This window comes from Ascaphus truei, chromosome 5, assembly GCF_040206685.1.
Source record: "Ascaphus truei isolate aAscTru1 chromosome 5, aAscTru1.hap1, whole genome shotgun sequence".
Classification (NCBI taxonomy): domain Eukaryota; kingdom Metazoa; phylum Chordata; class Amphibia; order Anura; family Ascaphidae; genus Ascaphus; species Ascaphus truei.
This window is the reverse complement of record NC_134487.1, coordinates 138,739,741-138,883,919: the sequence shown is the minus strand read 5'-3', so window position 1 is coordinate 138,883,919 and position 144,179 is coordinate 138,739,741. Positions and strand designations below refer to the sequence as shown.

General features: G+C 45.0%; 2 protein-coding genes across 3 annotated transcripts in view; both read left to right on the top strand.

Moving 5' to 3' along the window:
- ABLIM3 (actin binding LIM protein family member 3) overlaps positions 1 to 1,946 on the top strand; it is a 186,473-nt gene extending 184,527 nt beyond the window's left edge. The window contains exon 22 of the mRNA XM_075600970.1: positions 1 to 1,946. This exon is cut by the window's left edge and continues 886 nt beyond it. The gene's annotated coding sequence lies outside the window, so the exon portion shown is untranslated.
- Positions 1,947 to 45,928: 43,982 nt separating this feature from the next.
- On the top strand, positions 45,929 to 114,477 carry AFAP1L1 (actin filament associated protein 1 like 1). Of its 2 annotated transcripts, none has more exons than XM_075600962.1 (18): positions 45,929 to 46,544; positions 81,467 to 81,595; positions 82,427 to 82,510; positions 84,627 to 84,842; positions 84,992 to 85,090; positions 89,485 to 89,696; positions 91,424 to 91,603; positions 92,685 to 92,765; positions 95,845 to 95,935; positions 98,222 to 98,374; positions 98,993 to 99,204; positions 99,972 to 100,117; positions 100,602 to 100,668; positions 104,278 to 104,392; positions 107,268 to 107,432; positions 110,190 to 110,368; positions 111,645 to 111,773; positions 112,792 to 114,477. In XM_075600962.1, the coding sequence occupies exons 1-18, from the start codon at positions 46,529 to 46,531 to the stop codon at positions 112,813 to 112,815; spliced, it is 2,298 nt and encodes a 765-aa protein (XP_075457077.1). In that variant the 5' UTR covers positions 45,929 to 46,528; the 3' UTR covers positions 112,816 to 114,477. The 2 variants fall into 2 exon arrangements, with proteins under 2 accessions (XP_075457077.1, XP_075457078.1); XM_075600963.1 differs by lacking the exon at positions 45,929 to 46,544 and adding an exon at positions 81,838 to 81,899 and having other exon boundaries at positions 81,474 to 81,595.
- The last annotated feature ends 29,702 nt before the right edge of the window (positions 114,478 to 144,179 follow it).

Here is a 144,179-nt window from a genome sequence, read left to right as displayed (position 1 = left end):
CCGGTTAGGTCGGGGGTCCTGTGTCTCCACCAGTCAGGGCCGGTCTGGCCTTGTTGCTGCCGCAGCTTAGAGCCTCTCCCCGCCCCCCTCCAGTAAGCTGTTCAAAGACAGTGCACTGATAAATATTGCCCCTCTCCCCTACTGTGCTAATCATTAGTTCTGAGGGTAAAGAGAGGTGCGGGCAGTATTTATTGGGGCGCCGGCATGAAGCAGCTGACCAGAAGAGGGTGGGAAGAAGTTCTTACTTGCAGCTGCATCAACCCTGCTCCATGTGCACTGTGAAGTGGGAGAGGGGTGCAACCCCCTCCCATATTACTTACTCACCCCATGTCACTTTCCACCATGCTATCTTACATTCCCCTCTCCCTATGTCCCTCTCACCACCCAGCGTCACTTTCTCCAACCCTTTAACGCTCTCTCCCCCCATTTCCCCACTTTTGTTTCCCTCCATGTGCCCTTCATGCTCCACCAATTTCAGCTTTGATCATTTCTGCGAGCTCTCAGAGTCAGGTTGCAGCAGCGCTCAGAGGTATGGAGGCTGCGCAGGGGGACGGCACGCAAGGGAGCATTGTGCCGCTCGCAAAGATGAGTGCTGGGGGACCCAAAACACATCTACTTAAGCCCCTCAAAAATTCTACAGCAACCCTGCTCCAGATCACTGCAGCTTTGGAATTGCTGCAGTGTAAACCCCTACCAAGAATAACATATGTTTACATTTAATTATGTAATTAAGAGTTAGGATTACGGAATTGTCTGAAAAAGTTATGAAAAAATACAGGAGGTGTTGATACCACTTTACCTGATCGTGAAATTTCATAGGAAGAGACAGTGGCAAATACCACGATGCTTCGAGGCAGTAATAAAACGAGATGAGATATTTCAGAGTCTGGTTGTACCCTGCACTAGACCTGTACAAAAACGATCTGCTTTTTGGATTCTTTCCCCTGAGGCACCAAATCCATGTGCTTACCAGGAAGGGGAGATACAGGCTAAATACTGGACCACTATTCTGACCTATGGTCACTTAGCATAAATCAGGAAAACTTCCAAATTCACACCTAGCAGAGGGGATTGCAGTGTATTGCCTTTCCTGTGGGCTCTGAAGGGGTTATTAATTTTGTTATTTGTGCGGCTTCAGATTTATCTAGTGGCCAGTCCAGCAACAGATAGCCCCTTTTCCCTCTCTTCCCTTTGCAGAAGAAATAGCTGTGATCTCTTAGCCTCTAGAGAACTAAAGACTTCAAACTGATGTTTAACCAATTGGTGGTCAGTCATGGGCATCTCAACAAGCCACGCATCAGAGACGCTCATTCAAATGTCTTCTTTCTGCATCAGTCACTCAATTCAGCTTTGCGCTGTCTATACATCATTATAGTATGTGTTTATTTATAAAGTAATGCAACAAACCTACATATTAGAAAGTTAATATATAGACATCCCTTTTCGCAAGGGCTTACAATCTGCAGAGGTTCGAGTACATTATGGAATTTGGGAGGGGAGATAAGCAAGGCATTTTTATGGAAACCCATTCCAGGGGCGATTAACCCCATTTGTTGCCAGAGGAACACGTAATGCAACAAAGAGCTTAAATATAACCGCCAGCTCTAATCAATTATTGTAGCCACATTCTGCTTTTTGTGGTTCACCTATATTCAAACAGTCTCCATCCCACGTCCCTCTAGTCAGCACGGCAGCGAAATCATTCCTTTCAAGCAGATACAAAATAAGCCACATGGAGGCTGGAGAAGAGCTGCATGTGGCTACTGCATCAAGTGGTGGGTTTCATTGGTATTTGTCCCATTCACTGTTGTAAACACTTATAGAAGTGAAAAGACTCAACAGAAATATCATTTTTGGAATATGTATTCTCTAAAGATTTCATATCTTTGTTTGCCTTGGGTTTTGACTCCAGAAATGTCAAATATTAAAACAGTTGCCTCTCCGAAGTTTAATCCTGTGTTTTTCTTGTATTTGTGTGTGTATATATATATTGTGATGCCCATATCACGTTGCAGTCTCTTTTAGTCCCAATTCAAGGCAGGAACACTGTAATTCTCTATATGGGGTTTATTTACAGGGATTAAATCATACACCAACAGGTCCACCATCCCTTTAAGTGAAAACAAATCATAAAATAAAATACCTATTCCCATTAGGGAAAATAACTCACTTTTCTTCAGCCCTTTCTAACGAGAGCTGGCTAACTATACTAACTATACTGATTCCCAGCTTAAAACATGCCCTGGCATATCCAACAGTGCATACAGGCTCTGCACACAATAATAAAGTATTTTCCTTATCTTAGTCCTTTGGAGCAGATGTCCCTGCTTTAGCACAGCTTTGTCATCCTTCCTTCCTAGGAAACTCAGCCCCACGTGAGTTCAGAGAAACTCCCCTCTGTAGATCCACTGTCAAGGATAGGACACCCCTGCTTCAGCACAGTTTGTCATCCTTCTTCTCTCTGGGATTCAAACCCAGCAAGTCTCAGCAGACTCCACGACCACCATCTAGCGGGCCTGAGGGTCTATACAGCTGGGGTGCACTTTCTATCTCCCCCCCTTCTCTGGTGAAAAACAGTCTCTCAGTCTCTCTCAGCAGTGTCTCTCTGGCCTTGCAGCCCTGTGTAGTCACTTCCTGACTATTATAACTCCATTAGCAATCAGGAGTTCAGTCTTCTCAATTAGGCATCAGCTGAATTAGCTACTTCTAAGGAGGATTAACCCTGTGAGCTGGAAAGCACACTTACTGCACTGTTCCAGCACCTAGAGATACCTGATGGTATCACTATATATATATATAGCTGGACCCTGTTATGACGTGGTCCTCGGCGTCCACCTGATACGACCGCGTTATAACCAAGATCGCGATAAAGAAAAATGGCCGCTGCAATCGGGTTCCACGTCCGCCGGAGGGGGAGAGCTGAGATAACTCTCCCAGCTCTTCCTGAACCCGGCATTGCAGCGGAACCCTCACGCAGCACTTACCCGGCATCTGCAGTAGCTGATCTGTGTGCTGTGCAGAGAAGCTGTGAGTCTGCAAGAGGGGGGGGGGGGAGCAGGAGGATGATTTTACGGAGTCTGGGCCGGGATGTCAGCTGTCTGTGTGTGTGTCCTGGCCAGGAACCAGCTCCCTTCTCTCCTCCCCCCTGTGGAGGTACAGGGAGGGAGGGGAGAAAGGTGTGTGTGTATAGGGGGATGAGATGTGCAGGGGGGGTGACGTGCAGGCAGGGGGATGTGATGTGCAGGAAGGGGGGTTGTAATGGGCAGGGGGGATGGGATTGGATGTGCATGGGGGTGATGTGCATGCAGGGGGATGTAATGTGCAGGAAGGGTATGTGATGTGCAGGGGGGGTGATGTTCAGGCAGGGGGATGTGATTTGCAGGCAGGGGTGATGTGCAGGCAGGGGGATGTGATGGGCAGGAATGGGGGATGTGATGTGCAGGGGAGTACTGTGTGTGTGTCTGTCAGCAATAAAGCTTTAAAATTAGCTTTTAAAAAACGGGCACCACGCTCATATCGTGTTATAAGCGGATCCGCTTTGTAGTGGATCACGCTATAACGGGGTTGAGCTTTGTGTGTGTGTGTGTGTGTGTGTATATATATAAATAAAAAACAACCGGTACAATAACAGAAGTGGGTAATAAATGCCAGAAAATCTGACTATAAAGGGATACAGTATATGCAATTGAAAGATTTGTTAAGAAAATAATGGTTCAAAGATTTAAGGAACCTATAAATGAAAAAGAGATTTCAGTATGGTGAAGTACGTTTGTATTAGCGTGTACAGTGCAAAGTAGGCAGCTACTTACAATGTAGCAGATATTTCAGGCATTTCAGGATAATAATCCTATAACAGCTGAGGCAGTGTGTCTGGAACAGCATAGCCTCCACGGGGATCGCTACCGGAACGCCAAATCAGGCCAATGCTCCAGCTCTCGTAGGTCACACCCCCCACATCCCGTAGATATGACGTCAAGAGAGGCTGAGTAAATTAATCAGCTGAGAGGAAGGCTGCAACCAATCTCACAGTCTCTGCTATATATGCATTAATTTGCACAGCAAGGATGGACAGTCTGTTTTATCAGATATTAGAGCATAAGGTTATCACAAAAAGCCTCTACCCTACGCGTTTCATCTCATGAAGAGACTTCCTCAGGGGTATAAACTATGATTGAGGTTTGACTCCTAATATAGGCATACATAATGTGTGATAGGTTAATTAACCCACAGAGTTCCATCAATCATGTGAATAGTGGTTTATTAAATCGTAGAAATCAGTATGAAGCAAATAAACCCAGTTTAGAATATATGAATGTACTTCAGAACCCATGTATAACATAAAATAATATTACACAATTTTAATACAGCATTGTCATGGGAGAGGGGGTTTGGCCCGATATTAAAGGGGTTACACCCCATTTGGCCACCCCCTGCTCTCACTGGGGAAGCAAAGGGTTAACTGGACTGGGGTCCAGTAATGTGTTTTTACCTTGCTTCAGAATCCAACTGTTTATTCCCCTGTAAAAATGTATTGTCTCATCCCAGTGTTTGCACCAACACATACACTGGGGTTGATGCGAGAGGCTTAAGGGGTTAATGAGCTACAGTTTTAGGAAAATACAAATATGTGTGGTGTCTTTTCAGAAATATCTGGGCTTCAAAAGGCTTGATTGAAGTTGGGTGTGAAAAGTACAGAGGGGGTTTAGTGTACAGTATGTTAATACCTAATTTGCAGGCCAAGGGTATATTGCTGGTAGAGACAGCTAGGACCCAGGTCTGGAGCATTGGGTGTGAAATATAGCACCTGTGACAAACGTTCTCTAACCAGGAGGCCCAGCTTCAAAGGATTTCTTGACAAGGGGTTTATGGGGGCCAGGGGTGCGGCTACAGAAGGAGATATCAGAATGAGTGACCTTATTAAATATAAGAATATTATGAGATGTCGTAGGCTGAACATGCTAAAAATTACATATGTGTATCCGTGGGACCGAGCCGCGAATAATGATTACAGACACATGATGTCTAGCAGGTACTAAGAGACAGATATTAATATCTCTCTTAATTTTAGTATTACACGGTAATATTTAGTCTCATTGGGAGCGTCATGCATGCCGGAATGTATTAATATGTCTCGCGTGCCAGTAAGTATTACTGTTATGAAGTTATTTAGATAGGAAAAGCAGTTTTTAAACGTCCTGGGGTGGGAGGAGTTTTACTCTGGGGTAAGACTGTAAACCTCACCACTGATTTATGACTGGAATTGCATATAAACCAGTGACCAGCCTATACTCAGTTGTCTTTGTGCTTTTCGTGATGACTACATCTGAACCTGTGTTATGGAAGAAATTGCCAATCCTGTATCCTGATGGCTTTCTTGTCCAAACCCTTTAAGTAAGTGTCTATATTTTGTCTGTTATTTGTATATCTTGTGTGTTCACCTTTTTCAAGGAATAAATTATATTTTATCATATCTCAGCCGTGTTCAGTGCAACCCAGGTATTTTTGGTGTATAATATAGGCCTCTCACAAGTTCCCGTGACAAGCATACGTATAGAAAATATAAAAATGGTGATAAAGAATTGGAAACAGATAGATTAAACTGATATCAAATCAATTGTTAAAACATCATAAACACAAGGCATCAACAAGTGCAATAAGGGTAATTAATGTATGTTGAGACAGAAACACATAAATGGAGCTAGAGAAAGGCTCCGAGTGTAGACACAGATCTTCCAAGGTCTACAACCAGATATTGTGTCATTTTGTTAAAAATGCACCCAGATCAATGTTTACATGTAAGCCATAAGTAACGAGAGTTTTGAGGGTATGGATCCATCTAGTCTCAAGTTTAGATATAGTATTGATGGTATCTCCTCTTCTCCAATTATATGGCAATTTTTCTATTCCCATACAAACAATACCGGCAGGATTTTGATTATGATGTTCAGAGAAATGTTTGGACAGGTTGTGCTGAAGGAATCCCTTCTGTATGTTGGTGATATGCTCTGCAAAGCGTAATTTAAGCTTTCGAGTGGTGCGCCCTATTACGCTTATGGCTCGCAACCAAGGGAGACCTAACACTATAGGTGCTGAAGGTGCATTGATTACCATGAAAGGATGTAGCTCTTTATGTAGAACTACGATGTTCACTACCTGGGTAAGGAACTTCTGGGTGATGGTGCCGGGTTCTAAGGGTCTAAGAATCTCCAAAGAGCGAAGGGGAATTGCATGCTGTTTGGCGAATGAAAGATCGAGGAAGTTACCCGCTGCTCCGGAATCCATGAAGGTCTGAGTGGAGACTGAGGCAGAACCCCATGATAGCGAAACCGGAAGGCACTGACGGAGGAAGGATGGTAGCGATGTCCAGCGAATCCTCTTCCAACTTCGCTGGACATGGGTGTTTTCCCGGCCTGCAATGATCAGGCAGTCATGGATCTGGTGGTCCTGGGACCCACAATACAGGCACAAGTCCAAGGTACGCCTCCTACGTCTCTCCTGTTCTGACAGTTTGGTAGTACCCAGCTGCATGGGCTCGTCATCTGGAGCAGGCGAAGAAACGAAGTTTGGGACCAACCGAGTAGTTAGGCTCCTAACAGCACGGCACTTCTCGGACAGGTGTTCCTTCATTCTGATATTGATCCATACGCCAAGAGAAATTAACTCATCAAGGTCCTTAGGGAGGTCGCAGTTGGATGATCAGCATCCTTTAAGTGCTCCGATAGTCCCTGCCAAAAGGCTGCTACTTGAGCTTTATTATTGCAGCTGGTCTCAGCCACGAGGGTGTGAAACTCAATGGCGTATTGGCCTACCGTGCGAGTACCCTGGCGAATTCGCAGGATTGAAGCTGATGCTGAAGATACTCATCCTGGAGCATCAAACACCAACTTGAGGGCACGGATGATAGCAGGGGAATCACTGATCAGGTGTGAATCCTTCTCCCAGAGCGGAGAGGCCAGGCTAGTGCCTCGTCAGTGAGAAGAGAAACAATGTAGGCCTGGTTCGGTGCATGGTGAACATGGACGATTGTAATTCAAATTGGATAGAGCATTGATTAAGGAATCCCCTGCATGCCATAGGGTCCCCACCATACCGTAGAGGAGCCGGGATCCGAGGTTCTTTGATCGCTGGAGATAACGGAAGCGGTATTGGAACCGCATCTGCAGCCTTCAAGTCCAGCTGATGGGTGCCAATGTGGGTAACTAAGTCCTGCACCGCTTCACACATCCGTGCCAGTTGTTGATCGTGTAGGGCGAGGCGCTGCTCAAGATCCCCCAAGTACTGCCCTTGCAAGGTAGCGGCTCGTCCTACCTCAGTGAGGTCCATGTTTGGGCCGAGAAAAATGTAACGATGCTTGTCTCACGCAGGAAACGGACCCGCTGGGCTGATGTATTCATCTCCACTGGTGTCTTTCCTTCCCTCTTTAAACATGCTATTTTAGACAAATCCTCAAGAACAACACCCTTGACCCCACTAACCCATCTAAAGTTCACACTATCACTCCCCTGCCTTTTGCCTCTAAACTTCTGCAACAGTTTTTATTTTCCCATATACTTTCATTCCTCAACTCCTATGCTCTCCTAGACCCACTCCAATCAGATTTTCACATTACTCACTCTACTGATATAGCAATAAAGTAGCAAATGTCCTCCAGTTCGCTAAATGCCAAGGACATTACCTCGTTCTTATTGACCTGTCAGCAGCTTTCGATACTGTTGACCACCTACTTCTCATTCACACTCTCTTTGGTGTTATAGACAAAACCCTTTGAAAAATACGACTTGTTCTCTGTTTCTATCACTAAAATGTTTATTCATACTCTAGTTCTCTCCTGTCCGGACTACAGAAAAAATGCTGCAGCGAGGATCACCTCACTCTCCCCTCCAGTAGTCTCTGCTTCTCTCCTGAAAACTATCTGCTGGCTCCCTATTAAACTTTGCATTCAATACAAAATTCTTCTTCTCATTTTCAAGGCTCTCCACTCCTTTTCCCTTCTTAGCTTTAATCTATCGCTACACTCCTATCGCTCTGTAAGCTCTGCTATGGTCTGTCATCTCTATACCCCTTGTGTTACTACAGCTCTGTCACACCTACAACCTTTCACACATTCTGCACCTTACCTCTGGAACTCCTGTCTTCCCACATGTAGTTTTGTCCTTCACATGTTTGTTATAGCAGCCGTTGTTCCATCTGTTGGCAGAGTTAGACACCTCAGCAGCGATTCTATAGGCTTTGCGTAGCTGCTCCTTGAGCTTTTGTACATACTACATATATGCTGTGGGCATGTCCCATCAGCAGATACGCCGAAGCACAGATTTACGAGCAATCTGGCTTCACGTACGAACATAAGGAAGTATGGGGAATACCCTGTAACTTCATCACAGGTACAATTATAAGCATGTAATCGTGGTGTGCATGTTGACTTCATTTTCCCCAGTATCTAGGGTACACATCATATTTAGTAGTGTTGGAGCAGGGAAATCCTTAAGACCTGACCTGTTGGGGTTCCCTGAGGACTGGAGTTGGGAAACACTGATTTAGGCTAAGATTATATGTGGCCGATGCAAGTAACCAATGGTGTCCAGTGGCATCCAGTTTAACAGAGGAAATAATATAGGTAAGTGGGTTATTGCCGATGTGGACCACAGATATGCCCCATAGAGGTAATCATACAGCTTGTCAACTACAGCCCATTTTAATACCAGGAACTCAAGCTTGTGAACTGGGTAGTTCTTTTCAAATGGGGCAAGACCCCAATTTACTCCATGCTGGTGACTTCATGCATTATATAGGGTTTCTGTGGGTCAGCAAAAGCCAGCACTGGAGCTTTGGTGAGGTGGGTTATGATTTTTTGGAATGCTTCCTCACTCTCGTAGTCCACCTGGATCCAAACGACTCTATAATTTTTAACCAGATGGGAGATAACCCTTTGTTGGCTGTGTCAAAGGCTGTACTATGGCAGAAATGTTATCCTCAATTCTTCTAAAGTACCCATAAAATACCAAGAAAAACCTCAACTCAGGTAATTGCCTTGGCCAGGAGGCAATTGCTTCTAGTTTTGAAGGGTTGGTGGCAACCCCTTTTTCGGAGACGATATGTCCCACATAGGTAACCAAATTCCTGCAAAACTGATATTTGACAAGAGATAGTTTCAATCCGTACTCGCTCAACAGGTCCAGCACTTTCATCAACCACGCCTCATTTTCCTCTAAGGTCCTCTTGAATACTTAAAGGTCATCCTGGTACACTAGTACTTCCGGTAGGTTTATATCTCCCACAACTCGCTCCATTAGCCTCTGAAAAGAGGCCGGCACCCCGGACACTCCATAGAGCATACGTTCAAATTGGTGGAGCCCCAGGGGGCATATGAAGCCTGTCTTCTCTTAGTATTTTGTATGCATGGGGATCTGGTAGTAGCCACTGTCACGGGAGACCAAGACTCTTTCACGGGACCAAGCACCAGACCGGATACAGAGATCAAATAAACACGTGTTTACTTTGGCCGGAGCCAACAGACACATCACAAAGTCACAAGAGAGCTTATACTCACAAACCTCAGAACAATACAGAAGGAATACTAGTTGCCTAGGTGTCTGGCATCACCAAAATGAGTTCCCCGAAGCAGCTTCCACTTCTGCAATATGTCCAGAGTCTCCATGCAGCACTCAATGCAAGAATGCAGCAGGGAAACTTTAAATCTCCCGCTCAGCGTGCAAGCAGCCTCGACTTCGGGTGTCTCTGGCACATCATCAGAGCCCATTGCTTAGTCTATTTGCCTGCCAGTGCAGGAGAGATCTGTGGTGCTCAGATAGGCCGCTGCTTTTCTAGCGTCCCCTCTCCATAGTGACCAATCATAGCCCGGATGCTGTGTGGTGAGCCAATCGCAGCGCGAGGTCTCGTCTGTGTTGCCCAATCCTAGCTGGGGGTGTGACGGGGAGGCTGAGGCAAGGAGGGTGAGATTTATGAACCAACCAATGAGAGCAGCACCTACCTCCCCCCTGTTCCTAGTGCCGGGTCACTATCTCTTGATAGATAGGTGCCTCCTGCCTGGGCAGACAATGGCTTCGCTCTTCGGACCAACATCTCCTATATAGGAAGCCTGCCCATCCCCATCCCCAATTGTCTCCAATATCCCCATGGAACCAGCACATCCCAAATTCTTGGTCGTGCAGGCTGGGTAAGTGGATTACCAGCCTTGCATGCCCAGGGAACAAAGAAATATAGTTACAGTTAACTTGACACAACATACACTGAATAAAGTCATAGCTATACACTCTTAGGGATATCACAGGGATTTCTAGCCGCATGAGCCACAGGTAGATGGGTGTGCAGGGCACCCCTATACATCCATCAGATTGACAGGGAACAGAGACCATATCATACCATATCCAACCATAGCTTTACAATAATGGACACTTGGGACCCACTATCTAGAAGGACATACTGTGGTATCTTTTTCTTTCGATACCCTAGCAGAAAGACCCAGAAGGCCATCGGGCAGGTTTGTTCAATCTGGTCTCTTGGCAGGGATAACCTTTGTAGAGCCTCTCTCCACATGGGGCCCAGTTTGCTACTTCGCTGAGTCCCTTTGTTGTTTCCCTGATTAGACTTGGATCGTACATCTTAACCATGTGTTGCAGATTATCTCACCTTCTACAGTGCTTGACATAATGCCCTTCTCTGCACGTATAGCAGAAATCTGGGCTAGTTTCCATTAAAGCAGGGGATCCTCTTGTTTCCTTCTTGGGGGCATCTCTCATCTGTGGGCACACCAAGGCCTTTCCCTTCAGTCAGTCGAAGCATCTTTTCCCAGCACTTCCTCCATCCACATGGAGGCCATGAGTTCATGCATGCCTTTGAGTGGCTCTCCCACTTTTTCGGACCCAATACGCATTTCACAACCTCTTTTGAGCATCCCTGCTTGGGGTGTGTCTTCTTCAATCGGATAGGCCTTGGCGGCACTGTCTCCCAACCCCTATTCAACTGCTAGCCGATACGCTCTTATTCGACCTTACACTCGGTGACGATAGGGCTATCTGCTTTTCTTCATCCCTTATTTCTCACCACAGTTCCAAAAATGTATGGGGCGTCCCTTTTCCTTCCCTCAGTTGAAGATATAAAATAATAACATCCCCAGTAGGGACCCCTCATAAAAACTGTTTTAGTCGGGTGCGCTCAACTTTGTCTACCGGGGCCCCATTTTTTCTTATGACCCTCTGGAGAACCACTTCTAGCCTCATCAGAATTCTGACAATTTGTCTCCATCTTGCTGATACATTCACCTAAACTGGAAGTAGAAGTAGAGGTCTTCTCCACTCTCTCTGGCTCCAAACATACTTTCTAGTGCCTGCAGGAACTCAAAGGGAGTTACAGCTTCTCCCCCTTCCCTAACTGCTCGTACGATAGCCAAAATGGACCCTTTAACGCTCTTGACGATCCAAACTTTCTTATCATGCTCTGAGCCTCTTTCCCCCCCCCCCCCCATTCTTGCACCATCTGGGTGGTGTGCTCTCTCCAGCTCTTAAAATCATCCTCGCCAACTGTTGTCGCCCTTACTCCATACTCCATAGCCACCAATAGTAATTGTTCCCTTTTCAAAATTTGATGGACTTCTCCTCTAGCCTCCACATGATTATCATGAGTGCCTTGGGAGAAGTTGGGGGATTCTGTAGAGGAGATGGGGACAGCAGGACATATTTCACTTTGAAAATCTTCCATTGTTTTTCCCTCTTTGGCTAGAAACTCTTTGGCCCTATCTACTATACTGACATTAGCGAGGTTGTTAGGGCCTACAGGGGAACTATGCCATGTAATAATATTCCACACAGCTTTCTTTCCAGTCCCTGCTATACTGTCGGGTACATGGTTAGGATCAATATTTTCACTACACACAGTATAAATGCATCTTTGGTATCATAGCATAATACTTTCCCTTTATTTGTGCCTTTCCCTACACTTGAACTGTTTTGAGTACCTTGTTGGTGCTCGTGTGGAAGGCAGGTATGTTAATAGGTGCAGACCTGTTACTTCACAAAGAATGGAGGTAACTGTCTACTATGAAAAGGATAATGAAGTGTTGCTGGAGCGATCGCCTAGATGTGTTTCCGCTTGGTCTCACAGCTTCAGAACCCCCATCTTAAACGGGCCTCCTTTACTCAGGCGATGTATATATATGTAACGGAAATAGCCGTGTTTGTCCAGTTGCGATAGTGCAGAATAAATGAGTTCTTCAGTATTAGGTGATACCATTTTTTTATTTGGACTAACAATTTATGTCATAGGACAAGCTTTCGAGAGTTTTCCTCTCTTCTTCAGGTCAAGCAATACTGATATACAAAGGTTTCTATGACTTAGACAGGGATTGCGGGAAAAAAAGTAAGAATAAAGGATGGTGAGATGTATATGAGTGGGGTGGGGGAGGCACTGGAAGGGTGTTAAAACAGAGATAAGGAAGGTGAGAATTGGGGATGGGGGGGCTGTACATCCACAGCAGCACAGAGGGGGAAGAGGATGCTGGGGGGAAGTTATAGGATGGCACAATAGCAGGGAGGACCATTACAACAAATTATGATAGTGTGTGAAAAACCCCATATCTGCATTAAGTCCACATGTTTTGGTGTCAAAGAGTCTTACCATTCTGAGCACAAATGTTTTCCGTTCTTTGGTGCGTTTGAACATTCCATTCAGGATTTTGATTTTTAAATCATTTATGGAATTATCTGGTTGTGAGAAATGATGTCCCACAGGTGAGCAGTATCTTCCTTCTTCATGGTGTAGTATTGAGTGTCTGTGCATATTCATTCTGCCTTGAAGTTTTTGGCTGGTTTCCCCAATGTAGCATCCTTGGTCACATTTGTTGCATTGAATCATATAAACCACGTTCCTGGATGTGCAGCAGTATGATCCTTTAACATTGAGCGTTCTATTGTTGTGAATGGCTGTACTGTATATATATGTGTGTGTGTAGCACCTGTTCCCACCTGCCACGGAAGATCTGGCCACTACATTGGTGTTTCCCCGGTGCTGTCGCTCACCTGCTTGGTTCAGGAAGTCTGAGTCGCTCCACAGTTGGTGTTTGGGAGCAGCAGCAAAGCAGACATTCTCCATCTCTCACAGTGTAGCGCCTCCATCCCATGAGGATCCTGCTGGATGCAGGATAGTCCCCACAGGCAATACTCCTTCCCAATAACCACACAGAATATTTTGTCCAACGGCAGGTTTATTGTATAGCAGCCGTCCTTGGAGCAGACCCCAGGGGCTCGAGGCCCCAAGAGCCCCTCCCAATCTCCTTTGCACTCTAGTAGGGAAAAGGGTATCACCCCATACCATATACAACCAACCATAATTTAGTGGAGTGTCAGCTTTTATACCCGGGATGAAGGGCTTGTAACCCCGCCCCATAACAGGGCAGGTCCAGGTATCGACAGGCATCACACCATATACAGTTCGGTCCGGAAAAAATTAGACACTGATTCAAGTTTTGTTATTTCGGCTGTGTACAAAAATAAATTCAAGTTACAGTTAAATAATATGGGCTTAAAGTGCAGTCTATCAGCTTTAATTTGAGGGTATTCACATCCAAATTGGAGTAAGGGTTTAGGAATTACATCTCTTTAAAATATGTAGCCCCCTCTTTTTCAAGGGACCAAAAGTAATTGGACAATTGACTCAAAAGCTGTTTCATGGACAGGTGTAGGCTATTCCTTCGTTATTTCGTCATCCATTAAGCAGATAAAAGGTCTGGAGTTTATTCCAGATTTGGCATTCGCATTTGGATGCTGTTGCTGTGAACCCACAACATGCGGTCAAAGGAGTTTTCAATGCAAGTGAAACAGGGCATCCTTAGGCAGCAAAAAAAAAAAGAAAATCCATCAGAGAGATAGCAGGAACATTAGGAGTGGTCAAATCAACAGTTTGGTACATTCTGAGAAAAAAATAACGCACTGGTGAGCTCTGCAACACAAAAAGGCCTGGACGTCCACGGAAGACAACAGTGGTGGATGATCGTAGGATCCTTTCCATGGTAAAGAAAAACCCCTTCACAACATCCAGCCAAGTGAAGAACACTCTCCAGGAGGTAGGCATATCATTATCCAAGTCTACCATAAAGAAAAGACTTCACGAGAACAAATACAGAGGGTTCACTACAAGGTGCAAACCATTCATAACCTTCAAGAATAGAAAGGCCAGATTAGACTTTGCCAAACAATATCTAAAAAAGCCAGCCTAGTTCTGGAACAGCATTCTTTGGACAGATGAAAATAAGATCAACCTGTACCAGAATGATGGGAAGAAAAAAGTATGGAGAAGGCTTAGAACGGCTCATGATCCGAAGCATACCACATCATCTGTAAAACACGGTGGAGGTAGTGTGATGGCATGGGCATGCATGGCTTACAATGGCACTGGGTTACTAGTGTTTATTGATGATGTGACAGAAGACAGAAGCAGCCGGGTGAATTCTGAAGTGTATAGGGATATATTGTCTGCTCAGATTCAGCCAAATTCAGCTAAATTGATTGGACGGTGCTTCACTTTACAGATGGACAATGACCTAAAACATACTGCGAAAGCAACCCAGTAGTTTTTTAAGGCAAAGAAGTGGAATATTCTGCAATGGCCGAGTCAATCGCCTGATCTCAACCTGATCGAGCATGCATTTCACTTGCTGAAGACAAAACTTAAGACAGAAAGACCCACGAACAAACAACAACTGAAGACAGCTGCAGTAAAGGCCTGGCAAAGCATCACAAAGGAGGAAACCCAGCGTTTGGTGATGTCCATGCATTCCAGACTTCAAGCAGTCATTGCCTGCAAAGGATTCTCGACAAAGTATTAAAAATGAAAATTGTATTTATGATTGTATTAACTTGTCCAATTACATTTGAGCCCCTGAAATAAGGGGACTGTGTATGCAAATTGTTGCAATTCGTAAACGTTTCATACGATATTTTTGTTCAACCCCTTGAATTTAAGCTGAAAGTCTGCACTTCTATTGCATCTCAGTTGTTTCATTTCAAATCCATTGTGGTGGCGTACAGAGCCAAAAGGATGAAAATTGTGTCAGTGTCCAATTATTTCCGGACCAAACTGTACATGTGACCCAGTCAATACCCTCCCCAGTTATGACACTCCAACTGCCGGTTTAGGCCTGTCCCTGGATAATGCAACATAGTACCCAGCCAAAAACCACCAGGAGAGAATATACCGCTCTCTGATATAACAAATAATCAACAGTGTTAGATATATAATATATGTATTAGCCTAAATACCAATTTGGTATTTGGTGCTATCTGAGTGCTAAACTGAAACCTATTTTCAAAGTTTAGAGGGAAGGCTGGTGTTAGCAGCCAGTCTCTAAAAAAGAGGCACTCTAATGATGCACAACGTGGCTTTATTTAAAACTTAACTGTAGCCCTCTTTCCTACGCCCTAGAGTGACTACGAGTACTGCACACACCTGTTGGCTCAAGGAGATCTATGCCTCCGCTAGCTGGGAGCCTGGGGTACTAGTTATCTTATTGGCAGCGCCTCCACTTACCCAGGATCCCCATTGCGTAAGATTCCCCTGGGTAAGAACAATAGCAACACATTGTATTGTAACTGTTTACTGTAATACTGCTAGAACCTTATCTTATAGGTATAGTAATAACACACATATAACACATCAACCAACGTCTTATAATATAACCTTAGTGGCTCGGCCACTCTCATAAGGAGAAATGTCACTATCCCGTCACCTCATGCCCCCACTCCGTGTCCATGTAATTGTAATTATGTATATAGGCTCAGTCCTTTGGCCACTCCACTTAGTGTCCCCAAAGAGTGTTCCCTACGGCGGGATCAGCGCCTGTTGACCGGTATTGGTGCACTTAGTAAATACCTTCCGGTCACTGGGGTGACCGACAACAACTTCACAAAGGATCCGCCGATCCAGCGCAGTCTCTCACGAGTAGTGGATGATGCACAGCAGCCTGGGCCCAAACGACTGTCACCAACTGCAGCTCCGCGACACAGTGTCCCTATCTGTCTATGCAGTAAGGGGTATGAGTCGCTACCAATATAGGACGTCCCTGCAGCACCACAAGCTATGGTGACTCAGGGAATATACTGGGGCCTGAGGGGGAATCTGCCTACGCAGGTGGGTCAGTGACCCCCTGCACACACACTACCTCTCCCCTTGCTCCTCCGGTGCCCTCTGGCTAGCGTGGTCTCTCCCCCACGCTTCCCTTTCCTGCCTCTCGCAAATCCTGCACTCCTATTTGCTCCCTGGCATCAGGTGACTTTGCTGAGGCTACTGGGACAGGTAGTTTACTTGCTGAGCCTCTTCTCATTGGCCGCCTGTTTGCGCGCTTTGTACTGCACATGCGCGAACTCTCTCCGCTCTGACAGTCACTCCTGACTATTGCGCAACAACATGGCGGTGCCCTGTGCTACCGGGCCGCTGCGGAACCCTCCAAACACTTCCTCCCAGATACACGCTGCAGCGAAGGTAAAAGCATAACTGAGACATCCCTACATTCTCCCCCTCTCAGAATCCAACGTAGGCGCTTGGGAACGTAACCATAACATATTTACACAATAAACTGGTATACCTGTGAATTACACCTTATTCTGTATACTCTACATGAGGTTATACATTTCACTGAACATGCCAATCACAGATCTCACTTTATGGCGAGCCCACTGCTGAGCCTCATAATGGGGTGCCCCAAAATGATTATACGCCATCCTCATGGGAGGTTTACCAGTTCTTTGGCTTCTGCGCAGATGCTCTTCAGTTACTTCCTCTGGAAAATAGCAATTCTCGTTTGGCAATTCGAGTTCTGCCCTTGAGGGTCTCAATGTTTCTACACAGTCTCTTTGGGGCACAAAGCATGGGCTCTGTGGGTCGAGTGGCTGGCTCATTGGAGTCAGTGTATCTGTCGTTGGACCAAGGGGCCCTTTACCCGTAGCTCCTTTGGGAGATGCCCCCGCGGTCGGAAGGCCCCTTTGAGAGGTTCCTTCCATAGGATTCTCAGAGGTGGCATTTATTACAGTCTCTGGGCCACCCTCTGTACTATCAGCTTCTCCATCGAGTGAAACAGTGGGCACTTCCAATTCGTTATCCCCTACTTGAGGTATAGGGAGGAGATGGTTTCTATGCCATACCTTTACCCGACCTTCCGAGTCTTTGATGCGGTATACCGGGAGGCCAGGCATCTGTGATTCCACTTCATACACACCCTCTCTCCAACGGTCGGCCAGTTTGTGCTTTCCAGGAATACCCAAATTACGAAGGAGAACTGCGTCCCCTGGGCGGATTTCTTTATGTCGCACCTTGTGATCATAGCGCCTTTTGTTACTCGCATTTAATTGCACCGCTGCCTTCTCGGCCAGTTTGTATGCCTGCTGCAAGCTGTCTTGTAATCTCTGCACATAACGAAAATGCGTCCTATTGGATACCCCATCGGTAGATATCCGTAGTCGCACATCCACTGGCAACCTAGCTTCTCGTCCAAACATTAAGAAGTACGGGGTATAACCTGTAAACTCATGTCGAGTACAGTTATAAGCATGCACCAACGTCTCTACGTGCTTACTCCATTCAATCTTCTGAGGGCCTTTCAGGGTGCCCAACATGTCAAGTAGCATACGGTTGAAACGTTCGGGCATAGCGTCCCCTTCCGGATGGTACGGGGTAGTCCGTGACTTGGTAATGTTCAGCAACTTCAGCAGTTCTCGAATGAGGGTACTCTCGAAGTCTCTGCCTTGATCCGAATGCAATCGGGTCGGTAGTCCATAATGGATGAAGTATTTTTCCCACAGCACTTTAGCCACTGTCACCGCCCGTTGGTCTTTGGTAGGGATAAGCTTAAGCGTATCTTGTGTAGTGGTCTGTAATCACCAGTACATTCCAGATGCCCCGTGTGTCGGGCTCAATGCACAAGAAATCCATACACACCAAATCCATGGGGCCAGAGCTTCTCAAATGGGCCATGGGGGCCGCCTGGGTGGGAAGTGTCTTCCTCTGTATACAATGAGTGCATTGCCGGCAATGCATCTCAACAGATTCCCTCATTTTTGGCCAATAGAATCGATCACGAAGCAACCCGAATGTTTTGTCAATGCCAAGATGGCCATGATCGTCATGTAGGGCCCGGAGTACCATGTTTATTAGAATCTGGGGCAGGAATAACTGTCGCCGGTCGGGATGATTGTGGTACGGTATGACCCGGTATAAGAGGCAGTTGTCCAGTTCGAATTTTCTGAGCTCCTTCGTTAATAGGTTCACTAGTTCTCTGGGAGCTTGTTTAAGTATGGAGGGGTTTTCTTGTTCCACCACTGGATTTTGAATCTGATATTGCACCAATTCCTTCCATGAAATAATCTTATCTTCCGTGATATTCATTCCAGCTGGATGTCGATACACCCTAGGAACGGCTCTGGACTGACACCCTACTGAATCTGCTATTCTTAGCTCCGAGAACGCTACTCGATCGTCAACCATGGCAGCTAGAGAACACAACGCTCGTATACCAGGCCCCGGGATTTCTTCCCACACTTCCTCGTCGGTAGTAGGGTGGAGCCCCGGTCTTCTAGATAGGGCGTCTGCCCCTATGTTGGTAGGCCCGGCTTTGTACTTGAGATTGAATCGATAGTTTGCCAGTGCTGCTAGCCAACGGTGGCCTGTCGCATCCAGTTTAGCCGATGTATTGACGTATGTCATCGGGTTATTATCCGTCCTAACCTCAAACTGCACACCATACAGGTAGTCATGTAACTTATCCACAATAGCCCACTTGAGGGCTAGGAACTCCAATTTGTGAACTGGGTAGTTCTGTTCACTTGGGGTCAGACTTTGACTAGCATACGCCACCGAGCGGAGTCCAGTGTCATGCTTCTGATGCAACACTGCCCCCAAGCCGTTAAAGCTTGCATCCACATGCAGGACGTATTCTCGGTCAGGGTCTGCATACACCAACACCGAGGCTTGGGTTAAATTGGTCTTCAAGGCTAGGAATGCCTGTTCGCATGCAAGGGTCCACTTGTCCCCAAATGGTGCTTGAGCTGAGGTGGCTTTCCTCCCGGTGTCTTCAGGGTATATTTTTAGAAGATTGTTAAGGACTTTGGCCTTACTCGAGTAGCCCTCCACGAATCTTCGGTAGTACCCGCAGAATCCCAGAAATTACCTCAATTCCTGGACGTTATCGGGTCTCGGCCAATTCACCACAGCCTCTATCTTCCCTGGATCCGTAGATATCCCTTCTGCCGATACAATATGGCCCACATAAGTCACGGATGTGCGGCAAAACCGGCATTTGTCCATGGACAGCTTAAGTCCCTCGTTGCTGAGTCGATCCAGCACCTTCAACAGCCGTTCCTCATGCTCCTCCAGCGTCTTCCCGAACACTATGATGTCGTCTAGGTACACCAGGCATTCCCGAGGGTTCATATCCCCAATGGTCTTTTCCATTAGACGCTGGAAAGTGGCGGGCGCCCCGCATATCCCTTGAGGCATACGTGTGAACTGGTAGAACTCTAAAGGGCAGATGAAAGCTATTTTTTCTTGATCGTCTGAACCCATCGGCACCTGGTAGTACCCAGACCTCAGGTCCAACACGCTGAACCACTAATTCCCGGATAGGGCATTCAGGAGGTCTTCAATTCGCGGAAGGGTATACTGATCGGGTACAGTACGATTGTTGAAGGTCCTATAGTCCACGCATAACTGTACGGTCCCATTCTTCTTGCGCACTACTACAATAGGTGATGCAGATGACGATACCGGCCTCCTCCATTTCGGTTAACAGCCTCCTCACATCTTCCACATCTCGGGGTGCGATGCGTCGAGACCGCTCGCGAAACGGCGTCGTGTCATTCAGTCGGATGGTATGGCGGCACTGCGACTGCACCCCACATCCATGTCGCTGGTGGAAAACACCTCCCGTCGGGTTTCCAACTTGGCATGCAGTCTCCTCTTCCAATCTTCCGACATGGGCGAATCTCCAAAGTCGAACGCTAACTTAGGGGCGGCCGCCTGGACGGTAGCTGCCGGTCGCACCTCTTCGGTCCTCCCTTTCGGGGTCACTGGATATATTCGACCCAGCTGCTGTCCGTGGTCAATGGGCATAGGGTAGGGGGAAAGGTTTCGTACGTAAACCCGAGCTATAGGCGGAATTTTACGTGGCCACTTCTTTACGGAGGCCACCACCTTGTATCCGAACTGCTGATCGTCGAGTACCGTACTTTCTAGAGGCAACAGTCGGTCCTCCGGACGTCTCGCAGGATAGTGACACACTGCGGTCATCATTCTTCCTTCTCCTGGCGGAATCTCTGTCAGTCCACGCTCCATGTTATACAGCCGCCCATGCTCTTCTTCGGTCGCGATCTTACCACAAGCCTCTTGTAATGCTGGGCACGCAGCTAGAGCCAGCAACGGTAGCTCGCCCGCTTCCTGCAAATACATACGGATCACTGCTTGTACAATGTCCGTATTGGTCCCCATGATTATAGGGGCACTGGGGTGGTCCTGGGGCTCCAGGCACACCAGCGCTTCCACCTCCATGGGATGATGCATTCCTGTATTCAACTGCGGAATGTCCAGGTGTACTTTCACCACTCCATCGATAGGGTAGTCTTCGTGGCTTAGCCCTCTCAACCTCAGGGAATCTGCGGGTAGTAGTGGCAGCCGATGCAGATGCTGATCATAGAAGGGTCGATACACTATGGTTACTTGGGACCCAGTGTCCATTAGGGCTGAGGCATAGATACCTTCAATAACCACCTTGATGATGGCTGCCGGCCCAATGCAGCTACTCATCGGAGAGAAGCCCGCCGTTTCACTGGCTTGAGGAGTACACAGTATGGACTTGGCCGGTCGGGACGCCGTTCGTCGCTGTGTGGGACAGTGCGCTCGGATGTGCCCCTTTTTTCCGCAGGCGTTACACTGGATGTCGTTGCGGAAGTGACTATCTCGGATGGTCAGAGATGTTCCGTACGAAGTGGTGCGTCCCCGAGCAACCGTAGATTCCTCCAACTCCTCCTTCTCCGGATTCACATCCTCCGCCGGCTCAATTTTAGCCTCTGACTTCTTGGCTTCTTTGGCGGCCACTCACGTCTTCTTCCCCGGAGTCAAGTCACGCCCCAATAGCACAGTCTCATGTGCCTGTACTCGGTCCATCAGGTCATCAAACACCAGGGCTTGTCCTGGCACCAGACACCCGCTGACTCTTATGGACACCGGATGTAGCGGAAGAAGGCCCCTCAGCAGTTGCGTGGTGCGCAGTCCATCGGCATCCGCCTTTTGTACTACCTTCCTCCTCACCAGGGTCCAAAGATCCAAATGTAGACGCCTAAGAAAGTCGGACACCATGTCTCCCTCTTTCTGAAACTTGGCCATCAGTGCAAACACATCCACTGGAATCCCATAGGCTTTGGTGAGGGCGTAAATGATGCTGTGCGTATCTGCATCAGGGTGGTCATCCCGATAACAGTGCACCATGTGGGAAGCCGGTGGTTGCAGGCATTCGATTATGCGCTGCCTCCGTACGGCATCAGTGCAGGACCATTCAGGGAGTACCTGTTCAGCGTGATCCAACCATTCTTCAAAGCCGACTTCTCCCAGAGGGGTTGGCTTGTCTCCCGAAAACGCCTTTAGCTTCCGGTACTGGTGAGACTGAGTGGATTGATGTATGGCCTCGGCCAACACAGGAAGGGACACATTATCAGGTGTGCTACTCCCGGCAAGGGCATATGCGTCAAGTCGGGACATACTGCTTCTGCTTAGCGACGGCCGAATGGTGGAGGGGTTGAAAGATGCACCTAGGCCCATTGCGGCGGGCCACCGGGGGCTCAGACTGCTCTCAGGGGTACGGAAGGGATTGGCCGTTGCCGTGCTTGACGGCCAGGGTACTCTTTCTGTGGCGTGGACGCAGCCAGGGGTTCGGCTACACCCACCTGTACTAGCGAGCAATGGATGCCTGGAGCTTCAGGTAGGATTAATATTGAGGGAATGGCTTCAGGGCATATGTCCCGGTCTGTAGCGAAGAGTATTTTACGCCAGTTCTGCTCCCTGTCATAATAATGGTCTACCACTCGGGCAGTGGCTAGGAACGGGAGTTTCCTTACTTGATCAGTCACAGTGCCCAGGGAGGTGGCGGCAGGGACATGTCCAATGGCAATGGCGCAGGCCAGTGGAATTTTTGTGCCGCTGGGCCCACTTACGCACCTCGGGCTGTGAGGGCACAAACATGGCGAAAACGTAGAAGCACAATTGGGAAAAAAAATTACAGGGCACCCCAGGTCTGAGATCTCAGCAGCGCCTCCAAATGTAGCCCTCTTTCCTACGCCCTAGAGTGACTACGGGTACTGCACACACCTGTTGGCTCAAGGAGATCTGGGCCTCCTCCGGTGCCCTCTGGCTAGCGTGGTCTCTCCCCCACGCTTCCCTTTCCTGCCTCTTGCAAATCCTGCACTCCTATTTGCTCCCTGGCATCAGGTGACTTTGCTGAGGCTACTGGGGGTTGTAGTTTACTTGCTGAGCCTCTTCTCATTGGCCGCCTGTTCGCGCGCTTTGTACTGCACATGCGCAAACTCTCTCCGCTCTGACAGTCACTCCTGACTATTGCGCAACAACATGGCGGCGCCCTATGCTACCGGACCGCTGCGGAAGCCTCCAAACACTTCCTCCCAGATACACGCTGCAGCGAAGGTAAAAGCAAAACTGAGACATCCCTACATAACATTTATTGTGTCTGCTATTAATACCTTAGAGCAGCGGTGCGCAAAGTGGGGGGCGCGACCCCCAGGGGGGGCGGGAGATTGTGCTGGGGGGGCGCGGGCAGTTGCAGAGGCCCCGCGCTCTTCCCCCAGGCATTTAAATTAAATGCCAGGGGATCGCGTGAGGCCCCTGCAACTATTTACTTACCGGGATTCAGCCGTCTGTGTTGCGTCGCCATGGCAACGCGGCGTCAATAGACGCCGCGGCACCATGTGACCTGACGTCACACGCCCATGCAGCGTCATCTGACGCGGCTGAAAGAAGGCATGGGGGCGCGAGAGCCGGGGGCAGAGAGACAGGGGGGCGCAGCACAAAAAGTTTGCACTCCCCTGCCTTAGAGCACATGTGAACAATACATTTTTTAATTATAGTGACTAGAGAAGAAGTAAAATTATACAGTGATGTTAGAGCTGTGCTGTGTTAGTCACAGCGGTGATAGTTAGATAGTTAGATAGTTGGATCTCTGTCTCTCATCATAGCGGTATTGTGGGAGTTACATCTCATTCATTTGCTGGTGGTCTACTAGTTAAACATTGCCACAGACCTAGCTCTGGACAAGTGTATCATATAGGTGGCACCTTACGAGTACTCCATGGTGATCTTATTTAGACATCACCACGCTTGGTGCTGTGTGTAATTTTCTGATATCAGACACACTCAAGGCACACTACATTTCCTCACCCATCTCCTGACAAATGTTTTAAGAAAATTTAATAAAATTAAATATAAAAAAATGTATTTGTTCACATGTGCTCTAAGGTATTAATAGCAGACACAATAAATGTTAAGTTTTAATTAAACCACGGTGTGCATCATTAGAGTGCCTCTTTTTTAGAGACTAGCTGCTAACACCAGCCTTCCCTCTAAACTTTGAAAATAGTACCCATCCAGGCTGAAACTGCAGGCTAGGCCCTCTGCAGGAGTTTAACCCCAACACTGCATGTTCCTCTCAGGACTTATAGTGTTGAGGCCAGTAGAAGACTATAGCCAGGAGCACTTGGCTACATCTGCATGCATACACTCCGCCAAAGTCTGAAGAGCGGGCAGAAGACATATCACGCTAAGTCAAAATAGAAAAGGTTTTTAGTGCCTACATACAGAAATCTTACATTTACCTTGATTTGCTTTCTTAGGCTGCGTCCCCGCTAGCGCTGAGCTCGCTGAGCGGGCGGTGCTTGGCGAGGTGACTTGCATATATATATATATGCAAGTCACTGATCACATGATGCGAGCCCACGTATGCGCGGGCACACACGCTCACTGGCGCTCAGCGCTTAGGTAAACAAATTTGTTCAACTTTCTTGCGCTCTCAGCTTCCCCTGCAGCGTCCCCCCCGCTCTCCCCCTCCCCCCCCCCCCCCCCGCGAGCGCTTGTGAAAATTTAAAGGACACCTGGCGCTCAGCGCCAGCGGGGACAAAGCCTTAAGGTGTGCTACCTCGCTTTTTCTATCTATATATATGTATACAAATGTACATATGTATAAAAGCCAATAAAATACATTTTTGTATATTTATGGTGTGCCTATCCCTTTGTTATTTTTTAATGTATGGGGGTCATGTACTAAGCTCAGTTAAGTCACTTTTAGAACGCAAAGTGCTCTTAGAACGTGATTTTGCGCTGAACACGATGCACTAAGCCACGCAAACAGGCACTTTGCGCTCTAAAACTGACTTTTTTCAGGAAATTTTTCTAAGTCCAACTTTGCTCGTTCGTTACCCTGTTCGCATTAAATTCTGCCCTTAAGCGGGATGCTCTAAGCAATGCAACCTTAGCGTAAGTGAAAATTGCGTTGAACAGAACACGTCAGCTCAAAGTAGACGCAAAAAAAGCTGGACTTTGAAAAATTTCATGCTTTACATTTTTGCATGCGCAACACCCATACAACAGGCCGGCGGGTGGTCCCGGCTGACCCCACGGGGTCCCCGATGGAGGCCGGGGGTCGCGCGGGTGTCCCCGGCTGACCCCACGGCCGTCCCGGGGTACCCGTGGGCCTGCGGTACCAATGTTGTGCCTACAAAAATAATAAACATTATTTCTAACTAAATACACCCCCCTAACACATACAGTACAATAAGCACCCACCCTGAACTTACTATACCCACCCTGTACCCATTGAGTAGTACAGTGGTACATCATACCCATATAATAATAATATGGGCATGATAAGCCTCTATAGCACTCAATGGGCACCCTAATTACAATACATTAATGCACCAGATACACAATAATAAAATCTAACTCCAAAAAAACATACTTCACTAAATAAAAACAGTAGCCAGCTAATCCAATAAATACAAGCAATAACAACATCAACAATTAATTAATTAAACCATTAACCAATTAAACAATTAATTCCTAAACCAACTCAAAATGAATAGTAACACTAACCAATCAAACCAATGAATTACTACAACATTAATGAATGTAACCATTAAAAGACAAAGAAATATATTCAAACAATCTCTGAAGTAACCATAAAACACATTAGTTAACATAATACAACATTAACTACAAGCGAACACCAATCGCAAACATTTTATTACATTAAGCAGGAAAAAACAAACAATGACATCCACATAAAAAACTGACATTAAAAACACCAATAGCAATACCAAGCCACAAACGCCCCCCAAATATTGTCATAATAATGTATTAATCTGTACCTTAAAGTGGTACAGATTAATATATTATCAGTCAATGTGCCTCCCCCCAAAAATCAAAAAACACATCCACTGAAGACACCTGTAAAAAGTGACATTTACAAACATTCAATATATTACTTACCATTAGAAGCGGTAGCCCTCCGACTCCCGGGGTAACAGGAAGCTCACGTACCTTGAAGGCCTCCAACAGCATCCGATGCCATCCGCCATGAAGATCCGGATCAGGTACCCAAATCTTCTTTTTTCTTTCTTTAATCACCTTCTTCTATCTTCATCTGTCACCATTTCTTGATCTTATTTATCTTCTTTCTTCATCTGTCAATCCAAAAAACCCCATGGTAAATCCCAACCGATGTTGTCTCGTCGTCTTCTTGGGCTCAAATGAGGCGTCACGGCCTTAAATAGGGCTAGTGACGTCACATTTAGCCTCAAAATGGTTAACAGCCACCTGATTGGCTGTTCAAACCATGTTCCGACTTTAATTGTTTTTTTTTAACATGACGTCACTTAAAGGGAATGATGCCAGCCAATCAAAATGGCTGTGCTTCATTTGCCTTTAAGATGACGTCACGAAGCCGGCGTCACATGGTATTTCAGCCAATCAGATCGTGGGAAATAATTCTACACCCTGATTGGCTGAAATACCATGTGACGCCGGCCATCTTGGATTTAGTGACGTCATCTTAAAGGCAAATGAAGCACAGCCATTCTGATTGGCTGGCATCATTCCCTTTAAGTGACGTCATGTAAAAAAAAAAACAATTAAAGTCGGAACATGGTTTGAACAGCCAATCAGTTGGCTGTTAACCATTTTGAGGCTAAATGTGACGTCACAAGCCCTATTTAAGGCCGTGACGCCTCATTTGAGCCCAAGAAGCTGACGAGACAGCATCGGCTGGGATTTAACATGGGGTATTTTGGATTGACAGATGAAGAAAGAAGATAAAGAAGATCAAGAAATGGTGACAGATGAAGATAGAAGAAGGTGATTAAAGAAAGAAAAAAGGAGATTTGGGTACCTGTTCCGGATCTTCATGACGGATGGCATCGGATGCTGTTGGAGGCCTTCAAAGTATGTGAGCTTCCTGTTACCCCGGGAGTCGGAGGGCCACCGCTTCTAATGGTAAGTAATATATTGAATGTTTGTAAATGTCTCTTTTTACAGGTGTCTTCAGTGGATGTGTTTTTTGATTTTTTAGGGGGAGGCACATTGACTGATAATATATTAATCTGTACCACTTTAATGTACAGATTAATACATTATTATGACAATATTTGGGGGGTATTTGTGGCTTGGTATTGCTGTTGGTGTTTTTAAAGTCAGTTTTTTATGTGGATGTCGTTGCTTGTTTTTTCCTGCTTAATGTAATAAAATGTTTGCGATTGGTGTTGGCTTGTAGTTAGTGTTGTATTATGTTAGCTAATGTGTTTTATGGTTACTTCAGAGATTGTTTGAATGTATTTCTTTGTCTTTTAATGGTTACATTCATTAATGTTGTAGTAATTCATTGGTTTGATTGGTTAGTTTTACTATTCATTTTGAGTTGGTTTAGGAATTAATTGGTTTAATTGGTTAATGGTTTAATTAATTAATTGTTGATGTTGTTACTGCTTGTATTGATTGGATTAGCTGGCTACTGTTTTTATTGACTTTATTTAGGTATGCTAATGTAGTGTTTAATAATGGGCAAATAATCTATTATCCATATCTGGATAATAGTAATTTTGCACATTATTGTACTATATGTGTTAGGGCGGGGGAAGGGGGGTTGTGTATTGATGTTTGTTAAATCTTTTTTTAATATACATTTGATTAATAGTGTACATAAGCAGGGTGTCTCTGGAGCTGAACAGCATTGGTTTCAGGTCCGAGGACCCCCTACTTCTGGAGATACAGGCCCCATTATGGAGTGCCGGTATCCCCTGCAGAATTTCAATGTCCCGGTCACGTGATGCGGAAGCTTGAAAGTGCAGGGGATACCGGCACCCCATAACGGGGCCTGTATCTCCTGAAGTAGGTGGTCCTCGGACCTGAAACCAATGCTGTTCAGCTCCGGAGACCCCCTGCTCATGTACACTATTAATCAAATGTATTTATTTAGTGTACGATCGCCTGTAACAGCCTTGCATGGAGATGGCAAATCTCCATGCAAATGTTACATGATGCTTTTTTTTCTATCAGCTAGCGAACGTGAAGTTTAAGAACGCTAGCAGGGGGGGGAAAAGCAACCCGTACGCTGTGGGGGTTTTGAGCAGGTACGTTAAAAAATGAGCTCAAGGCCTTAATGAATCGCGTCCCCGGCTTCACTTTTTAACTGACGTGCTTTTTTTGAACATCAGAACGCAAAGCCATTGAGCTTAGTGCATAGCCCCCTATGTCTTTATTTATATAGCGCCATTAGTGTACATAGCGCTTCACAGTAGTAATACATGTGACAATCAAATAAATAACAAATAATACAAATAACAGATCATGGGAATAAGTGCTTCAGACACAAAAGTAACATTTCGGAAGAAGAGTCCCTGCCCCGAGGAGCTTACAATCTAATTGGTAGGGAGGAAGAACATACTTAGACAGCAGGAGGGCATTCTGGTAATTGTGTCTGCAGGGGGCCAAGCTTTATGCATCATGTGTATAGTATTAGCCACGGTGCTACTCATATGCTTCTTTAAGCAAATGTGTCTTAAGGTGGGTCTTAAGGGTGGATAAAGAGGGTACTAGTCGGTATTGAGGGGAAGGGCATTCCAGAGGTGTGGGGCAGTCAGTGAGAAAGGTTTAAGGCGGGAGAGGGCTTTAGATACTGTAACGCTTGGGCTCACCACAAACAAGGTGGGACCCTGGTACTAAGGTGGGAAAGTGTAGAACTGCGCACCCACAGCAGCGGAGGCACGCCTGGAAAGTGGGTTGTTAGCGTAGCCGGGTCTGGGTTGGAGAAAGTGGATAGCGTAGTCGTTGTCCTTTGTGCCGCGGTCAGGGGTTGGAGCTGGTGGGATAGTAAAGTGTCCAATAGCCGTGGTCAGGGATGGAGACGTGTAGGTAGTCAGAGGCAAGCCGGGCTCAATATCCAGAGAGGGTCCAATAGTCAAGTCAGGTCGATACACATGAGATCAACTGGAAGCAAGAATAGCAAAGCACAAGGCAAGGCACAGCAAAGCAGGAACGCAGGAACACAAGGCTACAAGGGTTTATGCTCAGCAATGAGTGACTGAGCATGCAGGGTTTTTAAAGCAAGGCTGGAGCAATGAGTGCGAGAGGCGGAGCGGAGGCGCAGCCCCTGCGGGAGCAGGGATTGGACAGAGAATGCAGGAGACTGGTGAGCATTGTTAGCATTATTAGGAATGTTGCCACGCAGCTGGGGAGCGGAGCACGAACATGAGCGAACCGCGCGTGCATGACGCATGATGCGAGTGTGGAGCGAGGCCAAGCTCCGTGATGTTCTGAGAGAGCCTTCGTGTGTGCGTGCGCTCTGTAAGGGGCACGGAGTCGTGTGGAGCAATAGGTAAGGAGGGAACACGTAGCAGGGGACGTGTTCCCCGATTCCTTACAGATAAAAAGGGGGTAGAGAGAAGGCATCCTTGAGCAGAACGCAAGAGTCGGGATGGTGTATAGCGAGAAATTAGGCTGAGATGTAGGGAGGGGCAGAAGAGTGTAAAGCCTAAAAAGTGAGGAGGAGAATTGAGTGTGAGATGCGGGATTTGAAAGGAAGCCAGGAGAGGGATTTCAGGAGGGGAGACGCGGAGACAGATTTAGGAAAGAGTAGAGTGATTCTGGCAGCAGCGTTTAGGATAGATTGTAGGGGATACAGGTGAGAGGCAGGAAGGCCGGACAGCAGGAGGTTACAGTAATCGAGATGGGAGAGAAGGAGGGCCTGAGTCAGAGTTTTTCCAGTCGAGCAATAGAGGAAAGGGCGTATCTTTGTAATATTGCGGAGGAGAAAGCGACAGGTTTTAGATACATTTTGAATGTGAGAGGAGAAAGTGAGAGAGGAGTCGAGTGTAACACCTAGGCAGCGTGCTTGGGATACTGGATGTATGATAGTACTTCCAAAAGTAATGTGGAAGGAGGTAGTAGGGTCAGGTTTGGGAGGAAGTATGTGGAGCTCTGTTTTTGCCATGTTAAGTTTGTCGGCGGAGGGCCATCCAGGATGATATCGCAGAAAGACAGTCAGAAACTTTGGTCTGTACAGCAGTTGTAAGGTCAGGGGTTGAAAAGTAAATTTGTGTGTCATCAACATAGAGGTGATAAAGAGAAAAAAAAAGTCCTTGGCGCACTACCAGGTATAATAAACCTGATGGGTAAGTTCCCAGTTCTCTGAATGAAGGAACAGTTCGTATATCTCACAGATGATCTTTCAGAAATTCTTTGCTGGTGAATGTATATCTGAAATCAGACAAAACAAAAGAACCATTGCGCAGTACTCTCTGATACTGGAGATCACACCCACACAGCTGACAACTACTTACATGAAAGTAGATAGCAAGAGGCCTTGAAAGGTATCTTTAGCTGGTGCTCTGGTGTGTGAGACTGGATAGCAGTGGGTCTTCAGGTGGTTATAATTGCCCTCTCCACATGGATCAATCACAGTCACGGGAGATACATAAAATAATAAAAAATGCCAATGGTGTAGTACCGTAACAAAATTTAATAAAACAATTAAGATCAACAGCAAATGCACTCACATGCTATACGACCTTGCAAGTGGATTACAACGTGGAGCTTAGACTGTACGTGTTACTGCGTTCGTGAGCCGGCTGAGGAGAAGAGTGGCAGTGTATTAGTGACATCATCTGAGGTAGACCTGGCGCTCCGAGTCGCGGCCGCGAGTAGGAGATAGACACGAGACCTAGCCTCTATACACACCGCGCAGTCAACTTCTCAAGCCTGCGGACGGCACGTTGTAATCCGCTTGCAAGGTCGTATAGCATGTGAGTGCATTGCTGTTGATCTTAATTGTTTTATTAAATTTTGTTACGGTACTACACCATTGGCATTTTTTATTATTTTATGTATCTCCCGTGACTGTGATTGATCCATGTGGAGAGGGCAATTATAACCACCTGAACACCCACTGCTATCCAGTCTCAAACACCAGAGCACCAGCTAAAGATACCTTTCAAGGCCTCTTGCTATCTACTTTCATGTAAGTAGTTGTTAGCTGTGTGGGTGTGATCTCCAGTATCAGAGAGTACTGCGCAATGGTTCTTTTGTTATGTCTGATTTCAGATATACATTCACCAGCAAAGAATTTCTGAAAGATCATCTGTGAGATCTACGAACTGTTCCTTCATTCAGAGAACTGGGAACTTACCCATCAGGTTTATTATACCTGGTAGTGGCCAAGGACTTTTTTTCTCTTTGTTTGCTAATTTGTCTCCTGCCTCATGGATAGGCTTGTTGTCTATTCCTAGGCAGCATAATTCACCCCCCCCCCCCCCCCATTCACTCTTGGTGACTGTGGGGTCTCTTTGCATTATAGGTTTATCCTTGCACAATTAGGGTTAATCAATCTCACAATATTTGTTATCATTACACTGATCTGCATTTATGTTTGTTGAGCATCACGTTTATGTAAATAGGTTGAGCGCTTAGTATTTGTTTTAGGTTCTCCTTTCTTTCAGCATAGAGGTGATATTTAAACCCAAGAGATGTGATTAGGTCACCTAGAGAAAGTATGTACAGAGAAAAGAGAAGAGGTCACAGGACAGAGCCCTGGGGTACCCCCACAGAGTGATCGATAGAGGAGGAGGAGGTGTTAGCAGAAGAGACACTGAAAGTACGATGGGAGAGGTAAGAGGAGATCCAGGATAGAGCTTTGTTACGAATACCAAGAGTATGGAGAATGTGAAGGAGAAGAGGGTGGTCCACGGTATCAAATGCTGCAGAGAGGTCGAGTAATATGTGCAGAGTGTAATAACCTCTGTCTTTGGCAGCATGGAGGTCATTAGTTATTTTGGAGAAGGCTGTTTCAGTCGAGTGAGCAGTGTGTAAGCCAGATTGTAGAGGTGTAGGAGAGAATAGGTATTGAGAAAGTGGAGCAAGAGAGAGAATACAAGACGTTCATAGGAGTTTAGAGGCAAAAGGCAGGAGGGAGACAGGTCGATTGTTAGAAAGACAGGTATGGTCAAGCTTGCTGTTTTTGAGTAATGGTATAACTGTTGCTTGTTTGAAGGAGGGAAAGGTACCAGAGTAGAGGGAGGAGTTAAAAATGTGTGTGAGCGTAGGGATTATAGTAGGAGCAAGAGGTTTTAGGAGATGGGAGGGAATGGGGTCAAGAAGGCAAATGGTAGAGGGAGAAGAGATCAGCAATGACACAGTACATTATAGGTACTTTGATAGCACCACCCTCTCCAGTAGTCTGATCCATACAATCTAAGTGTGTGCCCGAATCCCTTCACATTGTTTGTTTATATATATATATATATATATATATATATATATATATATATATATATACATACAGTGTTCGACAAATCACCCAAAAATCTACTCGCCCAACCAAAAAATCTACTCGCCACCTAGTCCCGCCCCCAACTCCGCCCCCAACCCCGCCCCTAGTCCCGCCCCCAACCCCGCTTTCAAATAAAATATATAAATAAAATACATTTAATAAATTCCTAGTCAGAACAACATTCATTTTTGACATAAATGTATTTATTGTATTACATTATACTACAATTAGACGTGTGTGTGTGTGTGTCAATGTCGGATCTAGAAATAAAAGCCAGATGTGAATGACTAGTTTCCTGAACCCCTTAACCAGTGTCTGGACGTCGGCGCTTCACAGAGAGAGACAGACAGAGAGAGACAGACAGACACACACAGAGAGAGCGGCACACCCACACACACACACAGAGAAAGAGAGACACACAGAGAAAGAGAAAGAGAGACACACAGAGAAAGAGAAAGAGAGACACACAGAGAGAGAGAGAGAAAGAGAGACACACAGAGAAAGAGAGAATGAGGAGGCACACACTGAGAGAGTGCGACAGTGAGAGCGAAGAAGAGAGTGCGACAGAGAGGGAGACAGAGAGAGGGAGACCGAGAGAGGGAGAGGAGACAGAGAGAGGGAGAGGGTGACAGAGAGAGGGAGAGGGTGACAGAGAGAGGGAGAGGGTGACAGAGAGAGGGAGAGGGTGACAGAGAGAGGGAGAGGGTGACAGAGAGGGAGAGGGTGACAGAGAGGGAGAGGGTGACAGAGAGAGGGAGAGGGCGACACAGGGAGAGGGTGACACAGGGAGACGGAGAGGGTGGGTCACACGGAGAGGGTGACACGGAGAGGGAGGGTGACAGGGAGCGGGACAGGGTGACACAGGGAGAGGGTAACACAGGGAGAGGGTGACACAGGGAGAGGGTGACACAGGGAGAGGGAGAGGGTGACACAAGGAGAGGGAGAGGGTGACACAGGGAGAGGGAGAGGGTGACACAGGGAGAGGGAGGGTGACACAGGGAGAGGGAGGGTGACACAGGGAGAGGGAGGGTGACACAGGGAGAGGGAGGATGACACAGGGAGAGGGTGGGTGACACAGGGAGAGGGAGGGTGACACAGGGAGAGGGAGAGAGAGGGAGAGGGTGACAGAAAGAGGGAGAGGGCGGGAGAGAGAGGGAGACAGCGACACAGGGAGAGGGCGACACAGGGAGAGGGTGACACAGGGAGACGGAGAGGGTGGGTCACACAGGGAGAGGGTGACACAGAGAGGGAGGGTGACAGGGAGTGGGACAGGGTGACACAGGGAGAGGGAGAGTGTGACACAGGGAGAGGGAGAGGGTGACACAGGGAGAGGGTTAGAGGGAGAGGGTGACACAGGGAGAGAGAGAGGGTGACACAGGGAGAGGGAGGGTGACACAGGGAGAGGGAGAGGGGGGGGTGACACAGGGAGAGGGAGAGGGTGACACAGGGAGAGGGTGACACAGGGAGAGGGTGACACAGGGAGAGGGTGACACAGGGAGAGGGTGACACAGGGAGAGGGAGAGGGTGGGTGAAACAGGGAGAGGGTGGGTGAAACAGGGAGAGGGAGGGTGACACAGGGAGAGGGAGGGTGACACAGGGAGAGGGAGAGTGACACAGGGAGAGGGAGAGGGTGACACAGGGAGAGGGTGACACAAGGAGAGGGAGACACAAGGAGAGGGAGAGGGTGACACAGGGAGAGGGTGACACAGGGAGAGGGTGACACAGGGAGAGGGTGACACAGGGAGAGGGTGACACAGGGAGAGGGTGACACAAGGAGAGGGAGAGGGTGACACAGGGAGAGGGTGACACAGGGACAGGAAGTGTGACACAGGGAGAGGGAGGGTGACACAGGGAGAGGGAGAGGGTGACACAGGGAGAGAGAGAGAGAGAGAGAGAGAGAGAGAGAGGGGGTGACACACTCACAGACACACAGACACTCACTCAAACACACACACATACACACACACACACAGTCTGTCACTCACACACACACACACACACACTCACCTGCACGGCAGTGGGCCCCCCACACGGCAGGAGGGGTCGCACATGGCAGCGGGAGTAGCTCCGGTTAGGGGATTTCCCCTGCTTAGAGCAGGGAGTAGCTCCGGTTAGGGGATTTCCCCTGCTAACAGCTGAGCTGGCCATCAGAGCAGGAGAAGAGCAGGGCTGATGGATTGCCCGATGGGAGGGGGGGGGCGGATGGCCCGATACGAGGGGGGGCGGATGGCCCGATGGGAGGGGGGGCGGATGGCCTGATGGGAGGGGGGGCGGATGGCCCGATGGGAGGGGGGGCGGATGGCCCGATACGAGGGGGGGCGGATGGCCCGATGGGAGGGGGGGCGGATGGCCTGATGGGAGGGGGGGCGGATGGCCCGATGGGAGGGGGGGCGGATGGCCCGATGGGAGGGAGCAGGGGGGGTGACAGATGGCCCGATGGGAGGGAGGGGGAGGGGGGCGACAGATGGCCCGATGGGAGGGAGGGGGGGGCGACAGATGGCCCTGCAGGGGCTTGAGGCAGACAGGCGTGGAAGGGCTGGCTGCCGGAAGGGGGAGGAGTGGAAGCGCTGAGGAGGGAGGCCACTGCTCAGAGAGCCGGAGGCGGGGTAATCTCCCCCAACAACATGAGCCCGCCTCCGGCTTATTTTTTTTTATCCAGCGCGGGAAAAACAGCAGCGCGAGCGCGGGAAAAGCAGCAGCGCGAGTGCGGGATATTTAAAAAACACATGTGTGCTGCTTGGGCCAATATTTACTCGCCCGGGGGTTAAATCCACCCGCCCCGGGCGAGTAAATGTATATAATTGTCGAACACTGTATATATATATATATATATATATACATATATATATATATGTAATGCCTTTCCCCCCCTGCCCCCCCCCCAACCTCAGATAGGGTCCTCTAGGGGAACTAACTCTCCCATTACATGTCTGTGTGTGGTGCGTACCTGCTGGCAACAGGAGGGCCTGAGTCTCCCGAGGTGACATTGGGGACAACAGGAAAGGTTTCTGGGGTTGTGCCTCCGTTCTTCTCAATGGTGCAGCGCCTCCATCTCCTGCAGGGCCCAGGGATATGGGGTGGAATCCCTACAGCAGAACGTCCCTCCCAGGGATGAGAGATTCCAGTCTCACACAACTGTATCTTTGAACAGGACACTTTATTCAAGTCCCAGCAGCACACAATACAGCATACAGTTACAGGCAGTTGCTCTCAGCAGCTGTCCTCCTTAAGGATGTCCCCTGACGCCATTCTGGGCCTAGGGCCACCCAGAGTGGGTTTAGCTCTTCCCCTACCCCCTATGCAGGGTAGGAGGTATTTGGTCCACCTACTATAACTATATCAGCTCTAATCCTCCTCCTCTCACTACCCCCTACTAACTCACTCTACTCTGAACTCTGACACCGACACTGACACACTCTAAATAGGAAATGCAAATGCCCTAAGTAGATTCAACAGGCACCGCCCTTGTGTCTCTTGATTGGACACAGAGTCAGGTGACCTGCCTTCACTTCCTTAGTGCAATTGCTTGAGATGGGGGAAACCCATGATAACTCCTGGCAAACCTGCCCTTACACAGGAATTACTGCCAGTAGGAGGGTATATATATTTATATATATATATATATAAAAAAGTGACACTGTGTGCTCATTTGCATGTCATTTCCCAGAATCCCTTGCTGCAGTGGAAGTGCTGTATGCTGGGTGATAATGGGGAAAGGCGGGGTTGCAGACCTGCCTAAGACATGCAGATGAGCATACAGCTATATTTGCATATATATATATTGTGACAAACGCCCCTCTTTTGTAGTGCTGACGTCTGTCTGGGTTCTTCCCGACACAGTCTTCTAGGGTTAATTATACAACAAACAGGATCATGCAAAGTATTATGCTGCTTAACTCAGGCTTCTGCCTGCTTTATTTTCATCCAAGTAAGGTACTGCAGCTTTAACATGTGTAGGTTAGAGGTACTCAGATACTTTCATTCAGCAGTTCACACATTTCAGTGTTACAATATTTCCCACACTGTTATTTCAAGAAATAAAACCAAAATCATATAAGCAAATCCTATCCCTTTCAGGGATCTAACTACACATCAGAATCAGTCTCTCTAACAGCTGCTGGCCAACTAAACTGGTTCCCCAGCTTAAAACAATGCTCTCTCATTTAGGGACACAAGATACAGCACAGTCTTTTAGCAACAGCAGTAATCATTTGTTTTGTCTTATCTGTTCGTGGTGTCCAGGCAAATCCTCTGGTACTGTCATACGTGGAGAGGCCGTCAACCTCGATACTGGATGCAGGAGAGTAGCGACACCCCCAGCCCCCAGGCTCCAAGGAGAGAGAGCCAGAAATGCAAAACCTCTCTGCTCTAAATACCTGTGCATGTGATTAGAAGAGCAGGTGAGGGAGAACTAGAGCCATGGTAATCTGTGGTCTGGATTTTCCATCCAGCTGCCTGAGTTAATGGGAAGCTGTGGAACGGATCATTTGTAACTATTCCTGCACTTTCTGCTCTAAAATGGGGCAGAAAGCTGCCTAACATCTTTGGACTATGTCACATATCCCCCTCCCCAGCTCACACCTACTGGGGTGAGCGGCCATGGACCTCACTGGGGTGAGCGTCCTACCTGAAATACTTGAGCTAACTCCTCAGTACAACATTAAGTATTCACATGACACGAATATGAACTTTTTCCACGGCAATTATGGACAATAGGTTTCGTCATAAGAGACTATACTTGGCAAACATATATTTTTTTTTTTTGTTGCTCTCTATTAGGGAACTATTTTGAAAAATAAATGTCTAGCACACATTCTTGCAACCCAGGATCTGCTAAATATATTCACAAAACCAGACAATTTCTATTACCTCCCTGGGTTTTTCTACTCTAGAATATGAACCTCATTATAAATTTACCAACCGAAAAGGGCATTTTTTTTTTTCCCCCCCCATATTGTAAGCAACCAATATTTTTTTTCCTTATACTACAGCCTTGTAATCTTAAGGGCCATCAACCCTGTATATTAATTTGTAGTTTAGCTACATTTTCAACACAGAGAACCAATATAACATTGTAATATTGACCAAATGCTTATTTGCAAAGTTAAGTGTCCGTGACATAGTCCACACGTGTAATAAAAAAAATTAATCGGTCAGTTCCCCCAAACATTTTTTTTTTTTTTGACTTCCAGTCTATTGCATCCTTTGACTTTATTTCATAGCCCGCTGCAACCTGCAAATGACTGGACTGTTTCTTTAGCTTCTGATGAGACCCTTGGTCCGGATTCTCCTTGGCTCCACAGTGTGGTCCAGATTGGTGAGATATGGAACTATTCAGGCGCCGTGTTAACCTTCGTTGTTTTTTCTTTTCAATCTTTGATTTCCCTTTTGTGGCCATTACCAGGCCTTTGGGTTTTGGAGACCTAGTTGCCTCTGTACAAACGTAGTCCATATTAACCACGTCATCAGGATCTGTCAACAAGTTTGTGTTTTCAGGAACTGCCACCCACTTGGCTAAAACATCTTCTGTGGTGTCCTGGGTGTGTCCACTAGTTTGATAATCTTCTGGACAACGTAAATGAAATTGAGGATCTGGATTTTTGAATCCCAGATCAGGGAGAATATTCTCAGGAGGGTGCCTATCTGTTTCTGGAATAACAGCAGCACAATCAAAGTCAATTCTTTCTCCTTCCTCTTTGTCATCAGTGAGGGCATTGAGTTTACGTTCCCTGGTCTCCTTTTGTGACCGTGTCTCTTTTAGCCTTGGAATCTCTTTCTCCAACTTCATCTTTATAGCAAATCGTAATATTGCAACAGCATTGAAGATACACGTATAGGAACGTACAGCTTGCTTGGTTAGGAGGTAGGATTGATAGCCCGACTGAACCACTTTAGCCGCTTCTCCCATGTCCGTCATCTGTTTCAGAGCGAGGTTTAACTCTGTTTCATTTTCTCTATTCTTGACCTGCAGCTGCAGGTGCTCCTTCTGGGTCTTGTCCAGCTCCAGCTGCAGCCGGGCCCCCTCATTTGCCGTGTGGTCCAGCTGCTTGTAGATATCGGCCATCTCGCTTTCATAGCGCAATGTCAGGCAGACCACCTGATGGACGGAGATCTCCTCTCTCTTGGCGCACTGTATCTCGCGCTCAGCCATCTGCTTCTGCAGCTCTTCAACCTGATCGTGCCAGACCTCCCTCAGGGTCTTCACCTCTATCTGGTGCTTGCTCTGGGTTTGCATCAGCGCCTCCATTTTTTGGAGCTCTGCAGTTTGTGTCGCCTGGATCGCCGCTGATTCTGTATTCTGCAGTGCTTCCTGCATTTCTAACTTTTCCTGGATCAATTGCTTCTCCACTTTTTCTGCTTGGTGAAGCTTCTCATCACCTTCACTGATCTGGTCAGTCAAGTCTGAATTTTTCTGTGTCAGACTTACATTCTCTCTTTTTACAGTCTCTAAATTACTCAGGGCATTCTCATAGGTTTCTTTCAATATTCCCAGCTCTGTGTTCAGACCGTGGCCCTCCAGGCGCAAGTGTTGCACCTCTGTGCTGAGCGCATGAACCTCTTGTAGAGCCTTCCCGTATTTCTGTTTTAGGATAGCAATCAATTTGTCAGACTTAATCTGTTTTTCATCCATGGTGACAATTACGGTGTTGGCCTTTTCCAGACTAGTCGTCACCTCTTCCAGCTCACTCCGTAAGAGAGACTCTGTTTTCTTCAAAGCCTCGTGCTCTTGTAAAGCTGGAAGTATACACCTCTGTAACTCGGCGTTTGCTTCTCGCACCTTATTGTTAGATTCTTGCTCCTTCTTCCAACATTCTCGCTCCTTCACCAAATCCTGCCACAGGACTTCATAATTATGGCGGGCAGCTTGGAGTGCAGAAACCAAAGCCTCTTTATCCTGGTTCAAGGATTCAGCTTCCCTTTGCTCCTCCTTTTCCTTTGCCACTGTTCCCGTGACAATTCTGCCGATCACTCCGGTCCGCAGCACATCTCGGCGCCTTTCTGACGCATGTCCTGACAGCGCAGGTTCAAGTGGCTCGGTCACTTCCCCTGTGACTTGAGGGACAGTTTTCTTTTTCTTCTTCTTTCTTTTTGCTTTATTAGCTCCAGAGATATCAGTGGTACTGGGCACACGCTCACTGGTATCAGCTTCCACATCTTGCTTGCACACATAGGGCGTTGCTTGCTTTTGCAGCTGTTTGTCTTTGAAAATTTTGGGGCACACATCTTCCATGTGACCTACTTTATGACAGGCCCAGCATACTAAATTCATCTGTGGGTACGGCTCTCCTCCAGGGGCCACATACGAGTCGTCATCATCATCATCATCGTATGGCCTGAAGGGACACTGTTTTTCATGATTATGTACATTACAAAACAAACATTTCACGTCGGCCATTTTAGAAACCCGGCAGGAACAATTTGCTAGCTGCAATTTCACTCACTTCAGCAACTTGCATACAGCACTTGCTAGCTGCAAATTCACTCACTTCAGCAAAATGCATTAGCTTTACAAACAGCACTTGCTAGATGCAATTTTTTTTTTTCTTCTTCAGCAAAACATTTTGGTTTTCTGTTTGGGTTCAGGGTGCTATTGCATCCACACTTCGCACATTCTCTGTGTATGCTAGAAGCACAACTGATATACACAGTGGGACAGACTTCACTCATAGCATCTGTACTTTAGTTCAGCTCGGCGGCCATTTTAAACCCCCGCATTTATTTGCAAACCCACAGACTTTTTAGTGTCGACCCGCATTCTCCACCATATGTGACAAACGCCCCTCTTTTGTAGTGCTGACGTCTGTCTGGGTTCTTCCCGACACAGTCTTCTAGGGTTAATTATACAACAAACAGGATCATGCAAAGTATTATGCTGCTTAACTCAGGCTTCTGCCTGCTTTATTTTCATCCAAGTAAGGTACTGCAGCTTTAACATGTGTAGGTTAGAGGTACTCAGATACTTTCATTCAGCAGTTCACACATTTCAGTGTTACAATATTTCCCACACTGTTATTTCAAGAAATAAAACCAAAATCATATAAGCAAATCCTATCCCTTTCAGGGATCTAACTACACATCAGAATCAGTCTCTCTAACAGCTGCTGGCCAACTAAACTGGTTCCCCAGCTTAAAACAATGCTCTCTCATTTAGGGACACAAGATACAGCACAGTCTTTTAGCAACAGCAGTAATCATTTGTTTTGTCTTATCTGTTCGTGGTGTCCAGGCAAATCCTCTGCTCCTGTCATACGTGGAGAGGCCGTCAACCTCGATACTGGATGCAGGAGAGTAGCGACACCCCCAGCCCCCAGGCTCCAAGGAGAGAGAGCCAGAAATGCAAAACCTCTCTGCTCTAAATACCTGTGCATGTGATTAGAAGAGCAGGTGAGGGAGAACTAGAGCCATGGTAATCTGTGGTCTGGATTTTCCATCCAGCTGCCTGAGTTAATGGGAAGCTGTGGAACGGATCATTTGTAACTATTCCTGCACTTTCTGCTCTAAAATGGGGCAGAAAGCTGCCTAACATCTTTGGACTATGTCACAATATATATATATATATATATATATATATATATATATATATATATATATATATATATATATATATAAACCATAATACTGAGTTAAGTTATGGTGAGTAAGAGAAGTGACAAAAACCCTCCACAGGAAAGCAAATATGCAAATATAACTGTATGCTCATCTGCATGTCTTAGGCAGGTCTGCAACCCCGCCTTTCCCCATTATCACCCAGCATACAGCACTTCCACTGCAGCAAGGGATTCTGGGAAATTACATGCAAATGAGCACACAGTGTCACTTTTTGCCTCAATAACCATTTTTAACATGGTTCCCTATAGGCTTAAGCTTGCTGCATGGTCACAGCTTTGAGCACAGCCAGGGTTTTGCATGTCATTTCCCAGAATCCCTTGCTGCAGTGGAAGTGCTGTATGCTGGGTGATAATGGGGAAAGGCGGGGTTGCAGACCTGCCTAAGACATGCAGATGAGCATACAGTTATATTTGCATATTTGCTTTCCTGTGGAGGGTTTTTGTCACTTTTCTTACTCACCATAACTTAACTCAGTATTATGGTTTAGCCTATCCCATAGCCTCTCTTGCATTCCCAGTAAAATCAACCCCACACTGATGAGACCCATCAAGGTCGAAACGGCTGTCTGTGGGTGGTTTTCTGGGTATGCACCTTAACCCTGGCTGTGCTCAAAGCTGTGACCATGCAGCAAGCTTAAGCCTATAGGGAACCATGTTAAAAATGGTTATTGAGGCAAAAAGTGACACTGTGTGCTCATTTGCATGTCATTTCCCAGAATCCCTTGCTGCAGTGGAAGTGCTGTATGCTGGGTGATAATGGGGAAAGGCGGGTTTGCAGACCTGCCTAAGACATGCAGATGAGCATACAGTTATATTTGCATATATATATATATATATACTATGTTTGTGCATATATGTGTGTTTTTGTCAGTTACCGTTTTATCTTGAGATGCGATAAAAAAGAAAACACTAATGAGCCAAAATAAACACTGTTTAAAGGGAATAAAATTCCTCCCGCTGAGATTATGAAAGAGCGGTGTTTCAAAGAAATATTATATTTCAGCACAATGTAGTCTGATGTAATATAGCTCTTTCCTGCTGTGGGGGTTATGTGGGATTTTTACAAAATATCAAAAATATTCGTGGAAAAGCACCAGAGGGGGATAAGGAATATGCTTAATGACAATAAGCATGTAAGAAATGACTAGGTCACTTAAACATGCAGCCTCACATAGTCCAACAATATTTTTCTTTCACTGCCTTTATTTCATCTTTTTCACCCTGACATATATTATTTTAAAAAAAAGTTACCACCAATGTGATTTCCCAGAAACTGCTTTGTTGCTCAACCCTAAACACTGACTCTGAAATCAATACAGTATTGTTATCTCGATCACGCCCCTGCAAATCAGTATATATTGTATATTCTTATGTTCTGTCTGTGATATTTGTATGTGTTGCTCAAGCATTGACGCCTAGCCTTGCAAAGCAAACTAATGATATATTTATATACTATGGAACAAGCATTACAAATTCTACAGAGCATATGGTCTGGAATGGTATATCTTCTAATTAAGACAGCATGCGAGGTGGGGACGCCTTATGAAAAAGAATCAGTACTGTTTTTGAAAGCAGGTCAAGTCCTTTAGATGCAGGGACAGAACAAAATACACATTTTAAACAATCTATTCTTTATTTAAGATGCCAGCCAATATTGACTAATTGGTGCTATGCCATAAAACACCTTCTGGCACCAGAATGACACCCTGCAGTCTGTTCATGTGAATCATTTGGATGAGATGTAAGATGCCTTTTGGCACTGGAAGATGTATTCTGGCATAGCGCTGCTTAGTAAATATGGGCCATAACGGAGTCTCTTTATAAAGATGTATATTTTGTCTCTATTTAAAACATTACACATCCCTTATTTTTGCAGCAGTGTCAAACTTAAGAAACGCGCTAAACACGTTTTTATATTTCATTATCAGTGGCTCTGAGAAGGTAACTCCAATCCTGGTGAATTCTCTACACTAAATTTGATACAGGCTGTGATTGCTTTTGAAGGACCAACATGAGAGGTCTTCATACAGTAGTTGAACGTGTAGTGTCCAGAGCTTTTGAAACCTCACAGTACAAAGGTAGCCCATCATGCAACATACATGTATCTCCACTCCTCCCGAACCAATAAGGCTTCCAGAACGTTGAATCACGTCATTGAAGAATGACGCTTAATACATGGAGACATTTCACAGCCCATGCCCCAGCTATTGATCTCCTTAGATCCTCTTCATCTGGCGAACCCCTGCAAACTAATGTGAGCATTGTAGGACACATCCCCTTATGTAGACCTTGAAAAGGAGACACGAAAATATGGAAAGGAAATGGTTCTGTCCAAAACAGTTTCTAGACTTTAACAAGAGTATGGAACGCTTGCATTAAAAAGCTTCACTGGTTACACGTGCTTGTCTCTGCATAGAGCTAGACGTGTCTCTTGCAGCTCTGACCAGCAGTGAAGGGGTTACAGCCTGGCAGGCTGACCCCCAGGATATGTGGATTCCTCAGTCTGTGGGTGAACAAAGTGCCATTATCAACCCCAAGAACACATGGGTATGTCAGCCAATCAAACTGCTCGGTGGGATGACTTCCCTTAACTTCACAGCAGTTTTACGCCTCACTCTACATACAGTATTAATTCTTCCCCCAGATTTTATCCTGCCCCCTGCTGCCCACACTCCTTCCATACATCCTGCCATCCCACACTCCTCCTGCCATCTCCATGCTGATAAATAATTCACCATTTGGATGGCAGAGAGGCTTCAATAGCCTAGTAAGTTTACAAGGCTGTGTCATCATTTACCAGGCATCTGCTTTGCTTGTGCAGTATTACTGTAATTCCTAATGGAGATGCACTGTTGGAATTCAACTGTTATTGTGTCTGTGGCATGTTCAGAAGGGTAAGTGTAGCTGATTGACACAAATGAAACAAGTAGAGGTATTTTAAATATATACAATATATTGTTTTTCAATTTGAATGCTTCCATATTAACAAAATGCCCTGGATAACTATCTATTTTGTGATAAGACTGTTGTGTATACGGATAACTTGTTGATACACACTTTTCCCGCTTTGTTAATGATGGCCGCATAATTGAATTAGAGAGATACTGGAAAAGAACACTCATTTCTGGATGCGTAGAATAAAATTGAACCCGAAGAAAATAGAAGCATATTCATTTTTACATCATTAAAAAATCGCTATGATTAAATCTTTTGAAAAAAGGCGGATTATATTGATATGCTAAAACAAAATGCCTCTTTAAAAGGACAATCAAGGCTTCTCAAAGCTCACATGTAAGAACACTCCATTGCAAGCATGTCAATAACACAGTTCATGGGATAACCTTTGTGTGCAAAGGCCTTAGCAGTAGAGATGGGCACATTTTGGGGGGCGGATTTGGATCGGCCGGTTCCTTTTGTCCAAGGATTTCAGCGGCTCAATGTCAAAAAGGGTTGATTCGCGCTTGGCGGATTTTTTGTTATTATTACTAATACACTCCGTGGGTTTCGCAACCGTGGACGGATTTGTGGGATCCAATCCGTGGATTCAGCAATAAGTTGGCAGATTCTTAGGAATCCGCCAGCGGATTGCTGAATCCTAGATTGGATTCTACAAATCTGTCCCCAGGTTGTATCCAGTGGGGGGTTTTGATGAATCCGCGCGGGTTGAAACCGCCCAAATCCGTTTGCAGATTTAAAACCGCTAAACAGATTTTGGGGGTAACATCAGCGAAAATCCGGGATACGGATTTCGGTGGATTCGCCCACATATACTTAGCAATGCAAAAGGGCTAACTGCTCAACTAGTACTCAGAGAGTAACTACACAGCCAGTACTCAGAGAGTAACTTCTCGACCAGCTCAGAGAGTAACTGCTCTACTAGTGCTCAGAGTAAATTTTCAACCAGTGCTCAGAGAGTAACTTCTCAACAAGTGCTCAGAGTAAAACTTCTGAACCAATGCTCAGAGAGTAACTACTGAACCAGTGCTCAGAGAGTAACTTCTCAACAAGTGCTCAGAGTAAAACTTCTGAACCAATGCTCAGAGAGTAACTACTGAACCAGTGCTCAGAGAGTAACTTCTCAACAAGTGCTCAGAGTAAAACTTCTGAGCCAATGCTCAGAGAGTAACTACTGAACCAGTGCTCAGAGAGTAACTTCTCAACAAGTGCTCAGAGTAAAACTTCTGAACCAATGCTCAGAGAGTAACTACTGAACCAGTGCTCAGAGAGTAACTGCTCAACCAGTACTCTGAGAGTAACTACTGAACAAGTACTCAGAGTAACTACTGAACCAGTATTCAGAGAGTAACTACTGAACTAGTACTCAGAGTAACGTCTTAACCAGCGCTCAAAGAGTAACTTCACAACCAGTGCTCAGAGACTAACTGCTCGCTCAACCAGTGCTCAGAGAGTAACTGCTCAACCAGTCTTTAGAGAGTAACCACTGAACCAGTACTCAGAGAGTAACTTCTCAACCAGCACTCAGAGACTAACCAGTGCTTAAAACTGTCCATTTGACAGTGAAAGGGTTAAAACATCTAAAGACTACAATTAGGCATGTTGTTAAAATGTGTGCTGCCTCTCACTGACAGACAATGACGGAAGTAAAGTTGGTAAAACAGTAGTGGTACCGTGCATCAATCCTGGAGATCAGGACCCTCCTGAAACACCATTCTTAAATAATTCATGGTTTATATTTGCTACCACAACAGAAAAAGAGAACTTATAAAACGCTGGATCTTTCAGAATCCTAAAACGGATGCTTGAAAAAAAAGTTAGTGTGTGCCAAAGTGTAGCACTCTTTAGTGAATAAGGGCCTAAGGGAGATGGAGTGGTTCAGTGGCAAATTCACAGATTCATTTGAATGGGGGTAAAAGTGTGCTAACGCGTAGCACCCTTTTGTGGATCTTGCCCATAGTGGGTGATCCTGCTCTGTATCCCAGTGTCCACTTTATGAAGTCTCTGGAAAGTCACTGTGCCTCCCTGTGCCTCAGGCACCAAACATTAAACTGTAAGCTAAGTACCCAGAAGTAATGTTATGTACAGTCCTGGTATAATGCGCAGTGCTACGCAAGAACAAATATTATTATCCATCCACAAAGTCTCTCTCCAAAAGAACTCCTGTTTCATGGGGAATAGTTAACTCTTTCGCTGCCGGAGGTGCCTGGGCTGCAACATGTAGAACGGTGTTGCGGGTAGCACTGGCAGCGAAAGAGTTAAGTGGTGTATCTACTGAACAACAAGCTATGCAATTTTTAGCCAGCTGCTGGGGCATGCACACCTGTCCTTTTAATACTAACTGCTACAAGAGGTGTATTTTTGGAAAGCATGCTCCCAGCTCCCAAAGGGAGATTATGTGAGAGGCTTTCTGAGAGTGGAAAGTTTTTTTGGTTTCCAAAGAGGGGCGAGGCAGAACACTCCTCAGTTACAGACCCTCCCTGGAAAAGCTTGTCAGCAATGTGTGGGGCTTGTGAGTATGAGGGAGGGTGGGGGTGAGGAGGCACTAAGACCCCGTGGCCTCTGAAGAAGTTACAGGGGCGGAGGTACAGGGACACAGGAAAAGCTGTGGAAGTTGCTGCTAAGTATTGCCTCCTTGTCAAGGAAGGGGAGAGGGGAGGATCACACACAGATTAGTCACCTCACCTAAGCCACACTGCTCAGGTCCAGAGAGATCCCTGGCTAACAGCACTGCTGAGATTAGGACAGCAGATAGCAAAGCAATAGGGAGAGTTGAACTGCGGCTCAGCTGCAGGACATGGCTCTCTGGTCAGTCTGATGAGATAGAGAGCTGATAGAGGGAGGATAGCTGGGGTTGGTGCCACAGAGAGCTGATAAAGGAGGCGGCCGCACAGCTCAGAGCTGGAGTTAGTGGGAGTTAGCTGGACAGTTACTCTGGATACCTCCAGGTAGACAAGACCTATGGTCATTGCACAGTAGGGAGTAACAAAGAGCGTGGGTCCGGTCACATAGGGTTCTATTAGACCCAGCTGTGCGGGTGCTGCCCGGTGCATGTGCTGGCTGCACATCTGGGCATGCAGCTCTGAGCAGGGAAATGGAGAGAATAAAAGGTAAGTCCCCACTTGTTCCTTCCTCTGCACTTACTTGCTTTTCTTCTATACCTCGGCGAGCTGGGATGCTGTATGCACTTTGCTTTTAGCTACAGCAGACCTCTATAGTATGATAGTATTGACAAACGAGAATATTAATAGGTGTGCCTCAGGTAACAGTAGCAGTGTTACAGTATAATAGTGGAAATTGTCGTGTAAAAAAAATAACAGCTCACAATCTAATTTAGACATATATTTGACTGTGGCTTTTTTAAAGTCAATGGTTACTACTAAACCTGAACTTTTTTTTCTTTCTTTAACTTCTCTCTCCTTGCAATACCTATTCTGCTTTCTGTGTGGGTGAGTCATGTAGCTTCTTTTTAATTATTCATTTGCCAGACAATCACAGTAACTCCCCTTTTAATCCTTCCAGTTCTCATATTACTACCATGACAGCCCTGAGCTTTTTCAGGTGTCCCACAAAAATACAAAGCATTAGACATTTGAGCCATTGCTGTATAGATGATCTGCAGGCTGATAACCCACCGTCTGCAGTGCTCCTTCACTATAAAACACAGCATGAACAGGATACTGTGCATGCAGAGCTGTGCTGGATTGAGTCACTTTACTGATTTTTCTGTAGAAATCTCAAATCTGTTAATAAACTGTACACCGGATAAGTTATGGTGTTAAAAAAAATGACAAAAACCCTCCACTGTACAGTGTACAGCAAATAAAACTACCACTTGTGAGCACATACACATCTCATAAACTGTCAAATAAAATCAATGGGCTTTTGCCTTCAAGGGCTTAACAATTTATCTCAGTTTTCTGGCAGACTGGTCATTTCCTACTGATTTTCAATTATTTTTTGTAAGAGTTAGGATGATGTTTCACTACGGTAAAAATGTGTAGGTTAAACTTCATGGACATATGTCTTTTTTCAACCTCATCTTCTATGTAACTATGTAATGGTACAATTACCTTGAAGAAGAAACCAATGAGGTTACAAAAAGTCTGTACACTTATTTTATCTATGAAGCATCCTAATGTTTGTCTCCTAAAATGTATCAGAAGGCTGAGTCCCCACTGGCGCTGAGCGCGCTCATGCTTGGAGAGCGCTCCAAGCATGCGCGCCGGGTGTCCTGCTTATACGCGCGCGAGTGGGGGAGGGGGGGGCATTGCGGGTAGTTGAGCGCGCAGGTACGTATAGTTTTTTTGTTTACCCGAGCGCGGGTGAGCGTGTGTGCCCGTGCACGAGCGCCGCACGCACCCCGTGAGCGGGGACTTACATATATATATATATGTAAGTAACCGCCACAACCGCCGCCCGCTCAGCGCCAGCGGGGACTCAGCCTAACCTACAACAAATCTTGGTTAAAAACGTAATGCCTATCTATGTAGAATCATTTTACACAGATTTTGACAATTTGAAATGAATCACCTATTGTGTTCTAATTTGTAATGGGGTTCGTTCCTGAGTTTTCCAGATAACCAAAAGTCCCTCTGTGAATACTCATGTGTCACAGCCTCTGAGATTGAAGAGTTGATTCACAGCTTTTATTCTCTTGCTTTGAACCTAAAAACAGCAATTAGTAGCACTATACCTGGCCCTATGTGCTTTGTGTAAGAATCCGTGATAACGCCATTCTAAATTGCAAGTCCAGACCACAGCATGCTGCAGACTCATCTGCCCTCAGGGCTGCTGGAACTATACCTGAGTGCAGGGGAACCTTAGGGCCACACAGTCATGGGAATTGGGGGTGGTCTCGAGAGCTAAGCTGAGGGCCTGTCTCTGGACTGACTCACACACGGCTTAACAGGCAAACCAGTTTTGTATTGTGTTTCTTGCTGATGGCCGTGGCCCATGTTGCATAATAGCATCCATGAAAAACCTCTGCAAGTCAATTGAACGCTTTACCATTTGCCAAAGCAGGGAACTAGGCACCACACGTTCAAATCCATTGGCTTGCAGCAACCCCATATTCAAATCCAAGGGGTGCTACTCCTGGCACTACTACAAAAGAACGTGTTCAGCAGGAATTGGGCACTACTGCACCCACACACTCTGCTTTAAGCCCCCAATTCTTTCTGAACATGTTCTCTTGTAATAGTGCCAGGAGTGACTATATCTATGGCTCTGGGGTGTGTTAGAAGTGCACATTGCCAAAGTACATTGCTACCTACTTGAGCTGCTATTCAAATTTGGCCAGGTTTATGGCACTTCTAAATTAACTATCTTGCTGCTGAAAGGAACGCAAGGCAATGGTTTGAAGACCCTTCACTCAGAAGAGTTAAACACTCTCCTTCTAAGAAAGGCTTCATACTCACAAACAGCTGTCACCCTATCACCGTGTCAGCTAGTGATCTGTGTTGTACAATGGAGCGTTGTTGAGAGCAGAAGAAACATACTGCATTGAAATGAATATATATTGAGCTCTGATGGAGGCTGTTGAAATCCAGTAGATCTACATCTCCATTGAATATGAACTAAAAAAAGCAGATCAGCCAGTGTTTCTATCCCCATCATCCCCTCATCTGTAAACTTCAGCATATAGTATATTTGTGAGAAACTAATCTTCAGGACTAGTCTTAGGCTGAGTCCAGGGGTGCTGAGGCCCCCTGATGCTTGTCAGTGAGCCCCTGCAGCCGCAATGAGAGCGATTTTAGCAGGGGCTCGCGCACACGTCCGCAGGCGTGCGGAGACGCAGCTGTTAATTTTTTTTTCGTTTGAGCGCTCACGGGAGCGCAGGGCCGGTCACGTGAGCAGTTCGCCCAATGAGAGCGAACCAGCTCGTGACGTAACTGGCACGCCCCCGGACGGCGTGGGAACTAAGTCCAGGAAAAGCACCCGCTTTCCCTCAGCCTCAGTGCGCCTCAGCGCGCCTCCGCACGGCTGCAGTCACCATGGACTCAGCCTTAGTCTCTCCAGAATTAGTCTTAGCCCTGGAGATGGGATACTATTATTATTCAGAGATTAACATTATTCAAAGATGTTGTACATCTGCTTTCAAGGTCACATCAATCTTCACATCTCCTTGGTCAATACAATTGACATAGGTCATGTACAACAAACCAGAGTATATAAATTACTTTTAATTTGGTCATTATAAAGATATCACATAGCTCCAAAGAATCCACCTTAAGAGCCAGCAATAGAATGCAGTTCTGCAAGCAGTGCACGTGCTTTTAGGAGCCAGGCAGTTAAAAGAACACCTTGTTATTCCATCACATCTCCGCATGAGGGTAATGTGAGAAGAAGCTGAGCATCTTATTGCAACATGTATGAACATTTTATAGCTAATCAGGAGTGGGATGAAAGATGGCTGTGTATCTTGAAGTGATAGTGTAGCAATGACAAATAGCTGTGTATCCTAAAGTTAGAAATGGTCACTTTTTCACCTACCTGTACATTCGAATACACTGCGAATGTGATGTTTCTTGACAGTGGTGGATTTTCGCGGCTTGGGTTTAAAAAGTGACTCCTATTAACATATTTCCCAGGTATCTCGGGTGTGGTCCTTTTTTGAGCACAGGTTTCTCTCCATGTGTTGGGACGCTAATAAAATGGGACTGTAATAAAACAGAACTCTCTCTCTCTCCCCCGCCACTTCCCCCATCACTCCCTATATTTTAAGGCCTGGAACCTCTTGGGGAATCGTGTGTATAAACATTCTAAATCGAACGACTTCACTTTCCCAGAAAGGGACGGCTAAGGAAAAACGATGGCGGTTTTAGGAGCAATGGTCCGAAATTTTTACTGTCCAAACCGCTTGCGAATAGATTTCCCATCTCTTCCTAAAGTACACCAGTTTATCTGTTGTTGTTGGTTGTATAATAATGAGTAGATACCTGGCTCCCCCTTGTATACAGCTCAGGGAGAGCTGGGCTATTCCCAGCTGGGATATTCCCACCTTCCCCACCTCCGCCCCGGTATTTGATTCTACAGGATAGCAGCATTTCCTCTTTTCATACCCTGTCTCCCCCTCCCTAAGCTACTGTAATCTTGGCTCCGGCACAGGATGCTGCCTGCACAGGAAACTTCTGAGCTGAAATCTCTGACCTTGAAGCTGCACCTGATCTATCCCCCAACACACAGCAGGGGAAGGGAAGGGCAGTTACTAGCCACAGGAACAGCAACCACAATGAATTTGGGTGGCAGGCTTACGTCATAGCAGTGCACCGGGCTGGATGGCAAGGTAGATATGGAGCAATCACTCAGCTATGAAATGCTTCCTCTGCATGTTTTATTGACATACACAGTACATACTGTTTTTATTAATGGCTCAAATGCAAGTGAGGAGAGAATGCTGCAGAAACCCCCCAAACCGAGCTGATTAGGGCTAGGTTTCAATGCAGTTTTTAGAAAATCACAATGGTGTGGTAAGATAAAAAAAAAAAAGGGAAAGCAAACCCAATGTCGGAATACATGGTAATAACAAGCGGAATTTATTAGTTTTTATCCTACTCTACATTTCCTTTAACTCACCTGTCTGCTGGATTATATTTGTTCTTTTTCTATTGTCTATAAATTAATAACAGCAATCCCAAACAGTATCCCACAAAGGGTTAATAGTAATGTGTGGGGTGTGGTTCAAGCTGAGGGCTCAGTGTAGCCAGGACCATCTCTAATAAGGACTGAGGGCTGAGCTAAAAAAGCACCTTTCCCAGCTGAACTCTGGCTCAAGTTGGACTTTGCTAACACCATGAAAACATTCTACGGTAGTGAGTGAGTTTAGTGACAGTCAGAACAACATCAGAAGTGTTCTGGAAAGCAGTGAGCTACTTTAAAGCCCCAGTCTCATTTTGTACTAGTACATAGAGCAATATTATTGTATTCTTGGTCTCCATTTTGAAATGTCATTTATCTTCTTTATTTAGGCAGAATTGTTCAAAGAAACAATACTATCTACTTGTTTCTATTCTATAGTCGTGCTATTTCTAGATACAAGAACCCCCAGATACTTAACGTTTTAGTTGCAGGTGTTTTAGCTCCGATAAGTTAAATCAATAGCAGCCAAATCCCATGGATGCTGTAAGGCCTATAGAAAGCCACAATTGCTGACATCCTGGCTTCCTATTGGATGGCTGCAGACGCCATCTTTGAAACTCTAGGAAGTAAATGGGCAACATTTGCATGGTTCAGCTCAAAAGGACCCACTGGTTCTAATTCCATCAACAAATGTAAATGCTAAATGGGTGAGGTTGCCCCTAGAAAAGTATTATGTATTGTATATTTTGTGGAGTTTATTGTTGTTGGAGTTAGGCCTTTGAGACTTAATATGAAAACATAACACCATATGAACCATGAAACAAGGTGTTACATACAGTAACTCCATATTTACCTTTCTTTGAAATCCATTGCGTTGTTAAATTGCACCACTCCCCCTAAAATGAATACAAACCAGACTTACAAAATGAATTCACTTTATTTTCCCTGCCCTCCTATATTTTAGATGTAAAGGGTTTTTCATTAAACTGTGATAGTGCCAACTGGGCACCATTGTAGTTTAATGACCAATCTTCTATAATGTCTGTTCCCAGCAAAGACATCAAACAGACTGTTCTACATTTACAGAGTGTAAGCAATTTGGGCTACATATTGACTGCGCCTTAAAGAGCTACATGATAAGATGTTTAACCTTGTCAGCACTATATGAAAGTAAATGAGCATAGTATGAGGTATGTTTTCTAACATGTTTTGTTAGTGCAGAGGGAAGCGTTGTATAAAGCGGCAACATCTCCACTGTAGCTGGCAGGCGTTTCCATTGCATTGCTTACTATGTGATCTCTCTGCCGGCTGAATCCACAATGGCACAATTATTGGCCTCCAACCCTCCCCCAGGTGTTCTTGAGGCTGGGTAAATGTCCCAGTCTATGGTTGATGTTTAGCAGCCAGCCTGTGTTTACACTGAACACGCTGTGACTGTATAAGGAGAAGAGGAGCCTCTTGAACTGAGCACCAGCCTGTGGCCTCCCTCGTGTCTCTGTTATTGCTTGCTTATAGGGGGCACTCCTAGTTTACATAGCACTTTGCAAAGTATGACACGGGCCTGAACTGGTCTAGTTTCATGTTTCAGTCATTTCTGGTTAACCCTTGGTCAATGAGGGCCCCCTGAAACTTGACAATTGTACTTCTATAGCATTCATGCACCCACTTCAGGGTGTAGCTGCATAATTATTCAGCTTATGCTCGAGAGGAAGGAACACTAGTATTAGTGTTGGCATTAGTGTATAGATCTGTACGTGAAAAATATAGTAATTATTTGTTTCAAATGTTAATGTTGTTCTTATATTATTATTAATCTATACATTATACCTGAGTGGCCTCTTTTCGGCTACCTGTGAAATAAAGTCCTCACTGCACCTTTTTGTGGCTGTGATCTACAGTACAGTGCAGTTACTAGAGCAGGGGTGCTCAACTCCAGTCCTCAAGGATATCCCTGCTTCAGCACAAGTGGCTCAATCAGTCCCTGCTTCAGCACAATCAGAGGCTCAGTCTTTGACTGATTGAGTCACCTGTGCTAAAGATTGGATATCCTGAAAACCTGATCTCTTGGGGGGTCTGTGGACTGGAGTTGAGCCCCCCCCCCCCCCCCTGTACTAGAGAAGGGACAGATCCAAAGGGAGCTTGTGATTTGTCCTGGATCACGGAGGGCGGAGGCGGGATGTGCAAGTGTGTAAACCCTAATGAAAACTTTGTGTCTTGCACTTGTATTACAGGTCAGCGCCCAGATCATAACATTTTTGCGGTTTTGAAATGTTAGCGAGGCATTTTTGGAAGATGAATGACCACGCAGTTATGCAGCCCGTAGGCGCTGAAGACTAATATAAGCAGCTAAGCTTTATTCCTAATATAATGAATTAAGTAGCAATATAATATAATGATGAATCACAGAGTAATATAAACCGGACGGGCTATAAGAATGGGCATGCAATCATTCCTGGCAGATCACACATATCAGCATTTATCTGGCCTGTGAGAGAGAGGAAAGAGGAAGGGATTTAATCAGCCTAGGGATGCGATTTTGAGTAAGCCATAGCTGATTTATTGTAACCAATGCAGGAGAAGAGTCCCACTCCTTGCAAATACCCACCTCACATTCTATATTTAGAGCCATAAGTGTGTGTATAACATAAAAATATATGCAGGCACATACTGTGGTGGTAAATTTAGCAGCTGTTGGATTATCATTCTCAGTGTAAGTGATGCAACTTTAAATGGGCCAATCACAAACATGAAAGCAATATTCAGCGCAGGCCTGTCCCCCATCTCATAAATTGCACCTAGAAGCTCCGCAACCTGAGCGATTCCATTATTACATCTCTGTGAAGTGGTTTCTAGAGGACAGGTGTTGCAGAGGAAGAAGGTGGGATCCTCCTTTCCTTTGAAGCTGTTCACTTCTCCCCTGTTGAGGGGGGGTGGGGGGGAAAGGCATTACGGGTCATCAAGAAATATAAACCCATGGGATGAGACTGGGTCCTGAGCTCCAAGACTTTTTCCAATTTCATGGGTATCGGATCCTGACGTGTCCCCACTGTTACAATGTCACAGCAATTATCTTTACCAGTAGAAGGTAACTCATCTGCTGCCCCTCACTGTGACCTCTGAGGCTGTGTAGTGTTATTTAAGTACATAGAATATCTAAGGGTTTTCAGCAAGACATTGGTGATTGTAGTGTAGAACCGTGAGAAGGTGCCTCCTACGTGGTCAAAGCCCAATGGTGCTGTTTGGGTGCCAAGTACTATACTTTTTATTTTATTTGTTAAACACAAACTTCAATTTATTTAATGTGGTCTATTTTAAAAGGGGTCTCTACTTTCCTGTTTAATATATATATATTTTAAATTGTCCCATTAGTGCTTTGTTACATAGTTTAAAGTAGCTATACTCTCCAGCAATCACAGTAGATCCCCTTTGTGTAATACAGCATTAGCCTATGACTTTAATAATGCAAGCAATGCATTGTGGGCCCGTTGGCAATGAAAGGATTATAATCCACTTTATTGTAATATGCATATACCCCCCACTGTAGGGTGCTGCAGTAGATGTTGGGCTTTACAAATAAACAATAATCATAATACTATACATAGAAAAATCAGCTAAAGCACAAAGTGGATTGTGCTATAAAGTGAGGTTTTGATTTAAATACTCCTTTTTTCTATTTGATTTGTCCCTAGCAGGGGAGCTTGAAGTTACATACGCCCTTTTTTATCAGTTACCTTACGTCACAAGGTATTGGGATTTGAGGAAAGGTACGTTATCAAAAGTGCCCCTACTTTTCTTGTATGAAAGTTGGTAACCTTAATATAGGGCCCTACAAAACCGAACTTTCCATGCATCACCACTGCCTTCCACGAGGAATTTCCAATGCAAGGATGCACCAACATCTGCACTACAAATATACATAGCAATATTTTAATAATGATATTTTTTTTACATTGTGTTGACGGGATAGACAGCTATGTTCTTTATAGGCACAGGTCTCTGCATGAAGAACTAGCCATCTAAAGCTTGGTTCCTGAGATACAGGAAGGGAAAGCCCCTTGCCCAAGGTCACAAAATGCTTACATTTGGTCGCATATTGTGTTTCCTTACTTCAAAGACATGGCTTTTACGAGTAGATCCTTGTCTCCTCCCGTTTGTCTATAATGATTGAGCATAGAAAAAATGGGGGGAATAAACACTTCGGTGTGGACAAGTCTACATGTGTGGTCAACACGAGCCAAAAAAACGAAATGAAGACAGGATTCTTCAAAAGAGATGCAAGGCAGACCTGGACTCGCAATAATCATTCGCAGTGACTTCCATTTGTTTAAGGAACCGTGGAGAATGCAACGGTTCAGGTCCCACACGCACACGGACATCACTTGATGAAAGCTCTGTGTAGGACCGGACACGTTGAATTCTCCACTGTTCCTTAAATAGATGGAAGTCACTGCAAATGATTATTGTGAGTAGAGCTCTGCCTTGTATCTCTTTTGAGGAATCCTGCCTTCTATAACGATTTAAGCAATAGGACATGTTTTGATATGCAAGCGCTGTCTTGAAGCGTAATGTATTTGGAAATATCCGAGAACGGATGTAACCCCTGTGTTTCTGACAGGATTAAAAAGAACAGTTCATAGCAGTTCTGTCATTTCAGTTTGGGATAGAAGATCCTAATTCAAGATCAAGAGCTAAGTGTATCTGGGCCTATGCAGTTGAAACAAAATAATTGACTAAGTCGATCTGTTGCAGAGATTAGGTTGACCCCTGCACAGCTGTTTTGCACTGTGGTGTGGGCCCCTGAAGCAGTGTTGAGGTTAGCAAACTTTTTCCTGGTCTCACTGTTTGTAATACCCCCCTTCCCTTCTCTGTCTCTCCCCTGGGTCTTGCTCAGACTGACCGGTAATGCAGTGACATCACAGCGTTTCCTTCCTCGGGAGAGAGAGCATTTCCCTTTAATCCCAGTTGAAGGCCAAGAGCTGTCCTTGGTGTGTGTGTGTGTGTGTGTGTGTGTGTGTGTGTGTGTGTGTGTGTGTGTGTGTGTGTGTGTGTGTGTGTGTGTGTGTGTGTGTGTGTGTGTGTGTGTGTGTGTGTGTGTGTGTGTGTGTGTGCGCGTGTGTCTATTGATGTTACTGGTGTATGTTTATCTGTTCCTATGTTTGTGTATGTGTTTATGTATTTATGAGGGACGACATTTTTCATGAACTAAAGAGGAGCACATATGCTAAACAGATACAAGTTGGGTTAGTTCTACTTATGAAACATTTACTTACTATGTATTCGGACATACATCTTGGCAACAACCAACTATGAAATCCCCATTCCCAGGGAAATCACAGAGTTCGTAATATTTGGCTACTTTGACTCTTTTTGCAAAATAAACATGTATTATCACTTTATTAAACATTTAGATATAAGGGAACCATATCACCACAAGTATCTTTAATATTTTAGCTTCATAAAACAGTTGCAACACAGCAAGAATGGAGCAAATACAGATACAGCATCCATTATCCGATCATCTACCTGGGTGAATCATGCACTATACCACGTGGTGGTCCCAGATGATCCTCTGCAGACTACAGTGGCCCATCGGATTAACACAGCAAGGGGTCCCTGCTGTGTTAATCCTGCCGGGGTCAACCTGTCTGTAAGAGACGCGCAGTAAGAGATAGGCTGAATCAGTCACTCTAACTGCGCTCCTCTAACAGGCAATCGCAGGGGTTTTATTTAAAAACTTACACTACAGTGCTGTAGCAGGGGGTCACCAGAGCTGAACCGCATTGATTTCAGGTCCGGGACCCCTACTTCCCGAGGTGCAGGCCCCGTTATGGGGTGCCGGTATCCCCATGTTAAAATCCTGTGGTTCACATTGAAGGAGATACCGGCACCCCATTACGGGGAAAGGGAAAAGCAATGGGATTTTTTGTTTTGTAAATGAGGTGGTGTAGGACATGTGCGCAGAGGGTAACGCACGAGACGTTTTTAGGTGAAAATAAGCGTAGGCTTTATTAGTCAGCAACGTTAAACAGAAAACAGCTTCATATCAGCGAAACAAAACTAGAGCGGAAAATAATAACCAGGCCTAACCCCATGCAGGGGACTGACTAACATTCAGCAGTCCCTCTCTGAGGGCTGGAAGGCTAGACCTTTAACCAACCTTTTGACACAAGGCCCAAAGAGAGGTACCTTAAGGCTAAGGCCCCGGTAACTCAGCTGCAACGCGCGCCCGCGAGATTGGCGGCGCGTGCAGCCGATTACCTGGTCTGCAGGGAGCTGCAGGAAGAGAGACCGGGGGGGGCGTGGCGGAGGAGTGACGGGGGCGCAGCCATGACATAACCCGGCAGGTTCGCCCTCATTGGCTGAACCGCCGGGGGGCGTGCCGTATCGCTCGACGCGAGTCCTGCTCTCAATTCTATTGAGAGTAGGAGAAGCTCTCGCCTCAGTGCTGCGGCCCCCCCTCGCAGCGGGCCCGGCGCCATTGTGGCGGACGCTGTAGTAGGCTGCGGGGTCAAGCACTAAGAGTGTGCTCTGCACGTCAGTCCAGTGTCTGTGGTGGTGTCTGTGGGGTGCTCCCTCTAGCAGGTTCCAGGGACTGGTGTTGCCTGGAACAGACTTTCTCTCGTCCCCTAGGATCTCTCTGGCAGCACAGACTCTCCCTGTGCTAGAGAGTCTCCCTGCAGTAAATTCTGCAAGCTTTTTAAAGGAGTTAACGAGCCAGCTAAGCTTGTTAATTAGGCAGTTTCCTCTAACTTAACCTGCCCAGTGCTGGGCTCAAGCTCTCCACACTGGATTTCCTGCAAAACTACTTCAACAGGGAAGGTACCCTGTTACAGATGCCATTCAGCCCTAGCATTGCAGCTCGGATTCTTTGAAGAAACAGACCTCCCTGTCACAAAGTGTGTTGTTACTAGAAAGTACAGCGTGGCACGTTCTTTTTATTTACAAACGGAGAATACCGCTACTTTTATATTTACACACAATCTGGTCAATGGCGTCCTTTCAAATGCATGGAGCTGATCTGTTTCCCAACACGGGAAAGATAGCTTCACAGCATATTTAATATGTACATGGACAGTTTGGGCCATCTGGAAAACTTGGCAAATACATGGTGGGCTGGTGGGTCCATGGGGCGACCGGAGGAGGGAGCTGCGGAGTCCCCGGATTGGCACAGGACCAGAGCAGCACCGAGGAGACCTCCTCACCCCAAGCAGGTAAGATTGTTTGGGGTGGGGGGGTTGTGTGTAAAGTGTAAGGGGGCTTGATAGTGGTTACAGAGGCCACCGCACTCTTCCCAACAACAATGAAACTGATTGCCAAGGGAGAACTCGGAGCTTATGGAAGTTTGTCTCACCGGAACGGCATCTCCTCCTTCATCGTTGCGTTGTCATGGTGACCCGACGTCACATGTCGAAGCGTTGCCATGACAATGTGATGTCACGTCGTGATGCGTCACCGAGATATCACATGGCGAGGCATCGCCATGGCAACACAACGTCACATGACGCCGCTATGTCATGATGCCTCGTCGTTGGAGGACAGTCGGCACGACAATATCGCCCTGACCGATCCCTGTCTCAAATCCGCCCTGCCTCTGTATCAAGGCAATTTGAACAGGTTTTCTTTGCGTGACTGTCAGTCCAACAAGGTACTTTGTGCCAATATTGCCTCCTGTCCATCGAGTGTCAAGGAGTTAGGGAGGAGTTGTATAAATCACATATAATGATGAAATGTATCCAATTGTGTGTCACATGAGACACTCCCTTTCTCTTTTTTTTTTTACCATCTATAAAGTGTAAATCTTTTTTTTTTTTAAATACATTCTAACGAGGTGGGCCTCTGCAAAAAATGGCCCCAATGTTTAATACATTATGATTTTTTTTAATTTAAAGTATAAAGTATTTAAAGTTAAACTACCCTCTTAAACCACTCCAATCAATGCTCTCTCTCTCTCTCTCTCTCTCTCTCTCTCTCTCTCTCTCTCTCTCTCTCTCTCTCTCTCTCTCTCTCTCTCTCTCTCTCTCTCTCTCTCTCTCTCTCTCTCTCTGTTTCACTCTCTCTCTTTTAATAGGCTGCGCTCGCAATTTTCCGTGCCATATTTAGTTGAAGTGATGTGATAGTATAAGCAAATGGGTCTCTCTCTGTCCTTTAGGATTATTTTTGGCATCTTGTGGTGTCTTGTCATCTTTTTTCCAGAGGACAAACTCCCTCTTTAGCTCTTGTGAGTACAGAAGCTAATACTTTCTTCTTGACCCTCAAATATAAACGTTTCCAGAAACTTCAGGTCAAAATCGTCCAGGGTCTAAACTAAGACTAATGGAAATCACAGGCACAGAAGTTGTACATTCCTGCAGGTACAAATGTGCCTCTTATTTTGTAATCCTTCAGCCACTACTTCCTTTAGAAGCAAATTCCATATCCTGATTACTCTTCAGGCTAAATAAAGAGAAATGTTATTTCCAATCAGAGCCTTTCCTCAATCAGTTTTGTGTCAGATCCTCCTGTTGGTTTATTTGCGTTCTGCATTCTGTGTGATGTGTGCGTGTGTGTCTGTGTCTCCGTGCGAGAGTCTGTTTGTGAGAGAGGAAGCATTAGATTCCCACTGTTTACGGGTAAGAAATTAACTTTGCACTGCTCCTCGTGTTCCCCTGGGCTCTGTCGCTGCCCAGGACTGCTTTAGGACAGCAGCAAAAAAAAGTGTAAATGGGCACTGTCTCCTGCAGCTCTACCTGGGGTTTGTAAAGCCGCAGGGAAGACTTTCCAGAGATCCAGTGAAAGAGCCAGTGGCAAAGCCAAGTTTACACTTTCAGTGCTCACCCTTCGCTTTCTGAAATGCAAGGTTTACAGTGGTGAGAAAAAGTTTGTGAACCCCTTAGGATTTTCACATATTTCAACCCTAAAATGTTATTAGTCCTAATCTAAGTCCTAATAATAGATACAGATAACCTGACCAAACAAATGAGACAAAAACATGATACTTTTTCAACATTTATTTATCCACAAAAGATTCAAGATTCAATATCCATGTGTGAAAAAGTATGTGAACCTTTAGATTCAGTACCTATGGCACCCCCTTGAGCAGCAATGACTTCAACTAAGCATTTCCTGTAACTGCAGGTCAGTCTCACATCGGTGTTGTAGAATTTGGGCCCATTCCTCCTTACAGAACTACTTCAACTCAGTGACCTTGAGGGCTTCCTTGCATGGACAGCTCTCTTCAGGTCCTGCCACAACATTACAATGGGGTTTAGGTCAGCACTTTGCTAAATTTTGTCTACTGCAGCCATTCTTTTGTAGATCTGCTTGTATATTTAGGATCATTGTCTTGCTGCATGACCCACTTTTGCGTCGGCTTCAGCTCACGGACAGATGGCCTGACAGTCTTCTCTAGAATCTTCTGTTAACAATTCACATACATGGTTGTGTCAATGATGGCATGCCATCCAGGTCCAGTGCAGCAAAGCAGCCCCAAACCATCACACTCCCACCACCATGCTTAACGGTTGGGATGAGGTTCTCTTGTTTGAACGCAGTGTTTGGCTATCGCCAAACATAATGTTTCTCATTGAGGCTAAAAAGTTCTACCTTTGACATTAAACATTGTTCCAGAAGACTCGTGGATCATCTATGTGCTCTTTGACGCACTTCGGACGGGCAGCAATGTTCTTTTTAGAGAGCAATGGTTTCCTCGAGGCTAACCTTCCATGAACACCATTCTTGTTCAGCCTTTTTCTAATAGTTGAATCATGAACACTCACATTAGCCAATATGAGAGTAGCTTGCAAATCCTTAGATGTTGCTCTGGGGTTCTTTGTGACTTCCTGGATGATTTGCCACTTTGTTCTTGGGGAGATTTTGGTAGGACGACCGCTCCTGGGTAGAGTGACTTTGGTCTTGAACTTTCTCTTTCTCCATTTGTAGACTATCTTTCCGACAGTGGTTTGGTGGAGCCCGAAATCATTAGGCTGAGTCCATGGTAACTGCAGCCGTGCGAGGCGCGCTGAGGCTGAGGGAAAGCGGGTGCTTTCCCTGACCTTAGCCCCTGCTAAAGCCGCTCTCATTGCGGCTGCAGGAGCTCACTGACAAGCATCAGCGCGCCTCAGCATGGGTCAGCGCTTAGGCGCTGACCCTGGACTCAGCCTTAGAAATGGTTTCTGAGACTGATGAGCATCAATAACTGATTTTCTGAGGTCCTCAGTAATTTCTTTTGATTATGGCATGACACGTTTCAACACACCTGTATGCTGAAGACCAAACTCACAATGTTTCTGATCTTTATATAGTTTGGTGTCTCCCAAATGCACACCTGAAGCTCTACCTAATTATTCAAAACACCTGATTCTAATTATCCCTTTTAATTAAGCTGATAAAACACAGGGGTTCAGTTACTTTTGCACATACCCTGACTCTTAATTACTCATTGTTTGTCCAATTCATATATCATTTTGTTTCAAAAGACATGGAATTGGTTACTATAAATCATAATGGATATTTAAGAAAAGAAGGTTTTAATTCAAGAAGGTTAGCATGGAAAAATGATGGAATTTCCGTAATTACCATTGGGGTTCACAAAAAAATTCTAGCAACTGTATATCTAGTGTACTGCAATTAAGATTTTTTTCACTGTTTTTTTTTTGTCAAATTGGTGTTTATTTAATACATTTTAAATATTTTTACATATGCAACAAAATCTGTTTTTTTTCAGTGTTTAAATAATATATAACAATACAAAATAGCAAAACAACAGCATAGCTCTAGGTTTAGGTTTTTTCATTTTTTCACCCACATCAAATAGCATTGGATCAACTGTGAGCATTATACTATTTATTTCAAGATTCTATGATAAGAATGACATTTCACCTGAATATATAACATTTCAAGTATGTCTTGAGCTCCATGACAAAGATATCACACAGCGTCAATAATTACAGTTGTAAAATTGATTAGCATTCAGATCTTCTTTATAAACCACGAACACCAGGCAGCCTGGTGGGGGAGGATCTAAGGCTAGGTCCCTGCTGCCTGCTGCAGTGCCCGCTATGGCCCTGCTGCCTGGTGTTGTCCCTGTTGTCCCTGCTGCCTGCTGCAGGGACAAGAACCGCCCCTGAATCGGGCTTGGCCCGCTAACTACCTTGCCCGCCACGTTGTGCGAACAGATTTCCCCGAAGACAGGAAATCTGTGCTCACATCTCGTGATGGAGCACTGGCCACGCCCCCCGGCGGTTTAGCCAATGAGGCCTTGTGGCTGTGTCCCCTGCCACGCTCCCTTCGTCTTTCCCCCTGCAGCTCACCACCGACCGGGGATCTCATTTGCACGTGCCGCCAGCCTCCATGCGCATACGCAGCACTGACACCGGGGCCGCAGCTTTAGGTAGTGCATGACTCTGTTAAATTGGGACAGTTGGTCAGGTAACTGTTCTTTGATGTCAATAATAAAAAGGGGAAAAAATGCACTTCAAGGTACAGGTTAACCATACTAGTTTGGCAAATGCATATCAGTGCTGGGTATTACGATTACATAAAAGGGCAGAATGGCTTTGTAGGTGATCATGCGCAGGTAACGACAGGATACACGCCTTTCGAAAAGTAAATGTAGGCTTTTATTCAACCAAAGTTCAGTGACAAAAAAATAATGCTTTTCCTCAGCCAAAGTCCAGGAAGAAAGCACAGCTTTAGCAAGCACACGTCTATATACACAGGATGTAACAGGAACACAGTTAAACCTAGTGTCTATCTGCAAACCAGGAACAGCAACTGTGAGTTGTATGCTGCCTGTCAGTCCTACTTGTTGGCTGCCCCAACAGTCCTAGAGTTTGATAACAGGGTTGACCTTGCTATAAGCATATATTAAATTGTACAAAGTGAGTCTACAGAAGGTGAATGGAATAGTACATACACAGTTAGCTCATGTGATATGTGAGAATCATTGTGATGCTTCTCATCTTTTCTATGCTGTACTTTCTTCTGACTTGATTGTAAGCTCCTCGGGGCAGGGACTCCTCTTCCTTAATGTTATGTTTGTCTAAAGCACTTATTCCCATGATCTGTTATTTATATTATCTGTTATTTATTCGATTACCACATGTATTACTACTGTGAAGCGCTATGTACATTAATGGCGCTATATAAATAAAGACATACAATACAATACTTGAGACATGCAAAGGATTCTGGGTGCTGCTGGGAACTGTGTGTGAGTGTGGCTGTGAAGATAGGCTGAGTGCGGGGGCCGGTGGTATTGGTCCCAGGATGATAAGAATCTGGGGCTGCTCTGTAGATGAGGTTGGGTGTCACACTGAGTGCCCTTCTCTCAACCACAGACATGAAATAAAGCTGTCCCCAAGAGAAAAAATAGCCTGATCCTCAGGGCCAGAAACAATCTCCCTTATGTCTTCAGGAGCAATGTCCCTTATCAGTGCCGAAGGCGAATGAGTAGGAACTGAGTACTCTATTAATCCTCACCTCTTTCACAGCATTAACCCCCCTCTTTTCCTTAGCGCAGAATAATACTGTACTCACTGCTTCCTTGTATATTTCACTATTTATTTTTAGTTGGCCCTTTAGATCTGCGTGCTTGACAAGCTGATAAAGCCACACACATAACATAACTTCCTAACAAAAACTACATTGAAGGTACAGTCCCTGCTGTCCCATTTGCAATATAAAGCTCTTCATTTGATATATTTTTTTATTTGTTAACCAGCCAGCAAGAAAGTTATTTTGTATCAGAGGGCAATGACGAGTGCATAAAACAAAAGTGTAGGGTCGCTGTAGCATTGAAAAGGTTGTTTGGCCGGGAGAGGATGGAACCTCTGTCCGCTCCCAGGCAGAAGAACCAAACTGAAGAAAGGCTCAACTAATAATAGAACAACTAAATACAAAATAAAAATAAAGGAAGGCTAGTTACAAAAAGAAAAGCAATCTGAACCATTAAATAAAAGCCCCACAGTCATTGAAAATTCATTTTCCAATTTTTTTTTTAATTTTTTTTTACTTTTGGCATATTTAGAAAATATGCTGAATTTCAACCTAATCCGTTCTCTATGAGTTATGAGCTACTGAAAAGCTTGTGTTGACATGAAGTGCTTTTGAACAGTAATGTGGTCCATGGCTGGACTTTTCTAATCTGGTAAGAAGATACAGAAACACAGCATGTCTGCTGTCGGATGAAAGGAATGAGATAGAACAGCTGTGGAGAAATCCCCTACCTTTTTGACCTCTGAGATAAATGGAGAAATGGCGGTACAGTGTTTGAGAAAATGGATTGTGGTGCTCCTCCACTTTATTTGTAAGCACAGCTAGGAGATAATGCCTACTGTACCTGTGAATAGGTTTTGTTATGATGTGCAACCTGCTGGAAGTGTAGGCTGGCAGGATCATAGCCTGTGTGCTTTACAGTTTGTAACTTCCTGATTATTGCAGTGCCGTCATACCTATAGGAAAATAGAAACATGAAAAAGAGTGCAACAATAGGGCATTATCCCTGATGGTTTTCACTTTGCATTGCTTGAGTTGCAATAAATATGTTTATCCTTGATAGAAACCAAAATCTGGACCCTATGATCACAATAAAAAACACTTGAACAAACAAGGTTGAGAAACCCCAACTTTTCATGTTGGTTATATCTTTTTTTTAATGTCGGCGTGTAAAATTGAATATCTACTCCAGTGATTCCCAACCAGGGTTCAGTGGAACCCTGGGGCTCCTTGAAACAGTCTCAGGGGTTCCTCCTACGGACGACAGACCCTCCCCCCCTTGGGGGTGGCGGTTTTTGGTATGTATTTTGTACGGTGGATTGCGTGAGAGTGGGGTAATTGACGGAAGGTAGGGGCGAGTGAGAGAAGGGAGTGAGTGAGGAAAAGAAGGAGTAAGAGTGAGACGCAAGGGATAAATACATGCGAGGTGGGAGGGGAAGAGTTAGTGAGATGGATGGGACAGAAATACATGCGAGGCAGAAGGGGGGAGAGTTAGTGAGATGGATGGGAGAGAAATACATGGGTAGATGGTGGGAAATAGAGGTGGCTCGTGAGGTGTGAAATGTTGTGACTGACCCCTGTCGAACCTATAATGTGTCAACCAGATAGGGGTTCCCCGAGATTTTTTGAAATACTTCAAGGGTTCCTCCAAACAAAAAAGGTTGGAAATCACTGATCTACTCACTAGAAGTAGCTAGGACATGCGCTTGGTAAAGGGATGGTCTCGGTGTGTTTGTGGATCCCTGGCTGGCGTATTCCTTGTGCCACGGACGTGCTGTATCAGCTGCTCAGCGTCACCTCTACGGTCCGATCACCGCCGACTGGCTTCTCTGAGTGATGTCACCGGTCACAGCTGAGGGATCCCCGAGGCCACATATATGTATGACGGCGCTGCAATAATCATTGAGGATTTTCCAACAGCAGAGCTGATTTTCAAGGACACCCACCTGAACGGGTTTGATTTCATAGATCAATTGTGTGATTTTATTAACTGTCCAAGCGCATAAAAGCACATTTTCTCCAAGTTTCTAACTCTGATTTCCTAAGAAAATCAGCAATTGTATTAATTGTATAGTGTATATATAATATACGTGCACACCACAATCATTAACTGAACATTAACGCACAAGTTTAACTACCACTCCACACTAATTATCACCTCATTTATATTATTGTGGGTAAAAATGACAATCGGTTTAAAGCAGCAAAATCTTATGTATTTTTTTTTTTTAAATAAATCAGTTCTGTAGTATTAGATAATATTAAAAAAATGTAATTTGTTTCTTAATGACATTTTTAATGAGTTATAATATACTGGGCATCCTTTGATTTCTATCGCAGGTTTTAACAAACTTCCCCAGCAGTGCAAAATATTTGCAACATTTTCCTGTCTGTGGTAATTTTGTTGCCAATAATCCCAGCAGTTGGAGCTGTGAACTGTAGATAATGTTACCTTAGTAATATAAGAATACATTGTAGCTGCTGAGTTACACTGACTGAATGATTGATTGAAACTGAAAGGCAGCTAATTAGTGAACTCTGGGAAGCAGGATCTTTGCTGATCGATTACGGGAGAATGAATCAATCAGCAGCTTAGATAATTTGTTTTCAATAAAGATAATCAACGGCTGCATATATTAAAACATTTTTTTACATATTTTAAGTCCCGCTAGGGTTGCTTCGTTAATGTACTGAAACAGGCTCTGACACCTTTTTGAGCTCTGCCCTTTGGCAACAAAGTATTACAAACGGATCTGTTGCTGTGTTCCAAACAGCAGACTGTCTATTACTCAAAGTTCTAACAATAATGTGTTTCACTTAGTGATATAATGTTACATATCAGCTGCAGCATTTGACAAACTGCAGCACAAAGTTAGAAGGCGGCCATTTCTTTAGGCACACAATCAGGATTTTTACAGATTTATAACAGGAGCACCAAACGATTGCCTGCTTAGGTAAGAATGTCGAATTATACATCGTCACATGCTTTACATATACAAATAAGAAAAATAAATAAGGGACTGTAGTATTGCTACTTTAACATCAACACCACACATTCCCCCATTGTATTTGCATTATACCAATAACAACAAGTGTGCTTCTTTATAAACTTCAGAGAGGGAGATATAAGACCATTTTCTGTTCGGCTCGCAAGTAAAGTGTTAATCTGCCAACCGATTGCATTGTATTAGGATATTAATTGTAGCTGTGTCTGAGGACCACAATATCTGCATTTAGCATCTTCACTGCTGATGAAAGCAGCGTATTGTGCTAATATGCTTTCTTTGACAATCGAGCTCCATGTAATGCTGGTACCCGGACACAGCACAGACTGCCTGTACTTTCGCTGGCAAAATGAGTGTGAGCTTTTCAAGCCAAAGTCTGTAAATTGTTCAACATTGTGAGTTGTATGTTGTGAGAACACCACATTAGACCATTGCCACATCATGCGTATTTTCTCCAGTGGTGATGGGGAGCTAATGGGGGGGGGGGAGGGGGGGAAGCGATGTAAGCAGTTGACCTGCTAATTTAAATAATGCCCAAACTGACTGACACAAGAATACCAGCATGAGCTCAGAGGGCTACAATGTGCCTGTGTATGGGGCTGAAGGATGCGCATCCTTTTCAGAGAAAGACTGGAGCTTTTGTTCTGGGCATAACCCCTTTTCACTGCCTCATCGCCTATTTCTATCATTATTTTGGATACACAGCATCTCCTTACAAGTGTTCACAATCAATGTCTGCAAGTGGCATGTTATCCTTTTGATTTCAACTGAAGTCTGTGACCCTAAATGTCCTCACTGATTGCGATTGGGGTATCCAGCCCCCTGGACGCTCTTGCAGCAAATCCCACGAGGGGAACGTTCGGGATCCAGGTTTCTGGGGGTGCTCTTTTATTCCCAGATAGAGATCTTGATTGCGAATCGGCTTCTTCCGTGAGAATCGGGGTTAATTTTGGGTTTCCTGTATGTGAGAGATCAATGAGAGTAGCGTTAATTTGAACTTTGTTCTTTCAAGTAGGAAACCCTGGGTTTCAGGGTCACTGCCATTTCCATGTGATGTTGTGCAAGGCGCTCTCTCCAAAACCCAGTTGCCAAAATATAAGTGATGAGTTTTCCATGGCAGAGTACCCAGAGTACACAGACAGCGCTATTGAAACACTGTCTATGATTAATAGGTAACGTATGGCCGCTAAAGTGGGAGGCCCCACAGCTGACAAATATATATTTTATTCTCCTTTGCTGAAGTTAACACAATCAAGATGTTAAACTGGGTGGTGCATGGGGCTTAGATTGTAAGCTCTCCGGGGCAGGGATTTCCTTTCCTATTGTCTGATCTTATTTGTTGCATTATTTGTACTATAATTCCCTGTACTGTGCTGTCTCTCTTGTAAAGCGCTAAGTACAGCAGTGGGCACTATATAAAGACATACATACATACATACATACATACATACATACATACATACATACATACATGTGTTTTAAAATGTGGCCTATGAAATGGTGAGTTGTAATTTACATAGTAGAGTCATTTTGTCCATGTATCACTGTCATGAAAGTTGGTCTCAGTATGTCCAGCTCTACACTGGCCCTCTTGAAAATCATTTTTCCTCATAACTTGGTGCATAGCATTGCTGGTCCTTCCCAGCCAAGGTAATTGGGAGTATTAGTAAGGTTACTTGTAACGTTCTGCTCCGTGGCACTGCCCAGCTTCCTGTGGAGCAGACCTGCGAGCTGTTTCATCTTGCGCTCAGGGGCTTGGTTATCTGCAGCTATTAATCTGCTGGTCTGCAAACAAAGGACTTCAAAGGGAGCCTGCTATCCCTGCAGGGTAATCCGATCCGGCAGCAAAGCATATCCAGAGCAAGTGAACTCCATGCCAGCAGGAAATGTTTAATCCATGTAGCGACTGCTGTGGCTCCATGCTGCTGCCTAAACGCCAATCTGCTGCTGCGCTCTACCATCTTCTGTATGCTGCCCCTGATGTGTCCTATTTCATACGCAACATGGGTGGTGAAGGGCATTTTAATATTAATCTCGTATGCACGGACCTTGGCCCCTTGCAGACGCACTTAACAGAACACCCTCCTTCTGTCTCTGTAAGTTCTCCCCACTTATCACTTAGTTTGTAAGCTTTCGGGGCAGGGCCCCCCTTTCCTATTCTATGTCTGAAGTGCATATTCGTATTATGTGTTATTACTGCTGGAAAGCGCTATGTACCTGGATAGCGCTTTATAAATAAAGAAACATACATATATACATGTTAACAGAAAGGAGCCCCACTCGTGCAGACTGTCCAGACAGAGGGAGGTAGCAGCAGATTCAAACAAACACCCACTTTCTTGCTGCTGATGCCGCAGAAGGCGCTCTGTTCACCCTCTGTATGATCTGTGAAGAAAATGAAAGAAGAGAGAGGCACAGCGCACCGAAGTGAATTGACAAGCAGGTGTATTGGTGACACACAAACCCATATAGCAAACTCACATGAGATATAATAAAAAAGCAAGCTGCTCGTAGTGAATGACTAGTTTCCTGAACCCCTTAACCAGTGTCTGGACGCCCCTGCTTCACAATATCTAAAGCAGCAATCTCACCTGGGATCTTACCTGATCTGCAGTCCCTCAATGTCCAGGTACCCTCATTTCCGCAATGTTATACATTGGAGGGGAGGTGTTCCCTTCCTGTCTTCTGGGTTAGGGGGGATTCCGATGTCTTCCGTGTGAAGCTTGAGTCAGATCTGGAAGAAAGCAGTATAGGTTATTTCGGTGTAGTATAGGGCAGTTAAGATATATAGGGTAAATAAGAGATCCAGATCCAGAGTGTGAGAGAGTGTGGGTGACAGAGAGAGAGAGAGAGTGGGGGGGGAGAGAGAGAGAGTGGGGGGGGAGAGAGAGAGAGTGGGGGGGAGAGAGAGAGAGTGTGGGGGAGAGAGAGAGTGTGGGGGAGAGAGTGTGGGGGAGAGAGAGAGAGTGTGGGGGAGAGAGAGAGAGTGGGGGAGAGAGAGAGTGTGGGGGAGAGAGAGAGAGTGTGGGGGAGAGAGAGAGAGTGTGGGGGAGAGAGAGAGAGTGTGGGGGAGAGAGAGAGAGTGTGGGGGAGAGAGAGAGAGTGTGGGGGAGAGAGAGAGAGTGGGGGAGAGAGAGAGAGTGGGGGAGAGAGAGAGTGTGGGGGAGAGAGAGAGTGTGGGGGAGAGAGAGAGAGTGTGGGGGAGAGAGAGAGAGTGGGGGAGAGAGAGAGTGTGGGGGAGAGAGAGAGAGTGGGGGAGAGAGAGAGTGGGAGAGAGAGAGAGTGTGTGGGGGAGAGAGAGAGTGGGGGAGAGAGAGAGAGAGAGAGGGGGGAGAGAGAGAGAGAGAGAGAGTGTGTGGGGGAGAGAGAGAGAGTGTGGGGGGGAGAGAGAGAGTGTGTGTGGGAGAGAGAGTGGGGGAGAGAGAGTGTGGGGGAGAGTGAGTGTGGGGAGAGAGAGAGTGCGGGGGAGAGAGAGAGAGTGCGGGGGAGAGAGAGAGTGTGGGGGGGGAGAGAGAGTGTGGGGGGGAGAGAGAGTGTGGGGGGGAGAGAGAGTGTGGGGGGAGAGAGAGAGAGAGTGTGGGGGGGAGAGAGATAGAGAGTGTTGGGGAGAGAGAGAGAGTGTGGGGGAGAGAGAGAGTGTGGGGGAGAGAGAGTGTGGGGGAGAGAGAGAGTGTGGGGGAGAGAGAGAGAGTGGGGGAAGAGAGAGCGAGAGAGTGGGGGGAGAGAGAGAGTGTGGGGGGAAGAGAGAGAGAGTGTGGGGGGGAGAGAGAGAGAGTGTGGGGGGGAGAGAGAGAGTGTGGGGGAGAGAGAGAGTGGGGGGGACAGAGAGAGAGTGTGGGGGGAAGACATAGAGGGGGGAGACACAGAGGGGAGAAATGGTGGGTGACACACACAGAGGGTGGGTGACTGGCTGGGTGGGTGACTGGCTGGGTGGGTGACTGACTGACTGGGGCGGGGGTGACTGACTGGGGGGGTGACTGACTGGGGGGGGTGACTGACTGGGGGGGTGACTGATTGTGGGGGTACCTCTGGTGTCACACACATACTCCCATACACACATACACATTCTCCCACACACACACCCATTCTCCCATATATATACACACACACACACACACGGGGGGGGAGAGGGGAGGGGGGAGGAAAGGCCGCGTCCAGCACCACCACCACGCTCCTCCCCCACCCGCACCCATCTCCCGCTCGTAGGGGGGGGGAGGCAGGCCGGGTGGGAGTCATGTGGCGAGGTGTCACCCAGCGGGCGTCCCAGGGGACAGTCAGCCCCGCCGTGGCCGCCACTGCCCTGCTCCCCTCGCCGGCATGTCCCGCAGTGCGCGGCCAAACAGCTTTGCGGCGGCATGAAGCTAGTGGGGGGGGGGGCAGGCCGACATCCCCCCCACCTAACCTCATGTGGCGGCTGCGCCGTCATGAAGATAGCTTGCGGGCATATTTTAAGCTTTGGGAAAGCCAACTGGGCTGCAGCAGTGGGGACCTCCCGCCCCAGGCAGCGATTGGTGGATCGAGGGACAGGAGGAGGGGAAGGGACAGGAGGAGGGGAAGGGGACAGGAGGAGGGGAAGGGGACAGGAGAGCTAACGCGGAGGCGCAGAGGGCAGCGGTGGGGAGTAGGGAGCCATGTGGTGACCAGGGGGATCGCAGGTTGTCTTGCAGGAGGCAGGGAAGGAGCAGAGGGGCCGCAGCATGGAGAGATTGGAGAGTACTTACCCTCCAACAGATCTCCTGGCAGAGAAAGAATGGCCGCTCGTTGGGGGCGGGCTCATATAGAGCCTGGCCGCGCGCCCACAAAGCCTGGGAGGCGCGCACCAATCAGCTCTGAGGTAGGGGGAGTTTTTGGGTTTTTTTCAGCGCGAGCAGGGAAATTTAAAAAAACAAACACGTGTGCTGCTTGGGCCAATATTTACTCGCCCGGAGGTTAAATCCACTCGCCCTGGCCATGTAAATGTATATGATTGTCGAACACTGCATATATACATACCTACATGAAAGTATATCATTATATGTATGTATGTATATCTTTATTTATATAGCACCATCCATGTGCATAGCGCTTTACAGCAGTAATCCACATGACAAAATAATAGTAGACATAATGGGAATAAGCGCTACCGCCATAAAATTTACATTAGGGAAGGGAGTCCCTGTCCCGATATAACATTAATAAATGATATATAATTCTGACAACATAAACTGCATAAGCAGTTATGTACCGTATATGGTACAGATACATACACAATGCATTTGTGCTTCAGAAAGCATACAGGGTAATCTTGTACCTGGGCATCATATAGTGAGCTTGCCAGTGAGCTAGAGTTATAACCAGGTTCATGGTGAGCAGCCTATTTCCGCTACTATACCATTTTGATCCACTCTCCCCCTCCTTTTTAGATTGTAAGCTCCTTGGAACAGTTTCCCTTAACTGCTGGGTGTATACTAATGCTGTTATTTTATTGTTATTCTCTTTCACACCCCCATCGTTGTGAAATTGGTTGCCACTCTAAAAGTAAAAGCTAATATTAATTATAATAGTTTATTCTTATACTGCAATGAAAAATTATGCTTCCCTGCATATACAGCCACAAACAGACCAAGATCCAACCAATGACATTACTATGTACAGTATGTTGCCTGAATCTCTTTGGGAAGGTTACAAGAAGCTGGCACAATTATGACCTGCACTTACCACCAGGCAACTCCCGCCTACAAAGAATTCACTCAAGTTTTGCTTCTCTTGCATTTGCTTTTCCTGTTCCAAATAGAGGAACATTTTCATTGATAAAGTTGTTGGTCTTTGTGCCAGAGTCCAAACCGAGAGTAAAGTTTGGTGACACCCCTTGGTGAGAGAAGCTGAGTTTTGCTGCAGTCACTGTTTCACTTGGCTCTAATAAGCTGGAAGGAAACAGAAGGGCTGCATAGATAGAAGTGCATTAGCTGCCGATGTGTGTAGAGGGGGTGGTGGCAGGAAGAACAGCTGTTGTGAGGTGGGGGGTTAGATATTCAGCGTGGATCCAGCACAGTAGCAAATGTGGGGAATGACCTAAATTGTCATGCCCAGTTTAGCCACAGATATCATAGAGAAGGCTATAGACAACCAGCCTGCTTCTCCTGAGATGTCACCCTCAGTGAAACAGTGGAGCTGTACTCACAACAAGTATGCTGGGAGTTAATGCTTATAGGGTCCAGTACCTATTGACATTTGGTTAGAAAGTGGGGGTACTGATCCTGAGTTGAATGGCAGTTCCACAGTGCCTTAAAAAATGTAGTGGCACTGTGCCTAATAAGAAATTAACTAATTTAGTAAATATTGGGACAAAGTTTTGTGGTGTGTATTTTATAAAATTGTACGCAATACTTTTGGTTAAAAGTTCTAAAATAAATCCTTTTTCTTAAGACACAAAGTTGAACTTCAAGTGCATAAATAAATTGAAATAGTTTTATTCTTAGTGTGTAAATAAGATAGTGGTATTTCACACCACTTCTCACCTCCGCACTGAGTTCATCTTCCTGTGACTCGGCATCGCAGGTTAGAGTGCAGACGTTTTTGCAGAAGGGACTCAGGAGAATACGTATTGAAAAGGGTGCAATTTGCACCAAACATCGAGCAAACACTTGGGATCTGCGTCCACTTGTGAGCAGCGACAGGTATCTGAATCTTTCAAGTGTTGCTAGTTACATTTGGTGCAGATCTTTTTGGAGCAGAGGCTAATGCCATCTAAACCTGATGGATTTATTTGGCACAGAGAGGTAAACTGCACCAGCTTTAGGCGCAAGTTTTGACACATCTCATTATAATATTGCATTGACTCTTCCCCTACCATCTTCTATATCGTCACCCTAAACTGCTCATGACGCAAGTGGAGCAAAGCACCTTGATACATTGACGCAGAGTCAAAAATGACACCATTTGCTCCACCTTGCAACACTTCATACATATTCCCCTTCATTCTGTACACCAAGGGTGTGCAAAATAAGCGGCGGGAGCACGTAATTTTCAAAGGGGGCGCCGTTTACCGAGCACAGGCATGTTCATAGCATCATTAATTTAATTTGCATAGCATAATTTTATTTAATTTTCTCGTGATTGGCCTTTATTCTGCTGTTGCTTGATGCCAGGGGTGCTACTAATTGCACTGAGGAAAAGTACAAAGTGTGTGCACCCCTGCTGTACACTATATACAGAGCTGCTTACACAGTCACTGGTGCCACTATAAATGAATACATTATTTTAACATCCTAGCAACTCAGATCACAACAATTGCAGTTCACATTCATCTATATAATGCAGCTGCAAAGAGCATAGTGCACAAGACTACTTTTAATATATAGTATACATAGGGCGGTATATGTGCTATAGAAGCACATGGAGAGAATTCCCCCAAGGTCTCTTACAGTTAGCAGGGGTCTTGGCTTGGGCTCTCCCACTTTAGAGATCATTTTTCCCTCCAGTAACGGTAGCTATTAAAGTGGACGCGACATGTTACATCACTAGCTAGTGGCTGCAGTTACAGAATAATGGGGTCTTCCGGAAGTGGCACAGCTGCTAACCTGCTAATGACCAGAGGCAGTGAGGAGTCCTGGAATCCATATGGGAAAGGAAGGAGCATGTGGAGATCAGGCCTGTCACTCATTGCAAGTGATTGTTACTGGCTGGAGGGCAGTTTCATACAGTGTTAGAACCAATTTTCCTCTTATGCATTTACGTAATTGATGAAAAAGTAATCTATCTGCTTTCTGGATGGAAAACCCCAAAGCTTACTGTTTGTGTTCCCAGATATAAATAGCGATGAGAGGTGTCCACGGGGAGTATGCAATGAAAAGAAATATAAAGGGGGCTACGAATGAAGAGGGGAGATAACACAGATAGAATTGAGAGGTTATAGTGAAAATAAGAAAGGGACGAGGAAGATTGGGAAATTAAAAGAGGGAGTTTGGAGGTAAAATAGTGAAATAAAGGTGAGAGAAGAGCGAGGTGAAGTGGGAAGGGGAATAAAGAAAACGATTGTGAGAGAGAGGCAGGGTGTACACAGGAGGGGTACATAGGAAAAAGGCTGTAGGAGTGAGAAAGGGAGGAAGGGAGAAGATAATAAGATAGGAAAGAAAAGAGAGATAAAGAAAGAAATAAGGGGAAGTGAGGGAGTCAATGAGATAGATTGAATGGCCTAGAAAGATATACACCGAATGAATGAAAGAAAGACTGGGAGGTACACAGAGGTACACAGACAATCATGAGAAGGTTTGAAGGAAATTGAGATAGGAGGGATAAATGGAGGGAGGGACCTGGGAAGGAAGAGAGAGTGGTCTGCAAATCAATTCCCATTCATATCTCCAGGTACCCTTCACACCCCCTCCCCCTGGTGGCTGCTGCTTTGTTTGTTGACTTTCAGCATATTTTTTTAAATCTAGGTTTTCCCAGCATTGTTTGTCTGACCTGGTTTAATCCCAGGGGAGTGTTTGTAAAGCATTAACCCTTCGCCTCCACGAGCCTCACATGTGGTCAGCTGGTACCTTGTTGCTGAGACGCAATCTATATTTTTGACTTGCTGAAATGCTGTTATTACGTGTAACTTGTTACAAAATCAGTCTCAAGGTGATATCATGGTTCACAATCACAACCTGGCTCATTTGTGTGCCTCTGATCTAAGTTATGGGCCAGTGATTCCAAGGACGGAATCTAACAACTAGCTCCAGGTCATTGGGACATTACGGTGTGAAGTTGTCATTTCCTTGTTCAGGAAGACTGAAGACCTATTCAAAGGAATTAATCCTAAATCTCTCTGAGCAAGGGGAAGGCTGCCACAAGCATGCTGAACTGGGCCATAATGAAATCATCCTGTGGGGGTTTTTTTTTTTTTTTTACACTTGTGTTACATATTGAAAGTTGATTTCTAATAGTGGATGTATCATGCAGCATGTTTACTCTCAGTGGGGGGTGAAAAGCAGTGATAATATGTACAGATGTGTCAAGTCTTTCAGTGATTCAGGTTTTCAGTGATTCTTCCTTATTTTGAGCCAGTTTCACTTTTTTTCAATATCGCATATCTTCTACACTTTTTCAGTAAGAAACATTAAATGTTATGTCCAGAATCGCAAAGCTCACTTAATTAGGTATTTTTTCAGTTGACATCTATATACACAGCTCCTCTACTCTTTTCATTTTTGCTAAGACTTGTATAATCTGAATTCCACCTAGTTCCATTTATACTTGTGCAAAGGATCTCACTTGGATAGATTTACTGAGCGGCACAAATAGTTTTAATTACAGTAATGGTGTAAATCTCATTAGCCCAAGCTGCGTGTTCAACGTAGAATATCAAATATATATATATATATCAAGGGGTCTGATGAAGCACAGTGTACGTGCAAAACCGGTTGAGGTATTGTTGCTAGCCTTAGCGTATCTCATGTCATACATCGTCCCGTTCGTGCGTTACACGCTGTGACGTGGCTCGTGCCCTCACTGCTGTCCGTTTGGAGTTGTGGTCCGGGGACCCGGTGCACCCGGTCCTGTCTGTATTCTATCTACGGACTCATTTCTTGCTGGGTCTTCAGCTGATCGCATTTTTATTATTTTAAATGTAAGTTTTTGATACACGTTGTGTCTGTTTTAATATACCTATTTGGATAATCCCCTCTGGTGCGCTGTGTGTCTTCTTGTGTTTGGAGATCCTGTCGGGTCTCACCTTTGGGTGAGCGGAGCGCCCATTCGGCACATACTGCAAGGAGGTGTTTTTGCCTACAAGACCCATTACCTGTTTCCTGGAGTGAGGGAGAGTCTGCGCGATAGGGATTTATATATATATATCTCAATGGATTGCATTGTGATGCGTCGGAAAATTGTTCATCGTACAGCAAAATGACAGATAGTGAGGACCGCATATATACAGTGTGTATATACAGTTGTGTGAAAAAGAAAGTACACCCTCTTTGAATTCTATGGTTTTACATATCAGGACATAATAGCAATCATCTGTTCCTTAGCAGGTCTAAAAATTAGGTAAATACAACCTCAGATGAACAACAACACATGACATATTACACCGTGTCATGATTTATTTAACAAAAATAAAGCCAAAATAGAGAAGCCATGTGTGAAAAACTAAGTACACCCTTTCTGCTTCCATAGGAATTAAGATGCTAAGTAGCAGACAGGTGCTGCTAATCAAAGGCCCTTGATTAATTGATCATCAGCACGTGTGACCACCGCTATAAAAGCCAAAGTTTTAGCAGTTTGCTGGTCTGGAGCATTCAGGTTTGTGTTAACACAATGCCAAGGAGGAAAGACATCAGCAAGATCTTAGAGAATCAATTGTTGCTGCCCATCAATCTGGGAAGGGTTATAAGGCCATTTCCAAACAATTTAAAGTCCATCATTCTACAGTGAGAAAGTTATTCAAAAGTGGAAAACATTCAAGACAGTTGCCAATCTTCCCAGGAGTGGACATCCCAGCAAATTCACCCCAAGGTCAGACCGTGCAATGCTCAGAGAAATTACATCTCGGACTCTACAGGCCTCACTTAGCATGTTAAATGTTAAAGTTCATGACAGTACAATTAGAAAAAGACTGAACAAGTATGTTTGGAAGGGTTGCCAGGAGAAAGCCTCTTCTCTCTAAAAAGAACATGGCAGCACAGCTTAGGTTTGCAAAGTTGCATCTGAACAAACCACAAGACTTCTGGAACAATGTCCTTTGGACAGACGAGACCAAAGGGGAGATGTTTGGCCATAATGCACAGCGCCACATTTGGCGAAAACCAAACACAGCATATCAGCACAAACACCTCATACCAACTGTCAAGCACGGAGGTGGAGGGGTGATGATTTGGACTTGTTTTCAGCCACAGGACCTGGGAACCTTGCAGTCATTGAGTCGACCATGAACTCCTCTGTATACCAAAGCATTGTAGAGTCAAATGTGAGGCCATCTGTCTGACAGCTAAAGCTTGGCCGAAATTGGGTCATGCAATACGACAATGATCCCAAGCACACCAGCAAATCTACAACAGAATGGCTGAAAAAGAAAAGAATCAAGGTGTTGCAATGGCCCAGTCAAAGTCCAGAGCTCAATCCGATGGAAATGCTGTGGCTGGACCTTAAGAGAGCTGTGCATAAACAAATGCCCACAAACCTCAATTAACTGAAGCAACGTTGTAAAGAAGAGTGGGCCAAAATCCCTCCACAACGATGTGAGAGACTGATAAAGTCATACAGTAAACGATTACTTCAAGTTATTGCTGCTAGAGGTGGTTCTACAAGCTATTGAATCATAAGGTATACTTAGTTTTTCACACATGGCTTCTCCATTTTGGCTTTATTTTTGTTAAATAAATCATGACACGGTGTAATATGTCATGTGTTGTTGTTCATCAGAGGTTGTATTTACCTAATTTTAAGACCTGCTAAGGAACCGATGATTGTTATTATGTCCTGATATGTAAAACCATAGAATTCAGCGGGTGTACTTTCTTTTTCACACAATTGTATGTATGTATGTAGACACACACACACACACACACACACACACCATAGTTTAATGCATTAACTAAATTGGAGTAAGCTTAAGAATGCACACTCACAAACATTCGTGATCAAATCGCAGTGTGAAAGAACTTGACAACAGGTGGGACTAGCTGCTGGGCTGTAATGCAGGAGATCAGATGAAACACCTCACCGCCGCAACCCTAGGCAAGGACGACCTCCGTCAAGTCCAGTCCTGATGTAAGTCGGATAGTCCAGGTGCGGGGCTCCGGCGGCAGAAAAGTTTGTGCCCACCGTCAGATGTAGTTTCACAGTGCCGGCAAACAGATAGTAGATGAGGTCCTTGGAGGGTCCGTGCAGAATTGCATGTCCTCCCAGAAACGAACACCGCTTTCTGCAATGCCGCGGCTGGACTGCCTGCTAAACTGTGGATCCTCACTCCAGACAAACTTAGATCCTATGTATTTCACAACACAGTTGCTTTATCAGGGAAGCAACTACCGGTAAGTGTTGCGAAACACGTAGGATCTGAGTTTGTCCTGAGTGAGGATCCATAGGTCATCTACTATCTGTTTGCCGGCACTGTTACATCTAATGCCGAGCGCAGACTTTCCCGCGGCGCCGCCTGAACCCCACTGTGCCCAAGGACTATCCGACTTACATCCGGACTGGACTTGATGGAGGTCGTCCTTGCCTAGGGTCGCGGTGGTGAGGTGTTTCATCTGATCTCCTGCATTTTTAAGGTTTCTCCAATTTAGTTAATGTATTAAATAGTTACACTATGAGGCACGCACTTCTGTTTTTTGTTGTTTAGATTTGATGGGAAACTGGTTTATTTCACAGAAGCAGCTCAGACCCCAATATTTAATCTTACCATCTACCCTATATCCTTTTCAAAATACCTGGACTTTTGTTGTTGTTTTACATTTCTCATTGTTTGGATTTATATTTTATACATATCCTTTAACTCAGATTTTTTTTTTGATATATATATATATTATCACATACAACATATAACATATTAAGCAAAAAATGTTCATGTTTACTTAAAAATAGCCACAAAGTTGATCAGTGATAAATTTTATGTTAGAATCGCTGCAGCATTTTTTCCTTGGCGAGCTAACAGAAGCAATATGTATTGTATATATTGTGGCAGAATATATGTTCAGCACTGCGGCTTACATTTAGAAGGCTATTAAAATAATTTGTTGAGTAATGACACAAGCAGTGGTAGTGAGGGTTATACAATCTTCTGTGACTTTACTTCAACTCCAGTATATGTTGTTAAGTGGCAGGATTGTACCTACCAATTAGATTGTAAGCTCCTCGGAGCAGGGACTCCTCTTCCAAAATGTTACTTTTATATCTGAAGCACTTATTCCCATGACCTGTTATTTATATTATGTGTTATTTATATGATTACCACGTGTATTAACACTGTGAAGCGCTGTGTACACTAATGGCGCTATATAAATAAAGACATGCATACATACATTTCATTCAGTACTGGCAGGCCCCGTCTGCACTAAAAGGTTTAAGTAGAGGTCGTGGAAATTGGGTGTTCCCCGGGAACTGCCCCCCTCCCTTTCTGTGACATTCTGCAGCAAGGTGCGAAGAGCTGTGTCAGGAAAATAGGCTGTTTTAGTGGAGCCGACACTTCCTGTGCTAGGCAATGAATTAGAGGAGGGAATAATTACTATGTGTGTTTCCTTAGCACCTTACAGTTAACCAGGGACACAATAATAATAATAATAGCATGTTCTTGTATAGCACTGCTGGTTTTACGCAGCGCTTTACAGAGACATTTTGCAGGCACAGTTCCCTGCCCCGTGGAGCTTACAATCTATGTTTTTTTATGCCTGAGGCACAGGGAGATAAAGTGACTTGCCCAAGGTCACAAGGAGCCGACCGGGCTCCCCTGCTTCAAACTCTCAGTGCCAGTCAGTGTCTTTACTCACTGCGCCGCTCCCTCAAATTAATTTACAATTATGGCTCTCTGAAGCTGTAAGTCAAATTCATTTTGAATAAGGGTTGAAGCTTCTGTAGTGATGGGAAGATGGGTTCTTATCATATTGACTAAAGACTTCAATTTTAAATGTGAATTTAAGGCTATCCCCTCAGCTGTGGAAGGTCTGCACACATGTTGTACTAATCTGCATAACAGAGAATGTTTTCTACGCTGCATTTTAACTGTTTATTCATCACTGCTGATCTTTAGGCTCAGTTCAGCCTTCTAGTTGCCTTCAGGAATCTGTTTTCCCCTCAGCTACACATGCACCTATAAAGCAGTATAGATATCTAGTTACAAAGTGTTTGCTTATTGTGCCCATTAGATTTTGGCTGTGGCTATTTACCAGGCAAACCCCATGGACTGTGACATATTTTAAACATTCAGGGGATTTGTTCTATATCCAAGAGACTTGCAAAGCTCTTCTGGTAGTGAAGAGGTTAAAAGCCACCCACGTTGTATCTTATATGGGGCAGTGATCCAATCAGCAAGCATTCTGTTTTGTATATCTAACATTGAGATAATCAGCTGACAGATGCACAAACCCTCACCCACAGTTATGCATAGGGTTGGGTGTGCAGGCATCTATCGCTTTGTACCGGGAGTAAGTGCATATACTGTACTGTAGCTGCCTGACTCCTGACTGTATTATTATCACACCACTAACACCAGCCTTGAGGTTATACTGAAATAGCTGAGATAAGATGCACACTCTGTGCCGCCTCTGCTCTCAGACCTGCTTGTTTTATTCCTCAAGTACATAAGGCTCTCTTCACATTTCACACATTCCAGTTAGCTTTTATGTTCCCGAGATAAACTAAAACCATACACTAACTCCAGATTTTCTTCTTTCCCATCTTTTTTTTCCTTCTTTTTATTCCGCGATCTCCATTTCTTTTCCTTCCTCTCCCACTTTTTTGTAAATGTTCCTCCCATTTTCCCTACAGTATTTCTCCTCTCTGTTTCCCATTTTCCTCCACACATCTCTTGGCTGTCATAAGCACATTACATTTTACCCTTCTCTCCTCATGTCGGTGTGTTGCTATTTATGAACATCACTACCTCTGTACCCCCACCTGTTTTGACCCCTATAATAGTATTTGTAGATATCACTACTTCACTCCTATTCTATCTTGTCCCTTTTCTGGTAGTTGTAGGTATCAGTCCCTCTGTCCTCCTAGCTCTTTGTTGGCAGTTCTTGGTGTCATTCCTTGGTTTAGTATTCTGTGTGGATATTTCTTTCTCGCCCCTCTGTTTATTGGAATTTATTCATATCCCTACCCCCTTCCTTGGTCACATGTATGGTATCACGCTTTAGCTCTTTTCTTTGTTGTAGTAATGGATATGGATGTCTCTACTCCATGTGTTGGTGTTCTGGGTATGACTTCCTCACATATCTGTGATGGACCTTAGGGTACCACCACTCTCCTGACCCGCTCTCTGTTGGTGTGTGACCATCCCATCTCTCCCTCAGTTCTGGACCAGCTGTTGCCTGAGCTGAATGTTCTTCTGAAGCTTCTGGACCACGAGTTCCTGAGTGCGACCACTCGGGAGAAACAAAGTGCGGTCTGCAGTATCCTGCGCCAGCTACAGTCCCCGCCAGGTAACATTATAATGCTGAATAATTCTACCAATGGTTGTAGGACTAATCCATACTACCAGTAGTACTTTCAGAGGGAATGGGCATAATCACACTCCAGATGTTTGAATACTAATCATAGATTGTAATGTATTGGTACAACTAATACTTATCAAGCTTACTTACTGAAGGAATGTGCATTGTGCATCAGGTAATAATTCTACAAGTACTAATCAATGCTACAAATTCAAATCTGTATTTACTAGAACTACAGTACATGCAAATACTCCGTGCACAAAATCCTACATCACCTGCCCTCTGCCTACAGGTAATGATGCTAGTAATACTAAGAGCACAGAGGGCACTATCTTAAAAAGTCTGCACGTTTATTGCATAATACTGTTTGTATTTTAAATATTGATCAATAATACTAATAATCACAACCAACACTAATATTTGTAAAGAAAAATGCTAAGACAGAGCATAGCATGCATGCTACATGTTTTGTGAACTGTAGCCCCATAAAGTAATTATACTCGCACCAATTGTGCATCTGTCCTGTACACTATCTGTTTATATAAAAGCAATACTAGATAATGTTTAGCAATGTTACCAATGGGAAAAATACTGCTAGGAGAAGTAATCAAAACAGACACTGCTAATACTAACCAATGATACTGTTACAATGTTAATGCTCTATACAGCTGAATTTTGTCAATTAATAGCTTTTAAATTGCTGCCATCTACAGGCAATAGTGGTAGCTTCTCTCTCCCTTCCTTACACAGTCTCTTTATTTGCGCTCTCTTGTTCTCTGCCTGTATCTGTAACACTCTCTCCCTTTGTGATTTGTCTAGGGGATGATTTGGATTTTCAGTATATGAACACTGCTACTTATCACAATGGCACCAGCTTTGTGGAATCTCTCTTTGAGGAATTTGGTATGTTCTCACAACGGAGAAGGGAGAATGGGGACTGATCCCCCGGTTATTATCACTAATATGTCTCTCCGCATGCCTGTCTGTGTGTCTGCGTATTTATATTTTTATTTACATAGCACCGGCCTTCCAATCCAGAGATTCCCAACCTTTTTTGTTTGGAGGAACCCTTGAAGTATTTCGAAAAATCTCGGGGAACCCCTATCTGGCTGACACATTATAGGTTCGACAGGTGTCAGTCACAAAATGTCACACCTCACGAGCACCTCTATTTCCCACAATCTATCCATGTATTTCTCTCCCATCCGTCTCACTAACCCTCCCCCTCCCGCCTCGCATGTATTTATCCTTTGCGTCTCACTCTTACTCCCACTTTTCCTCACTCCCTCCCACCCCCCTCTCTTCTCTCACTCGCTCCTACCTTCCATCAATTACCCCATTGTCACTCAATCCACCCTACAAAAAAAAACTATACCCAGGGGGGTCTGTGGTCCGTAGAAGGAACCCCTGAGACTGCTTCACGGAACCCTGGTTGGGAATCACTGTTCTAATCAGTGCTTTATAGAATTAGAATACTAGTGTAGATAGTACCATCAATGGAATAAGTAAACAGTGGTTGAAAGGAGCCCATGCAGTGAACACATGCTTAATGCTTACACACTGGATCAGTGTTTCTCTGTTGCTGTTTGAGTCCAGTCTAGTGTTTTTTACCTGTGTTTTACGCAACCCTGGGATTCAAGAAGAGGTTAGCAGGTGTTACACCAAAACAAAATTGCCAATGGTGGACATTTTAATCTTCAAGATACAACCTGTTTTTTGTTACTCTTTTTTTTTTTTTAAATGTTATACCTCAGAAAGGTTAGAAGTATGTTGTAGTGTAATTATATATTATGATGCACTTTTCATATATGTTCGGAATCTGGACCAAGGCGCAAAAAATAAGGGAAAGAAAAACCAACATGGTGTAAACGATCTAAATAACATCCACTTGTGATACATATATATTATATATAACATCCCATCCACTTGTAATACATATAATATATATATATATATATATATATATATATATACATACTGTATATGTATATGTATGTATATATATATATATATATATATATATACACACACACACACACACACATAGTGGTCGACAAATCACCAAAAAATCTAGTCGCCGAACAAAAAAATCTACTCGCCACCTAGTACCACACGTGTGCTGCTTGGGCCAATAGGAGCTCACCACGATGTTAAATCCACTCGCCCGGGGCTTGCAAATGTATAGGTTTGTCGAACACTGTATATATATATATATACAAAATATATTTCCAGATTGGAGTCCAGCAAAAAGAGACAGCACACTGCATGTAGTCTTTAGACAAAAACTGTATTGAATCATAGGGCACTGCAACCAACGTTTCGGTCACCCAGAGGGACCTTCATCGGGGTTGTGCATATATATTTATGTAAATATGTGGTTTTATGTGATTTTCACTAGATATCAAAGTGCGATGATACTTGGCAGTAAGATGTACTGTGACTTTTTGCCTTTATAGCCGCACTGCAACATACGTATCTAATAAAAATGGTAGAATTGTCCCCTTCCTTTCTGTTCTTAGAGCACAAAGTCAGCGTCAGTCTTTTTAATATTAAGCTAAGAGTTTTTCGCCATTGGGTCTACAGGTTTTAGACCTTTGAAATTGGGCACTGTATCACATTTTCTTTAACAGCTGTATATGTAGTGTTCATTCTTATTTTCTGTGTGTGCGCAACTGTTATTCCTACAATCTCTACTCTCTGCGTTTACCTACATTGTGTTATTTTAAAATATTGTTAGAAGGGAGGACTTACTGATGTAAGAATCTCTATTTCATGCACGTGTCTGTGTGGGTGTGCAGCCTTTGTTCTTTGTAGCTATATAAGGCTATAGGGTCTATTCTATAAGCTCCGAGATCACAGATCCGTGTGGTCGGACACGGAAACCTTGTTGAAGTTAATGGGTCTTCCATGTCAGACCGCGCGGATTGGCGATCCCGTAACTTATACAAAATACCCCTCTGATTCTGGTGTGTCTACATGTACCTGTTATTAATCACCCTGCTTCCCATGTACACTGCAGATTGTGACCTGCAAGAATTACGGGACATGCAGGAGGAATACAGGGAGACCAGCGAGAGCCCAACCTGTCAGCTTCCGCCACCGCCATCTGCCCCTCCACCTCCCCTACCGAGCACTCCCCCTCCTCCCCTTCCCACCACTCCCCCACCTGAGGATTATTACGAGGAGGCAGTGCCACTCAGCCCCGGGAAGTGCACAGAATACATCACATCCCGCAGTAAGTAAACCACCTGACTGACCCGAGCTATTGCGTATATATAGCAACCTCAATCTCATGTGTCCCTCTGCATCCCTCCCTTCCATCTTTTGGTATCTCTCTGTCTTATCCCGTCTCATGAGCTCATTGCCTTTTCCTGGTGTTTGCAGATAGCTCCAGCCCCCCCAACTCGATAGAAGATGGATATTATGAGGAGGCAGATAATAATTACCCCCTGACGTGCATAAATGGGGAGCAGAAAAACTCTTGTAAGTACCAGCAGGAAACACAACTTCAGCAACCACCACCCAAAACACCCTATTTTACACCAACCAAGCTAACCTATGTAGCGTTACAGAGGGCTATTCAGGTTCACTCATTCACCCCTACCGGGCGTGTATCAAGCTACCAAACTAGCATACATGCACTGTCGCTACAAATTCTTCATGCCGGGAATATACAGTAGCACTTTGTTTCACTGAGGGCTATCTATCAAACATTGTTATAATACAATGTACCTTCTCAATAATTTAACATTCTGTCCCTTTGCAAGTGCACAAAGTGAACATTAAGAATAGCAGTTAGGAGTCAGCATTTTTATATTTATAGATGCCACCACTAATGTTTTTTAGCTTTGTTTTTTTGCAAAGCAGGATACAACTCTGCAACATGGATTCATTCCATGCAAATGGAGAAAGCATCAAAACTGGGTCATGTTTGCATAATGTGGGATTTTAATTATCCAGACATACACTGGGGCAATGAGTTTAGCATAACAACAAAAGGGAACAGGTTTTTGGGGGTGCTTAAAGACAATTATATGACCCAAATTATTGAGGAACCAACCAAGAGAGGGGCAGTTCTGGATTTGGTCATATCAAACAATGTAGAAGTAATAACAAATATTCAAGTCCTGGAACATTTGGGTAACAGTGATCATAACATGGTCTCGTTTGAAATAAATTATCAAAAAACAGATTACTTGGGTTCAACAAAGACCTTCAACTTTGGAAAGGCAGATTTTAATAAACTGAGGTCTAATCTAGTAGTAATACAATGGGATGATGTTTTTGCAGGGAAAAATGTAGAAGATAAATGGGCAGTCTTTAAAACATTGTTAGAAAAGCACACTCCAGTGTATACCCTTGGGTAATAAGTATAAAAGAAATAAGTCAAAACCAATGTGGCTAAATAAACAGGTAGGGGAGGAAATGGACAAGAAGAGGAAGGCGTTTAGATTCTTTAAGTCAGAAGGGACAGAGACATCGTATCAGAATTACAAGGAATGTAACAAAAATTGCAAAAGGGCAATCAAATTAGCAAAAATGGATAATGAAAAAAGGATTGCAATAGAAAGTAAGATCAACCCTAAAAAATTCTTTAAGTACCTTAATAACAAAAAAATGAGAAAAGAAAATATAGGACCCTTTCAGTGTGAGATGGGTAGGCAGATTATTGGAGATAAGGAAAAAGCTGAGGTATTAAACAAATTCTTTGCCTCTGTGTTTACCAGGGAAGAATCAAGTTCAATAGTAGTGCCGCAGGAGGAAACCACAACCACCATATTAATGAACAATTGGTTAACTGAGGAAGAAGTTCATAAGTGACTTGAAAAAATTAAAGTTAATAAGGCACCTGGCCCCAATGGCATACATCCAAGAGTTCTCAAGGAGTTAAGCTCAGTAATAACAAAACCATTATATTTAATATTCAAGGACTCCATTTCCACAGGCTCAGTACCACAATATTGGCGTAAAGCAGATGTGGTGCCTATATTTAAAAAGGGAGCTAGATCACAACCGGGAAATTACAGACCTGTAAGCCTGACTTCAATAGTAGGGAAACTACTTGAAGGTTTAATACGGGATAATATTCAGGAATACCTAATGGAAAACAAAATTATTAGTAATAGTCAGCATGGATTTATGAAGGATAGATCTTGCCAAACTAACCTTATTTGTTTCTTTGAGGAGGTAAGTAGTTATTTAGTCCAGGGTAATGCAGTTGATGTGGTCTACTTAGATTTTGCAAAGGCTTTTGATACGGTTTCTCACAAGAGGTTGGTGTACAAAATAAAGAAAGTTGGACTCAGTAATAATATATGCACCTGGATTGAAAACTGGTTAAAGGACTGACAACAGAGGGTTGTCATAAATGGAACTTTTTCAGGTTGGGCTAAAGTCGTGAGTGGAGTACCTCAGGGATCGGTACTGGGACCCCTGCTTTTTAACTTGTTTATTAATGACCTTGAGGTTGGGATCGAGAGCAAAGTCTCCATCTTTGCTGATGATACTAAATTGTGTAAGGTAATAGAATCAGAGCAGGATGTAATTTCTCTTCAGAAGGACTTGGAGAGACTGGAAATGTGGGCAGGTAAATGGCAGATGAGGTTTAATACACATAAATGTAAGGTTATGCATTTGGGATACAAGAATAAAAAGGCGCCTTACAAATTAAATGGAGATATATTGGGGGAATCCTTGATGGAGAAAGATTTAGGAGTGCTTATAGACAGCAGGCTTAGCAATAGTTCCCAATGTCATGCAGTAACTGCAAAGGCAAACAAGATCTTATCTTGCATCAAACGGGCAATGGATGGAAGGGAAGTAAACATAATTATGCCCCTTTACAAAGCATTAGTAAGACCACAGCTTGAATATGGAGTACAATTTTGGGCACCAATCCTAAGAAAAGACATTATGGAACTAGAGAGAGTGCAGAGAAGAGCCACCAAATTAATAAAGGGGATGGACATTCTAACTTATGAGGAGAGGCTAGCTAAATTAGATTTATTTACATTAGAAAAGAGGCGTCTAAGAGGGGATATGATAACTATATACAAATATATTCAGGGACAATACAAGGAGCTTTCAAAAGAACTATTCATCCCACGGGCAGTACAAAGGACTCGGGCCATCCCTTAAGGTTTGAGGAAAGGAAATTTCACCAGCAACAAAGGAAAGGGTTCTTCACAGTAAGGGCAGTTAAAATGTGGAATTCATTACCCATGGAGACTGTGATAGCAGATACAATAGATTTGTTCAAAAAAAGGTTGGACATCTTTTTAGATGGGAAAAGTATACAGGGATATATCAAATAAGTATACATGGGAAGGATGTTGATCCAGGGATTAATCCGATTGCCAATTCTTGGAGTCAGGAAGGAATTAATTTTTCCCCTTAATGGGGTTTTTTGTTTGCCTTCCTCTGGATCAATAAGTATAGATATTGGATAAAGTATCTGTTGTCTAAATTTAGCATAGGTTGAACTTGATGGACGGAAGTCTTTTTTCAACCTCATCTACTATGTAACTATATGTAGCTATGTGATTTGTATTGTATGTCTTTATTTATATAGCGCCAAAAGTGTACTCAGCGCTTCACAAAGAATACAGTACAGGGAATTAAAATAATACAATAAGTGCAGCAAAATCAGACAATAGGAAAGGAAATCCCTGCCCCGTAGAGCTTACAATCTAAAAGGTTTGATGGTGAATTTACAGAGACAGCAGGCGAGGGAGTAAGTGCTGTAAATGGCAGTGCTTGTCACAATGGGTGGTAGGAGTGACTGAATGTGGGAGAATAGCCATGAGTGCAGGCTATTGGGATGCTTGATTTGTGGGGCAAGTTTTAAGGTTAGTCAGTATTAAAATGAGAGGGTTAAAACAATTTATAGGGGAAGAGGTGACAGGGAGGCATGGGTGAAATCAGGTGTGTATGTCTGGCTTAAGGGAGATCCCCAGCAGCAGGAAGGAGTAGATAGAGGGTGTGCATAGATGATTTGTGTGGGTGTTTTTTATTGAGGGGTAAAGAAGTTGTTGGGAGAGAGGTATATAAATAATGGTGCAGTGGGGAGTGGGGAAGTTGGAGAGAACAGAGACGTTCACAAAGGAGTGAGGAAACAGTAAACAGCAAAAGCAGTAGGGCATAGTGAGATGCAGGAGGAGAGACTTCCCAGGTACTGGGGGGTAGAAAGAGTACAAAGAATCACAGCTTTTGGAAAGTTAATTTCTCACAGTTGCAAAGTTGTTGTTGTGCAGAGTCTTGATCTTCCTCAAATCTTCACCTCCAATTTCTAAATTCTGTAGCAATTGATGGAAGAAATTCAGCTCAGAAACATACCAATTAATACATTTTAAATTCTGTAGCAATTGATGGAAGAAATTCAGTTCAGAAACATACCAATTAATACATTTTAAATTCTGTAGCAATTGATGGAAGAAATTCAGCTCAGAAACATACCTGTGTGAAAAAAGAAATCAGAATGTTAGTCCAGATATTCAGAATGCATCCATGATTATAGAAAGAAAGAAAACACCCAGAGATGATAACTCCCAAATTAACTCTGCCAGACACTTTAGATGTGACACACAGCCAAAATGATGACTGCAGATGTGCAATACAAATATTTCTACATACCCTTACTTAAATGTAACCCTGCCCTAGAGAGCTTGCATTCTACTTTTTGTCCTGGTAACTGACAGAGGCACCAATATGTTTTCACATACTTTTTGAGCAGATGCCCCCCACTTCAGTGGCCAGCACTTTAACCACAGAGCTATGGGTTAATGGGTGGCTGTTACCCTTGCAGTGTGTGTTGCTGTTCCTGTTTTCATGCTGTGTTCTGCACCCCCGGGTTGAATGACACTGTTCTGTGTGCGCAGATAATGAGTCTGACGGCCTGAGTAGTTCATATGAGTCCTATGATGAGGAAGATGAGGAGGGTAAAGCGCAGCGCCTCATGCATCAGTGGCCATCACAGGAAGCCTCGCTCCACCTGGTCAGGGACAGCCGGATCTGTGCTTTCCTCTTGCGCAAGAAACGCTTCGGACAGTGGGCCAAACAGCTGACGCTCATCAGGGATAACAAGCTGCTGGTAAGAACTGGGGAAGTTGTGTGAGCCCTTCAGGCATCAATGGAAACGGTGGACCATATTGGCACTGTAATAGGAGACAATACAATGCGATGTCATGTAAGTGAGCAGGTGAAGTACCATTCACAGGTAGTGATCTGATTTATAGAAACTCAATAATACGGCAGCACTATTTAAATGTTCGAATAAAAAAAGGTTGCTACGAACAGGAAGGAAGATTCACAGAAAATCAAAATATTTTAGGTGGAAGAAAGATTATTGAATCCACACTCTCAGGTTGAATGGGATAAATAAAATTTGAAGCACAGAATATGTGCAATTGGAGTTTATAGGGGTTCTGCCTCATGACCACTCAATTAGATGTATGCGTGTATGTATATCTTGTTTATATAGCGCCATGAGTCGCCAGCTTTAGGCTTTGCGTGTCCCATGGCGGCACGCTGACAGCGGGACCCCCCCTGTAAAAAAAAAGTTAAGAGACTTACCTTGCCGAGCAGCCCTCCTCTGGCAGCGTTGCGGCATCATGACGCCGTGACATAATATGACATCACGTTGCTATGGCAATGTGGCGTCACTTGATGTCCGTCACCATGGCAACGTGACACTACAGGAGACGGCCTGCTCTTGAAAAGGTAAGAACCCTCTCACAGAGCACGCACATGTGCCCCCACACACCAACCCCTCCCCCCCACACCTACCTCTCTCTGCCAGTCTGGGGGCCCAACGCTTCCTCCTCTCCCTCCTCGTGTCGGCACCGGGCCCCGGGCCCCGCGCCCCCTCCTCCAGCTCCCCCCTAAAGTTGGGTGGGTGGAAGTTCGATCCCGACGTCGACGAGAGGAGGGAGCAGAGAGAGAACATGGGGCTCCCAAGGTGGCCGCCTTGCCCTAAGGCTAGCCCTGACGCCATCCATGTACATAGCGCTTCGCAACAGTAATACCTGTAACATAATAATATAACACAATGGGAATAAGCGCTTCAGACATAAAGGTAACTATAGGAAAAGGAGTCCCTGTCCTGAAGAGCTTACAATCTAAGTAGATAAGAGAGAGACAGAAAAGAAACATTCTGCACTAGACCACGTTACCTTTAAGGCATCTGTAGCCCATCTTTATTGTAGAAGATATCAGAAAACAGCTGCACTAATATAATGTACAGCAAAGTATTATGGGCAAAAAGAATAGAAAATGCCGTTCTTGTTGGCTTCAACCCTTTTGTAGCGCAGCGTGCGCCTTCTTTTGCTTCTATTTATGTCAATGTATTAGTAACCTATTAAAATATTTAACAGATAAAAAGAGCATAAAACAGATGGCCACTGGTGTTAATACATCTGGGAAAAGAGAGGTCTGGTAACAGAATTGTATCTGGCGTATCTGATATTGGGACGTCACACTAGATAATAAGTGCTATAGGAAGAGGAGTGCTGGTGCCAGTAGGTTTGCTGCGGGATGGTTTTATTTGAGGAGGTGGGATTTCAGTTGAAATAGTAAAATAGGAAGAGTGGATGCCTGGCATATAGTGGCTGGATTTCAACTGCAGGGGCAAATGGTGATACATTGATTTTCACAGGTCATAGAAAGTTGGTGTATGGGTCTAAAATTGGAAAGAGACCATCAGGGCGGATAAGGCTTCACAGAATGCATTGAGTTTGTGACTGTAGGTGGTTGGCTTGTTTATCTGTATTTGTCTGTAGCTCTCCCTCTGTCTTATCCCCCCCCCTTTCCTTACTGCAGTGTTATAAGACCTCCAAGGACCAGCAGCCACACTTGGAGATCCCTTTGCCACTGTGCAATGTCACGTATGTTCCCAAGGATGGGCGGCGTAAGAAGCACGAGCTGCGTTTCTGTCTGCCCAATGCTGAAATGCTGGTGTTGGCTGTGCAGAGTCAGGAGCAGGCTGAGGAATGGATGAGGGTGAGGAAACAGAATCATGATAAGAAATACAAATGATAAGTATAAGGCTAATTCTTCCAAAAAATAACTGATATAAGATAAAGTCGTCCCGACACCGGGACCTTTGCATTTTTCCATGTTGATGTTGTGTGGCGTTGCCAGTGAATCTTGTTCACTCACAGTAATATCCAACAGGCGCATCTCTTCCCATAATCTGTGTTTCCTAGCTGGTACTATGCTAGATTGTTAGTTAATAGGTGGGCAGTGAGTGTTAACAACAATATTTTTACAATCATGAGGGGGACATTAGTCTTATAAAGATGACACTTCGCCCAAAAAATGTGTGAGAAAACCTCATGGATTCTAAGAGCTTTTACAAATGTGGTGTATTCTGTTACTATGTGCTTCAACATCTTCAAGAAGTAATGCCATATGTATTTAATCAAGAGGTAGCATAACTATCACTTACATTTTCAACCCCCACAAGGAGTCCATGTTTAAGGAATATAAATAGATTAGAAGTAGGACGCACTGTGGAGGGCATAGGATGTCAGTTTGATGAGAAACCTACCACAGAATGTCTGCATTGCATCTGATGAGACATGGAACAGAGTATTTAAGTACTGTTTGGGCATTAGGGCATAATCTCCTTACAAGGCAGAGGCCTGAGCGCTGTTTAACTCCATTCAGATTAGAGAGCTGCTGGAGCCATAAGAAAATTGCATTCTGTTCTGAGAATGCAGGAGCCACATGTGGACTTGTTCTTGTGCTTTTCTCAGAACAACAAACAGTGCAAGGGTGCTGTAATGTTTAAATGGGGCACAAGAAGATGCTCTAGCTGATGCATAAATTTATTAACCATTATATTATGATCAAATACATTTTGTGGGATCCTTTATGTTTTGGAACCTCTCTTTTCTAAGCAGACACAAACTTTAAACATAGTCATTTTTAGCTTACTAACAAGTATATTTATTTTCAGGAATCCTCGCCAGTATGAAATGGTGTAATGTATAGCACCCCATGTTTGCATTTGATTGATTACTGGGCGTGTTCTAGTTTTATTGAGATGTATTACTAACACTTTGTCCCCTTTCTGCAGGTTATCAAGGAGGCTAGCAACCCAAACATATTGAATTCACCCACCTCCCCAGCACTCCGACACAAATTGGATCTGGACAAGGTGAGATTTTCTCTATATCTAAGTCTGAGGGATTGTGAAAAAGAAACATGTTATTGAATTTTATGTATAAATACCACCACTGTCCATACAGTCATACATACGTGTTGGACGGTCTGAAGAGCTGATCAGTGAGGTGACGGGATAGAGATGTATGAATGATGGCACTAACATTGAATCATGGGAAACTGGTCTAAATCCCACAGTTAACTTCTTGTAACCTTTTATGTAAGTGTAGCCCCCTTTGGGGACTAATATTGCAGTTATGGAGTTAACTACCTTAACTGTGTGGGCTTACCTAGGTCTCTCGCTCTACCTCTCCCCCCCCCCTCCTCCCGCAATATGATGTAGGATGACTGTGCAGAAGGGATTGCCACTCTCTTGTATGTCGTGTGACCTGTGACGTTACTATAGGGAAATACATAGGGTATATATAGCTACATCCTATGTTCTAGAAGCAGGTTCTTCAGAGTTCTTACTAGGGTCCTCACTGTGAGTCCTGTAAATAGCTTTGTAAATAGCTTTGTGTGTGTATAGCTAAGTTTATTATGTGTGGAATGGAATTGGGACAACACACTGGTGCAATATTCCTAGATTTTGCAAAGGCTTTTGATACTGTCGATTATGTTATCTTGCTTAACAAAGTCCAGTGCTCTGGAATAGGGAAGCATGCTTTAAACTGGTTTAATTCCTACCTATCAGGTAGATCCCAACATGTGTCTATCTCAGGCACTAACTCCAAACCCTTGAATATCACCTGTGGTGTTCTGCAAGGCTCTGTTCTGGGGGCCCTACTATTCTCAGTGTTCATCAATGATCTTCCTACAGCTTGTAAGGGAGCTTCAATACACATGTATGCAGATGACACAATCTTATATGCACACAGTCATAGCCTCTCCGACCTTAACACATACTTCAATCTGACTTTTTGAGACTTGAAAATTGGATCTCCCAAAATAAACAGTTTTTAAATACTGGCAAGACTGTAACAATGGTATTTGGGACAAAGGTTACATTTTAAATGTCTGAGCTCCAGACCAGAACCAACGTTAATACCACCTTAACTCTTGTTACTAGTTTTAAATACGTGGGCATATAGTTTCACTCCCATTTAACATGGAATGGGATGCACATTGGTTGCATTGGGATGCACATGGGCACCCTAACATCCAAAACCTATGCTAAACTAGGTGTACTTTATAGGAACAAATCCTGCCTAAGTCTGCTGGTCAGAAAGCGTATCAGACAGCAGATGCTAATGCCAATTATCGACTATGGGGACATAGTACAGTAGTGCCCCGCTTTTCGGCGCCTCGCATTTCGGCGTTCCGCTCATACAGCGGTACCGAAACGGGGTCTGCCGAGGTCGCGCATGCGCAGAACGGGGGGGGGGGTACCGAGGCTGCGCGTGTGCAGAACGGAGGTCGCACATGCGCAGGAGGGATTGCTGGAGATGCCGAAAATCGCCGGTTATGCTTTCCGGCAATTTTCGCTTCGCGGCAGTGCCATAGAACGGAACCCTCCATATTAGCAGGGTCTGCCTGTATATGGCTCGGCACCCCAAATCCACCTTAGCAAACTTGACACCCTCTACAATTCAATATGCCGTTTTGTTCTCCAACGCAAACACAACACACATCACTGCGAAATGCTCAAAGAACTAGATTGGTCATCACTAGAGTCTAGGTGCAAAGTTCATCTCTCCTGTCTTGCCTTCAAATATTTTCTGGGCAAGCTACCCGTCTATATGAACAAGCTCCTCACCCCTACCACATGCAGCACTTATCTGACTCCAAAAGACTGTTCATGGTCCCAAGGTTCAGCAAAGTATCTGCCGCTCCTCCTTCTCTTACCAAAACTGGAACAATCTACCGGAGACTCTCACAGCCACCACCAGTCTAAATTCTTTCAAAACTAAGGCGGTCTCACATTTTAATCTGGCCTGTAACTGTTACACACGCCTATAACATATATTATCACTTACTGTGCATGCTATGTCTTGTATATAATGTATACCCTGTTCACTTATGTAACTATGTATTTGTAAACATGTATTATTTGTCATCATAACTCTATGCCCAGGACATACTTGAAAACGAGAGGTAACTCTCAAAGTATTACTTCCTGGTAAAACATTTGATAAAAAATAAATAAAATATTAAGCAGTGTCCTGCCACTGTTTGTGGTTTTCAGTTAGGAACATGCCCCTTAAGTAAGTGTCAGTAGGAAAGTTTCAAGATTGTTGTCACTATGGAAAAGGAGGAAACAGGCTCTTGATAGGAGTTCTCAGTATAGTAACTCCGGATTATTTTTGGGCCGGTCCAACCGGAAGATTCCTTGCGCAAATCCTGATCAAAAAGGTATTGAAGAAGCATGCAGAGCTGGTTACTAAACCAGGAGCCTGAAGTGTATTTCTGATTGGCCCATTCAAAATGGGGCATTACTAACTCTATGCCAGAGACTCTTATCCCTTACTATGGATAACAAGTTTAAGTACCTCCCCAGAGTAGGACTGAGAGCTACCAGGGGATGAAGACCGGAATATTATTGTTTGCCACAAGTTTCTGTCAAGTAACCCATATGCCAGTGTCTGTGAAGCATTATTGATGGCTGTGAAATAAAGCACCTTTATGTTTATAAAAGTTCCTGGCGCCCATCCTTATTATATTGAAATATCCACGCCCAGCCTGCACCTACCCAGCACCATGTAAAGGCCTGAGAGACTGAGCACTGCTAATGTATATAGTCAACCTGATGTCAACTCCTGTAGAGCTGAGTAAGGAGGGTTACATAAGATGCCATAAATTAGATGCAGGTAAACTTGGGGTCATATTTACTAAGCGGTGTTAGTCCATAGGAAAACCGCCTCTGCCTGAAAACATCTTCCAGACCATTCGAGTGAATAGATCATAAAATGACTGCCAGTGTGCTTTGGACTAGCACTGCTTACTGTGTGTGTGTGTATGTGTGTGTGTATGTATAGTCCTTTAAGTACTTCGGCATTGCTGGTCTAGATAAGTATTAATATATTATTAATGCAGGGCACCAGTCTTACACTTCCTGTCCTGTTTATATCTCCCAGAGATTGTCCCATGACAAGACCTCAGACTCTGACAGTGCAGCAAATGGAGACAACAGCTCTCCCAGCAGCGGGAAAGAGAACAGGGAGCATGGTAAGTTAGCACTTGGTTAATCAACTCTGATCAGTCACCAGTATAAGAGAATATGATAGCCTTGCTCTAACCCACTCTTTCTCCTTTGGCAAGGTGAAGTCCCTCCCCATCACCATAGTAAACAAGTCATGTGATATACTGTATTTAATGGGTTAATTCCCAACGACCAGTGCTTTTATTTAAAGATCTGTATAAAACATTTTAAATTATATTTTCAATATTAATCAGGTGATTGTGAGTTTTAAAGAAGGCCACCACCTTTCCAGATATTATTGCTGAATGTTACTTTGATGGTGCTGTTCTCAACCCATTTTACACAGAGGCACCCCTGAAGATTTTTTTTCAATCTCTAGGCACCCCTGCTTTTCAATCCTCACTCACCCCCCTCCTCGCTTATACACATATGCACTTACCCTACTTTTCACAAGCACACACTTACCTACTGTAACCTCACACATCATCCTCACCCTACTACTCAACACACGCGCCACACGTATCCCCCCCCCCTCCCAAACCACTAAAAGCACTAGCCTTCCTTACCCTCCACCACACACACACAAAGCCATCACACTCAACTCCACACACAGAGCCCTCACTCCTTCTCTGTTTGCTCCCACCTTCCTACACATGTCAGTGGGCGAGTCCTGTGCTGTCTAGAGATGAAGACGCTTCGCTCTCTCTTCTGTGCCGGGCTGAGAGAGGAGAGGCTGATCAAAGTCTCTACGTCTCCAGGCAGCGCGGGAAGTACCCGCTGAGCAGTCAGCTGAGTTTTTCCTCCAGGGGTCGCGACACCTTGGTTGAGAAGCAAGGTGTGATAATGGTTATCTCATTCTAGGGATTACGGTGAGAATAAGGGATGTAATAACAAATGTATTTACAGTATTAATATTACATTTCTTTTTATTCTTTATCACAAGTTATAAATTGGAGGTGTTTTAATAAATACCTAACATGTTTATTAAGTACAGGCATACCCCGTATTAACGTACGCAATGGGACCGGAGCATGTATGTAAAGCGAAAATGTACTTAAAGTGAAGCAGTACATTTTCCCACTTATCGATGCATGTACTGTACTGCAAACGTCATACACGTGCATAACTGATGTAAATAACGCATGTGTAACAGGCTCTATAGTCTCCCCGCTTGCGCACAGCTTCTGTACAGGTAGGGAGCTGGTATTGCTGTTCAGGACATGCTGACAGGCGCATGCGTGAACTGCCGTTTGCCTATTGAGCGATATGTACTTACTCGCGAGTGTACTTAAAGTGAGTGTCCTTAAAGTGGGGTATGCCTGTATTGTTTTATTGCTGTCTCACCAGAATTTCCATTTTATGGGGCGTTTGCGTTATAAATTTTTTTTTGTAATTAATTAAATGTCCTATATTTTATCCATTCCAAATATATATATATGCAAATGTAAATACAACTGTATGCTCATCTGCATGTCTTAGGCATATATATATATATATTAAAATGAATAGACGATACCGTTCTGTGGCTAACGAGATGCTTTTATTTGTATATAGTATTTTATTTGTGTATTTGCTTTTGAGATACACTGATCTCTTCCTGTGATGTTACAATGAATAGAGCAAGAAAGGTTAAACTTACAAACAGTGCATCTTGGAATGTTATCTGTGACTGAAACCTATCGCCATCTGCGGCTGCTCAGTTCAGGAGCCGCCGGGTCACTGCTGCTTGGACTGCCGGTGCGCTGCCGGTCCTAGGACAGCTGGGAGAGTTGTCCCGGCTCTCCCCCTCTGGCGGCCGCGGAACCCCTGAAGGGTGCTTGCGGAACCCCGGTTGAAAACCACTGCTCTAGGGAGAGTTTGATTTTGACCTCACTGACACTTAATATTTAAGGGCTTATATCTCCTGAATTAATCATCATATTTATAGTGTCCCTAAAAAGGTGACTAGTGCAGACTGCGTCTTTAATAAAGCACTCATATTTATTCTTGGTAATTGTTTTTGCTGTATACAATGTTAATACTAATTTTAACATGAAGAATAACTTGCTTTAACAGAGATTAGATCAATTCCCCCAAAAATCGAACAAAAACATTTTAGGGGGACTGTTTTGTCTAGAGAAGCTTTTATTCATTAACTGGGAGAGTGCCCATGAGGGCACTATCACACAGTAACTCCTGTTCTATACAGTGGGAGCAACTATGAAATGGTACCTTATTAGCAGTTTAATTATTAACTTCCAATGCCTTATACTTGGCAATGTGACTGTAATGCACCTATTAGAACTATAAGCACCAGCTGATGTTGTCCTCAGGGAAGTGTCGAAGGGGTGGACTGGCAGAGCTGAAGGGCTCTATGAGCCGAGCTGCGGGGAAGAAGATCACCAGGATTATCAGCTTCTCTAAGAAGAAGCAATCAGTGGAGGAGCACCAGACCTCATCCACAGAGGAGGATATCCCCTGCTGCGGTGAGTACTCCACGGTTTCTATGTCTGTCCAATCAAAAGTGTTCAACCCATAGTCGCCAGCCCCTCTTTTTCTTTGTCACCTGCAATACATTCCCATGAGTTGTGTGTCTAATAATTGCAAGGCCTGGTAGTCAGAATAACTAATTAGAAATCTCTATTCAGCGAAGCCAACACAAGCACCTTGTGCACTGACATTTTAGATGCAAGATGGCCACCAGGGTTTGCCAACAGATCGACAATGACCCCCACATCTATATTGTTATACTTATAAAAGTTAGATGTTAGATGAAGGAGGGGGTCCCAGAGAATGGGATAATGGAGTTTTGCTCTGGGGTAAAAGGTAAACAAAACATCTGGTAATGGTAGGGACGGCTACTTTAACTGAAATTAATATATACACTTAGTTGTTGTGGTTGTTTCACATAATGGATTTTTGGCAGTCAGAATGACTCCGTTTCCCCTTCCTATATCTCGGGTAGTGGCAATTCATACAAAGATACAACACCTATAACTCTGCCACTGCCTTTCCTTACCCTGCTAGTAACAAGTATTGCCTCCTTGCCTTCCACGCTACTTACACCCTCCCCCCCCCCCCTCTCTCTCTACTCTCCGCCTCAGGTTACCTGAAAGTCCTAGTGAAGCAGTGCTGGAAGGAACGCTGGTGTCGCTTAAAGGGCCACACGCTCTATTTCCACAAGGACCAGAATGACCTGCGCACTCACGTGAATGCCATTGCGCTGCGCGGCTGTGAGGTGGCCCCAGGGCTCGGACCTCAGCACCCCTTTGCCTTCCGCATCCTGCGCCAGGGGCAGGAGGTCTCTGCTCTGGAGGCAAGTATTGTACCACCTTCTCCTGTACCAGAGATGTCTCTCCGTTCTCGCGTTACTGACAGTTACAGCAGGGAGCCTCTTTCCCAGAGTTATATTGCAATATACTGCAAGAGGGAAAGGTCTTCTCATCATAAGTGAAGGCAGCTTTAAAAAAAACTAATTTGGTGTCCCTATCAGCTTGTTAAGGGTACAGTGATAGGATGGATAGGATGGATAGATATGAAAAGTGCCAATCTCTTTCTGACTTTGGAGAAATGTTGTGATATAAATACAGGTCTCTTTAAAAATGTCCAACATTATAAATGTTTCCAGAAAAGCACTGATAATTGCAGCAGCATTTCCTAAATTAGATATGAGATCATTCTTAACAAAGCAACACCTCGTGATTCAGATATTGCTCACCTTAAAAGCCAAATATGCATGTAAATGGTAAAGGAAGATGTTAGGTGGCAAGGGTACTTGCTGATGTTAAAGCTCCCTCTATTGAATTTAAAATGGCTGCCAAATCTTGAGGGTCCCGCAGTCCTATAGGTAGCCACAGCATCATCCATTGTCATTGCCTATTGAACCCCTGTTTAAATACCCAGGAAGTAACACTGCTAACTACACAAGTAAGTGTCTCACGAATCTGGGGTCCTCGAGCTACAAATAACGCGGTTAAGCTCTGGGGGGACCCCCTGGTTCCACTATGGTGAAAAATAATAATAGGTTAATTCAGCAGGACTGCTTCTTTAAGATGACTTCTTCTATAACTCCCGTTATTTCAGGCCAGCTGCTCAGAAGAGATGGGACGTTGGCTGGGGCTCCTTTTGGCCCAGACTGGATCGAAGACAAAGCCAGAGGCCCTGCACTATGACTACGTGGACGTGGAAATGATAGCCAACATTGTCACTGCCGTACGCCACTCCTTCCTGTAAGTGGTATATGGGGGGAGCTGACCATGCGCGGTTATCCCCCATTGTATAAATGCATATGTTTAGGAGATGTGATTATACAGGAATACGGTCGGCTAAAAAAGACATAATGGGAAATATTTACTAGGAAGGGATATTCCATAAGACCCTTCCTGCTGGAACACAGCTCACAATATATTCCCTTTCCTGGGCTGTAAGGGGCCATATATAAAATGCTGTACCACAAGTTGTCTCATGGAGTAAGCTGCTTGGTAAATATGGCCCTTTTGTTTAAAAGTAAATCAGGTGCAATGCTTATGCACAAATTAAAAACCCCAGTGGCTATTAAATATATTTAGTGGCAAAATCATTGGGTCTCTAAGTCTTGATAAAAGGTACAATAAACTTCAATATTCTCCTAGCCTAGTCTTTTTTTTTTGCTGCCATTTAATAAGCTGGGTTTCTATGTTGTCTGCGTAACTCAACAGGTTTCTTTCTTCCCAGGTGGGCAACATCTTCACACAGCAGTGGTAGTGACTCGCGTGTCTATGATGACGTCCCCTATGAGAAGGTACGGTAATTGGATTCTCTCTCCTGGGCCCCTATTTAATATATAGTAACTGAGAAGCAAGGTAGCAGGCAGTTAACCATGCTTTGAACTCCTTTCTAGGAAATGAAAATCGATGCATATTCACCTGTATGTTACCCTGCTTCTTGTCACAGTGAATAGTGGTTACACATCTGCGTGCGTTTTATACAGTGTCCACTAGTGGGTGTCAGGGCACTGCATTGATAAACGGTATAAATTCCATCCATAGATAGAATCATCATTACATGGTTACATTACTGCAGTGTTTTAGCTAAGTCCATACATCCCTAAGCCTTCCCTCCCCACTGTCAAATAATCCCACACTCAGCTAATGATATAAATCTAAAGTCTTAAGGGGCCAAATCACATAAGCAGATATCAAATATCAACCACTGAATGTAGATACAAGAATATTGTAAAAGACACAGAACATATGCAGATATCAGATGTCAATCAGTGAACAAGTATAAGCAAACCCTCTTCCTGGTGCCCTGTCGAGTGCTTGTGATTTGCCCTCTTTAGACTTTAGATTTATATCATTATCTGAGTGTGGGATTATTTGACAGTGGGGAGGGAAGGCTTAGGGAAGTACCTCTGAGACCCTTTGGGACCAGGGGGAATGGGCCAGATGAAGAGGTCACCCCTCGAAACGTCGCCCTCCTAGTTTGCTTTCCTTTTCCATTTTTGTGATTTTTTTGGTTTTCTTTTGTTTTTTTCCCCTTCTCCTTCTTTCCCCTCTACCCCCTTTAATTTTTGATTTTCTTTTTGGTAATATTTATTCTTGCATTGGCGTATTGGCTATTGTTGCTATATTTTCAGTTTATTATTAGTGTAATTAAATTATTCATATTCCCTACACTGGTATTCGCTTTTATCTGTAGCTGTGAGACAGAGAGTGCTGGTACTATCTTTTGGTTTGTTAGTACTTCTGAAGGGAATTAGGGTCCCTTCCTGTTCCGTGCACCCTGCAACCTTGCTGAGTCATTGTGTCAGAGTGCTGTCTATCACCCCCCCCCCCCTTTCTACCATAAAATATAAAACGGTGTAAGTCTGATAACCCAGCTCAAACCCTCTGGTGGGACCTGTTTCACGGGTTCCAAGATGTGTGATAATTCTCAAACAATCCAGGGGGAGCATGTAAGGGAAGAAAAGACAAGAGAACACACAAATAAGTGTAGATGTATGGAAAAGGAATTAATAAAGCACGTAATGGTTTTTTGGCTCGTATGTCTTGTCTACTCACAAGATATCAGTGGATAAAAAGCAGTTTGCAAGAAGGGCTGCTACCCATATGGATTGTATGTAGTCAGGATCCCCCCTCAATGGCTCAGTCAGCGATGAGATTAAATATGTGAAGGATGAGAGAAAGCTACATAGTGCGATCAGGCTGATAATAAATTCTTTATGTAAAAAAGGTATCAAATGCGCACTCACAATGTGCAAATATAAAACAAGCATATATCACTTAGTTAGTGAAATCGAAGGTTCACCGCACTGCTCACCACCTCCCCTGAGTTCTTCAAGCTTCCACCGCTCGTGATCCAAGACTGGAGCTTGCTTCCTTGCACCCGTCAGAGCGTGTGACGTCACGGCTGCAGGGCTGGTGAACTACAGATCACCTCCAAGATCAAAAAGGTCCACTCAACGCGTTTCGCCCAGTTGAAAGGAACTGTATCCGGCTTCGTCAGGAGTGTTTGAAAATGAATATGTCACCACATGCAGATGTAGCAAGACTTGCAGTGGAAGTGGCCACGGAAAAAATCAGAAAAACCAGGGCCCGACCACAACCCCTCCACGGCCACAAGGACAGCAAGTTTTGTGGCCCGGAAGGATTAACGCTGCCGGTGTCCATGCTTTTGAATGAGATCCTGTAGCATTAATCCTTCGCTTGAGTGAGCTGCGCAGACGTCTCTCCATCTCTCTGTCTGGATCTGTGTTCCGGCAGCGCTGAAGGTAAGAGATGCAGGGCTGTTTGGAATTCCTTCCCCTGGATGACGTGGATGCCCAAATATGGGACATCATGAACGGGAAGCTATATGACCACGTTTGGTCATCATCAAGGGAGCTGGACAGGACACACAACACTGCCCAGACCCCTGGATGATGCAGATGACCTAATATGGTCATATAGCCTCCCCCTCATGATGTAGGCCCCATATTAGGGCATCTACGTCATCCAGGGGGGAGGAAATATAGCCCTGTTTACCTTCAGTGAGCGGAGACATGGATCCAGACGGAGAGATGAAGATACGACTGCAGATGGAAGGTGAGTATCGGTATTTTCTCCCTGCCGATGGCCCAAAAGGACTAACACTGTGTGGTCCCATTCAGAAGCATGGAACCCCGTAGAGTTAATCCTCCTAGGCCGCTTACTGTCCTTGGGGCTGTGAGAGCTGTAGCCAGACTGTAGCCGCACCAGAGGAGTGAAAATCATGGAACCGAGGACAGTAAGTCTTGCTACATCTGTATTACGCTCCTTAATACGTTGTGAGGTTGAAATATGAGAATTCCCATGTTATTGGTATAACACCCCTCTCAGATGACTTCTAATTCTTGTACTGAAATTCATTGTTTTTATGCGCAAAGCTTTGCCCCTATGAGGACAGGCCAATATTTTGTGTGTGGGTCTTATCTCCTACTCATTAATCTTTCGTGACATTTATGGTTAGAAGAGAGTGAGTATAAAATACCCCACAACTCTCTCCCTATAACCTGTAGAATAATGCTACCCTCATCATTGCATTAATATCATTTTGCCAAAGTACCATTTTTCTACTGTCTGAGATATTTAACCCAGGCACCCTGTAATATTTACTGTCAGTACTATCCTGTATTTCAGCTCATCACAAAGCTTTATCTTTTGTTAATGCCACCAGATTGTAATTGTCTGACATTATGGGGAATCTTTAATATATAATATAGTGACCCTCTTCTCACCTCTGCCAGCCAGAGAGGCCCCTGGAATTTTTATGATACCCCCTTTGAAGTCACCATGCCCGATCGGGTCAAATCTGTGGTACATCTGTACACGGTCACCAGTCACTTCACTTATAAACTTCACTCCTGTTTAATTGGCCCAAAAATGCTAATACCATGACGACCCCCCGGTTACTTTCACAGAAGACATTTAAAAAAAATAAAGGTATTTTTAAAATGAAAGTTAACCTTGCTGTAATTGTTCAGTGGGACATTTTGTAATGTGTCTTATGGCTTGGCATTGCTTAGTTAATATGGCCAACAATCTTCCTACATTTAGTAAAGTTGATGGCATGTAACCTCCTCCTCTTTGCCCTGTAGGTCCACTGTTTGTATATAGACTCACAGCCACTTCGTCTGCAATTGGTGACATTTTTTTTCTGCGATTAGACTGTGCAATTTTACCACATAGGTGCTTGCTATAATCCTGACTATGTTAATACTATGGGTGTAACACATACCAGAAGCTTTTAGAGGCTCCCGTTTAATCCTGATCAGTCTGACCATGAGAATCCCATTGGTGAGAGCTTTGTGTCCGCTGCAGGGACTGTATTCGCCTACTTAGAGCAGATGTCTTGGAAAGTCACACATCTTCCTCCCTGTGGGCTTCCTTAGGTGGAAGAGCCCAAGCGGCCGTCAGGAGGAGCACAGGTGAAGCGTCATGCCTCATCCTGCAGTGAGAAATCCCGCCGGGTGGACCCACAAGTGAAAGTAAAGCGCCATGCATCTAGTAAGTGACTCGTCTAAAGATGATGCTTAGACTTCTGCATCATTTGAGGGTGGCCGATTAAGATCTCCAAATGTCTTCTGCGCCTGCATAAGTATAAATATATATATATTGTGTGTGTGTGTGTGTGTGTGTGTGTGTGTGTGTGTGTGTGTGTGTGTGTGTGTGTGTGTGTGTGTGTGTGTGTGTGTGTGTGTGTGTGTGTGTGTGTGTGTGTGTGTGTGTGTGTGTGTGTGTTCGTTTTGTTCCTTTTTGATCACAAACCTACCATAACTAATCTCACATTCAGATGTTTTGTTATAACAACCCTGACATTGAAATCAGTCTGACTTTGTACTTTGCAACATTACACATGGCTGTGATTGTACCGTTACTTGTGTGTCTTGTTCAGTGTCCTCATTTTCTGACTTGAACGGCAATTAACACGGCCTTGAGCGGAGATATCTGAGCTTGGTGAATCCCAGCCAAAAAGTCCAATCTTTTCACATTTGAGTTTATTTTGAAATCTTGATCTAATTCCACACATTATTTTTGCAGGAAAATGGCTGTAAGGAATTTTCATCAAACGTTTCATTGTGATCGATTCCTGACCTAAAACCACTTAGAAATTGTTAATTAAAGAAGCACTCCTTTGCCACCATTTAAAAATAAAAATAAATTAAATAATAGGTTAGAAGCGGTGGGTTTCTGGAGCTGAATCACGTTGATTTTAGCTCCGGGTACCCTCTGCTTCACAAGATACTTGCCTTGGAAGGGGGTGCCAGTATCTCTGCTCAGTTTAAATGTCCCATGTCATGTGGGCCAATAGGAAGCTGCAAGGGATGATGTCGCGGCTTCCTATTGGCCCACAGGACACGGGACATTTAAAGCCCGTCCAGTATATACTTTTATATATATATATATATATATATATATATATATATATATATATAAAGTATATACTTTAAGGGGAGTGTGCACTTTTCGCAAAAATTGTGACCAAATTGTAAAAAAAAAAACAACATAAAGGCTAACTTTTATAATAAGACCTTTATGGTTTAAATAAGAATGGTTGATATTAAAACTTTTAATCAACATAAACAGTGTAAAATTTTATTTTGAATTTAGCCACTATATTCTGTGCATTATTTTCAGCTTGTGAAATCTAATTCCTTTGCAAGAAGTGTCACTCAATGGAAAATATTCATTGTCCCTCACGTTTCAGTGCTATTTCACTGCCTGACGTACACACGTTTCTAATAGTGACTGCCCTGCACAGTTGTTAATTAATTCTATTTTTAAAATTGAGGTTCTTGCAATTGTGACCAATAGTTGAGGTGTATATGGGAAAAGGTATGCAGTGGGAAGGGAGGTTCATCAAACTGCTCACTGAAAATAATGGTCAGTGGTATCAGAATAATGGAGTGCCCATTGAAATGTAGATAAGAAAAGATAGATGTTCCCTGTACCTTAACAAAGCCCCCAGCATAACAGTGTAATCAAGAACAAAATAAAGCAAAAAGCATAAGATTCATTTGTATGGTGCACAGGAAAAAAAGACAAAACATTTCAGTCCCCTTAGTTTGGTAAATACCAATTGTCTGATTTGTAGGGATCAATGAAAAAATATATTGATACAATTAATAATAAAAGAAACAACAAAGGGATAGGGAGTGATCACAGAACCATACTAATTGAATGAAGTAGTCAAATACATAAATGCGTTAATCGAGTAATGGGTGCAAACTGTGAACTGAAAAGTGAATCAGAAAAGGTGAAGGGAAACACAAAATGGATGTGCCCCCTAAAAGAATTCACTTAAATGCACACCATAACAGTGTAAAAATTAACTTTTAATAAATTTACTTAAAACATATATCACCAAAGTAATGTGTAATGTGAATTAAAAATATATTAAATCAACGCTATCAGGCAACCTTGTCGTCAGTTATAAGTTCATACTATCCCAGTTAACCACTTAATAATGGTGGGATATGGAGGACACAGGTTGCTAGGAGTCAGGGTATTAACCCCTCTGGAGCAACGGTGAGACCCAATAATGGAAGTGTATAGATGTACACAAGTGAGTGGCCAATGGGTTAATTGTCCAGCTACCTTGCTAGATCAGCCAGCACCGCGCACTATAATGGAGACTTTAGTGTGTTAAAATAAGAGTGCTAGAGTGATAAAGCTGGCAAATGCAGTGATAATGGTAATACATACACTGCAGCATAGACCTGCCAGACACAGCAGTACTGAGGTGAGTTCACAGTAATAAGCTGCGAGACCACCCCACATAGATTGCAAGGAAAGCAGGCACACTCACTATAGAATTAAAGGATTAAATAAATAACTAACTAATGGGATCAACACAGTTAGAGCCAGGAGACTGCTGACACTACATTAAAACAGCTCCAAGTAGGAGACTGACAACATTGCGCGTCCAACGCGCGTTTCCCTCCAGCAAAGGAGCTTCCTCAGGGACAAATTTGTCAAATTGGCCACTCACTTGTGTACATCTATACACTTCCATTATTGGGTCTCACCGTTGCCCCAGAGGGGTTAATACCCTGACTCCTAGCAACCTGTGTCCTCCATATCCCACCATTATTAAGTGGTTAACTGGGATAGTATGAACTTATAACTGACGACAAGGTTGCCTGATAGCGTTGATTTAATATATTTTTAATTCACATTACACATTACTTTGGTAATATATGTTTTAAGTAAATTTATTAAAAGTTAATTTTTACACTGTGTTGGTGTGCATTTAAGTGAATTCTTTTAGGGGGCACATCCATTTTGTGTTTCCCTTCACCTTTTCTAATTAATAATAAAAACCACGAATATATTAAGAGTTAGAAATTGAACATTTAAGTCTGAATAATGTCTGTTCCAGATGCCAACCAGTACAAATATGGCAAGACGCGAGCAGAGGAGGACGCCCGGAAGTTTGTGATTGAGAAAGAGCGGCTAGAGAAGGAGAAGGAAGCCATCCGGGGCAGACTGATTGCACTGAGGAAAGAGAGGAGAGAGCTGAAGGAAGCACTGAAGAGCAGCTCAGGTGGGAGCAGGAGCTGCTGCTAAATACTTTAGATACAGGTTTTCTTCAGCACAATTATCCAGAAGTTACCTGCACAGTGCTTTGTGTTCTCGCTTTCTCGTATTCCTGTTGTTTAGTAAGTCTCTTTGCACAGGGCTTTGGGAGCATTAACATTACATGGGAATATCACAAAAACTAGAAGACTTTGAATGAGCTCAAAATAGACACATGCGTACTTAACAAATGATTATCAACTGGCAGCACAACTTAATATGCATGCCTGTTTTAAGTATTTGCTGCACGCAGCCAATTTATTTGGTATAGTATGGTATACTGTAAATGTATTTTTAGGAATAATATTTAGTGGAATAGTGCTTTAAACTATGGCTACCACCTAGTGCCATATTATAGCAGGAGATGGTTAGGTCCGTGTACGTTGAAGCTGTGCAGGTCAAAATGTGATGCTCGATTGAAAAGCCAACTGTCTGAGCATCCGATGTCCATGTGCTGGATCCTCTGTACCCAAGTCTAGAAATATTTGGGGATCCAGCATACAAATGGTGTCCTGTGACACCTTTAAAAGACTGTGACCCCTATTTATGCTGCCCCATGTTGATACCAGTTGCTAGGGTTGGGGCCTGAGTCCTTTATTTCTGGGTGGTATGCCACACGTGGCGATGGGTCAGGCAGTGGGAGACAAACTACAATGATGTTTGTAATATAACCGTTTTTATATAGTAAGTATGGATAAACCTTAGGTACCTTATGACTGTCACTTCATTCATTACATAACACATCAACATAACATTCCCCATAAACGATGCGCGGGTGCTTGTCAGCATATGAGGCTACGGCCACCCAATCCTGGGTATCGAGGCCTGTGTGATGGTGCAGGCACAGCGTTGGAGCTCGTTAATGTAAATAAGTGTAGCAGGCCTGGACGTCACAAAATGCTTCGGTACCACTTTTAGCTGAAAGCGTTGAGGGTCTCCTCTGATGGTGCTCACTCCTCCGTGCTGCTTTCACTCCAACAATCTGCTGGGCTTCCTTGCACGATCTGCTGTTCTCCCTCCAGTTAATAACCGCTCTTTTTAGAGGGACCCTGACTTGCCCCAGGTCACATGCGATCAATCCTGAAGTCCTTCAGGCTCATGCAGATCTGCTGTAGCAGCTCTACACTAGTAAATCTGCTGTGCCAGTTCTTCCCTTGCAGCTCTGCCTTTGCATGTCCTGCTAGGGATTTTTAGAGCGCTCCTTCCTTAGTCCCGCCTCTCCAGAGTCCAATCTCATTGGCTGAGGCCCTGTCCATGACAAGTCACATCCTCCTGTTCCAGAAGTGACTCCCTGCGGCAGCACAGTAAGATGGGAATTGTAGTTTCCTATTGCAGCCAAGGGGCAGTGTATGTGTGTCAGCTGCCTGCACTTACAAGGGGGTTACGTGACATTACAAGACACCGGCACTGGCATATTACTTGGATGGAGACCTACGTTTGGATGACCTAATGGGAAACAACAAGCTTTATGTGACATTACTGAACTCCTTGTTTCTCTGACCCTACAGGTTTTAGCCTACACATTTTTTTGTATTTTTGATGGCTAAGGGGGGTTTTTTTTGGACTCACTTAAACAGGCCTCATCCTTTCTTTTATATGCATCTCTAGTGTCCCCTTTTTCAGTCTCATCTCATAATTCCTAGTAAAACCATTTGAGTGCATCTGTATTTAGGAGAAATACAAACGTACAAACATTTTTTTGCGGTGACTTTGTAAAAATATTGGGCATTGTGGTATTCTATAAATTTGTCTTTTTAACTAAGCCCAGATCACAGCTACTTTGGAAATGCTGCATCATTCATAATCCCAAATGTAACTACAGAATCATTCAAATGTTTTGTTAATGATAATGGGATTATTTCTATAGTTTATTTTAGTTAACGTTTAAGAGTGGCGTGTAGGCGAAGGAAGTCTATTCTAACTTTTGGGGAGTAGAAAGCTATGAAATAAGTATTCACATAACATTGCGCCCCCTCCACACATCCATTCTCATATCATATCATGTAGCTATTTTAGAAAGACGGGTACAATTTTATGTTTGATAAGCATGAAGGGTGAACGGCTTCCTAAGATAAATCATTTTTTTCTTTAAAGAGACAATCCAAGTAGCACTTTAAAAAATATATATATTGTTTCTGTTTTAATAAGTGCAGCATTTGATTACCTTTAATGAAAAGTAATGACTTAAGCTGATGATTGATTCGTTCTCCCTTAATCGATCAGCAAAGATCTTGCTTCCCAGGGTTCACTAAATGGCCGCCTTTCCGTTTCAATCAATCCTTCAGTCAGGGTAAGTCTGCAGCTACAATGTATTCTTAAATTGCTACGGTAACATTATCTATTGTTACAGTTTGCAGCTCAAACTGCTGGGAATATTGGCAACAAATGATCACAAACAGGAAAGTGTTACAAAGATTTTGCACTGCTTTGGGAAGTGTTTGAAACCTATAGTAATCAAATGATGCTCATTATATTAAAACTCATTTAAAAAATGGCATTAAAAGTTGAATTAAAAAAAAAAAGTAGTATCTAATACTACAGAAGTGATTTATTAAAAAAACAAAACATGTAGGATATTGCATGGATTGTTCCTTTAAATAGAAAGGCGAATCATCGGGGCTGTACATTAAATGTAGTGGTAGTTCCCACCCCCTAGTACCATCAAACTTCCACCACTGGATTGAGGGAGCTGTAACAACAACCCGTGTTTGTGCTTTGTCTTCAGGGAAGCAGCAGCAGCAGCTGGACGAGAGGCTGTCTCTGGTGGAGGAGCAGTGCAAGGACAATGAGAAATGTCGGGTAGACCTAGAGCTGCAACTCACAGAGGTGAAGGAGAACCTGAAGAAATCGCTGGCTGGGGGGCCCTCCCTTGGACTAACAGTGGCTGGCAAGACTGATAATCCAGTAAGTACTCAGTGGGATATGTATCAAGTGTCGCTAACTGAAGCATTGCTCCATAACCTGCTGCATTAATATGTTACTGCTTCAATTAATCAAGGTGCCTTGTTCCATTATGTTTGCTCCAATTGTGCAATGAGCGTTTCAGGGAGGGCTTATATGAGGAGCTAGAGGAGGACATAGTCAGCTCAATATTATAATGAGATGTGTCAACTTCTGCCTATAACTGGTGCAGTTTTCCTCTCTCCTTACACCAAATAAAATTCATCAGGTTTAGGTGGTGTTGGCTTCTGCTCCAAAAAGATCTGCGCCAACTGTAACAAACAAGACTTAAAAGATTCAGACAAACATCGCTGCTCACAAATTGACGCAGATACAAATACGTAAATAAATTGCACCCTTTGAATCCATATCCTTCTCAATGTCCTCATCCAATTTTAAGGGGACTTGCTCAGCCACTGATGCAGCTGTCATAGTCCGTATTGCTTGTAGAAAAGTGGGAAGCCAAAAATCAACTGGCAGAGCCTCTCCCTTACAGTCTGAAGACACCCATTCTCCTTGTCTGTGGCTTCACCAATAGCATGGTCATTTGAATCATTCTACTTTCTATTGGAGGACTGTTGGTGACATTATATACAAAAGCGAATGGTGACATTATATACAACACACTTCTGTTCCAAGTCCTCCCTCTCGTTTCATTTAATGTCTCATTAATTTTTTCTCAATTCTATTTAACATGCTGCATAAAGCCTGTAATTCAATATTATTAACTCTGCTATATTTCTTTGTTCAGAAGACAGGGGTAGGGGCAGTGGCGGGTTTCCAATTAGGCCTGTTGGGCTCGGGCTTAGGGCGGCAACATTTGGGGGCGGCAACAAAAAAACACGCCCCATATGCATTTGTCGCACTCTTGGGCCTATCGGACCTAATGGGAATGCACTTGCATCCAAATGACATCATGATGACGCGTTACCATGGCAACGCAATGCCGTGCACTGTCACGTTGATGACATTCACGGCGTCAGAGGGCGGCAGCAAAGAGGCGGCCAACACAGCTAAGTGCCTAGGGGCTGGGTAGTGGGATTTGTCACATATGTTGGCCAAAACAATAAGCCATCCTACCACACCAAAATATACCCCAAAAGGCAGGTCCTATACTTAACTTTGTTACATTTATTATGTAAGGCTTTGCTACATTCTGGTGTATTCTGATGCATCTTGTAACTGTATCAATAAAACCGACATTGCATGACACTGACAAATCTTCCCCGTACTCCGCCAGCCTCCCAGCATCCAGCAGGAAAGTAGCACATCCGACCGTTCTGTGCCTGTCAATAGCGCAGCAGAGATGAGGCGCCGAGTTCCATCCATTGTGGCTTCCAGCAAAGGCAAAGTGCTGCAAAAGGCCAAGGTATATGTGCAGGTGTAATCCGCCCTACAGGACAGCAAACAAATATTCAGAAATCTGGGTTTTTTTATTTCTCCTTAGAACTCATTACTTGTGCAAAACCATTGTTTCCTATAGGTACAATTGCTCCCATTTTTCCCATCCTCATGTATCTAGAAACAGATATCTCTGGCATATTGAAGAAAACAATTCTCCTACTATTCAACGTGAAAATGAAGTATTGGAGTTTGCATATTTCATAACCTGTTGCCAGAATATATTTTGTGACCGTGACTGACCACGGCATATTATAAACACACCCACAGTTATTATGTGATTGTATATAATTGATGGTATAGGAATATGCTGAATAAGTTCAAACATAGGCAGAGCATTGATCCAGGGAGCAATCTGATTGCCATTTTCTGGAGTCAGGAATTAATGTTCTCTTTACAAGACATAATTAGCAAATATTTCACTGGGATTTTTGGTTGCTTTCCTCTGCATGTTTATCTTAATTTATATAGCGCCAGCCAGGTACATAGCGCTTTACAGCAGTAACACATGTGACATAATATTATAAAACATAATGGGAAAACCATAGGGAAAGGTGTCCCTGCCCCGAAGAGCTCACAGTGTAAGTGGGGAAAACTTACAGAGACAGCAGGAGGGTGTTCTGGTCAGTGCGTCTGCAAGGGGCCAAGGTCAGTGCCTATGAGACGTATAGTATCAGCCAGCGGAGGTACCCATATGCTTTTTTTTTTAAAAACAGGTATGTTTTAAGAAAGGTCATGAAGGTGGAGAGAGAGAGTACTCTTTGGATATTGAGAGAAAGGGCATTCCAGAAGTGTGGGGCAGTGAGTGAGAGAGGCATTAGGCTGGAGAGGCCTTTAGATTCAAAAGGGGTAGACAGAAGATATCCTTGAGCAGAAAGCAAGAATATAAATATTGAATGAATATCTCACCAATTAATATTTAACATTGGACTTGATGGATATGTGCCTTTTTTTTTTTAATCTGTTGTTTTTTTGTTTTTTTCTAGGAGTGGGAAATGAAGAAAGCCTAACAAGTTTAGTTCCATCACACACCATCTCCACCTCCAGAGAGAGAGACTCGTTCTGATGGGATTCTGCAGGTTCCAAAAGTCTCCTTCATGGAGGGACAGATATGGTGAAGATTGGGTTGAAACAGCAGTGTTTTCAAGCTCCTCATCAATCCCCATCTCCACAGACATAGCACAGGACTTTGGGAAAGAAGCTTTATAAAATAAAGAGTGGAACACTGGATACAAGGGGGAGGGAGGTGGTTCTGTTTTACTAATACAAAAAGGTGTTTACGATATGCATGGGTAGGTGACAGGATAAAGGGATTTAGAGAGGAAAAGACAGGGGGACTTCCATAAGTTACATTTATTTCATTAAAAATGTTGGTTCAGCAATTCTCCATAAGCTCAGTGGGGAGGGCTAGAGAATACCAGATTAGTGATTGTTGCATTGCAGAGGAGAGAGAGAGGATGTAGCTCAATATATTATTTCAGAGTTGGAACAATGGATATAGTGACAATGTTTCCTCTGCTGTGTGAGGGGCAGGTTTGGAAACGGTCGATTTCTTGTCTGAAGGAGATAGCTGTACTGGGCCTTGTGTTTCAGAAAGGGGAGGTTGTAGCATCACCAAGATAGTGACCTCTACATGGTTAGAATTTCACTTTGTTAAACTGATAGTTATTGTTGGGGCTGTGATTCTGAAGTTATCCTTAAGGATGCCAATAGAATGTGTGGGGAAAGCATTGAGGATACTACCAATGAATTGGCATACTGTGGGTAAAAGTAGTTGTGGGTCTACCATGCCATCAAAAATATTTTTTAGCTCTGTCTTAAGGGTCTCCACAATGTAATTGCCCGAGTTCCGATTGGACAGATTTAGGATAGCCCTGGTGATCCACCACTGTTCCTGAGTCACGTACACAGGCCAGCCTCCAGTATCCACTAATGCAAATGGGACTGTGAAGAAATGTATTGTTAAATGTTCATGCATTTCAGGTTATGTATGACATCACGGAGTGTAGACACGAATGACTGCGGATATGGGCATACAAAACTGTGTGCAATGTATTGCCTTTTGCAGCGTCATGGCCACTATGGAACAAGCTTGACAGTGTTGGGCCCATGCTGCGAATGATCAGAAAGGCACAGGAAATTAAAGTTTTTATAATGATGATTGGGTTAGTTTAGCCTGTTGATTTTCAATTAAATATGCTTAGGCAGGTTTCCCAAGACATAGAAGGAAGTTAGTAATGTTTGTGTGAATGAGATGGAGCATCGAGGAATTTGCCAGTAGTACTTCTCATTGTTACATGACTGGTGGAGATGATTTTCGATCAAATACTGGTGGACATGGCAATAGTATGGCTAGGAGGGCAACGCTCATCATGTAATATGAACGTAAGGTTCGGCTTGGCATTTCCGCGATGAAGGGGCCTGTTAACCCTTTAACTGTTACATAGACGACAAGCACAGCACTGAATGAAGACCCCAATTCCATTTGATAAGTAACTAAATCTGAAGTCACCTGGACACCCATCTCACAAAACAGTCTATCAGGTGGAAGCAAATGTTTTTTAACGATGAAACTGTTAATTTCTGCATTTTTGTGCCACTATTTTACCATGGGCTGTATGCACTTTATGGATCTTTGTTTTTTTGTTTTTTTCCAATAAAATGAAACTGTAGAGCGTGTGTTCACTTTTATAGAAGAATAAGTATTAGCATTATAAGGGAGTCTTAGTCCAAATAATTAACACTTTACAGTACTGTATTTTCCATGGCTAAGCTACTTAAAATTATGAACATATGCATAACTAAAAAAAGTACATTTTCTTCAGATAAAACTATGCATCATTAAATCAGTCACATTTTCCTGCCTTAATACATTAGAAAATGACATCCCAGTATTGTGCGTGACCTCATAGAAAGTAATGCGACAGTTCTGTCTGCTATACATCTTACATTTTCTTGTGAGATGGACAGAAAGGATGGGCCATAGATACAGTCACTGTTTATGTAACTATGCCATACTGTGGAAAAAGAAAAGCCTAGTCTATTCCCCTGAATAAATTCCTCATTAGTTAGGTGTCTCACCACCCCAGCATATTCAGTGAGACACACAACATCAAGTTACCAAACAATGCAGATACTTAATGCATTATCAAGGTATCCTGTCCTATAACCAACACATTCCATTGTTGTATCAACAGTACCTTTTAATTCCACATAATCCTGTAGCAAATGTCAGACAAACTACTGGTAGACAGACAACATCCACAAACACAGACTGGCAAAACCATACGGTACATCGGGACATATAATAACCAGTGGCAGGATCTGCGAAAGATATTTAGCAAATACTGGCATATCCTAACGAATGATGTTGACTTAAAACAGGTCCTCAAAGACACTCCAACAATGACATGTAGGAGAGCACGTAACTTAAAAGACAGACTAGTACATAGTCACTACAAGGACACTAAACCTAGGACATGGTTAGGAGACAGGATACCCATGGGGTCATACCCATGTGGCCGGTGCAAGGCCTGTCCCTTTATGCGAGTAACTAGAAACATCTGCAAACCTGTAAGTAGTGACTATACCATAAAGAGCCACATCAACTGTCTGACAGAAGGGGTTGTATACCTCATCACGTGCAGGTGTGGGGCACGCTATGTAGGAAAGACCCATAGGGCCCTTAAAGTGAGGATCCTGGAACATCTAGGGTCCATCAGAAATAAGAAAGACACCCCCGTCGCCCGCCATGTTCTAAACGAACACAATGGGGATCCCAAATTCCTCACCTTCTGTGGGATTGAGCATATACCTTGGGGCCAGCGAAAGGGCAACTGGGACAGACGTCTTATGCAGCGTGAGTGTCAGTGGATATTCACACTGCAGACTCTGACCCCAGGAGGCCTAAACGAGGGCTATATCTATTCGGCATTCCTGTAAGGATTATACCTTGACTGCCACTGTGATAGTTAAACATGAAGATATGATAATGGGGCCGCTGTGATAGATGACATCTAGTGTCAGGTCAAGCAAAGACCAACGATATCAGACAAGGGAACCAAGATGAGGGGGATAATCAGTTGTTAACCACTGACCCAACATACTTTTACTACACAGAGATGGGGTCCCTGCATCCACTCCCAAGACATCAACAATGAGAGAACAAGACAATGGGTAGTTAAATAGAGTCCTAAACTCCTGAAGTTCGTATTGACTTTAGAGGCGGACCTTAGTACCAACGTACACTCCTATACCTTACACATACATACCTAGGTATAAGGTACTCAATCACAACCACTAACTGAAGTACCTAAATACATTGCTGAGGATCAACCTAGATGATGATCAACAACACCGTGTACCAACCCCTACCCCCCAAAATGATGGGGACAATCTGTAGAGACCACGGATCCAACATATTCTTTGACCATATAGGGATGGGGTTCTTACATCCACTCTCAAGATACGAACAATGAGAGAACAAGACAATGGGTAGTTAAATAGAGTCCTAAACTCCTCTAAGTCCGTATTGACTTTAGAGGCGGACCTTAGTAGAAGCTAACACTCCTACACCTCACACACATATACCTGGATGTAAGATACAGAAATACTATCTGAGGTACCCATTGCTGACAATCATCCAAGACGATGATCAATAACATCTTGGACTAACCCACACCTTATACATTCATTCAAACTGATATCAAAGGCAGACCAATTCGCAGTATTTATACACCCCTCATATGACTTTGCCATATCACACGCGCTGTACATCCTGTGCTGATTATGTACAATCATTTCTGCCCCTTATGAGAGTACACAACACTCCATACACTGATTCGGATACGTTACCAAGGTAACATGAATCACTGATAGCCGGACGCACATTACACATACCCCTTAACGGGGATTAGTTACAGCTGTCCTCCTATCCACACAACCCTGGGATTGGTTGGGAGATGCTACACGCCCCCAACCAACCAGTATTTAGAGTAGGGAGGAGACTAGTGACGTCACTCCCATTACCCTGACGAAGCGCCTACGAGCGTGAAACGTGCGTTGGTACGTGATGACGCACTTTCGGTGACGTCATCTGGAGTCGCGGAGTAACACAAAGCGGGAAGCTGAGAGTTTTTCCAGGCTGACAGGTCGTATGAACAGCTAAAGGGAGCGCGCTACAGACACACTGGTGCATGCATTTAGACAGCACCAATAACAGCACCTTAAGTGGTATAACTGACTGTTTGGCTTCTTAACTAAGAACGGAGCCACACTATATGTAGTGACGCCCAGACTGCTATCGGTTTTGCCTAGTGGGGCGCATACATCAGGCGCTCCAGGCACCTTACTCAAGGAAGGTAGAGGGACAGTATATAGGGGTCCCTAAACTATTCTGTCTAGATATCACTTGACATATAGGGACTTTACCCTGAAATACATAGCCCCACCTTACACGGTTATAAGCCATAACTACCTAGTAACCCTCCCACGCTGTGATCCCAACCCACTACACAGGTTATATACCTTTATGATACTAATATGGGATTATGATGGGAACATCAGCAGAACCAATACGACAGTATACTAAACAACAGTCTCCCATAAATGAATCACTCTCATAGCAACACTGCACTACCCCGGTGCTCTCTCTGTGTTTCCAGAAACCACATAGTGGAATTTTAGACAATAAGTCTTTTGTATATATGTTTAATAAATGTGATTTTATAATTGTACATGTATGGCTATGGAGCTATCTCCAAGGATTGAATTTTTCCTAGCCTAACTAACTGGTCTAGCGAGTGCAAATAGGAATCTTTTAGGCCACCTCTGTGACCCACCACCCCTCTTAACTTGACTATATATCCCATATGCACCCTATTATTCTCTACCAGTAATAAATTTTATTTCAATTTATGGAGAGCGGCAGCCAATCCCTGCTTTGTTATAAATTCCTCATTAGTTAGGTGTCTCACCACCCCAGCATATTCTGTGAGACACACAACATCAAGTTACCAAACAATGCAGATACTTAATGCATTATCAAGGTATCCTGTCCTATAACCAACACATTCCATTGTTGTATCAACAGTACCTTTTAATTCCACATAATCCTGTAGCAAATGTCAGACAAACTAAAGTTGAGGTGGCTATGCCACAACTAACTGAAAGTACTCTGCGTTTCTCTGAAATTCTAAAAAAAAAAAAAAAAACTCATTCCTCCCCTCCTCGCACCCAACCACCCCCTCCGCCCCCCACTCCCTCTTTTCGTTATCCCCTCATCTCTCTCCCTTCCAGCACACCAGGCTATGTGTCATATTCTCTAGCCTGCTGTACCCATGCTTGGCCACCGGAACTGCTACCACTCTCAATGTCTTGTTCTAGCCTGCAATACCTATACTTGTCCACCGGGATTGCTGCTGCTAAACTAAGGAACATTCCAGACCCTGATACCTGACACCTCTGCACCTGTGCTCCACCTCTCAGCCTGCATATATAAACCTCCCTTTCATGTTCCTCCCTTGCCTGTTTATACTGGTTCCTTAGCTCCTGCAAGGTTCCTGTGTTTACTGCTGTTCTAGCTATTGCTATCATCCTGTTCCAGTCTCCTCGTTGCCGACCTCTGCTTGTTACCTGACTACGCTATCTGCCGCCTGCCTCTGACCCCTGCTTGTTATCTGACTACGCAATCTGCCACCTGCCTCTGACCTTGTCACGGGAGACTCCTGTGGCGGATAGGATCTCGGTGGCCGGAACAGCACGAGCGTAGTAGGGGTCACAATCAGAGGCTCTGAGGCAGGCGGCAGACAGCGCAGTCAGGAAACAAGCAGAGGTCCGAGGCAGGCGGCAGGTAGCGAAGTCAGGTAACAAGCAGAGGTCCGAGGCAGGCGGCAGGTAGCGAAGTCAGGTAACAAGCACAGGTCAGCAACGAGGAGACTGGAACAGGACAGGGGAGCAAGGACAGGTCTGGGGGCAGGGACTGAGAACAGGAACAAACAGGGACAAGCCAGATTACCAGCAAGGGCTTTTACTGTGAACAGACTTCTATAATACAGGTACAGGTACAGAAAACAGATCAGGATCAGAGGCATGTGCAATAGGAGTCTGACTTCAAGCAAAGGCAAAGGAAACAGACAGGAACAGAGCTATAAAGGACAGAGACAGGAGCAACAAGAAGACAGACAGGCAGACAGAGGAACCCAGAGGAAACAGAAGACAGCAGCACACCCAGTGGACAAAGAAGAACTATGGCTAGGGAGGAGGTCTAGGAGACCCTGACATTACTCCCCCCTCTCAAGAGCGTTCTCCGGACGATCCTCCAGGCTCTTCAGGGAAACCAAACTTCCCAAGAAACCAGTAATGAAGAAAATGTGTCTTTAAAGCAGAAGCATTAGAATGAACAACAGGAATATTAGACACAGAGAGACACAAGATAGGAGAGCTGACCTTTTGAGACTTTAGCATCAGTCACGGAGATTTATAAATGCAAGGAAAAAACATAGACAGGGAAACCTGTAGTTATATCTGAATCTTTAGACATCAGGCGTAGGGATATCATATAGACAAAGAAAACCTGCAGTTGAATCTGAAACTTTAGAAATCAGGCATAGAAATATCATAGACAGCAGGAAACTACTACAGAGAAAACTTGCAGTTAGATTTGAAACTTTTGACATCAGACATAGGAATATCAGACAGAACCTTGCAGTTAAATCTGAAACTTTAGATATCAGGCGTAGGGATATCATACAGAGAAATCTGCAGTTAAATCTGAAACTTTAGATATCAGGCATAGAAATATCATAGACAGCAGGAAACTAATACAGAGAAAACTTGCAGTTAGATCTGAAACTTTTGACATCAGACATAGGAATATCAGACAGAGAACCTTGCAGTTAAATCTGAAACTTTTGATATCAGGCGTAGGGATATCACAGGTTACAGAGAAACACATTTTAGGGGAACTTGCAGGTAAACCTGAAACCTTAGAACCAATCATAGGAAGAACTACAGATTTCAAGAAAAATCACAGCATGCAGTAACAAAATAATGGAAGCACTCTTGTCTTTTGAAATGGGAACCCTGTGAACAGCAGTGGTCCAACCAGGGATGCAGAGACAAGCCTTGTCCAGGGAATGAAAAGTCAGAGTCTAAAAAGGTGGCAACAAGTACTGCAAGGGTAAACACAGGCACTGCACAAAAAAAAAAAAACCTCAAAGAAAGGTGCACTTGTCTCTGCAGCAACAGTTCTAGTCTCAGCAAAAATGTTTTTTCGTTATGAACGCAATAATTCTTGCAGAACACTAGCAGCAACAAAAAAAAACCCTTCAAGATCCCAACTTGGATTTCCAAACAAGAAACGAAAGTACTTATCTTCAACCATGCGGATGTGGTCTGCTGCAGCAGGCAGGAAAGAGTGCAGGCAGAAGAAGAATCTGTTCCAGCGAGATCCAGAAGTGGCCTTTGCTTTCTGTCACGGGAGACTCCTGTGGCGGGTAGGATCTCGGGGCCAGAACAGCACGAGCGTAGTAGGGGTCACAATCAGAGGGTCCGAGGCAGGCGGCAGACAGCGCAGTCAGGAAACAAGCAGAGGTCCGAGGCAGGCGGCAGGTAGCGAAGTCAGGTAACAAGCAGGGGTCCGAGGCAGGCGGCAGGTAGCGAAGTCAGGTAACAAGCACAGGTCAGCAACGAGGAGACTGAAACAGGACAGGGGAGCAAGGACAGGTCTGGGGGCAGGGATTGAGAACAGGAACAAACAGGGACAAGCCAGATTACCAGCTAGGGCTTTTACTGTGAACAGACTTCTATAATACAGGTACAGGTACAGAAAACAGATCAGGATCAGAGGCATGTGCAATAGGAGTCTGACTTCAAGCAAAGGCAAAGGAAACAGACAGGAAGCAGAGCTATAAAGGACAGAGACAGGAGCAGCAAGAAGACAGACAGGCAGACAGAGGAACCCAGAGGAAACAGAAGACAGCAGCACACCCAGTGGACAAAGAAGAACTATGGCTAGGCAGGAGATCTAGGAGACCCTGACAGACCTCTGCTTGTGATCCCTACTTCGCTCCCTGCTGTTCCTGCCACTGGGATCCACTTCAGCTGAAGTCCAATCCTTGACACTATGTACATTAATTAACATTATGATGTCACCAGTATAATGTCATGTGCCAGATACATAGCTTACCAGGTACAACACATGGAACCTAATGTTCCTAGCAGCACCCCCTTTGGAGTGTTCGAGAGGATCCAAATCATCACCTTATTTTCATACATAAAGTATAAAGTAATCCTTCCAAGTTTGGTTGTTTTAGGTCTTATAGTTTGTGCATGCATAATGAGACACACAAAGACAAACATTCTGAAATATTTATAAGATTTGATATAATGTACTGTAGCCCTGGTTCCTAGCGAACAAAGGCCACTACCATATGCTGTATTACCTGTAGGCTCACAGGGTCTGAGCCTCTGCCACAGAGAGCCTGGGGTACACACAATACCTAGAACTTGGTGCAGCGCCTCCACCTGCGACAGCTTCCGCCCGAGGGGAAGTGGGTCTTCGCAGGACTTATGTACATAGCACACACACACAGCAATATCCCTTAACCAATTAACTTTACTTGCAGTAACCATATATGTTATACCAACAGGTGTCCCTCCCTAGAGGAGACACTATTCTCGGTGTCTCGTCGAACGCTCACCCTCCCTTCACCGGGTGATCCCACCCCATGTCCAGTTCCCTTTGGGAATAGTTCTCCCACCCTCAAGTGAGTCAATGAATGTGTATGAGTGTGACTGCGCAGCCACTGTGTCCTGAATGAATTATGGTACCGTTGGTGCACTTTAGAATTACCTGCCGGGCACTCCAGTACCCGGTGCGGCTACAATCTTCACAAAGGATCAGCGAGGTGTAGACGTCACCTGTAGGTGTCTAGGGCGATCCCACCCAGACACGCTGCGGCTTGATAGCGGGGTCTGCGCCCAGACCTCCCGCCAACTTAGAACTGTCCCGGTGGTGATAGTGTGGCAATAAAGGGAACCGGAACCTAACTGTTGCCAGTCCCTAGCTCCGCTTGTCTCTACGGGGACTCAGGGCCTAACTGGGCCTGGGGCATGCTGCCTAAGTAGTGGGCGGTCTGCCTCCCCACACCGAAGCTCCTTCTCCTCTCCAACCAACTCTGACCTCCCATGCGCACAAACACTTCCGTTTCCTCCTGGCCTCGCACCTCATTGGCCCAGGTGCATCACGGGGACCCGTGGGGGCTGCTGGGACCCGTCGTGCTCTACCTCCTTCGCGAGCTTTACCTCACCCTCGCTCTGCCCCAAACTGATCGTAGGCCATCCTCATTGGAGGTTGCCCATTCCTCTGACTTCGCCTTAACTGCTGTTCGGTCACTCCCGCGGGAGAGTGACTATCTGAGTCTTGCACCTGGAGTTCTTCCCTTGAGTGGGTTGCGATCTCTACATTGTCATGCATGGGTACGAAGCACGGGCTCAGCGGGTCCAATACTGAATCTTCCGGAGCTACCCCCTGGGGCGAGCGCTCCCGCAGCCCTTTACCCGAAGCTCCGCCGGGAGGTGCTCTCTGTTGAGGGCCCCTTTGAGAGGTTCTCTCTTGTGGATCTTCCGGAACATCGGAGTTCCCTGACTCTTCTTCTTCCATTGATATCTCCCCATCCAACGAGGATGACGGCCATTCCACATCCCCCTCCCCTACTCGGGGAATAGGGAGTAAATGATTCCGATGCCAGGTCTTCACCCGGCCCGCCGAGTCTTTAATGCGGTAGACTGGAAGGCTGGGCATTTGAGAGGCTACCTCGTACACTCCCTCCCGCCATCGGTCAGCCAACTTATGTTTCCCCGATACTCCCAGGTTACGGAGAAGCACTGCATCGCCAGGTTTAATGTCTCTGTGTTTAACTTTATGATCATACCGCCTTTTATTCCCGGCATTCAGTTTTTCGGTGGACTTCTCGGCTTGTAGGTAGGCCCGTTGCAGATTCTCTTGCAATCACTGCACATAGCGGAAATGTGTAGTATTATGCACTCCATCGGTGGAGACTCTCAACGTATGTCCACAGGCAGTCTAGCTTCTCGACCAAACATGAGAAAGTAGGGTGAGAACCCGGTGGAATCGTGTCGCGTGCAATTGTAAGCATGCACTAATGTTTCCACATGCCGACTCCATTCAGTCTTTTCCACCCCCGTTAACGTGCCTAACATGTCTAGTAAGGTACGGTTGAATCGTTCCGGCAGTGCATCCCCTTCGGGGTGGTATAGAGTAGTGCGGGACTTATTGATATGCAAGAGTTTCAGCAGTTCTTTGATTAACTTGCTTTCGAAGTCTCTTCCTTGATTTGAGTGGAGGCGTTGAGGAAGCCCATAATGCATGAAGTACTTCTCCCAGAGCACCTTGGCCACCGTAATGGCTTTTTGATCTTTGGTCTGTTAGGCCTGGGCGATTCGGTATAGTGATCCGTGATGACCAACACATTCCCTATGCCACGGCTAGCAGGTTCGATACACAGGAAGTCCATACATACTAAGTCCATGGGTCCAGTACTTTTTAAGTGGCCCTTTGGGGCGGCCCTGGTGGGTAAGGTCTTCCTCTGAATATACCGCACACACCGTCGGCAGTGATGCTCTACTGCTTCTCTCATCTTTGGCCAGAAAAACCTATCTCTCACTAGTCCAAAAGTCTTGTCTGCTCCCAAATGGCCGTGTTCATCATGTAGAGCCTTCAGTACCAAGTACTGTAGTCTTTTTGGCAGTACTAATTGTCTTCTGTTTGGGTGATTATGATACTCCACAACTCGGTATAGCAAATTGTCTCGTATTTCAAATTTGTCAGCTTCCCGCATCAGTAGACCTCCTACATCCCCCGGGGCCTGTCGGAGGAGGGCCGGGCGATTTTGGCGGATGGCATAACGAATGGCCCCTGCGACCGGGTCTTGTTCTTGGTATCGTACCATATCTTTCCAGGCTATGATCTTGTCTGGAATAACATGCATACCACTGGGGTCTCGATAGGCTTCCGGGATAGCGTTTGACGTACACCCTAGAGAGTCAGCCACTCGTAATTCAGAGAATGCCACTTGGTCATTGACTATGGCAGCTGTACAACATAGGGCCCTTATTCCGGGTCCCGGAATTTCTTCCCACTGATCTTCGTCGGGGGTAGTGGCCAGCCCTGGTCGCCTAGACAGGGCGTCTGCTCCAATGTTCAGGGGGCCTGGCTTGTATCTCAAGGTGAAAGTGTAATTGAATAGAGCGGCCAACCAGCGATGCCCAGCCGCGTCGAATTTGGCTGAGGTCATGATGTAGGTGAGGGGATTATTGTCGGTCCACACCTCGAACGACACACCGTACAAGTAATCACGAAGTTTGTCCACAATGGCCCACTTGAGGGCCAAGGACTCGAGTTTGTGCACGGGGTAGTTCTGCTCACTGACAGTAAGACTGCGGCTGATATACGCTACAGGTCGCAATCCCTCAGGATATTTTTAATGTAATACTGCTCCTAGGCCGTTGAGGCTAGCATCCACATGTAATATATACGGTTGTTCGGGGTTGGCATAGGCCAGCACGGGGGCCGTAGTCAGACTTTGTTTTCAGATCCGTAAAGGCTTGTTCACACTCGGGTGTCCATTTGTCCCCGAAGGACTGTCGGGCAGGTGTGGCCTTCCGTCCTGTGTCCTCCGGATATATTTTGAGGAGGCCGTTGAGGGCTTTGGCCCGTCTGGAGTACCCCTCCACAAACCTGCGATAGTAGCCGCAGAACCCCAGGAACGATCGCAACTCCCCCACATTGTCAGGGCGGGGCCAATTGACAACAGCTTCTATCTTGGCGGGGTCCGTGGCAATTCCCTCGCCGGACACTATGTGTCCCACGTAAGTCACCGATGTCCGGCAGAAATGGCATTTATCCAAGGAGAGTTTGAGCCCTTCTTGCGCTAATCGGTCAAGTACTTTCAAGAGTCGAGCCTCGTGCTCTTCCAGGGTTTTCCCAAAGACTATGATGTCGTCTAAATACACAAGGCATTCTCGGGGGTTTAAGTCACCTAGAGTCTTCTCCAATAGCTGCTGGAAGGTTGCAGGGGCACCACATATGCCTTGGGGCATACGGGTGAATTGATAGAACCCTAGGGGGCAAACATACGCCGTCTTCTCTTGATCCTCTGGGCTCATAGGTACTTGGTAGTAGCCGGACCGAAGGTCCAGTACACTGAACCATTGGCTCCCATGTAGGGTATCCAGGATTTCTTCTATGCAGGGAAGATTATACTGGTCCGGTACCGTTCGATTGTTCAGTGTCCGTTAGTCAACACATAACCTCACGGTCCCATTCTTCTTTCGCACGACCACTATGGGTCAGGCGTAAGGGCTTCATAATTCCGTGACAATTCCGGCTTCTTCCATTTCATTGATCGCAGCTCGTACATCCTCTACGTCCCTAGGGGCTAGCCGACGGGAACGCTCCCGGAAGGGTTTGGTATCAGTCATCCGAATGGTGTGTTGGGCGTTGCGGCTACACCCCACATCCATTTCCCTAGTAGAGAATACTGATCGTCGTTCTTCCAGCTGTACTCGTAATCGTTCTTTCCAGGCGTCCGACAGTCCGGATGAACCAAAGTCAAAATCTAACGGCGATCCGGGTTCGTCCACTCAGGTAATCTTTACCTGTACGGCTTCGTCCACCGAGCTGACGGGGTAAACTCTCCCTATTCGCTGTCCCGCGTCGATGGCCATGGGGAAGGGCGAAAGATTCTGCACCATCACATAAATTCGACAGGGAATGGCTGTTGGCCAATCCCAGAATACCGGCACTAGCCGATATCCTCGGCGGACATCTTCTTCGGGGGTGCTTTCTAAAGAAAACAGCTGCTCCTCGTCTACTCGTTCAGCGTAGGCACACCAGGCGGGTACCCTCTGCGTCTCGCCGGGTAAGAGTCTGGTCAACCCTCCCCGCCCGCAGAACAACAGTCCGTAGTCTTCCGAGGGGGATAGAGGAGGAGCTGGATCCACCTGGACTAGCTGCAACTGTAGGCTGGACATGGGCAGTTCGTTAGCTTCGTGTAGATAGGCCCGGATGACGGCTTGTACAATGTCCGCATTCGTGCCTAGGATGATCGGGTACTTAGGTGTATCTTTGGGTTCGGGGCACACCAATGCGTCCACCTTCATGGGGTGAGGCTTCCCCGTGTTGAGCTGCTGTGTCACCAGCCCGTCGATGGGGTAGTCGTCATTGCTTAAGCTTTGTACTTTGATATGCTCTGCCGCTCTCAGAGGCCGCTTCTGGAGGTGTCGATCATAGAACCCCCGATATATGATGGTGACTTGAGACCCCGTGTCCAATAGTGCGGAGGAGTAAATCCCATCCACTAACACCCGGATCAGAGCTACCGGTCCCACGCAGTTACCCTCCTCTTCGGGGTCCTCGCCACTTTGGGTGGACACCGGAGTTTCTGGGCCGACCGCATACACCCCGCAGACCATGGCCTGGGCGTGAACTTCTTGGGTGACGGGCTTCGGTGGCGAGACTCTCCCATCCGAAAATCATAGGAGATATGTCCTTTCTTCCTGCATTTGTAGCAGGACATATCCGGGGGTGGGGTATGGCGGTCATACGGAGGCGAGGTTCGTCCAGTGTATTTCGGCCGTTCGGGACCTAGTTTGTCCGGTGGGTCCTCCTTCTTTGCAGCACTTCCTTTTGGCTTAGTGCTGCTGACTGCTTTAGCCTTTTGGGGGGAGTGAAGCATAAGATGCGTCTCGTGCTCTTTGACTTGCTGCAAGAGTTTGATAAATGAGGGAGGGGGCCCTCGAGTTAGGTTGTCGCGAATCATGTTTGCTATAGGGTGAGTAGGACTGGACCCTCGTAGGTATTGTTTGCGGAGGTATTCGTCCATCTGGGAGGCGGCCACATATTTATGATGCAGCAGGGGCCCAAGGGAGATTTGCACTCGATGTATATAGGCAGACAGGTCTTCACCATCATTTTGATTTATGGCATAGTATTTGGCCCACAAGGCCCCATCATCCTCGGTCACACTGTAGGCCTCAACTAGGAACTCGATCATCATACGAGCGGTTAGGTCGGGGTACTGCTCTCGATGAATGCTGATCAATGTGGACGCCGGGGGTCGTAAGCACTCCATGAGTCATTGCCGTTTCACCACGTCGGTGCAAGACCATTCCTCCATTACTCACCTAGTGTGCTCCTTCCACGGGTCTATCCCATCTTCTCCCGTGGGCACAGGTAGCGTTCCCGAGAAGGCCTTAAATTTCCAGTAGCTTTGTGAATGAGTGGCTAAAGTAAGTGCTTCTACTAACGGCGGTAAGCTGGGGGGGGCAGTTAACTGGTCTATCTTGTCATTGAGTTTCTGCAGCATATCACTACGCACCCCTACTTCGGCAGATGCGCTAGACCCGGGATAGCTACATTCTGACCGACAGCTAGCCACCTCGCTCGCGGGATAGTGAGCAAAAGGAAGTGTGGGGTCATCGTCATCTAGTTCCCCCACAGGAGGGTCCCGAAGTGGATAGGCAAAAAGGCCGCCGCCAGGTGGAGCATCGGGCAGCGGCAGATATTGAGGGACGGCAGGTTCTAGTACTACTAGGTCTCGCCGGCAATCTACTAGCAAGGTGTTCCATTTAGCATCTTGGTCTATGTCATGGAACCAGAACTACCTTTCTGACTCACCTCCCTCTCTCCTTTGCAGCTTCTGCCTGTCAGATCTTATTCCCAGCTGCATGGAGTTTGCACACACATACTGTGCCTGTGTAACTTGCAACAATGTTGCATTTCTTGCCTCTGGGCATGGAATCAGTAAACTGCTACTGCAGTTTCTGAGATCCTCACCAGAATGGGCTAGTCTGCCCCCCCCTCCTGTTTGTTCAGACATAGTCTGCCCCTAGACTATTCCTTTACCCACACTGCCTCACACTTTCTTTTCCACCCTGGAGACAGTGAGTACAGAACCCCTTCTCTGTTCATCCCCCATGGTGAGGCCATCTCTTTTTACCGGTTTCTAACTAATAATCACCACTACATACCATCCACAAGTATCTGTGTTCTGCTGCTTTTCCCAATAAAGTGGAGGAAATATTACAGGGCTTGGAGTGATTTAAAAGGGAACTGAGTTAATGCTATCGGGAGCCATTCACACCAAACGTGACCCTGGCTTCAGAAAAGTCTATGAGCACATCTACTAGGCGGGCTTTGGCAAAACCCGGTAGTTGTCGTAGGGCCATTTGCAAAGTCTCTAAAGGTAAGGCCATGGGTACTCGTGTCACAGCTATGGCGCGGCGGGCAGGCGTGCGCATTTGCCGCGCCCAGTCGCGTATTTCCTGACGAACGAGCGAACACAGACCACTACCATATGCTGTATTACCTGTAGGCTCACAGGGTCTGAGCCTCTGCCACAGAGAGCCTGGGGTACACATAATACCTAGAACTTGGTGCAGCGCCTCCACCTACGACAGCTTCCGCCCGAGGGGAAGTGGGTCTTCGCAGGACTTATGTACATAACACACATACACAGCAATATCCCTTAACCAATTAACTTTACTTGCAGTAACCATATATGTTATACCAATAGGTGTCCCTCCCTAGAGGAGACACTATACTCGGCGTCTCGTCGAACGCTCACCCTCCCTTCTCTCTTCACCGGGTGATCCCACCCGGTGTCCAGTTCCCTTTGGGAATAGTTCTCCCACCCTCAAGTGAGTCAATGAATGTGTATGAGTGTGACTGCGCAGCCACTGTGTCCTGAATGAATGATGGTACCGTTGGTGACTTTAGAATTACCTGCCGGGCACTCCAGTACCCGGTGCGGCTACAATCTTCACAAAGGATCAGCGAGGTGTAGATGACGTCACCCGTAGGTGTCTAGGACGATCCCACCCAGACACGCTGCGGCTTGATAGCGGGGTCTGCGCCCAGACCTCCCGCCAACTTAGAACTGTCCCGGTGGTGATAGTGTGGCAATAAAGGGAACCGGAACCCAACTATGGCCAGTCCCTAGCTCCGCTTGTTTCTACGGGGACTCAGGGCCTAACTGGGCCTGGGGCATGCGGCCTAAGTAGGGGACAGTCTGCCTCCCCACACGAAGCTCCTTCTCCTCTCCTCTCCAACCAACTCTGACCTCACGTGCGTGCAAACACTTCCTTTTCCTCCTGGCCTCGCACCTCATTGGCCCTGGCGCATCACAAGGGGACCCGCGGGGGCTGTTGGGACCCGTCGTGCTCTACCTCATTCGCGGGCTTTTCCTCACCCTCGCTCTGCGCATGCGCAACCTCTGCTAGGCTAAGTCTGCGTTGACGCCAACCACAACATGGCGGCTCCCTTATGCGGAAACTCCGTTATCGGAGTGTTCCCTAACTGCAACATACCCACCCATAACAACAAAAGGGTGGAAAAGGGGGTCCCGGCTACAGTACTAAAGAAACAAATCTACATTTCTCCAGGACAAATACTAATACTAGAACTTTGACATGGAAAATATTACACAATCATTTTAAACATTTTAAGTGGTACTGGAAAGAACCAAATGTTTGTTGAATATAGATAACTGATACTTAATTAACAAGAGCGACAAGTGTAAGTACGTTTAAATCAGTTTATCCTGGAAATGTTGTAATCACCGTAACACAAATACAGGCTCATTTTCTGAATTGATCTGTTGACAAAGAGGGGACTTTTTTTTTTTATCTTGTTACCTGATCAATAGGCTGGAGCAAGTGAGAGTAATCTGTTCACTTTGTATAAAGGATTATATTTAAACTTTCACAAATTATTTTACTCACATCGGTGGGATATTTTGAATGCATCTGTCCCCTTTACAAAGTAACCCTCTGCTGGACACTCTGACCACAAAAATGTTATCCTATTAAAGCAGCAATATTTCATAAAAAGGAAAGTCAAAACATAGCCTGAGAGTTCATTTTGTGCTAATCTATTTCTAACCTAATTTTTTTAAACTTCTCTAGCATCAGCTGTTCCCGTGGCCACCTCTGTTCTCTTACTTGGGGCCTCATGCAGTAAGCACCGATAAAAAAAAATCTCCAGGGTTTTTAAATCGCCGTTTTTGACAGCGTTGCTATTACGGTATGCAGAAAGCCCTGAATACCAATGATAGCAACATTTGCAAGCTTGGCGAGTAGCCGGCGACGACTAGATCGCCTCTGAAAAGGACTCACCCAGCGACTTCTATCTGCTGCAGAGAGAGAGCCGCCTTTCCCTGCGCAAATCTCTGCCGAAAAAAAACATTTTACATTTACTAGTGTAGATGAGCAGGGGGTCTCCGGAGCAGAACCGCATTGATTTCAGGTCCGGGGACCCCCTGAATCCCGAGATACAGGCCCCGTTATGGGGTGCCGTTATCTCCTATGCTTTTGATTCCTACGGTCACGTGACGCGGGACATTTCAATGCATAGGAGATACCGGCACCCCATAACGCGGCCTGTATCTCGGGAAGCAGGGGGACCCTGGACCTCAAATCAATGCGGTTCTGCTATGGAGACCCCCTGCTACAATACACTAGTAATAAAACCATAATAAAAAAATGTAACACATTAATTACCATAGCGGCTATCTGCTATGGTAATGAAGCTCCTTTAATGTCATTTTATTAATAGTGTGCAGGAGCAGGGGTTCTTATGAGATTAAGCGCTTTGATTTCAGCCTCAGCGACCCCCTGCTTCCCGAGCTATAGGCCCTGTATGGGGCATTGGGTGCCAGTATAGCCGCCATTTTTAAATCGTCCACGTCGCGTGACCAGGGACATTTAAATAATGAAGAAGATACCGACACCCCATATCTGTGCCTGTAACTCGCGAAGCAGGGGGTCTCTCGAGCCTGAAATTAATGCAGTTCAGCTCATGAGACCCCCTGCTCCCGCACAGTATGAATAAAAATTACATCAATGCAGCTTCATTACCTTAGCGGTTAGCCGATAAGGCAATGAAGGGGTTAAGGCACAATAGCTGCTTTATTGAGGGCAGAGGTGTTGATTGAAGCGGGTACTTGGCCCTTCATTCACCCCCTCTGCCCCCAATAAACATTACAATATGTGTTAAGTACCAATAAATAACCCACCCCAACATAAAACCATTTTTATTTAATTTCACTCAGGATTGATAACATAGGCCGGCGGGTGTCCCTGGGTGATCCCCGCGGGTGTCTGGGGGTCCCCATGTTGGCCCCACGTGTGTCTGGGGGCCCTCTGTAGTTTCCACGGGTGTCCGTGGGCCCCAAAAGGGTCCCTGGGTGGCCCCCGTGGGTCCCCGGTGGCCTGTAGTAGCAACCTTGTTGTAAAATAAATAAATTTGGCATACATTGCAATAAATACACTTTCCCCCCACGCCCCCACTAAACACATACAGTACAGTAATGTGCAAAATAATGTGCAATGATGTGCTAATTTGCCCATTATTAAATAAAATATTAGCCAAGCAGCATAAATAAAGTAAATAAAACCGTTCTACTTACCCCTGCCATCATGAAGGGCATCCTCATCAGCATTCTGCAGGGCCATGTCCTCCGATGCCAGCAACAATACATAAAAAACATACAATCTAATGGCCCCTAGGCCCTTAATCACTGTAGCAGTTAATAACCGATATGGTAATAAAGGGGTTAACCCCTGCCATTGGTTGCTGTACCATGTGATAGGTTACATTAGTTCACAATAATGTGATGTCATTTTAAGTAGGCCAGCGGGGACCACCCGAGGACACCCCGGACGCCCACGAGGACTACCCAAGGACCCCTGGACACCTCCCGAGGGCCCAAGATACCCGTGGCAACAACCCGAGGGCCCAGACACCCATGGGAACCACTCGAGGGCCCACAGACACATGCGAGGACCACCTGAGGACCCCTGGACACCAGTGGGGAACACCCGGGGAAACCCACAGGCCTATGTTATCAATCCTGTGTGAAATTAATTAAAAATGGTTTTATGTGGTGGTATAGGGGGTGGGTTATGTATTGGTGCTTAATACATATTGTAATGTTTATTGGGGGCAGAGGGGGTGAGTGAAAATAATAATAAATAATAATAGCATGTTCTTGTATAGCGCTGCTAATTATACACAGCGCTTTACAGAGACATTTTGCAGGCACAGGTCCCTGCCCCGTAGAGCTTACAATCTATGGTTTTGGTGCCTGAGGCACAAGGAGATAAAGTGACTTGCCCAAGGTCACAAGGAGCTGACACCAGGAATTGAACCAGGCTCCCCTGCTTCAAACTCTCAGTGCCAGTCAGTGTCTTTACTCACTGAGCCACTCCCTCTCCTGTACCCCTTCACTCACCCCCGCTGCCCCCCAAAAAGCTGCTGTTGCACCTTAACCCCTTCATTACCTTAGCGGTTAGCCGCTAAGGTAATGAAATTGACTGTAAATGCATTTTTATTGCATGGGATTGATGCCGGGGGTCTCCGGGGCTGATAATAATTGATAGCCGCTCCGGCTCCAGGAATCAATCCGATGTAGGAAAAATGCATTTTTTTTTCTAAGTGCCGTCTTGCCGCTTATCGGCAGCTTCTCCCCTCCTTCTAGCCAACTTTTCCTGGTGGGACGATTTGGAGAGGAAATCGCAATTCTACAGCGGTGCTTAGCCTCGATAAGCTAATCGGGGCTACTAGAATAGCGTGAGTTTAGCAAGCTGGCAATAAGTGGCTTCTCGCCGCGCGTTTGGCGATTTTTTTTTTGCAAAAACATTTGCCAAAAAGCTCTCTTATCGCCGACTTATCGGGACTTACTGAATAGCAGTAGGCTTTTTTGGCGATAAGTGGTTTATCACTACTTACTGCATGAGGCCCTTAGGGCTGGGACCCGCTGCGCCCGGCGGCGCGGGTGGCCGCGTGAGCATTCCCCACCAGCAGGGGAATCCTTCTGAGCCTGTCCCAGTCCCCCTTGCTGCACGGCTCTCTACGCGCTGTGAGCCGTTAGCCGCAAGGGGATGCAAGAAAATTGTGATCCCGAGCGGTGACGCGTCACGTGGTGCGCTGATAAGCCTATCAGCGGCGGGGGCGGGAGCGGGAGCTGTCAGACAGCTTCCTACACAAGGTAAGGGGGTGGTGTGTGTGTATCAGTGTGTGCATCAGCGTGTGCATCAGCGTGTAGGAGGGGGGGGAGAAGGGGGAGGGAGCGGGAGCTTACCTTCCTTCCAGCAGCCCGCAGCAGCTCCCTCCTGCAGCCCGGGAGACCGAGCCCGTGGAGGGAGGGGGGGGAGAGTAGCGGGTCCCTCCGCTCAAACCACGCCCCCCCTCCCACTCCCGCCCCCCTCCCGGCTCCCTACAGACCGCATATCGCGGTCTGTACCTGTCAGCGCGACGCCTGTCTGCAGTACGGGCACGCTGACTAAGGGAGCGGGGCCTTAGCCTAAGTGTGAATAGCCGTTGCCATTTTAACCACCCTAGAAGACTCATTTTCAGCCATTTAAACCTATCCACAGCCAGCTATTTCGACCTTTTGGGTCTCATCAGTGTGAGGCTGGTTATACTGGCTCTGCAATATGAAGTTGGGATAGGTAGCTGTGGATCAAAAGAGTGAATCTGTTTACAAGTAGCTGCTCAAAACAAACATTTTATTATAGGCCTATCTAATCTCAGCTATGTAAAGTTAGTCTCAGTAATGAAAGGCAGTCACACATTCCGGGCACTATTAGATTAATTGACTTCAAGCGAGTTTTACCGCAAACAGCTTCATTGTAATTACAATCAGGATAATTCAGTTACACAATGAAGCCAATGACTCTGTGTATTCAGTCAGAAATATCTAAGCAACAAAAACAATTACACTCAGTTGTGTCAGGAAAAGCACTTCACTGTTCCATAATATACTGGTGAAGGACATTTAAAAGGAATAGATCAATGTGTTTCCTCACAATGTCACCACGGTATTAGAGTTTGATAACAGAGGAAATACCACCCACTTATTCTAATATATCAGGGAACGCAAACCGGGGGGGTGGGCGGGAGATTTTCCAGGGACGGCGCGGTGGTTACAGAGATCCCGCGCTCTTTCCCAAGGCATTTCAATGAAATGCCGAGGGACCCTTACCTTGGCTTCCAGTGACGCGTTGTCATGGCAACGTGATGTCAAATGCCGCCGTAAATAATGGGGAAATGTAATCCTTGCAAAACATGTTCACAGTTGTTGTACACGAGTTTTGAAGACCTCACAAGTTTCTCCTTCAGGTACTTCCCAAGACAATAAAATGGAAGACTCATAGTTAAACCTGCATGCTGGTGCCATTGAATGGGCCATCCCTCCTAGTACTAATTCCAGTCACACATTAAAGGGGTCTCATTTGGGTGATGGATACATTTTTACTCATATCTGACAATTATAAGTATTTATATGTAGGCCCCTTTCCCCCGTGTCTATGGTGACTACGTGTGGTGCGCTTTACCTGATAGGCTCACAGGCGACCTGATCCAGCTGCAGGGAGCCTGGGGTGTACCTGATTCGTTCGGTGACAGCGCTTCCTCCTGTGAAGGATCCTCGCACTGCTGGATACCCCTTGCACAGGACCCAATACAATAGATACAAACACGTGTATAGGATAAAAGGTTAACTGAACGCATATAGTACTATAACAGAATAACATATATTGTGTAGGCCTCGCACGACCGTAACCACAAAGTGTCCCAACGACCTTGTCCACACCCTGGTGAGGTTTTCCCCCACAGTACTTAGGTGTCCTGGGCACCTAACCCCCGGTGTCCGCAAGAGTCACAACCCACCCCAAAGTGTGCGGTAGCGCTACCTACAGGAAGTGTGTGTTATAGTTGGTGCACTTGATGATCTTGATACCGGAGCACCCGGTACCACCAGCTGAAGAAAGGGGCCCACGCCGTCACCGTCAGCGATGGCGTCCGCCTCTACGTGGGGTGAACTCTGGCTGCAGGGTCCCACTGTGAAGAGAGTCTCTTATCATCTTCCGGCGGTGGTCTGGTCCCAGTCCACAGGCCGCAAGTACTGCGCAGTGTCCCTCTGTCCCTGACACTGTAGGCTCTAATTGGGGCAGGGTCCCTATCTAAGGGTTCTGTCCCTGAAGCAGCCACAACCTATTTGAGTCTCAGGGCCTACTTGGGCCCAAGGGGGCAAGCTAGCCCTAGTCCAGGGAACCACCGCTTCCTGCACACTACCTACGCTGTCCCCGATCCCCTTCCGACTGGCGTGGCTCTCCAAGTGCACCAAATGTATCTATCCTGGTGCAGGGGATTCTGGCAGCCCTATTGGCTGTTGCCGGCATGTGATCCGCAGCCCAAGTGGCTTCTGGGGCATGTAGTTCCCCTGCGGAGCTTTCCTCTAATGGCCGCCTCTGTCCTAATGTTCTGCGCATGCGCGAGGTGTACCAACATGGCCACCGCAACTATTGGGCCATTGCGCATGCGCGAGTCTCCTATCGCGCATTTGCGAAAAGCGTAATGTCTGCCGCCTGTATCACCAGACTGCCCCGGAGCTCCGGCAGAAGCAGACGGCCCCACAACCTCCCTCAGTGCACCGAAGCACCTCCAGAACCGGCCGTAGCCTCCCCCTTCCCCTGCAGCCAGGTGAGGGGGAACCAAGGGGGACCTGGTCACATATAAAATAAATGTCAATTTTGACTTAGACCTCGGGCATGGTGCCTCGGGCCGCGCTGATCCGCGCTCCTGCTTTGCCTCGCCTGCTCAAACTGGAGCTTTTTTGTGTCCTGGCAGGCGAAGGCGTGGCGGAGGTGGAACGGAGGCGTGGCGGGAGGCGGGGCTGGTCCCTCGCTCCCATTGGATGTGAGCGGTCACGTGACTGCTCCTCCGCTCCCCTGAGCGGCAAATTTTAAATTTCCCGGTCTCCTCAAAATATCTGAGCCTCCGCACGCATGCGGAAGCGGCTGCTAAAGCCGCACTGATGACAGATGCAGGGGGTAAGTGCATCTGCTCAGCGCGGCTCAGCACAACCCTATCTACTATGTCCCAGGCCTAATAAGAGTTTGATTTCTGTCTACTCTCTTTTGTGTGATCAGCAAGTCCCTCCCTGTGACTTTATTGGTTCTCTGATAAGTTCAGGGTGGGATAAGAGTAAAGAATTGACAAACACTTCCCCATTCAGGAGGTCCCTAAGAAACTCAACTTATAACTAATTTAAACAAAAATATGAAAATCAGTGAAACCTTTGCTATTAGTATTTTTAGATATACAATACATATATTCCTGGTGAGCCTTGTCTGAAGACTTCTAGATCATGGTTTTAGTTGCTCTAGTTAAGATAAAATAATAATACATGTTGATACTGAAACCATGACATACCCTGATATAGGTTTTGCTATATAAGGCTGAGTCACCGCTGGCGCTGAGCGCGCTCATGCATGGAGAGCACTTCAAGCATGAGCGCCAGGTGTCCTGCATGTACGCGCGTGGGGGGGGGGGGGCATTGCGAGTAGTTGAGCACGTGGAAAAGTATAATTTTTTTGTTTAACTAAGCGCCGAACGCGGGTGAGTGTGCGTACCCCCGCACAAGCGCCGCGAGCACCGCGTCAGTGGGGACTTACATATATCTATATAAGTAACTTACCGCCGCAAGTCCTGCCCACTCAGTGCTAGCGGGGACGTAGCCTTAGGGCTTCGTCCCGCTGCGTCCGGTGGCGCGTGCGTTCGCGTGCGCCACCACCCCTTTACCTGCAATCCGTTGGTCCCCGCTGCCTCCTCCCTCCGTGGCTCACTACATGCTGTGACGCGTCAGCCGGCCAGCGCTACCATAAGAAGGTGTTCTGGAGCGTTGACGCGTCATGTGGTGCGCGTGTGAGCCAATAAGGTAAGCAGGGGAGCAGGGAAGGAGCTCGTAGGGAGGCGGCCTGTTGAGCTGTGTCATGGCTTGGTTTTTTTTTGTAAATTGTTGGGGAGCCCCTGCTACTGCCTCAGCTACAAGTAATAAATGAACGGTGCTTTGGGTAAATGCACAATAGAGAGTGAAGTAGAAAAAGAACCCAAATACAGCACTCAGGTTCACGCTGTGTGTTAAGTGAATGATTTAAAACATAACTTTATTGTATCTCATTTATAAAATAATGGGTGTTAAAAACTGACGACCTGAAGGAATAGTGACCTTCAATACTAGAACCATATAGGTTTAGGGTCTAGAGTATTAATGTGTTCTGTAAAAGACAGTTAACACATTGAACTAAAATCCTTAAGAGGATCTATCCAATCTATACTCACTGGCTCTAAGGAGAGTACTAATGGCCGCAAGCGCCTAAAGCAAACCAGGTGTGGCTAGATAATTAATGTGTGCTCAGAGACTATCAGGTAAGTAGCTACCGGTCACTTATATGCTGACAAGGTAAATGAGGAGTTGAGACTCCAGTCAGTAATTGTAGTGACCTTTGGTTAGGTGCGGTGCTTGGTTGACCTATGGTGCCCTGCTATAGTATAGAGTAATGGTGAGGGTCTGACACCTAATAACCTCAGTAGTAGTGTACACAGGTTAATTGCACTATGTGCAGGCTAATGCAGGGAAGAGCACACTGACAACTATAGCTGTTGGTAGCTACCAAGGAAGGTAGTTTGGTCAGAATACATGAGCTGGTGCACAATAAATATCAGAGGCGATAATCGGTAATAATAGGCTCTCAGCTGCTTAGTGAGTGACAAACTGTAAGTGTTATGACCCTGAGGATAGGTATACTCTTGTACAGTGACTGATACCTCCTTAAACCAGGGATCTTTGAAAGCAATTACAGATATAAGCAGTCTGAGTGCTGCTGGAAACTGTAGAGTCCCTATAGGCTGCTATCAGGGAATCCCTGAGTGATAGTAATGTCCAGTGCAGCTTGCTGTAAAGCAAGGGACCTAGTAGGTGCTAAAAAACTCTACCATAAATAGAACAACCAATGCCAGTATTAGAGAGGACAGAGCGGCTCTGTTCTCCAACGTGCACGCGCAGGGGGTCTGATCTTCACCGCATTCACAGTCTCAGACTGCGAGGTGATGCGGTTCCCTGCTCGTGTGATCACACAGGTTCTCAAAGTGCCCCGATGGACACTCTGAACCTCTCCAGTCCTCTCTAATACTGGCATTGGTTGTTCTATTTATGGTAGAGTTTTTTAGCACCTACTAGGTCCCTTGCTTTACAGCGAGCTGCACTGGACATTACTATTGCTGTATTTGGGTTCTTTTTCTTTTTCTACTTCACTCTCTATTGGTTTTTTTTTGTTTAGGCCAGAGGGTGATCGTATCTTCAGGCTCCTGCACACCGGAGGAGGGGAGGGGGGTACGAACGGACGACCCTCCGTTCAAACCACGCCCCCCCCCCCCGCTCAAACCACGCCCCCCCCCGCTCCGGCTCCCGCTCCCTACAGACGGTCTGTGCCCCTGATAGCGGTCTGTGCCCCTCAGCGTGCTGCCTGCATGCAGTGCGGGCGCGCTGACTGAGGGAGTGGGGCCTTAGCCTTAGTCTTGGTAACTTTGGACACATTAACACTGTGAGAACTATTTCTCAAAGCCTTACATCAGCAAAACTAAGGCAATAATCCACCAATCTTAAGAAAAACGATTGAAATTGTTAGGCTTTGTTGTTAGGCATGTGGTGTTATTTTGTGCAACAGCAATGCCTCAGATTTACAGCCTGGAGACATCATTGTGATCATTATTATTATAATGTATTTATAATGGGCCAACATGTTCCACAGTGCATTACAATGTCTGTGAGAGACAATAACATGCATAACAAACACTTTTACATCACAATAACACAATAGGTCAGGTGTGTGCTCCAAGGAGCTTACGATGTTATGATTTTGATAAACAGCTCTCCATATTAACTAGTGGGAGTACTATGGCTTTAATAGGCTATTTATGCAAATCTCCAGGCTGAAACTGTGCTTAAAGCAGCATCCCCCTCCCCCCCCCCCCCCTAGGTACCTACACTATATATATATATATATATATATAGACTGGTGAAAAAAAGTGTGAAAGCCCTGAAGGGGTTAAATAAAGCATGAGCTTATGTGAGTACAGGCGGTCCTCGTTTTACGACGCTTCGTTTTACGACGAACGGCTTATCTGACGCTTGTCAATGCATCTCTATGCCCGTTTTACGACGCCCGAACGGCTTATCCGACGCTCTTACGACGCTTTAAAAAATTGCTACAAATGAACAACCAGACGGCTGCAGGCTAGGGAGATCATTCTGAACAGTCTGTGTGAAGGTTTGGTGGTGTATTTTAGGCCCTAAACCATGGCTGATCAAAGCAAAAAGCAAAGTGCTGTTACTCCAAAAAGGAATAGAAAATCTATAACTTTGGAGACCAAGCAAAACATCATAAAGCGCTCTGAGAAAGGAGAGACGAACACAGAAATTGGACGTTCCTTGGATATACCTCGCACAACTATTGTGACTATAATCAAAGACAAGGCAAGAATCCTGGAACAGATCAAGGGCTCACCATCTATGCAAGGTACGACAATAAGGCAACGTGCTGGTCATATTGCTGAGGTGGAAAAACTCCTCATCATATGGCTGGAAGATCAATCCCAGCGTCATGTGCCCATTAGTTTAGCCTTAATTCAGGCCAAGGCTTTGAGTCTGTATGAGGACATTAAGCAACAGCATGGAGAAGGGGCCACTGAGGAAACGTTCACTGCAAGTAAGGGCTGGTTTATGCGGTTTAAAGAGAGGGAAAACTTGCATAACATTAAAGTGACCGGTGAAGCTGCTAGTGCTGATGAGGAGGCAGCTAAAAGCTTCCCTGTTACATTGGCCAAAATTATAGAGGACGGTGGCTATTGCGCACGTCAAGTGTTCAATGTTGATGAGACTGGGCTCTACTGGAAGAAAATGCCCAGTAGAAGCTACATTGCAAGAGAGGAAAAATCTATGCCCGGGTTTAAAGTTGCAAAGGACAGGCTGACTCTTCTGCTTGATCAAATGCTGCAGGTGATTTCAAGCTAAAACCTTTGCTTGTTTATCATGCAGAAAACCCAAGGGCATTCAAGGGTTATGCAAAGAGCACACTTCCAGTGATTTGGAAGTCCAACCGTAAGGCATGGGTAACAGGGAGCCTTTTTGGGGACTGGTTCCAGCATCAATTTGTTCCGGCTGTGCAATTATATTGCATGAACCAGAACCTCGATTTCAAAGCATTGCTGCTCCTGGACAATGCTCCTGGCCATCCAGTGTACCTGGATGACCATCATCCAAACGTCATGGTGGTGTTCATGCCCCCCAACACCACCTCACTGATACAGCCGATGGACCAGGGGGTTATCGCTTCCTTCAAGGCCTACTATCTTAGGCGAACATTTGCCCAGGCCATCAGAGCAACCGATGTGGAAGGTGGTCCAACCTTAAAAGAATTTTGGAAGGGTTACAACATTCTTCATGCAGTGAGAAACATCGGAGAGACATGGAATGAGGTGAAACAATCCAATCTAAATGGAGTTTGGCGTAATTTGTGCCCGGATTTTGTGTCTGATGTCCAAGGCCTTACAGAGACTGTTGCAGAAGTTACAGAAACTGTTGTGCAAATGGCCAGAGATCTCAACTTGGAGGTGGAAACCGAGGATATTGAGGAGTTGCTCGCCTCACATTCTAACGAGTTGAGCAATGAAGACCTCATGCAATTAGAAGAGCAAAAAATTGCTGAAGAGGAGGCCCACCAATCTGCTGATGTGGCACAGCCAAGTAAATCTTTGTCAAGCAAAATGTTGGCTGCGGCATTCAAGCACATTGATATCGCACTGGCCATATTTGAGGACAATGACCCTAATATTGAACGGAGTTCAACAGTCAGTCGTGGGGTGTCTAACCAAATCAGCTGCTATAGAGAGATCTACACGCAGAAAAGGAAAGGATCTGTCCAGACTTCAATGAAGAGGTTCTTCAAGAGGCCGAAACCTTCAACTGCACCTACATCACCTCCAAAAAGTCCGTTGTCTATTGAAGATTCCCCCCCCCCCCACCATCATCTTCCTCCAATAATTGATGTGGTTTTTTTTTTTGCTCATGTACATTTCTGTACAGAATACAGCATAGTTTTATTTTTATAGTTTTATTTTACAGTTCTGGAATCAATAAATATAATGTTTACATCATAATCTATGTGTGTGCAGCATATCTTATTGCTTGAGTAACATTTTCTGTGTATTTTAGCATTAAAAATGCCTTCAGGAACGGAACATTTAATTTAAACAGTGTTCCCATGGGAAAACGGGTTTCGCTTTACGACGCTTCGCTATCCGACGCCATTTTGAGTAACGCATTGCGTCGGATAACCGAGGACCACCTGTAGTGCAATTAAAATCTGGCTAAAGCCAGTGTCATACTTACCTTTACTATAGATGTAAACTGGGTGCACAAATTCCCTGGTGTGAATGTGAATATAATAAAACTAACACATATATACATCTCTCTGTCAGTCTTACACATTCACCTACCATTCAATGGAGGGTGATGTCCAGACTGACACTGGGGTGTATTACACCTGCACTAATTGGAAAATTAGTAGGGGCTCAGTAACTGCTATGTAAAGCAGATGAGCCAGTAAATCTAAGGAGATTACATTGATGTATTGGGTGTCACTACGCCGCATGGGTTACATTGACTCAGGCGCTGGATTCCTGAGGCTGGGCGATGAGGTAGCAACGTTGAAGAATAATGGGAGCCAGGAACCTTTGTCATACAGCTGTCTTGTATTCATGTCCCCAGGAATGGGGACGGCACTTTTGACACACTGTTTTCTTTATTTTTATTGATGCATTCTCTGCTTCCATGAGTGCCCACACTTAACACTCAGAGGAAGGTATATATCTTGGTTCCTTAATTGTTCTAAGACCTGGGCTCCCCTCCTTTTCTGTTCGGGATACCTGTATTATCCAGGTAATACTAGGCCCATTGGGGATCCTTGCGGGTCCTGTAGAAGCGACCCCAATATCTTTGGTCTGCATGGGAACTGCCACTTTCCTAGAGCCAAAGAGGAATGTTGATGCAGATCTGTGGTTAGATGATACGCTGGCACCCAGGAGCCCTCGTTACTGAAGCCCTCTGTGGCATGCCGTTTCCATACTTCAAAACTTATATTGGACTCCCTTAATCTTTTTCTGGGTTCCTAACTAACCAGGGCACTATCCCTAGCTACAACACAATAACGTAAGGGGGCCTGGTCTGTACAACTATATCATGAACATCCCTATCTCTTCTACCCGAAGCTCCTCTCCACTTGTCCTCCCGGAACCTAAACTTCTAGAATCTTCCCTCTACCTTAAATACCCCTGCGTGACATCTGGATCCCCATAGCAACCCAGGATGGAGTCCAGCATACACTAACCATGTTAGTAACCCTTTAAGAGGGGGTTTCACTAATATCTCAGGAACTGGGGTCCCTATAGCTTAGAGTTCTGTGGCTCAGTTCTGAAAAACTAATTTTCTCAAATAAATGTTACACACACACATTCAGGTGATACTGTACTGTATGATCTCACAGATCCCTTGGTCCACGTTCTTAACCAAACTGACCTGTTTGTACATTCACCCTTCCGACCGAAATCTCTTTTTTATACATATCATTATAAGGGCAATTATATAGACACTTTTACACTTTGGTTATGGCAGATTTTAAAACCATATGTAAACAAACAGAATTTTAACATAATCGCACATGTAGTGAGAAGAAAGCCCTAGAGGATCTTCAGTTGGATGATAGAATCGTTATCAAACAGGTTGATAAAGGAGGTGGCCTCATAGTCCAAAATAGATGTGACTATGTAAGTGAAGCATTACATCTGCTAGGTGATACAAATTCCTACAGTAAGTTTGAGAAAGATGCAACAGATCAATTCCTGAAAATATTTGATGTACATCTTCTAAAAGTGAAGGGTAATGTGTCATTTCAGAACTTGAGTTCATATACCTTCTAATACCCCATCTGAAGGTTCCCATATTGTATCAATATATGCTCCATAAGGTGCATAAGAGTCTCCTTAACCCACCTGGGAGACCGATTATTCCAGGGATCGGGTCGAGGATGTCCAGCCTGTCCCAGTATGTAGACCACTTTTTACAACTCTTCGTGGTCTGATTAAAATTACATATTAGGGACACACTGCACGTCATCGACCTGATCTGTGGGATCAAGTGGAAACCTTCTTATAAATGGGTAACGTGATGTACAGGCCATGTACACTAGTATAGACCATTTGAAGGGGATCAAAGCCATTCAGCATTTCATGGATAAAGATGGTGTATTATCTCCCATCCAAAAACATTTTATACAGGATAATATAGCATTTATACAACAACATCATTATTTTTCATTTCATGATTTATTTTACTTACAGATCAGTGGAACGGCCATGGGGACCAGGTTTGCCCTCAGCTGTGTCAACGTATTTATGGGTTGTTGGGAGGACAGCACTATCTGGTCCAACAATCCATGGGAGGCGAGTCTGGTCTACTATGGCCGATTTATAGAAGACATACTTATTATTTGGGATTTGGCAGGAATTGATCTTTTACAATTATTTTCAATATTTAATTCCAATTCAATGGGTCTAGTTTTCACGTACACTATCGATCCAAGATCTGTTGTTTTTCTGGATCTCCTTTTAACTGTAGATGAGAACCTAGACATCAAAACTGATGTACATTTTAAGCAGGTGTCACGTAATAGTTACTTTGAGGCCAATAGTAACGGACAGTTTAGCCAATTAAAACGTAACTGTTCTTTGGATATTTATTTTGAAAAAAAAAAAAAAAAACAGTCTCTTTTGTTAAAAAAAGAAGTTCCTAGCAAAAAATGATAATACAGGCAGTCCTCGTTTTACAACGCTTCGTTTTACAACGAATGGCTTATCCAACGCTATGCAATGCATACCTATATTCATTTTTACAACGCCAAAACGGCTTATGCAACGCTCTTACGACGCTTTGCAAAGTTGTTTATGTGTATATAATATATATATATTATATTATACTATATAATATATTATTATATTATATATTATGTTATAGTATATATATAATACAGTATATAATTTACGTGTGTGCTGCATATCTTATTGCCTGCGTAAAATATTTGGTGTATTTTAGTGTTAAAAATGGAACCTTCAGGAACGGAACCTTTCATTTAAACAGTGTTCCTATGGGAAAATGGGTTTCGCTTTAAGACGTTTCGCTATCCAACGCCATTTTGAGTAACGCATTGTGTCGGATAACTGAGAACTGCCTGTAAAGCTCTGATAGAACAGTCGTTTTCTAGAGCGAAGTTTCTAGATAGAACAGCTCTCCTGTGTAATTACAGAGATAAAACTCTTAATAATTTGTTTTTGTATAAAGGTAGTAAGACCAGTGATTTTTCATCTGCCGGTGTTACTAGATTAAACCAATCTGGA

Bases quoted from the DNA above. Each gene is read 5' to 3' on its own strand.
- AFAP1L1 (XM_075600962.1), top strand. The intron at 98,375-98,992 runs GTGAGTACTCCA...TCTCCGCCTCAG, and splicing joins GGAGGATATCCCCTGCTGCG to GTTACCTGAAAGTCCTAGTG. The intron at 104,393-107,267 runs GTAAGTGACTCG...TGTCTGTTCCAG, and splicing joins AGTAAAGCGCCATGCATCTA to ATGCCAACCAGTACAAATAT.